This window comes from Plecotus auritus (assembly GCF_963455305.1).
Source record: "Plecotus auritus genome assembly, chromosome: 6".
Taxonomy (NCBI): Eukaryota; Metazoa; Chordata; class Mammalia; order Chiroptera; family Vespertilionidae; genus Plecotus; species Plecotus auritus.
The window spans coordinates 168579337-168722811 of record NC_137773.1 but is presented as its reverse complement, the minus strand read 5'-3'; the positions used below and the strand labels follow the sequence as shown (position 1 = coordinate 168722811).

General features: G+C 48.9%; 4 protein-coding genes across 4 annotated transcripts; 2 read left to right on the top strand and 2 right to left on the bottom strand.

The window, feature by feature from the left end:
- Window positions 1-34296: 34296 nt before the first annotated feature.
- CCR9 (C-C motif chemokine receptor 9) lies at window positions 34297-36698 on the top strand (the record flags this gene model as incomplete). The annotated part of the gene is made up of 2 exons (XM_080674157.1): window positions 34297-34317; window positions 35610-36698. The coding sequence occupies 2 exons, from the start codon at window positions 34297-34299 to the stop codon at window positions 36696-36698; spliced, it is 1110 nt and encodes a 369-aa protein (XP_080530283.1).
- Window positions 36699-44415: 7717 nt separating this feature from the next.
- On the bottom strand, window positions 44416-110202 carry FYCO1 (FYVE and coiled-coil domain autophagy adaptor 1). Its single transcript, XM_080674156.1, has 18 exons — window positions 110085-110202; window positions 99940-100075; window positions 98531-98637; window positions 96678-96803; window positions 93030-93136; window positions 92161-92304; window positions 91083-91173; window positions 87738-90119; window positions 86421-86513; window positions 85588-85706; window positions 83406-83573; window positions 81349-81495; window positions 80425-80630; window positions 77750-77894; window positions 64500-64595; window positions 55004-55214; window positions 49020-49129; window positions 44416-47772 (listed from the first exon to the last, which is right to left on the bottom strand). The coding sequence occupies exons 2-18, from the start codon at window positions 99992-99994 to the stop codon at window positions 47697-47699; spliced, it is 4383 nt and encodes a 1460-aa protein (XP_080530282.1). The 5' UTR covers window positions 99995-100075; window positions 110085-110202; the 3' UTR covers window positions 44416-47696.
- CXCR6 (C-X-C motif chemokine receptor 6) lies at window positions 68936-73585 on the top strand. The gene is made up of 2 exons (XM_080674161.1): window positions 68936-69008; window positions 71458-73585. Exon 2 carries the CDS (start codon window positions 71479-71481, stop codon window positions 72499-72501), a length of 1023 nt encoding a protein of 340 aa, XP_080530287.1. The 5' UTR covers window positions 68936-69008; window positions 71458-71478; the 3' UTR covers window positions 72502-73585.
- Window positions 110203-114728: 4526 nt separating the features above from the next.
- Window positions 114729-115745, bottom strand: XCR1 (X-C motif chemokine receptor 1; the record flags this gene model as incomplete). Its single annotated transcript, XM_080674162.1, has 1 exon — window positions 114729-115745. The coding sequence occupies one exon, from the start codon at window positions 115743-115745 to the stop codon at window positions 114729-114731; it is 1017 nt and encodes a 338-aa protein (XP_080530288.1).
- Between the last annotated feature and the right edge of the window lie 27730 nt (window positions 115746-143475).

Sequence of the window (143475 nt, the reverse complement as noted above, 5' to 3'; positions counted from 1 at the left end):
CCAGACTCTGCATCAGGTGAAGCAGTAGAAGCATCCAGAGATGTATATTTCCATTTGTCATATTTCAAATTGCAGAAAGTGATACATAATATTGGAGAGCCTGTACCAGGTCTTACTTAGGAAGGTGGGCACTCCCAGATGTGACCTTCGCTAAAAGTTGACTGGACCACTGTCAGTGTAAAGGAGTTCACCAATTGCATTCCATCGTAGAAGGTAAAAAACAGACTTCTGTTTGCTCAGGAAGTGTTGCCTACAAAGGTAGGATGCTTTGGAAGGTCTGAATTGGCCCCGTGCAAGTATGTTCAAGAATGGAGGTTTTCTCAATGAGATGGGTAAATTCAATGAAGGACATGCCATTCTTAGTTTATGCCCGGTTGTCCTTCCCATGACTGCATTTCCAGCTCCTTGAAGGAAGGAATCTTTATTATATGATCAACCTGAACCCTCCCACAAGGAGGGCTCCCAAGCAAGCATTGAGGAAGATAATAAGCTCAAAGATGATAGGAACGAGGTCCTTGCTCCAGGCTCCTGTGTGATAGGAGAGAGCGACCCATTAGAAGGTCACGTCCACTTTACGTGGTCATCTTTTGGGAAACCAGGTAAGGGGCACTGAGCTCAATCTAGGGCTCCAAGGCAAGCATCGAGGAAGATCCCTGAGTGGAATCTTGAGGGGCTGGAAAGAGTTAGCTTGGGGAAGCGAGGTAGAAAGGGCAGAGAGAGCATAAACCTGAAACGGCCTGACTTGTGAATTCCCTAACAAACCCCAAGAGTTTAAATATTAGGTTAGCATCTAGTTTTAGGAGTTAATGTTGCCAAAATATCACTGCTTTGCTAAAAATATCGGTGAATAAGTCACGAGTAGAAAAACCTCTGACTCTTCACTTGTTCAGGCACACCTGAGGTTTGCAGCATCGGACTCCACCCTGTCTTGCCATCCCCATGAGGACCCACCCGGCCCCGCTCTGTCCTGGCTCTTCCTGCTGCTGTCTAGCCACCTTTAGCTCTGTTTCCCTGTAGCACCTGCTCCGCTCCCCACACCTCACCATAGTTCGCAGTGGCCATTGCAGTGCGGACATCTGGAACTCAGGAAAGACCTCTCTGGTCATCACCAGCTCCCTGCGCACCCCACCAATTCCTTCACTCTCCTTCAGCCTTGCCCCTGACCTGATTGTCACCGAACTGTCGTCTTTTGGACCTTCTGTGTCCCTCTGCTCTATCAGCCCTTCTCCTCGACTCACCTCTCATGCTCCCAAGCGCAAACCTCCACGTCATCACTCAACCATGAGAAGTGTCTATTTCTCACCAAGTGACTCTGTTACACCATCAACTTGATCCATTCCAGCCATAAACCAATCCAGCTGCCCACTTTTTGGTTCTTGCTGCCAAACCAGAAAAGTCACATAACTAACTGTATTGGTTTTATAAAAATGTTTGGACTCCCCCCCGCCTCCCCACCCCCAACTTCCTCTGGGCTTTCCAGCTGTTTAGACCTTCTGGGTCAGTTGCTGCTCCACTTCACCTAAGTGGCTGTCTCCTAAAGTGGTCCTAGTCCTCACACATTCATCCCCTTCCTCCTCTTCAAATCCAACGGATGGCCCCTCTTCTGCTTTTCTAGAAAAGTAAGCTCCCTGATAGCCCTGCATTTCTGCTCAAAGTGAGCCATCAACAAGCCAGGAAATACTTAAAGATGATTACCACTCATTATTGCCTTGGGCATGAGCAAAAAGACGTTCTTCAAAACTTTGGTAGACGGATAGAGCAGTATGGCTTTTTTTTTTTTTTTTTTTTTTTTTGAGAGCAAACTAAAAATTAGTATCAAAACTGAAAATGCACACACCCTTTGACCCAGTGATTTGCCTTCACTTCTAAGAATTTATTGAAGAAAAAACAAGAGCACCAAGATGTGTGTGTACAGAGATATTTACTGAGGTTTTGGCATGGTAAACATCTTGAGATCGGTTAAATGTTCCTGTTTTGGGGGAATGTTAACTAAATTATGCTGCAAGAAAGTGGAATTTTCTGCAGCTGTCAGAAAGAACAAGGAAGAATTCATGTGCACTGACATGGAAAGATGCGTAATACAATGAAAAACCAAGTTGGAGAATAGGAGTCCTAGTAAGATCCCAGCTGGTTCATTATAAATGCACATACAATAAATTCGTAAAGGCAGAGCAATAAACTCCTTAGCCCCAAATCTGGGCTGGGATAAGAGAAGGTGATAGATGTGGGGGGTGCTTGATCTCTACTTTATACATGCTTGTAATGTGAATTTCACTATTAAGTGGACTTGACTTTTATTTAATGACGTAAAGAGAAAAGAAAAGCCGATACAAAAGCACCTCTGGTTGCATTTGCCATTATTTTATGTGCTCACCACAAGGAAGGCACCTTCCTCCTAATTGTCAGGCCTCACCTCTGTTCTCTTTAAAGAAGAAATGAGGCAGAAACTGCAGGTCACCAAGAAAGCTGGATGCCCTTTCTTTGCTTTTCTTTCTTTTTTTAATCCTCACCAAGAATATGTTTTCGTTTATTTGAGAGAGAGAGAGGAAAGGAGGGAGGAAAAGGGAGGGAGAGAGAGATATCAATGTGAGAAACATCGACTGGTTGCCTCCCATGCACAAGCCAAGAGGGGATTGAACTAGCAATGTAGGTATGTGCCCTGACCAGGAATAGAACCTGCAACCTTTTGTATGTGTGTGTGTAAGAGGATAATACTCCAAACAACTGAGCCACTGGCCAGGGCTCTTCTTTATTTGTTTTAGCTCCGATATCTTCATTCTCTTCCTCTTTCTTTGATCCCTCCTCGGGTTAAAATCATGTTCAAGTCTCCCCCAGATTTAAAATGTAACAAAACAATGACAAACATTAACCCCAAACTGACATGTCCTTTGTCCAAACCTTTTCCTTCTCTCTTTTTGCTAAACTCCTTGACGTAAAGAGACAGCTCCCATGTCACCTGTCAGTCCCCCCGAAGTCTGGCTGTTTTCTTCTCCTCCCTATTGAAACAGACTCCTTGAAAGCCACCAGCTGGCCTGATGGGTGCCAAATCCAGTGCCTCATCGCAGTCAGCATTGCAGCATTTCGCAGCAAGGACCTCCTCCTTCTTCACCCTTTCCTTGGTGTTTGCTGCTCTGCCCTGTTCTTTCTGTTCCTCACTCCCCAGGGCTGGCTCTGCTCCTGCTCACCTCTGAAAGTTGATGTCCCTTGCAAGTCTCTGCTCAGCTGCTCTGTCTTAGCACTGTCCCCTCCTTGTCTGTGCGACTCCATTCATTCCCAGGGTTTCATCTGTCATGTCTGAGGATGGCCATCAAATCTGCACCTTCAAGCCATGCTTCTCACTTGCACACCCAACTTCTATTTATCTTACAGGTTTTCTCCAATGGGGTGTCCCAAAGGCTACCGAAATTCAGTGTACCCAAAGAGAGTCCCCCAGTCTGTCTTGACCCCATTGCATGACCAATCATTTTATCACCATCCACCCATGAGACGATTCAGAGGCATCTATGAGTTCTCCTTTCCCTCCTGCTGCTCCCAGCGTATCCAGCGATGATATCTCCTGAAATGACTTTCCAAATCACCACTACACTCTTCTTCATTCTGACAGCTACTCCCCTGGTCCCATTACTCTTAACTGGAATACTAATAAAAAAGCAATACAATAACCAAATATAAATCTGATATGTCCACAGCAATCGTCAATGTACAGAGCTTTCTCCTACTGGAATTTAGATCAGCTTCATGGAAAACATGCGGGAGGTTGGGTGAGTGGGGTACAAAATGATGCATATTATAGAGAACCCAGAAATCGACCCAAATCACTACGCTCAATTAATATTCAACAAAGGAAGCATGAACATACAATGGAGTCAAGACAGTCTCTTCAATAAATGGTGTTGGGAAAATTGGACAGATACATGCAAAAAAAATGAAACTAGGCCATCAACTTACACCATACACAAAAATAAACTCAAAATGGATAAAGGACTTAAACATAAGACAGGAAACCATAAAAACACTAGAGGAATCCACAGGCAGCAAAATCTCAGACATATGCCAAAGCAATTTATTCACTGATATGGTTCCTAGGGCAATGGAAACTAAAGAAAAAATAAACAAATGGGACTACATCAAAATAAAAAGCTTTTTCACAGCAAAAGAAACCATCAACAAAACAACAAGAAAGCCCACTGCATGGGAGAACATATTTGCCAATGTTATCAACGATAAGGGTTTAATCTCCAACATTTACAGGGAACTCATACAACTTAACAAAAAGAAGATAAATAACCCAATAAAAAAATGGGCAATGGACCTAAATAGATACTTTTCGAAAGAAGACAGAAGGAAGGCCAAGAGACATATGAAAACATGCTCAAAGTCACTAATCATCTGAGAGATGCAAATCAAAACGACAATGCGGTACCATCTCACACCTGTCAGAATGGCTATCATCAACAAATCAACAAACGACAAGTGCTGGCGAGGATGCGGAGAAAAAGGAACCCTCGTGCACTGCTGGTGGGAATGCAGACTGGTGCAGCCACTGTGGAGAACAGTATGGAGTTTCCTCAAAAAACTAAAAATGGAACTGCCATTTGACCCAGTGATCCCACTTCTAGGAATTTTTCCCAAGAAACTAGAAACACCAATCAGAAGGGATATATGCACCCCTGTGTTCATAGCGGCACAATTCACCATAGCTAAGATTTGGAAACAGCCTAAGTGCCCATCAGATGAGTGGATTAAAAAACTGTGGTACATCTACACAATGGAATACTATGCTGCGGTAAAAAAGAAGGAGTTCTTACCATTTGCAACAGCATGGATGGAACTGGAGAGCATTATGCTAAGTGAAAAAAGCCAGTCAGAGAAAGATAAATATCACATGATCTCACTCATTTATGGAATATAATGAACAACATAAACTGATAAACAAAAACAGATCCAGAGACAGAGAAGCATCGATCAGACCATCAAACCTCAGAGGGAAGGTAGGGGAGGAGGGGAGTAAGGGGGAGAGATCAACCAAAGGACTTGTATGCATGCGTATAGGCCTAACCAATGGATACAGACAACAGGGGGGTGAGGGCATGAGTGGGGAGAATAGGGGGGTAACGAGGGGATAAGGACACATATGGAATAACTTAATCAATAAAGAAATTGGAGTATGCTGAAAAAAAATGATGCATATTCTCCTCCTTCCCCATGAAATGGGAGTTTAAAATAAAAATTTAATCGGATCTTGGAAAAATCAAAGTGATGGTTTTCGCATGCCTAACATGGACTGAGGGGTATATTAGTTACACTAACCTATAAGTTAATCACATCAACAAAATTGCCCAATGGGCTAAGAATCATACTTAAATATTTAAAGTAAAAAATAATTTTAAACCCCCTAGAAATTTTATTGGGCAAATAAAGACCACTATGTTTAGTTTTTATTTCTAATGTATAAAAAACAGTGTTTTGTAATTTTTCAAATCAGTTAATCATAATGATCATTTTATTAAAGAAGTGCTGGTTTTAATGCCTTTTAATTTGCATTTTTTCTTGTGAAATGGATTAATTCAATGGGCCATATATATATTTTTTAAAGCCTTTCACACACTTGATTTTCAGGAGAAAAAAAAAACCTGGCTAATTTACATCCATTCTCAAGAACAGTGAATGAAGATATAAATAGTAGATGAAAAATCAATGCTACTGTATTTTTCTCTTTTAACAACTGTCAGAATGTAGTGTCAAGAAACACCAACTGACTCACAACAAAATCATCTTGTGCTGATCTTCTTTACTCAGAAAGATTCTGTGAGTACTTACAAGTACAAGGACTTTAGCCCAAATATGATGACCCCTTCAACATTTCCTCCAAGGTCAAGGGAGACGCTGGAGCACAGCACCTCTGGGTAAACATGGTGACAGAGAAGCATTCAAAGTGACGGGTGAACTAACACACTCGCCTACGTTTTCACCTAATGCCATGGAGATTAGCTATTAACATCCCCCAAATCTTTTCTATTCTTTGTTAAACTTAAAACCACATGTTGTATTTTGCAAACTATACTTAAATGCTACATATACTATAAAAACAAAAAGTAGAACAAAAAAACCAATCTTAATTTTTTTTTTTTTTAAAGAGAGATCTTGAGAGAATGAGAAGCTGTAGACACGACTGCTGTGAAAGTGCCTTTGTTTTATCCAAATAAAAAGGATAGTGAACTTGGCTAAGTCTGGACTACTATTTTATCTCATTGTCTTTACCCAAAGAGCGAATAGTTTTCCTGTAATATCATCATTAAAACAATACTTCTACGAATTGTTGATCTGAACCTTGAGGCCGCAAAATTTGTGATGGGATGTTTACTATAGAAACTGGTGTTTGTTCACTCAAAGTTATAGGCTGTGGTTGTTGGAGGAGGTTTGTTTACTTCCTCATCCTTGTGAGGAACCCACGGACAGAACTCAGAACCAGCATGTCAAACTCGCGGCCCGTGGGCCACATGCCTCATTTATTTGGCCTGTGTTGGCCTTTGAGTTTGACATGCTTGCTCTAAGCTGCTCTCTGAGAAAGAGGCATTTGGAGGTATTGCTCCCTGAAAAAATTATTTACAGCTGAAAGAAAATGGCTCGACAGTTGAATTTAAAAACAAAGTGCAGGAAGTTGCTTTCCTGGAGTGTGAGTGGGTAATACAGCTCGTGGGGCAGACATGGGAACTGATCTCTTCCTGGATTTTTATTTTATTTAAATTTATTGGGGTGACATTGGTTAATAAAATTAACCTGTATTTTTTAAAAATTTGCTATGCAGAGCCCAGCCGGTGTGGCTCAGTTGTTGAATGTCGACCTATGAACCAGGAGGTCACGGTTCGATTCCCAGTCGGGGCACATGCCTGGGTTGTGGGCTCAATCCCCAGTAAGGGGCGTGCAGGAGGCAGCCAATCAATGATTCTCTGTCATCATTGATATTTCTATCTCTCTCCAAATCCCTTCCTCTTTGAAATCAATCAACTATATATTTAAACAAAAAAAGAAATTATGCCAAGAGAATGTAAAAAGAGTGTGTGTCCATGAGCGTGTGTGTGTGTGTGTGTGTGCATATACATGTGTGTGTGTTGTGTATGGGTGTGTTAACATGTGTATGAACGTATGGGGATGCATGTAGGGGTGCACATGGGTATATATGATGTGCATGAATGTGTGTGTGTGTGTGTGTGTGTGTGTGTTAGTGGGGAAGAGCAGAAATGAACAGGAAAGGACTTTGGAATCCTGAGCTAATTCAGATGCTGGATGGGCATTTATCACGAGCTTATCTTAATAAATGCTTTTTGTAGGTGATGAAAATGAGCAAAAGGGAATAACCGAATTCTCTAATACTAGCATTGTGGGAGATTTTCTTTGCCTGAAATGAATCTTTCCTTATTTTAGATTTTGTTCAAATACTTAGGCCCGACTCAAATGTTTCAGTAAGAGGCACCATGAGACTTTCAGAGCAGGTGGAACAGACAAGTCATTTTGAAATTGGATCGCAAGAGGCCAGAGGGAGCTCCCGGGGGCTGGGAGTGGAGGTGCAGGCTGTGTCCTCACCTGGTCTCATAAGCCCCGGCACAACAAGGAAACGGGGCTCAAGGGGTTTACGTAATAAACACGGAGTAGTGGAGCTAGTTACAGTCTGTGAGCCAGTTACGTACCCCTCGCCCCTTAGTTTAAAAGTCGCTCTTTTTTCTGCAAGGAGGAGAGATGTTCAGCTTAGGTTTCCCAACTGATTCTGGTCCAGTTCATGGCCCACATTTTCCTGCTTGACTCTCATTTGGGCATATTTCTTTGGGATTATCTATACTAATAAAAGGGTAATATGCTAATTAGACCGGGAGACCTTCTGGATGTCCTTCTGGACAAAGCCATGGTGGCGGGGCCGGGGCAGAGATGGTTAGGGGCAATCAGGCCAGCTAGGGGGGGCAGTTGGTGGCAAGCAGGCCAGCGGGGGGGGGGGGCAGTTGGGGATGAGCATGCCAGCAGGGGGGGTAGTTGGGGGCGAGCAGGCTGGGGGGAGGACAGTTAAAGGTGATTAGGCTGGAAGGGGGGCAGTTGGGGGTGATCAGGCCAGCAGGCAAAGTGGTTAGGGGTGATCAGGCAGGCAGGCAGGTGAGTGGTTAGGAGCCAGCAGTCCTGGATTGCAAGATGGTGCAGGCTGGGCTGAGGGAAACACCCCATGCACGAATTTTGTGCACCGGGCCACTAGTTTTTAGAGAAAAGAAAACATGCACAGGGTCCAAGCACACTGGCCTTGTAGGAATGAGCTTAGCCCGAGAGGCATCATTTCTGGGAAACCAGAGACACTGGGAGTGGCACTTATTCCAAATCTCAGGTATCCCTTGTGTGCATTCTAGTTCTGTTGAAAGAATGCAAAGAAGCAAAACAACAACAACGAAAAACGCCCCTCCGAGGGCAAAAGTTCAAGGGAGGGTTTATTTTTAATGGTAAAAGGGAAGATGGATGGTGAGTAAAACTGAGAACGCTGATTAAAACTGGAAAGCTCAGAACACCCAGAAGTGCTGTTTGGTTGGCTGCATGTGTGTTTTTTTCTGAGCCAGAAGCTATCAAACACATCTGCCTTGTTCCTAAAAGGTTTTTCTAACTGGCTGCTAATCTCAGATGAGAATCATTTACTACATACAGCTTCAATGTGTGCAGAGTGGGGAGGGGAGGGGGTAGTATTTAAAAAAAAGTCCCATACATGGGTTGCCCCTGCTGATGAATGAATGATATCTGCAAAGGTGTGTGTGTGTGTCGGGGGGTGGGATACGTGTGTGTGTGTGTGTGTGTGTGTGTGTGTGTGTGTGGTGTGGTGTATGGTGTGTTGTCATGCCTGCTTACTAGTATTTGCAGATACAAGGGGCAAAATTACAGATGAGACCCTAGGTGAGACCATAGCCTGGCCCTATGGGCATGTTATTACAAGCTCAAGCACAACTGATTTGAGGTCTAACCCTTTTCTTAGGAGGTTTCACCAGTTACAAATCTCCAGGTAACTAACTGGAAGACTTCACTAAAAGGGAAATCTATTTATTGAAGCCAAAACCATGAGGGACATTCATATCATTTATTACAAACTTGCCTTGGAGATAACCGAGGTCCCAAGCAGCCACGTGGCTTACCTAAGGTACCAAGTCACTGTCAAAGTGTTTATTCCCTGCCTAGTGGTTATTATCATTATTATCGATGTGGAGGTAATTTTTTCCTGAGCAAATAAAAATTACACAGGATGGGGCAAAAGTAGATGTACAGTTGTAAGTATGAGAAACACAGGTTAATTCTTGTATTGTTATTACTAGAGGCCCGGTGCACAAAATTTGTGCACGTGTGTGTGTGTGTGTGTGTGTGTGTGTGTGTGTGTGTATGTGTCCCTCAGCCTAGCCTGAACCCTCTCCAAACTGGGTGCCCTTGAGGGATGTCTGACTGCAGTTGGACATCCCTCTCACAATCCAGGACGGCTGGCTCCCAACCACTCACCTGCCTGCCTGCCTGCCTGATTGCCCCTAACCACTTCTGCCTGCCAGCCTGATCACCTCCTAACCACTTCCCTGCCATCCTGATAGATGCCTAACTGCTCCCCTGCTGGCCCGATTGCTCCTAACTGCCCTCCCCTGCTGGCCTGGTCACCTTTAACTGCCCTCCCTTGCCAGCCTGGTTGCCCCCAACTGCTCTCCCTTGCTGGCCTGGTCACCCCTAACTGCTCTCCCCTGGTGGCCTGGTCCCCCCCAACTGCCCTCCCCTGAAGGCCTGGTCACTCCCAACTGCCCTCCCCTGCTGGCCATCTTGTGGCAGCCATCTTGTGTCCACATGGGGGCAGCCATCTTTGACCACATGGGGATGGCTATCTTGTGTGTTGGAGTGATGGTCAATTTGCATATTACCTCTTTATTATATAGGATTATATTATTTTCCATATGAACAACTGTGAAACTACTTTTGCCCCATCCTGTATATGGCCAGCTATGGACTTTTGCAAATCAAGTTCATTTTCTTGTTCATGGAATGTATTTTGGATCTGATAGATCTGTCGGACACCACCTGAGGCTCTGGGGTCATTGCTGTTGTGAGGTCAAGTGAGTCGTAAAGCTGAGTGAATTGGTTGTGAACATCGCTCTTCCTTGGGAGAAACTTGCAGATTAACTGTAGCCTCTGCATCCTCCACTGGGAACCAGTAGGGATGTGTGGAGCAGCCTGGAAGCAAGCCCCATAGATATAACTTCAAAGAAATACAGGGGAGTCCTAGCCGGTTTGGCTCAGTGGATAGAGTGTCGGACTGTGGACTGAAGGGTCCTGAGTTTGATTCCTGTCAAGGGCACATGCCCAGTTTGTGGGCTCGATCCCTAACAGGAGGTATGCAGGAGGCGGCCAATCAATGATTCTCTCTCATCATTGATGTTTCTATCTCTCTCTCCCTCTCCTTCTCTGAAATCAATAATAATAATAATAAAAAATACAGGGGAGAGAGCAACAAGTTAAATGACGCCACAGGTAAGCAAGGGGTCCTCTAAGGCCCAGTGGCTGAAACACGGAGATTCCACGAAGAAAAGACAAGAGACTACACTAAGACACCCATGGGACGTTAACAACCGGTCGCAATGCATGGTCTGGGTGTGGTTCCTGGTTTGGACAAATAAGCTACAGACGCCATTTTGAGGGAGTTTGAATATATACAGGATATTAGATGATTAATTTTAGCTGTGGTAGCATTATTGCTTGCTATGTAGGAAAGTATTCTTACTTATTAGAAATGCATCTTGAGATATGTAGGGGGTTATATCATGGTCTCTGTTCTTCACTGATGACACACAGTGGGACATTGCATATGAAACAGACTGAAGTTCAGGTTCCCCTATGGAATGGCTGAGCACACACAGACTTTGTACCAGCCACACGTATCAGAGACAACCACACTAGCAAGTAATGTGTAATTATAAGCTGCTATCAAATAATGAGCACAAATTTTATACACCATCTTCTAAAGATTGACGTCTTGCTGGGGAGTAAAGTGAAAAAGGATAGCATTAAATGTTTAGTTCAAAATAATGAGGAAGGCATTATCATGAAAAGATAAATACAAAATATTTATGAAAACCTGGGAACTGACTTAATTTCAGTATGTTCACAATTAAAGATTTTTTTCAACACATTCACATTTTATTTATGTTGAAATAAACTATACAAAATTGACCTTCTTCACCAAAAATAACAGCAATATTTTTGGTATTATTCCTAGATAATCACAATTAATGATATTTATAACTTTTCTTTCCTCAGTGCTACTCAAAATCTTCATCTATTAGTAAAAATCGATCAGCCATGGGAATGGTTAGATAAATTATGCTATGTCCCTATCTGAAATATTGTGAAATCATTAGCCATTAAGATTTGGACTTAACTTTTGGATTAAATATTTAATAACATGAAAACATGTTTATGACAGGGTATACAACCATATCACCATATAGTCCCAATTTTATGTAAGGGAAAATGATTGAGCCCCAGATACTTGCTGAGGGAGAGGTAAAGAGGACCCTTTGATGAAGTCTATTTTAAAGAAGAGAGTAGGTTCTCACCACATGGGGCAGATGTGGTAAATTTCTGACACGATAAAGAGAAACCTAATTTTACTCATCTGCAAAACTGAGAGTTGAAGAGGTGAAGCCCTTTGCCCTTCTCAGGATGAGTCACCTGAAGTGAGCCTCCTCACCACCAAGCACAGGACCGGGCGATTCTGCTGGGCCAAACAGGGGAGCCCACGCCGAGTGTCAGAGCCTAAACCTATAGTCCTCCAGGGCATTTTCATGGAACATTCTCTCACTCTCGGGAAGGGCAGCCAACCTGTGTGCAACCAGGAGACCAGGATCAACCTGAGAAACGCAGTCCTTCCTCACGGGCAGCTTTTCCTCAGTCATGAGAAGGAAAAGGATCTTCACCAAGTGTCACATTGATTTAAAATGGTGAAGAGACCTGACTCTTTCATGGGACGGGCAAGTGAAATTGTAACCATGGTAAAAAACACATTCCCCCGATGACTGGAATAGGGTACTCAGCAACAGTTCAAAAGACTGCGGCAGAGCCCGGAGCATTGGCAAGGAAAGACCTCCAGGCCTCACTGTGCAGAGAGTGAAGCCAGAGTAACGGGTATCATAGAACCACACTTACACCCGTGCATGTACACACATGCAAACACACGCATATACACGTGCACACACAAGCAAAACACATGCAAACACACAAGGCATGCACATGGAAACACATGTGTATATATATGCAAATATGTACATGCACACGCATGCATGCACATGCAAACACATATATATACACAGCCATGCATATGCAAAGAAAAAGCTCTGGATAAACATGCACCAAACTTTTAATAATAATAATAACATGAACTAGAAAAGAAACAGTATAAAAGGGAACTTAAACTTCTTATACTCTATATATTTCTGAAATTTTCTTTTACAGTAGCAGATATTCACTTAATTCTTATATAATTTTTAAAAAGAAGGAAGATGAACTCATCCACTTTTAGTAGAAATGTAAAAATGGTACAGTCACTTGAAAACAGTTTGGCAGTTCCTCAAAAATTAAACATAGAGTTACCATGTGACCCAGCCATTTCACTCCAAGGTGAAAAAGAAACGTGTATGCATGCATGAAGGCATGAATGTTTACAGTAGCAGTATTTGTAACAGCCAGAAACTGGGAGCAACCACAATGTCCCTTCCCAGTGAATGGACAACAGACTGTGTGGTATCGCTATGCAACTGGACACTAGTCAATAGTAGTGTTAGCAAAGGCAGCTAGTTTGTAATAATAAAAGTGTAACATGCTAATTCGACCTTCCTGACGACCTTCCAGACAAAGCCAGAGCTGTGAGGGCTGAGCCCCTTGCATGAATTTCGTGCATCGGGCCTCTAGTTAGGTAATAAGGAAAGAGAAGAGAGCCAGACATCTAATTAAGCCGACTTAACTAGGAGCTACAGGGGACAGCCACATCCTGGGCCAAAGGGACATTAATCCCAGAGCAGGCAGGAAAGACCGGCTTTTCAATCCCCCAGAAAACAGATTGCGGGGGAGAGAGGGATAAACATCGATGGGAAAATCCTCTGCAGGGCCCATGTGCAGCAGAAGCCGAGATGGTGCAGAGGGAAGTCCTGGTACTAAGCACGTGCCCGTAGAAGCCAGAACTTTGAGGCATGCACAGTAGGAGCCAAAATAGTGACCGTAAGGGGCGGAGTGTAGCCTGGGAAAACCTGGGAAAGGGATCAGCGAGGAAAAGGGCACAGACCCCAGAAGATCCCGGAAACGGATGGGTTAGGGGGAGGGCCCAGCACAGGCTGGGAAAACTCAGGAAGGAGGTTGGCTGGTTTAAAAGACAGCCTGCTGGTCCCGAAACCAAGGAAATATATGGAGGATTGGCAAGGACCTGGGGCAGCTGCTCCAAGAGTCTGCCTGCTCCCTACATCCCCGAGGGCATATTATTTCTTTTCACCCCAACAAATCTCGTACCTATACTTCTCCCACGCGTGTGCCCCTGAAATTCTTTTCTCTCGACACCACAAGAACCCATTTTCTCCCACAACAATAAGGAACAATTATTGATACACACATTAGTGTGGGTAAATCTCAAAATAGTGATGCTCAGTTAAAGAAGTCAGACAAAACGAAGTACATGCTATGTATTTCCATCTGTATAAAATTCTAGAAATGCAAACCAATCTACAGTGACCGGAAACAGATGGGTGGTTGAATGGGGAGTAGGGATGGGGAGAGGGAGAGGGAGGGGATGGCCAAAGGGCACAGGAAACGGTTGGGGGTGATAGATGTGTTCACTGCTTCGTTGTGGGGTGTTTTCAGCGGTGGATACTATATCAACATTTCTCCAACTGTACTGTACACTGTCAATAGCTTCAGTTTATTGTGTGACAATCATACCTCAATGAATCTTTTAAAATACATGCTTAATATAGAACATTTGGAAATTGCATAAGAATGAAGACGAAAAAATAAATAGCATCCTCACTCCCTTGAGAAGACAACTGCTAACATTTTGAGACCTTTTTCTTCTAAGAAATTTTCACACCCATCAGGCTTAAGTTCTACAAGGGCAAGTCGACCTGATGCAGCAGAGTAGTTCTAGCACTAAGCCGGAAAAGCAATCGTTCGATAACCATTGAGAATAAACAAGTGAATGTGGAAATACCCTAATTTCTTCACTTCCTATTATGTCAGAACTTTTTCATGTCATTAAAAATTCTTTGAAAATATATTTATGTCTGTACACCTTTTCACCGTGTGGCTATACAATACCTGGTTTTAGACTTGGGTTAACAGTTTTTCAATATAATCAATAGTGCTGTGACATTCAGCTTTGTGGATACATCCTTGATTATATCATGGGGAGTTCCAAAGATCCAATTAAGCAGGTTAATAATTTAATTTTACATTGTGCAGATAAGAATAACATAGTTAAATTTTCCATATTTAAAATTCATTTGTTAATTAACTTCTCTCTCCCTGAGTTTCCTCTTTTGTAAAATGAAAGTAATAATAGTGTCCCCCTCTCAAGGTGGGTGTGAGAATAAAAGGAGATGGTGCACATGCAGAGCTTATGACAAGGCTGGGCAGAAAGAAAATTGTGATGATGGGCACTTTGGAGCCATATTTATGCCAGAATTATCCATGTTTCCATGTAAATTCCCTCAACTCAAAAAGTTGTTCTTGGAATCTGTCAGTCCGAACATACCTCTCAGCCTGGCTTAAAGAATCTTTGGAATGGGTTGGAATGAAATAATAAGGTCTGCAAGTTACAGCACAACTGTTTAGCACCTCTTTAGAAAACTCATCTCGGCCAGAGATAAATATTGGCCCCAATGGAACAGATTCCAAGTTCTGGCCCTGGATAGCTCCAGGAACCCGAAGATTCAGGGGATAAATTTTTCTTTTGAGTGGACTTGCCCCAGCTTTCTGCTGAATTTCAGGGTTAAGTAATTTGGTTGAAACAGCTAGCTTCGTAGAGTTGTGGTAGCAAACCATAAATCATTCTAGGTTCCCGAAGAAGCTCTGTAAACCATAGGAAGCCAGATGACTCTCAACTGAGCTGTTTGATTGAACTGTTTTGGAGGGGATTTTCAGCCAAGTCCTGGTTCTCAAGTCTCAGCATTTAGCAGAAACATTCAGTGAGTTACACACACACACACACACACACACACACACACACACACACACCCCTTTTGTTCATTCACCTTAGCAAAGAGAAGATGAACATATATATGTATAGAATATACATATAGACTCAGAATGTCTGCAACTATATCTTTATTTAAATAATAACCACCCCCTTTTATACCTAAGGAAACCGAGATTGGTGACTTGCTCAACCCTCCACTTAGTAAGTGGTGAGAGGGACAACTCCAGCTCCCTCTAAACCCAAAGCAAGCATGTAATTTATATACTATAAAGTAATCCTATCAGCCAGCGTTTTCCCTGCACAAAAGCGTTTACAAGGTCCTTCAGGCCCTGACAACCCTTCTCTGTTCAGGTTGCTACTCCGAGGCAGGGATTCTCCCCACGTCTCCCAAACTTGACATCTGCTACCCGAAGTGCGATTCTGGCCCAGCTGCACGGGCATCACCCAGAAGCTTGTTAGAAATTCAGACTCTCAGGCTCCATCCAGACCTGCCAGAATCAGTATTTCAACAAAATCCCCAGGTGACTTATTGGCAGATTAAAGTTTGAAAGGACTCTGTCAGCCATCAAATGTACACATCATGGCCAGATCAGAGATACACAGAGTCATTAGGAAGAAACAGAGGGAGTGCCCCCCCCCCCCCAGGCCAGCAGGTCTGCATTGAACAGGCTGGTCAGGCAGGGAGGAACAGACAAAGGAGTGCTGTGGAGGCTTCCGCTGACAGGCAATCCCAGCATTGCTCATGGACGGAGGGTTCTGGCTCAAGGCCATTGGCAAGGTCAGGCCTGCTGTGTGAGGAATGCATCAGTCACCCAAGCCTGCTGACCCTGCACGTTTGTCTCAGGAGACCCTTAGGAGGCAGATTATAACCCATTTTTTATGGTTCAAGACTCATGAGGATATTCCTAGAAGACAGGACAAAGACGGGGCATACCTTCCTAATTTTGAAGGCAATACAGCCAACTCGGAGCCCATAATTGCTTGTATCACTGAGTAGCCCTCGTCTGTGGAAGGTGCTGGAAGCAGTGTGGGTAGTGTCTGCAGATGGCTTGGCATGGCGTTGGTAAGGAATGAAAATCCAAAGAGAGCTCTGATTTTTGTGTCCTACCACCCCCGTCTCATTGAAATAAAAATAATCAAGTATATCTGATCCAGAAAGGGGAGGTCACCCCAGAGTCTGGGAGAATCCAAAATGACATTTACACCATCTTCTAACCTCTTGTCTAAAACCATTTACTCTAGGCCTGTACTTGGCTTCTTCAGTGAGTCCGCTCATGGAGAGAGTGGTCATGCCAACAAAAGTACTCGAGTCCCCATGACATCTGTTCTTACATTTTCCTTCAAACCTCCATGTCTTTCCATTACACAGCACCGCCTCAGTAAGTGGGGGTATGGATTAGAAAGTTGTAGTAAAGATGTTCCTGAGATGACTTCTAGGCCTGTCACCATCTCCCCAGTGCCCGCTCTGAAGCTCAGGTTGGTGGGAGGGACAGGGCAGCACGTTACAAGGGTGCTCACAAGGCCACACGGGGAGCCGTGTGGTTTGGGGTCAGGAAACCAGGCGCCTGGTTGCCAGGCTACACCCACAGACCCAGGCACCACCACCAAGCCAGGTGTCTTGTGAGTTTTGGCAGCTCTGAAATTATGAGTTGACAATCAGGTAGCACGGAAGCCTGGAAACAAAGTTATCAGTCAATCAGATGGCCCGCTTGGATGTGGTTTAGACATCCTGAAAGTGAGCACACTGTGGCACAGGGTGGAAATGCTATGCCCGGGATGAGTGATGGCGTGTGTGTGTGTGTGTGTGTGTGTGTGTGTGTGTGTGTGTGTGGTTGAACAGAGAACCTATCTTTCTCTTAACTATCAGATGAACAATGAGCGATTTTGACAAATGGAATGATTTTATAATACGTTTCTAATGAGAGGTAATCATATATTTGCCCAAGCACAAAGTCTACTTAACACTGAAGACAAGTTACAGGATTTTTGTACTTTTCAACAGATAGAAAAACACTTAGAATCTTAAAATGTTTAAGGTTAGTTACACAATTATGCAATTTATTCCTGAATACACTCTCATGGTAAATCAGGCAGTGATTACAGACCAAGGTAAACTCCCCCTTGATCACCTCCCACCAACCCCCAACTTCTTCTTGGAGGTAAGCAGTGTGGCCACCTGGGTATGACTCCTTCCAAAGTCCTTTCTCTGCGATTATAAATGTGAATAGTTTCCTAGACATATAGAGAATGTCATCTTGGTGTCTTATTTTGTTTCCATCAGAAATACCACTCAGTTGAACATATCTACAATTTGCTTTGTTCATTCAGAAACATACCCAGCAGATCTTTCAATGTTAGTACATATAGATCCACCTCGTTCTTTTTAGCTGCTGCACAGTACTCCATAGAATGGATGTACCATCCTTTATGAAATCACTGTCTTATGGATGGACATGTAGGTTATTTTCCATTTTCACCACAACAATCTTGTGAGCTTGCATGAATCTTCTCCAAAGGGGAAGCCATTGGGACATAGGGACGCAATCCTGCCATTATCCCTCCCAATGTGGCCGAACCAATGTGCACACACTCAGGACTGGAGGAGCACCTCGTTCCCACACCAGTGCTCAATAGTCAGCTCACAAAGATTTGCCTATTTGCGGGGTGCAAATATTTTTTAAAACATATTCCATTGATTTCAGAGAGGAAGGGAGAGGGAGAGAGAGATAGAAACATCAATCATGAGAGAGAATCATTGTTCAGCTGCCTCCTGCATCCCCCACCCCCGCTGGCATTGAGCCTGCAACCCAGGCATATGCCCTGACCGGGAATTGAACTGTGACCTCCTGGTTCATAGGTCAACGCTCAACCACTGAGCCACGCCAGTTGGGCGCAGAGTGCAAATATCATTAATGTGCAGCTCCCTGGTTCTAGTTAGATAGAGCATCTTTCCCAGTGTTTCTCTCACCTCCTCTGGGAATGGCTGCCTCTTCACCTTTTCATATATTTTTATTTATTTATTTATTATTTTTTTAAATATATTTTATTGATATTTCACAGAGAGGAAGGGAGAGGGATAGAGAGCCAGAAACATCGATGAGAGAGAAACATTGATCAGCTGCCTCCTGCACACCTTCCACTGAGGATGTGCCCGCAACCAAGGTACATGCCCTTGACCGGAATCAAACCCGGGACCTTTCAGTCCGCAGGCCGACGCTCTATCCACTGAGCCAAACCAGTTTCGGCTTCATATATTTTTAAATCCGGGTTATTTGTCTTTGTCTTTTGAGTTTGTAGGGACAGAATTTCTCTTCTAAGAGAAATTGCAAAAAAGTAACAGCTTTCTTTATTTCAAAAAGTCACGAAAACATTTGCTTGTGTAGAGAAAAAAAAAGCCTGCGGTATATGTGTGTGCATCTTTTTTCCATAGCGTGACTTTAACACCCACGCACCCTTAGAAAACAGAGTGAAGCCCCTAAGATCGCAACAGCAAAGAAGAAAGACGAAGAACAGGCTAGTAACAAGAGAGGCCCTTTCCAGCCAAGCCCAGAATCCGGCTTCCTGGCCCACGGAAGGCTGCCTTAGCCACCCAGGGCCAGCTCTTCCCAGTGGGAATCTTCTCTGCGGCGGGAGCTTAGGATTTGGGCCCTGGCTTGTCAGTTGCTCATCTAAGGAAGTGATGTAAGTCTGTGGCCCTCGTCTGGGGTTATCTGAGGGGCTCATCGCAGTGACAGAAACAGGAGCAAGCAGGTGGCAGCAAGGAGTGGCAGGCCCAGGCTCACCGACTCACCCTCAACCGCAGGGGAGCTTATCTGCACGGCATCTTCCTGGCTGACAGCTGAAGTCTGGGGGCGCGAGGGAACAGGCACGAAGGGGGCGGAGCGGGGCCACAGGGGCAGGGGCAGGAGACCCAAGCTCTCTGCAGTTCGTTCTGATGTGCGTGGATGAGGCCAGGGAGCAGATACAAGCATAGACGCCAAAGGTGTGAGGTGTGGTGTGGAGTAAGGAGCTGTGACATGATCCCTTTCACCCTCTGTTTTAATGGATCATTAAAAAGCATCCCACAGACTCAATGTCACTAATCATCAGAGAAGTGGAAATTAAAACCACAATGAGATATCATCTCACACCTGCCAGATGGCTGTCAATAAAGCAATAAACAACGAGTGCTGGCGAGGATGCGGAGAAAAAGGAACCCTTCTGCACTGCTGGTGGGAATGCGGACTGGTGCAGCCACTGTGGAGAACAATATGGAGTTTTCTCAAAAAATTAAACATGAAACTGCCTCATGACCTAAGGATTCCACTTCAGGGAATATGTAAGAAGAAACCCAAACACCAATCAGAAAGCATATATGTACCCCTGTGTTCATTGCAGCATTATTTATAATAGCCAAGATCTGGAAGCAGCCCAAGTGCCCATTGGTAGATGAGTGGTTCATAGGTTGAGTGTCAGCCTATGAACCAGGAGGTCACAGTTCAGTTCCCGGTTGAGGGCTCCATCGCCAGTGTGGGACGTGCAGGAGTCAGCCAATCAATGATTCTCCCATCATTAATGTTTCTCTCCCCCCTCCCGCCCCTTCATCTCTGAAATCAATAAAAAAATATTTTTTAAACGCTGTGGTACATTTACAAAATGGAATACTACTCAGCCATTAAAAAGAAGGAGATATTACCCTTTGAGACAGCACGGATAGACCTGAAGAGTATTATGCTAATTGAAACAAGCCAGTCAGAGGAAGACACGCACCATATGATTTCACTCATATGTGAACAAAATAAACTAACAAAGACAATAGAAACAGACTCATAAAAGTTAAATTAAATTAAATAAAAAGATTCTATAAAGAGCGGCTCCAGCCATCTTTTGAAAACAGGCTCAGGGAGGCTGTGGTCCTATCCTTGGTGAAAAGCAGCTAGGCAACAATAAAAAATAAATTAAAAAGATAAAGCGGCCAGGAAGCTGGAGTTGTCAGGGAGGAGGTGCTCCTGGGCGCCCAGGGGAGATCTGTGACAAACAGACCCAGGAGGGAACGGGCTGGTGTGGCAGCAGCACCTGCAGGCTTGTTCCAGCGCAGACTGCTGGGCAGGCCCGTTTCTGATTCGGTGGCTCTGCAGCACCCACAGTTCTAACAAGCGCGCAGGGCTGCTGGTGGCCCGGGGAACACACTCAGAACCCCGGAGCTCAGATAAGTCCCAGAAAAACCTGGGCCCGGGGAGAAAACAAAACAGATGCTGGGAGGTTGTGTAGACGGTTTGTGGCTATGGTCTCCTCTCAGCTGGGGAGCGGAGGAGGAGAGTCGGAAAAAACTCAGACATGCTCTCATGGCAAAGTCTGCAGGTGGCAGATGAGGGGTCATGTCTGCCCGAGGAGCTTCTAGAGCAGTGGTTCTCAACCTTCCTAATGCCGCGACCCTTTGATACAGTTCCTCATGTTGTGGTGACCCCCAACCATAAAATTATTTTCGTTGCTACTTCATAACTGTCATTTTGCTACTGTTATGAATCGTAATGTAAATATCTGTGTTTTCCGATGGTCTTAGGCGACCCTGCTAGCGGTTCTCAACGGCAGGCGAGGCTGAAGTCCTGGCTGATGCCTGCTGCGGGGCTGCAGTGTCTTTAAAAAGATCGCCCTACAAAGCCAGGGCCAGGCCAGGCCCAGGATGAGCTTCAACTGACGAAGAATACATATTAGAAAGGAACCACATTCTCCCCAGGTATTTATTTTTTTAACCATTGAAAACAGGTAAAATTAAAGTAATAAATAACATGCACTTGGCTAAATAAAGGTCAAATAATTCTCTGAAGGATGATGACAAAAACATTCTTATCCTTGTTCTTTTTCCCCCAGTCCCAGTCCTATTCCCAAAACCAACTTCTTGGCATTTCTCAAACTATACTGAGTACCCGAATCCCCTGGGATCTTGTAAAATGCACATTTGACTCAGTGAGTCTGGGGCAGGGCTGACTCTGCATTTTTTACAAGCTCCCATGGGATGTGATGGCCTACGGGCCACCCACACCTCCTATTGGAAGGTGGCAGGTGAGGGGTCACGTCTGCCCGAGGAGCTTCTAGACGTGGGGAGGCTGAAGTCCTGGCTGGTACCCGCTGCGGGGCTGCGGTGTCTTTAAAAAGATCGCAACTTACAGAATCATGAGCTAAATAATAATCAGTGTGTTAATCCACTAAACTGTGGACTGGTTTGTTACACAGCAATAGCCAACTGGTATACCTTGCTTACTTCCTTTAGAGCACTTCTCCAGAAATGCAGCTAGCTGCTCAAAGACTCAGCTTCCTTGTCATTAAAAACGACACACTGTCTTATAGGAGTCATTGTGGGATTTAAATGAGGTGGTGTTTGTAAAGCTCCTGGCACAAGCTAGGTGCACAGGACATTTCTTTTCTTTTCCTTTCCCTGGAGAAGACTGGGAGTCCCAGCCAAGAGGAAGCCTGCACTGTTCTTCCCCAGGAACAGGAGAGGAGACCCTGGGAAATCTCCGAGTGGCTTTGGAAGCAATAAGAAAAAAGGCTTTTATGCAGCTGTACAAAGGAAGCATCTCTCACCCTTTGAGACAGCATGGAGGGACCTGGAGAGTATCATGCTAAGTGAAATAAGCCAGTCAGAGAAAGACACGTATCACATGATCTCATAAGTGGAATCTAATGAACAAAATAAACTGCAGAACAAAACAGACCCAGAGACATTGAAACATGCAACAGACTGATGCATTTCAGAAGGGGAAGAACGGGAAGAGACTAAACAAAGAATTATATGCATACATGCATCGCCCATGGAGAAACATTAGTGGGGGAAGGCCGGGGGAGGGGCCGGGAGTGTGGTAGAAGGGGTCAATGGGGGGAAAGGGGGACATTTGTAATACTAGGAACAATAAAGTCTTAAAACAATTAAATTGCATTAAATTAAAAAGAAAAAAGGTTGTTAAAAAGGGGAATCCAGGGTGCGATCACGAGGCAAGCCTGCTTATTGGGATGAATTTAAGTAATCTTCCTACCCTGGCCATTTATAAATTTTATATTTTTAATATATTTTTATTGATTTCAGAGAGGAAGGAAGAGGGAGAGAGCGATAGAAACATCAATGATGAGAGAGAATCATTGATCGGCTGCCTTCTGCACGCCCCCCACTGGGGATCAAGCCAGCAACCCGGGCATGTGCCCTTGACCGGAATCGAACCTGAGACCCTTCAGTCCGCAGGCCGACGCTCTATCCACTGAGCCAAACCAGCTAGGGCTACTCTGGCCATTTATTGAATTTCTCCCTAGTGTCTAGAAATAAAATCTTTAAACAACAACAACAGGATCAATATGGCTGCTCTGGTGCCTCCTGAAGGCCACTCTGTCAGATAGCAACCCCAACAGCACCCTGGGGCATAGCTACTGACGCCCTGCTTTACAGAAGAGGACCCCAGGCTCTGAGACAAGGCCATCCTGCAAGCACGTGCAGACTGGGCAGACCCCAGGTGTAACCATGACAGCGCGATGACACCTCCCAGAGAAAGTACGGCTCGCTGGGCCTGGGCTGAGGGCCAGGCCTTGGTTCGGCTCTGCCCCATTTTAGCCCTTTGGCCCTCACGGCGACCCTTGGAGGGGCACTGACCCCACAGACAGGTAAGGAAGGCTCTCGCCCAGGGTCCCATAGTAAGTGGCAGCTATCCCAGCACTATTCGCCTGAATATAGACCTTTCGACTCTCTTCCTTGGCCATTCCCAGGGGTGGGGTGGGCTGCGGGGAAGTTCAAGAAATCAGGTAGCCAACAGGAGCCTTAAAACAGAAAGAGAAACGAGCTAAATCCTTGAGGCCAACAGAAAGCAAGGCCGGGTCATTTCTGTAGTGCTGGCAAGACTGGGGAGAGGAAGGGGAACTGTCCCCCACCTTTGCTCAGAGGCCCCCTTCCCCCGGCCCCTCCTCTCCCCTGAATACAAGACAGTGCAGGTGGAAGCTGAGACAGCAGGTGACCCTTCTACGTGATCTCAGATGTAGAGGGAGAGGCTTCATCAGGGCTTGTCAGAGCGAGAAACTACGGGGTCCAACTCCTACAGCTGGAGACGTATTAACTCTGTCTGGGCCATAGGACTGTCTGGGGAGGCTGCTGTATGACCTTTGCCAGTGTATTTTTTTTTTTAAAAAAAACATGGTAATTATTGAAAAATGAGCAGTCGCTTCTTAGGTGGAGCCCTGTGAGGAATCTGAAGCCTGGGCTGGGGTCTGAATTCGGGCCCTCCCCCCCCACCCTCCCTGTCCAGCAGGCAGAAGCTCAGGTGTGTGGCGAGAGGAGGAAGCAGAGCCTCGGGCCAGCTGCTGCCCGTCAGGAAGTCTCCTCTGAGCTCCACGTAGGGGCCTGACATTTGATGTGGTGGTTCTGATGTGGCCATTTTGAAACAGAACGTTTTTACACAGCTATATTAATATCATGGAAAATTTCTGACTTTTAAACAACACCAGCCATTGAACTTCCAGCTTTTGAAAAAAGTTATCAAGTACCAGCGTCACCGGGGGTCAGAGACAGGGTGGGGGGTCAAAATCCCAGGCAAAACTGGGGGCGGGATGAGGCTCTGGGATGGGGGTCCTTTTGTAATTTGCATTTCCTCTGGGAAAAGAAGAGTTAAAAATTTAATGGTCTAAATTTTAGGTTCACAAAACTCCCCCAAGTTAAACACCCTTCTGGCAATCAAGACGGTGTGGTATTGGTGAAAAAACAGGCAACTAGATCAATGAAGCAGAATAGAGAGCCCAGAAATAGACCCCCATGAATACAGTCAACTGATCTCTGACAAAGGAGGAAAGGCAATTCAATGGAGCACAGACAGTCTCTCCAACAGATGGTGCAGGAACCACTGGCCATCCACATGCAGAGAATGAGTCTCCACACAGGCCTCACACCTCCTCCAAAAATTAACTCAAATGGATCACAGATCTCAGTGTAAAGTGCAAAACTAGAAAACTTTCAGAAGATAGCATGAGGATACACCTAAGTAGCCCTGGGTGTGGCGATGGCTTTTTAGATACAACTCAAAAGGCACAATCCATCAGAACGAATTGAGAAGCTGGACTTCATTAAAATGAAAAACATCTGCTCTGCAAAAGATAATGTCAGGAGGCTGAGAAAATAAGCCACAGGCTGGGGCGAAAATATTTGCAGAAGATACATCTGATGAAGGACTGTTCTCCAAGATATACAAAGAACTCTTAAAACTCATCAATAAGAAAATAAATAACCTGAATTTAAAATGGGCCAAAGATCTTAACAGACACCTCACTGGAAAAGATACCCAGATGGCACGTAAGTATATGAACCTATGCTCCATGTCATATGCAATCAGGGAAATGCAAGGTAAAACAATGAGATGCCACTACACACCTATTAGAATGGCCAACGTCCAGAACACGATAGCATCAAACACTCCCATTCATTGCTGGTGGGGATGCTAAATGGTACGGCCGCCGTGGAAGATAGTGGGTCATTTCTTACAAAACAAACTTCCTCTTACCCTATGATTCAGCAAGCATGCTCCTTGGAATTCTCCCAACTGTGTTCAAAACATATGCCCCCACAAAAACCTGCTCATAGATGCTTACAGCAGCTTTATTCACAATCGCCCAAACTTGGAAGCAACCCAGATGTCCTTCAGTAGGTGAATGGATAAATAGAAAGTGGTCCGTCCAGACAATGGAATATTACTCAGTGATAAAAAGAAACGAGCTATCGTGTCATGAAAAGACGTGGCGGAACCTTAAATGCATATGACTAAGTGAAAGAAGCCAATCTGAAAAGGTTACATCAGGCGTCCTCAAACTACGGCCCGCGGGCCACATGCGGCCCACCGAGGACATTTATCCGGCCCGCCGGGTGCCGCTGCCTGTCCTGCTTAGCAGCCGACTCGTCCCAGGCCAGCAGTGTGCATAGGAATTTGTTCATAGTTTTTTTGTGTTTTTTAAACTATAGTCCGGCCCTCCAACGGTCTGAGGGACAGTGAACTGGCCCCTGTTTAAAAAGTTTGAGGACCCCAGCCAAAACCGGTTTGGCTCAGTGGATAGAGCGTCGGCCTGCGGACTGAAGGGTCCCGGGTTCGATTCCGGTCAAGGGCATGTACCTTGGTTGCGGGCACATCCCCAGTGGGAGGTGTGCAGGAGGCAGCTGATCGATGTTTCTCTCTCATCGATGTTTCTAGCTCTCTATCCCTCTCCCTTCCTCTCTGTAAAATATCAATAAAATATATTAAAAAAAAAAAAAGTTTGAGGACCCCTGGGCTACCTGCTGCATGATTCCAGCTGTAAGACATGCTGGAAAAGGCAAAATGACGGAGGTGGTAAAAAGATCAGTGGTTGCCAGGGGCTGGGGGAGAGGAGTGAAGAAGCAGAGGATTTCTAAGGCCGTGGGACTACTCTGTGTGATACTCTCAGGGTGGATACGTCATTCGACATTTGTCCAAACCCCAAGAACGTATAACACCAAGCGTGAGCCCTCGGGTAAAATGTGGACTCTGGGTGGCTATGATGTCAATGGAGGTTCATCGGCGGTAACAGATGAATCACTCTGGTGGGGATGCGTGAGTGTGGGAACTCTCTGCACCTTCTGCTCAAATTTGCTGTGAACCCAAAACTGCTTTAAAAAATGCAAAGCTTGTTTTTAGAAAAGCCATCAGCACATCTCATGGTCTGGTTGTCACCAGCGCTGCAAAAGTTACCTGCCGTCAGCGGGGTGCCCGCCCTCAGCCTGGGTGTCAGAGAGGGAGGGACATGGATGTTCCGACTCACACCCATGCCTCCCTAGAGTCAGAGAGGGAGCAGGGACAGTGGCCGGCAGACACGGGGTCTGGCTCCTGCGGGCCGAGCTCAGGGACACGCCCATCTGCCAGCTGCTCTGGCAGGTGGGCCTCACGCTGAGAGCCTGCTGTTTTCCTTGAAGTCTCCCACGCAGCAGCCCGTGAGCTGTTAGATGTGGAAGTCGGGTCAGGTCACTGTCTGTGTAAACCTCTTATGTTTACATAAACCTCACGCCTGGCATCAGATCAAAACGACAACCCTGGCTGCCCCCCAGCCCTCTCTGTCCCCAGCATATGTTCTTGACACCCCGGGGCATGGCCAGCTCTTCCTGCCACCGGTCCCCTCTGCTGGGAATAGTCTTCACCTTTATGGGAACTTCTCTTCCTCAGTGTCACCTCTTTAGTGAGCCCTCCCGAAGCCCCTCAGCCACACTGTCATCTGTCTGCTCTAATCCTGTCATTTAGTTTCATATGATCTGTCTTGTTTACTGCTTCATCCCTGTCTCGGAGATCAGAGCAGGCACAGGGTAGGAACTTGACATAGAGATGCTGAATGAAGGCCTCAGCTGAGCTCTTCCAGTGAGCGAGTGTGTCCAGGCAGAAGGGATGAGCTTTATCGTTAAGAGCTGAGACACATGAGATAAACCCTGCAACTGGTCTCACGTTTCACGTGCTGCAGGCACAGACCGCGGCGGAGGCAGGGAGGACGTTCATCTCCCTTATCAATAGCTCAGGTTCTGCAAGAGCTTGGAGGCGGCAAGATGAACACTTGACCTCCCTCTGAGCTCCAGATACGTCCACTCCAATCCCTGGACCACATCACATCCAATGCTAAGTGCGTCACTGTCGGCTCAAACCAACTTTTCCTCCCACGTCCCCTCTCTGTGAAGGCACCCAAGTCTCTCCGGAGCCTCCAAGTGACCTTGCGCTCCTGTGGGCCACGTGGCTGTGTCTCCCCGTCCCTTTCATTCCTGCTGCTGCAGGATGGGGACCATCCCTCATTCATTCATTCTCTCTCTCTCTGCCTCTGACAACTGCCTCCTATCCGGCCTCCCGACTTTCAATGGCTAATCCTGGCGACTAAATCTGGCAAAAGGGAAGGGAGGGCTCCCCTTCAAGCCCCTCTGCCCCTGGCGAGAGGAGAGTGGCCCCCAAGCGCCAGAGGCCCTCGGCTTGTATCACAGACTGAACCGTCCCAAGGCGCTGGCTTAGGGAGAGATATCAGCTGCTGAAAGGTGGTCAGTCTAGACCTGAACTGTCCACCATGGTGGCCACTAGCCATAGGTAGCTGTTTATATTTAAGTTTAAAACAATTTTAATTTAAAAAATTAAATATATTTTTATTGATTTCAGAGGGAAAGGGAGAGAGGGAGAGAGGGAGAGAGATCAATTGCAGAGAGAGAGAGAGAGAGAGAGAGAGATTGCTGCTAAGCTGCCACCATGGCCAAGCCCCCAGGGTCCCCAGCCTCATGGGGCCAGTGGGCAGAAGGAGAGTCCTTACAGATTTGTCCCTCGGACGTTTGCCACTGGGGCGCCTGGCCACTGCCCGCCTCAGACCCTCCCCAGCAGGCTCCTGTGAACCCCTTGCAGACACTCTGGACTCCCCAAGTTCAGAGAAGGCCTTAGTCAATGAAGAGTAGAACCCTCACATCACCCTCTTCCGAAGGCCCATGGTGCCTGTGGAACGTCACCCTCTCAGTGCTGTGTGGGAGCCTCAGAAGGAGGACAAGACCACGAGCCTGGTGTAAACGGGGAGGCCCTGGCAGGCAAACCGTGTTAGACGCTCAGAAGGCGGGCATGTCGGGGTGTGAGCCCCAGCGCGATCTTGGAGGGGATGCACTCCGGAACTCCCCTTCGAGGGGTGAGAATGCAGAGAGGAATGCCCATGGCAAAGGGGAACCTGCAACCTCTCAGACCCACCCAGCTCTGGATTCTACCTGCAACAAAAGAATGGGGCTTTCCCTCCGAGGAACGAACCTAAACCGACGACAGCTAACACGATCACATCAGTCCCAGGCTCCTCTGAGAAATGAGTGGGTCCTCTCTCCCGCTTCCCCGCAGCCTCATCCCTCCCCAGGCTCCTCTCTGCACCCGGGGGAGGGGACCTGGGAGTTCTAAGGGAGCTCTCCCAGGCCTGGAGGCTACCGGGACCCCAGGGTTCCCTATGGTGCATTTAATCCTTTTCTCCCCCACTGCCTGCCCCACTTCTCTTCCTCCCACCGTCTCACCCAGGCAGCAGGTGAGCAAGTAGTGGGATGCCCTTACCTGGGGAACAAACAGCCTGAGCCCCGAGAAGGGTGGAAAGCCCAGCCTCTTCCTGCACCTCGGTGCATGCCTGCCCAGCCCCCCGAAAGCCTTCCTGGCCCCGTCAGACAAGGGAGAAGCAGGTTCGCGGTTCTCTGCGCAAAGACAGCGAGAGAGGCAGCTCACAGCGCATTGTCGTCCCTCTGCTGCCCCTGCCGTCTCTGTCACAGTGGCCAGTGCAGAGGGAGACGTGAGAGGCTGCTTCTCAGCCATGCACCGTTTTAGATACGACGCTCAGTGAACGTGGGACGAGGGAAGGGAACTCAGGGCTCCGTCGAGGCGGCTGCATCAACCACTGCTTTCATTCTGACTGCTCACGTCTGCACCCTTCTGAGGGGCTGAGTGTTGGCCTTTCCTATGTAGAGAATCTGTCGAACTGCATCTCACCCTTTGTTTTTTTCTGTCCAGATTGATGGTGACTGAGGGGCCCCGTGTCTGGGAGGCCCGCTCTGCTGGAGGGCGCCCCTGGGTCCACAGGGCGGGGGGGGGGGGTGACCCTGACAAGGGGAACTGTCTTTATGGGACTGTGGTTGTGATTGTCCTCAGAGCAAGTATAAAAGCGTCTGCTGTAATCACAACAAGGGACCCACTTGGGGCTTTTCTCTGCGCCCAGAGGGGGTGCACTTGTGTTGTGATCCAAGGCCCGCCATAGACATGGCTGGGAAGACTCCCGCTGCGAGCCTCATTAAAAACATAACATTTTGGCCCGGTTGGCGTGGCTCAGTGGTTGAGCATCAACTTATGAACCAGGAGGTCACAGTTCAATTTCTGGTCAGGGCACATGCCCATGTTGCAGGCTCAATCCCCAATGTAGGCGGCAGCCGATCAATAATTCTCTCTCATCATTGATGTGTCTATCTCTCTTTCCCTCTCCCTTCCTCTCTGAAATCAATAAAAATGTATTTTTAAAAACACATTTTGTATGTTTAGGCTTTTTCCAAAATTTCATCTAAACACCCATAATTAATAAAATTAGACATATTATCAGTGTTAACGTCTCTGATGTATAGTGGTCATGTCCAAAGAAAATCTTACCCTATTTGACCCCAACTTTAAGGTGCTTGTGGTCCTCCAGCATTCCCTGGGTTCCTAGATATGCGTCACACGTTGGCTAACGTAGTGCCATTCGACAGAATGCCAGAGGGGACGGGCACGCTGTCCCTGGCTACGTGCGGCTACCTCACATTTGCCGTCTGGCTAGTGTGACTAAGGAACTAGTTACATTTGAATTAATTTTACATTAAAGAGGCACACGGGCTGCCAGTCACTGTATTGGATGGCACAGCTCGATGGGTTTAGGTCAAGGCCAAAGGGTCCCAAGGTGATGGACAGCTGGGCAACGATCCCCCAGGCCTGCTCAGACCTCAGCACCTGAAGAGACCTTACAGATGCACCTTCACCAGCTGACGGCCCGGCCCTCACTGGGACTCTCCACTTCCCTTTTCCTGTAAGCAGCCGCACCGTCCAGGAAAAAACGCTATTCTTGCATGATCAGCCTGTGCGTGCGTCTTCAGAGATGGTTTTAGCGTAGACCAGCTTCCCCTGGCTTTTCGTTTCTGGTTGCAAACCATCGGTGCTGCGAATTGCTGAAAGCTGCAGCTGGTGACACCCCACTCCCCACCCTCTGGGCCCACCCGACCAGTGACAGCACAGACAGGGGTGGCCTGGCTTCCTTTGTGCTGTTTCCACCGGGTGGCTGTCTGCTCAGAAGGCTTGCCTCTCGTCCAGGCAGACAGCAAGCCAGTCCCTCCCAGGCACAGCTGGCGGCCCCTTCTCCCCAAGCCTCTCGCGTGCTGCCCTTCAAGGTGAGTACCCCCCTACCTCCTCCTCCCCTCCCCAGGGCCACCTGTGCCCTCAGCTGTGTGCAGTCACCATAGCTTCTGAGGCCCAGGCTTTGGTGTATGTGCTCAGGGGTCATGAGTACCAGGCTTCCAGGGTGAGCAATGACCTGCCCCAGAGGTGATGGGTTGAATAGATTGTAGCCCATCCAGACAACGAAATACCCACTCAGATGGTGTAGCTCCGTGTTAAATTGGCATTAAAAGTGGCCCATGAGGGACTGTTCACTAGAAAGCAAAACAGAGCGTTGTGTGTGCAGGCAGATTTCCACACCATGAAGCGCGCACGTGTTACAGAGAATCATCTAACAGGCGGTGTCTGGGAAAGTTAACAGCGGCTAAACTCGATAAGAGGCGTTTGTGTTTTCATTTCCTTCATGCTGCGTGCTTGCTTTGGGGGGATTTTCCTGGTACAGTGTGAAAAGACTCTTTTATAATCAGAAATCAGCCAAGCTACTTTCTTTTAAATGACTCATCGATGAATACTGGTTTGCCTTTCAAACATACCCCTCTTGAGTTCTTCATCAGCTGCTGCTCCCCGCCACTGGCAGGGCAGGGGAACTGTGCTGAGTGCTGGCCTGGGGTGGGGTGCAGCCAGCAGTCCCCACGCCCATCTCCTCAGGATGGAACAAACCAGAGCTAAGGGAAGCCTCTTTCTACCAGGATCTGTCTGTCTACTCAGGAGCCCCACTCACAGGCTCCCACTGGGAGCCCCCGGGGGCCAGGTCAGTGCCTATGGGGACTGGCGGTGGCGGGGGGGCAGGGGGAGCTGACCCTGTAGCAAACTGGACAAAGATCACAGGAAGGGTCCACATTCCTGACTCATGCCAGTGTCTGATTTGCTGGGTTACTACTGTGAGCCACGAAGTCTATGGATGGGGGGCGTTACTGCGCCCACAGCTGCTCCCTGCTCACTTTCATGTTGGTTACTTGAGGACAGTAGAGAACAGAAAAAAAAAAAAATTGATTCCAGGCTAAGTTGTCTAAGAGGCCCGTTCCACTTTTGGAGACTCAGCAGCTCTCTCGCTTTCCTCTACCTCCAAGGTAGATGCGAGGGGCACACAACTCATGCTTTCTGGCTTTCATGCCTTTGTTGATATGTTTCTTTGCCCTGGAGCAATGTTCTCTCCCTTCATTGTATGCCTCCGTCATCTCCAGGCTTCAAGGTCCAGCAAAAACACCACCTCCTCAGTGAAGCCCTCCTGGATTTCTCCCAGCACTGGAGAACATGATTTCTTTCTCCTAATTCCCAAAAGCGTTTCATAGCATTCACCATTGTTGGTATTTGTGGCCATGACGTGTCACTTGAATGTGAGCTGTGAGGACACAGGTCATGTCTTATACACTGTTTAAGTTAAGCAAGTGTATCAGGCATCGAGGCACACTCGGCAAGTGAGCTGTGGGATGAAGACCGTCCCCTTGTTCTCACAGAGCTCTCTGCATTCTGCAAAGAGCATTCATGCACGGCGTTGCTCTTGACCTGCCCAACAAGCCCTTGGAAAGGGTTGGCTATTATCTCCCTTTTATAAATATATGTTTTTATTAATTCCAGAGAGGAAGGGAGAGGGAGAGATAGAGCGAGACACATCAATGATGAGAGAGAATCATTGATCGACTGCCTCCTGCATGCCCCCTCCCGGAGATCAAGCCTGTAGCCCGGGCATGTGCCCTGACCGGGAATCGAACCCTGACCTCCTGGTTCATAGGTCGATGCTCAACCACTGAGCCACACTGGCTGGGCTCACCTCCCTTTTATAGACGAGGAAACCCAGGCTCAGTGAGGATCTGTCACTCCTTGCCAGGGTCCACAGGCAGAAAGGGATGCCCAGGGGCAGAGGGGGTCTTTCACTTCCGGCCCATGTGCTTCCCCCGCCTCAGCTCACTGGGCTGCCAAACGCAGGCAGGCTTTCCAGTTTAGGCGGCAGAGCCCAGGACGGGGCCACTCTGAGCAGCAGGGACAGAGATACGGGGCATCACTGAGTCAGGCACCAGGCCGCTCCCAGCAGTCTCTGTACCTGTTGTCATATGTGGGGTTTCCCCTGTTTTTCCCTCCTTCTCAGGGGCAAGAGGAAAATGACAGCGTGCTCGGAGGCTTCGCAGTTTACGAACAAAATACTCAACAAGTATTCTAAGACAGAGGGGAATGGAGAGAAAGGCCGACGGGGGTGCCTTTAGGTCTGGGGAGGAAAATGGTTCGTTTTTGCTCTTTGGCTCTCTCCAAATTTTCCCTGAGCCAGAAACACCTTTGTCAGGGAAGAAAGACAACCCTTTATAAAAAGCCAGCGCAGGGGTTCAAAGACGCAGAGTAGCTCGGGGAACTGGATGGGAGACGTGCGCTCGGGTAGCGGCCCCGCCAGCTGGGCGGCTGAGTTCCTCCTTTGGACGAGCTTTGCAAGCAGGTCCACGGAGCGGAAGAGCAACAGGGCCTCTTTTTTTTTTTTTAAAGCAAAGCTGACAGGTTATTTTTATGATAGCTCTTCAAATTTCATGCACAAAGGAAAAAAAAAATGAGAGTCTCATTTTCCACTGGCCCTCATTGTTCAAGCTCCTTCCAGAAAACGTTTCAGTGGGAGTCATCTGTGAGGTGTGTAACCTTTTATGTAGGTTTGAAAAGATCACGCAACGTCGTCTTCTCCACCGGGCCCTTTCACCGAATCAGCTTGCTCCGCTCTTTGTACACAGTGAGGTCTACCTTATTCTATTTATTGGTTCCGGTGCTTTATTGGACAGATGCATCGGAATATGACCAATTTCTGGATAGTTAGGTTTTTTTCTAGTTTTTTTTCTTTTTTGTCCTGGGGGAAATGCTGGCACACGGCCCTGTGTGTGGCTCTGTGTTCTTTGAGATAATACCAGTAGGTGTGTTCCCAGCAGATGAGCTGCTGAGTCAGAGCCCTTGTGCTTTGTAATTTCGACAGAAACGGCTCAACCCTCCAAAAGATCACCTAAACTTACACTCCCCACAACCGCGCCGAGGCCTGTCCCGAAACTCTCACCAGCACCATTCTCAGCGATCCCTACGTGCAACCCGAAACCAGCGATAACCAACCATAACCAGGCCCAGCGACAATCAAAGGCTAATAGCCATTCTCCCGGCCGGTGTACCAGCATCCACCTCTCCTCTGTAGTAAGGGTTCATATTGTACTCATCCACCCACTACGCTTGAGGGACGTGGGGGCCGTTACAGATAAAGCTGCTTCGAACACTGGTACTTCAGTGTTTGTGTGGATACCGTCTTGCGTTTTTCTTAGGCAAACACTTACGAGTGGGATGGCTAAGCACACGGTGAGTGTAGGCATGTTTCATTTTTTTAAGAAACTGACAAGTGGTTTTCCAAAGTGGTTGTCTCACACGGTGTGCGCTGAAAACCACTGGGCTTTCGGAAAGGCAGGACGAGTCACGGTGCTGTGTTATAAAAAGGACACCAGCAGGTTAGGGTGCGATTGATGAAGGAGAAGGTGTGGCGCTGGACACCGGAGAGAGAGGACCCGCCCGCTCAGGCACAGGCCCTGCCCTGAGGGAGTCCGGCTGTGGATCCCTTGGTCCTGAAGCAGCAGCGGAGCCAGACATGAGGCCACTACCTTTTCTTTGGTAAACAAACCTAGGACTTCCTTTTCGGGCTGGAGTCAGGATCCAGGGAAAAAAGGGCCCGTTACCCTTCTCTGAGCTGGTAAACCAGCGTGCAGGCAGGTGCTGGGGCGCTGGGCCCCCCGGAAGAGGGACTCCAATGCTGGCAAATGCCATGTTCTTGCCACCTGGCTACCCAGAGGCCCTGTCCTGCGGTCGGCAGGCTGATAAAATGGGGAAGAGGGGGATTCAGGTAAACAGACTCCGGCGGAGAAGCTGAGTCAGGAGAAGCCGAGCTGATGGACAGGACGGCTGGAATGGGAAGGCCTGGCCCAGGGCTCTCGGAGGAAGGTTTCACTCACGTCTACGTGAACAACCAAGATGATTCTGGAATGTAGACTATTGCACTGACATCGCACAGCGTGCACCCCAGCCTTGCTTGCGATCTTTTTCATGAGAAAAACAGATTTAACGTTGAACCTCCATCTTTAGGTGTGTATCACTGCTCCTTGACAAGCCCTCTTCTTTATCTTTGCCCTCTCTTTCTAGAAGCGAGCTTGCCTCTGACGCACCATGACACACCTAGAGTTCACAGTGAGTACAGCTCCTGAAATGCACTCCTGTCTTGCCTTTTTTGGGGGTGTGGGAAAGAATCCTGGGTGGGGGAGGGACTTCTCTGGGAGGTTTCCCGGAGTAAGATCCCTACTGAGCAGCGCCCCATAGAGGCAGTCGATGCACAGTGCAGAGGGCTTTACAAATGTGGAGACCCAGAAGCCCTTTGGGGTATGTTGTGAAGACAGAGGAAAATGCAATTTTAGATTTTTGCTCCCTTCCACCCTCCCTCCCTTTCTCAAGGGCTCATGGCTCAGGGTTCTGATCACCAGCCCTTATCTTCACTTCCCCTAGCAGAGGTTCTGGACGGCTCTGGGCCAGGACCCCATCCAAACTATAAGGAGGGGTGTTATGTGAGCGTGCATACATGTGTCTGAACAGTGTGTGCAATATGTGTATATGTGTATGTTCATGTGAGCAAGAGGGTAGGCATGTTTGTGCATACGTGAGTGTGCGTGTGCAAATCTATGCATGAATTGTATGTGTCTGCATGTGTGTGTGCTTGTGAGGGCCTGCGTCATGGGAGTCTGCCCTGTACACTGCACAGGGCCCTGTACTTACAGGTGCCACGTGCGTGATTTAATGCTCTACTGTTTTTAAATTCTTAACAAATTTTGAAAAAGGGACCCTGAAAATGGCACATCCTGTCCCGGGGCTTGTGTATGTGCATGGGTATGAGTGTGTGAATGTGTGTGCATGCACATGCCTGTACATGTGTGCTCATATGTGTGGATACGGCTAGTGCTGCTGGAGCAGAGGACCCACAGCTCTCAGAAGACTCAGAGGGATCTGGACCCAGAAAAGTTGAAGAGCCTCCGAGGACCTTTTTGGGGAGGATAGAACAGAGAGGAGAAGAGGCAGTCAGCATCATTCACAGAGTGTGATAACAGGTTGTGGCCATCAGTGGTCCCGAGGGGCATTACCCCATCAGAGACCTGTCACGTGTCCTGCAATTGCTCACTCCTTGTGTGTGCCCTCCATGGGAAGGTGAGTTCCAGGAGAGCAGGAACCGTGTCAGACTTATCCACCTCTGTATCTTCAGCGCACACAGAGTATCTGACATACCACAGGTGCTCAAGAAACATTTGTTGACTAAATAAATCTGTTATGATCCAAGCAGATGTTCTCAGAATCCCTATTTTCCACATGTACATTTCTTTTGTCTTATCAAAGGCTTTTGGGCTTGGAAGGGTCAGGTGCTCCATGCCTCTGCCATCAGAGAGAGTCTCCAAAACAGTGTCCTTGACCTAATGCCGTCTGGCGTCTTCTTGCAGAGTCCTGTCCCTAATCTGTCTGATGACTTCAGCTATGACTCCACGTCTTCCATGGATGACTATGAGAACTTCAACTTGCTGGACTTCTACTGTAAGAAAAGCAACGTCAGGCAGTTTGCGAGCCACTTCCTCCCACCCTTGTACTGGCTGGTGTTCATCGTGGGCACCGTGGGCAACAGTCTGGTCATCCTCGTCTACTGGTACTGCACCAGGGTGAAGACCATGACTGACATGTTCCTGCTGAATCTGGCCATCGCTGACCTTCTCTTTCTGGCCACTCTTCCCTTCTGGGCCATCGCCGCTGCTGACCAGTGGAAATTCCAGACCTTCATGTGCAAAGCGGTCAACAGCATGTACAAGATGAACTTCTACAGCTGTGGGCTGCTGATCATGTGCATCAGCGTGGACAGGTATATCGCCATTGCCCAGGCCATGCGAGCGCAGACCTGGAGGCAGAAAAGGCTTCTGTACAGCAAAATGGTTTGCATTGTTGTCTGGGTAATGGCGGCTGCTCTCTGCATCCCAGAAATCCTGTACAGCCAACTCAAGAGGGATTCTAACATCACCATCTGCACCATGGTGTACCCTCGTGATGAGAGTACCAAGCCAAAGTCGGTCGTCTTGACCCTGAAGGTGATCCTGGGGTTCTTCCTTCCCTTTGTGGTCATGGCTTGCTGCTACACCATCATCATTCATACTCTGACCCAAGCCAAGAAGTCTTCCAAGCACAAGGCCCTGAAGGTGACCATCACCGTCCTTACTGTCTTTGTCTTATCTCAGTTCCCCTACAACTGCATCCTGTTGGTGCAGACCATCGATGCCTACGCCAGGTTCATCTCGAGCTGTGCCATTTCCATCAACCTTGACATCTGCTTCCAGGTCACTCAAACCATTGCCTTCTTCCACAGTTGCCTGAACCCAGTCCTCTATGTGTTTGTGGGTGAGAGATTCCGACAGGATCTTGTGAAGACTCTGAAGAACCTGGGCTGCATCAGCCATGCTCAGTGGGCCTCCTTTGCCAGAAGAGAGGGTAGCTTGAAGATTTCCTCGGTGCTGCTGGAGACAACCTCGGGGGCTCTCTCCTTCTGAGAGACCTTCTCGCAGGGGTAGATGGTCCCTTTGGAAGTGACAATAAATACAGATCCACTCCCCCACTGATGGGATCAGAGGGACACCACAGAAGAAAAAGGAAGTGAGAGAGAGACAACTCAGAAAGGAATAATTGGAACATTATTAGTTTGAGTCAGAATTCGCCAAGCCAGAGTTTTCAAAACTGCTTAGCCATCCCAGGAGACTCGCTGGACTTCAGAGAACTGATGGACAGCATGCAGACTACCCCGGCTCCCCCTGGCCTGAGCATTCACGCATCTGACCTCAGGAGGCATCTGAGATTCTCAGAGCGCCGCGAGTTTCCGTAGTTTCAGTTCTGCAGCCACCCCTTCCAAAGCAGACACAGAAGCATTGGACACTGCACGTAGTCCACAAAAGCACAAGATTTCACGGAAACTTCCATCTTTGGGGAGTTTCTACCCTGGTTTTGAGGCTGATGCCTATGCCAGGTCTTACAGAGTCTTAATCTAGAATCTTTCCAGACAACCTCAGATCCAGTCCCCCCGGGTCTCCTTGATCTGCTCTGGGCCAGAGAGGGTCCTTGTGCCTGTTTAGAAATGATCTGCAGGACTGGCCACTGAGCCCCTGGGCCACTGACCATCCCAGCAAGTCGTCTGGGTTCGGTTGGCTTCCATCCCATTTCTGTGTCCTGCCGGAGGCCCTGCAATTCCACACCTGCCTCAGGGCTGTTGTGGCGAGGAGTCGGCTTGCCCACTGGGGTTGTGGAAACGGTCTCCTCAGCCCGTGCGGGAGGACCAGCTCCAGGTCCCCTTGGGCTCGCTCGGCTGAGTGGCTTTTGTGAAGGTCCACTTGGCTCCCTATAAATGGGCTGGTCCATTGGCCCTCTTTTTGCTGAGGCTGCTGGGAGGATATCTGCCTCCATGCTTCTCCTTGCTTATAGAGCTAACATGTTTAAGCTTTCAACTTACACATTAGACTGGAAAAAAGTAATATAACAACTTTTTCTTTTTTTTTGCTTTGTGTCTTTCTTTTAGCTGTTTGGCAATTTGATCACATTTGAAAATATTTCATATATTAGAAAAATGCTTAAATTTAAAAAAAATTTACTTTTCAATTACAGTTGATATACAATATTATGTTAGTTTTAGGTAAACTAGAAATAGTTTCTAATGTACATTTTAAAATATCTATTACTGGTCATTTTCTTCACTCTGTCCCCATATTTTAAATATGTACAATTACAGAGAAAAGAGCCATAGGAAGCGTGTGATGAGGAAGAGACTGGGATAAGGAAAAAGAATCTCCAAAAGATCGGACACCATGTTGGCTGACCCGTTTCTCTCTCCTCTGGTCAAACTTACTTCCCAGGTTCCCCAGTTAGTCTGGGGGAACTGCCAACGCCAAGGACTGTTAGAGCAGCTTTGCCTAACCCGGCAGCTTTGCCAGGTGTCTAGAGGAAGCATCTGATTCTCCGTGTGCTGGGACTTACTGTGGTTTCAAGGCCAGGCCATCCCTTCCAAAGGGGACACAGAAGACCGGACCCTGCCACATCCCCCTTCATCTCCTGCCCGCTTCTAAACGCGGGTTAGTGGGAAAGTACGCAGAAAACAGGCAGCAACAAGGGAGCACAGGGGGTCCTACAAAGACCTCGCTAACCCATCCCGTGTGGGGCAGTTGATGGCGAATAAGCATTGGCCTCTGACAGCACATTAACAAGGGCCCCAGTCCCACAAGCTCTGCTCACAGTCAAGGGGAGGGTGACTTCTCCAAGGTTAGTCTATGGGCAGAGCCATTGGGATGGCCACCATTCCCGGGGGACCCAGATGTCGTTTGAGGAACTTGGAAGAAGAAGGAGTAAGCATGGGCCAAACCTAAATAACAGTGTGCAGGTGGGCGAGAAGAACACAACTTTTCCGTTCTGGGTCCTCTCGATACTGTGGTTCTGGTGTGACATGTCATAGGCCCTGTGGAGCTGAGGAGGGGGGATGGAGGGTGAGGGAGGGTGAGCCAGGATTGAGGTCACTGAATATCCTCTCAATCTAGAGTCTACACTGTGATGGTGACTCGGTAGGAGTCTAGAGGTAAATAAGCCATTGTCCAGTGTAGGCTGGTTGGCAAAACAGTGCCAGGAGGCCCACCTTCCCCTCTGATTTTGAAGAAAGAGATGTGGGAACAGCACAAAGACTACGAACCCTGTGTGGCGCCCTAACACACGTCATCACGCCCAGTTCCAAGGGCTTCCTTTAGGATCCCACTGTCACTATGGACTGTCCGGTCCTAACAGCTACACTGTAGGATGGAAGACATGCTGTGACTGTGTTATGTTTTAAGATTCGTTGTTGGCAAATTGCCTTAGTTTTTAAGTGATTGCATAAATAGGACCATTTTACATTCAAATTAAACTAGGTTTCAGGAACAGACTCATCTTAAGATAAAAAGTTGGAAGAGTCCACACGGGAAAATCCAGGAGGAGGTTGTGATCATCCAACATTTCCAGAAAACATGGGGGTGCTTTTTGAAATAAAGGAGGATTTTACTAGAACTATATGCATCAGAAAAATGAAGAAAGTGAATAAAATATGTTTCCATGACCAAAAATGGATTTTCAATCACAAATTTAAAAAAAAAACCAACTAATTTTAAGCTGACACATCACAACATGTATATTTAAGTGGGAGTCATTGTTTTGAAGTAGTCAGTTTGAAATCTGGTCTTTTGAAATTGTCATGCAGGCCTACAGAATACTCATGCATTCATTCAGCAAACATTCATATATGTACCATGAACCTTTCTACTCACTGAGGTTATAGTGGGAATACAAGATCCTTACATCCCAGCAATAGGGAGAGGCCCAGTGCCACGTGGACTCAGATTTGAGAGGATGCTATGGAAGGCTGTCAGGTGAGAGCCCTTGGCTGAGAATCACGAGGCTGGACTTTGTATGGCTGACCAACTGGCTTGCAGACAGTTCCCGGGACATGCAACTCACATGGCAGCCTCCTTGGGTGAGCCCTTGGACAAGCAGCTTTGTGTGTGTTTCTGTTCTGGTGTATGTGCCTTGTATGTAGTAGACACAGTATGTTGAACTAATAAATTGGTTAAAATTTAAAATTAGTCATTTGTCCCATTTGTACTGCAGGTATCAGAAATCAGCTGCCAGGAAACTTTGGAAAAGTAAAGATGGACAACCTGGAGCAATGGCACATTGTGTCCTTTGGGTAGTAATGCAGCGAGTGGAGCGGGTGGTCCAGGGAGGGCTGGCTAGAGTGGGCTGGACCCAGTGCTCCCCACAGCCTGGTGAGTGGCTCAGACTGCCGTCGGCCCACTCCTGAGAAAGGTGTGTGTGTATGATCTCTTGCATTGGCCCACGGTGGCTGTTTCAAACAGTCCTGCGGGAAGAAGCAAGCAGCCCCGTGAGCGCCTGCCATTCTGACCTGGTCACTCCTCCCTGGAGGCCTTTGCCATGGCAGGATGGTGCTTGCACATGGTCTTTCCATGATGGGCTTACGTACCCAGCGACGGCGGCCATGGAGGATGAGACCTTTGGACACTTCCGGTAACTTTCTGATTCAATAAATGAAAAGCTGCCACATGTATTCTGTGTTTGCAATCTTTGAGTGGGTGTGCTTGCTTTTCCAAATCTGACTTGGCCTCAGACGTTGGAGCTTAGCATGGAAAGTAGGTCAGAGTCTGGGCAAAGGCGTCTTCTGCCCCAACCTGGCCTTGAAATTCCTGGTTTATGGAGGACTTTTAAAAAATCATCTCATCGTCCATGCTCCAGTGAAATGAGAATGGTTTAGAGAAAACCACGCCCACAGCCATCTTAGCGTGAGCACCGGGAACAGCATCTTCTTTAAATAGCTCAGATGTTCCCTGGGCCCTGGTGCCCTCATGTGCACCAGCTGGCTGACTATGGCAAGAGCCTATTAAGTTAGAAACGCCGCTATTGCCATCCGTGAACGGTGCGGCCCTGAGCTGATCTTCCTCTTGACTTCTTTTTCATGAAGACCAATGGACCTTCTTTTTTTTTGGTCTCATGCACCTTTGGCAATCCGACAAGACCTATAGCCCCCTGCTCAGTGTTTTAAAATGAATCAAATCTATAGGGTTACAAAGGAAACCAATTCTATTGATATATAATTCTCCAAATATTAAAACGATTCGTGAGCTAGTAATACATGTGCCTCTCTGTTGGTGCATTAAATAAAATCTACAGCAGGTCTAAGGACAGCCTTTGTTTCTGGGTGGAGATGAGCACCTATGATATTTTGAGAGTCTGCAACAGCTGTCACATGACATGAAAATATCTGTCATTTCCACTGGTGACGAAGTCACAGGTCTTGCTAATTCATACTAGTGTGGCAGGTTATCTACATTTCTAACTGTGGGGAGGCCCACATTTTAGTTAGAAGTTAGGGGAGAGATGCCATTTCCCCCCAACCCAAGTTCAGAGCTTCTGAAATCAGTGTATGAACCAGCTTGGGAGCCATGTTTATTGTTTATTTTTTCTGGGGGGGGGGGGGACGGGGAGCCCTTGTTTAACTTGATCTCCACCAACCCATACCCATTGGTACCAACTCACATTTCTTCCTCTATTCTTAAATTTTGGACATGAAGGGAACTCTTTTGGATTTGGGGGAAGGGATTTTTTTCCATTTACAATCTATCTGCCAGTTAGCAACATGCCCGTTGAATATAAATACAAGCCATAAAAAAATGTGGGTGTAAAAAGATTTTACCTGTGGAATATTCTCATACGAGGGGATTTGTTTAGAAATGCCTTCCTCTCCAAGAATGCAATTTCCATCACTGCATCTGGCTCGGCCAACACATTGAGGGAGAAGTCCCGGTTCCAAGATTTAAGGGTCGCTGTTGGAGTTAAATTAAGAGGTAGATCCATTAGCTCATCTGACCCCCTTTCCTCAAGCCCTAACCAAAGTGGTGACACAGCGGCCATCCTCAAGGACCTTCTCCATGTGGCTCCCAGATCACCTCTGCCTCAATCACCGGGCAGACTTGTGAATGAGCCAGCTCAGGTGGACCACAGTTGACTGGGTGGTGCCCAAGAATCTGCATTTTAACAGGCCACCAGGGAACCAAAATAAGAAAACTTTCTTCTAAGAAACTCTTGGTACTTGCTTTCCCTTTACTGACACTACACAAACAGCTTGACTCTGGAGCAAAACGGAGCCCTGGGTCAGTCTTGGGCTTTTCCTGATGTCTGAACCCTTGGCCACCCAGGCGGCTCTGGGCCTGATCTGAGATGAGTCCTGGTTCCCCATCCCTCTTCCACCATCAGGGTAAGAGAACACCCAACCGTTGGTGGGCGTCCTTGCTCATGGCCAGGGCTGTCTTTACAAAGGCTTCCGGTTCCATGCATGGACCCCGTCTCCTGTGCCAAGGCCTCTTGGAAGCATGGTGGTGCCTGCACTCCCCAGTGCCTCTCTGTGGATGCACGCAAGGCCCCGAAGGCAGCCGGAGTCAGAGGAAGAAGCGGACGGCCTGTTCCACGTCTGCTGTCACTGCCTTTGGTGTCTGTTTGGTAAACGGCCCAGGTCTCCATCCCACTAACACGCTGCCTCCACTGGACGGGGTAGCTGGCTATGGCCACACCAACGCTACCCTTCCCCACCGCTCTTTTCCTCGATGAGAAAGGCAACTTCTGCTAACCTGCCTGCAGGAAGGCCCTTCCCGCTTTTCCCTCTCCTCACCCCTTCTTTGCTCTCCCATCCTTAGAGCCCCTCCTCCTCCCACCCCCCCCCCCCCCCCGGGAGAAGACAGTGCCGCCCACTGACCTGGCAGACAGCTTTAGGCTCCCAGGAATGGGCACCTTCTTTTGTGGCTTGGTTGGGCTCCTTGGGAGCAGAAAGCTGGGGAGGGCCTCCTGAACCCACCTTTTCTTTGATGAGTCCATGGAGCCACGGGCCCAAAGCCAAACGTGGTCAGGACACGTCTCGTGAGGCCTGTCTCACTTTGCTCCCTTTTTAGCCAAGAAAACCATTCGTCCCAGGCTCCAGCTGGGGCCGCGAACTCGGAGATAACCTCAGTGTGCACGGGCCAGAAGGTGTGAGGAAACCACACAGTTTCGGTCCTCCCACGGGGCTCGGCGGCGGGGAGGGAGGAGACACACATCAGAGGCCGAGGTTGGCCATCGCGCTTTTGCTCGGCTTTACCATCTTCCTCCAGAAGCCCGGGGCGTGGGAAAAGTAAAAGGCTGACCTTTCTTTCAACCCTCACCCACTTTGAACGGCTTTCAGAACAGCTGGGCCTGCCCCCCTGCCTTTTCATGGCTTCAGCTTCAACTGCTCCCTCAAAAAGAGTCCGTTTTCTCAACTGGGGCGACAGGTTTCACTATCTGTTGGGCTTTTCAGATGTGTGTGGGCGGCCCCTCGCGCCAGATTTTTCCCACGCATCTTCAAACCGAGAGGGCTGACCCTGCCGAGTGTCCTTCTGAGTCACCTGGGGATCGCCACATCCCCTAGCACCAAGGGACGCACGTGGCCTGAAGAGGCGTGGTCCCTCCACATGCCACGGAGCTGGTGGCACTGAGCTGGCCAGGAGCCTGGGATCAAGCATGGGCCGTGGAAAGCCTAGAGCAGACTGGTACTTCAGCCGGTGGGAGAGGTGCGATGGGGATTCTGACATGGAGGCCCCCAGATCCCAGCCCCAGACGCAGCACATACATCTGTGTCTCAGCTCTCACTCCAGCCCCCACCCCGCAAAGCCACCACGCCTCTGGAGGGACTGTTCCATCTACAGAGACCCCTTCTCTGTGCTGTTTTGGGTGCTTGGATGAATCAATCTTCCATTACTTCAGGCTGTCGCTGGACAGTATGAGGCTTGGATTGAGGACATAATAAGAGGGAGTACAGGGGGAGGAGCCATTGATTGCTCACCTCACCTGCACCCTCTCCAAACTTCTCGTAGGCCAAGGGAGTTCCAGGAGCTTCTGTCCCTCACCAAGTTGGCCAATGGGATTGCTGGGGGCTTACAGCTGACTAAGGCATCGGGACCGACCAGCGTCCCTAAAGATTCAGTAATTGGATCACTCTGGTAGTGCTCAATGCTGAGAGGGTGAGGGAAAGGAGGAAGGTGAAGATGAACGGAGCCAGGGAGTACACAGATGCAGATACTCTGAAATAGCCGATTAAAGGGAAGGCCACGCGAGAATCTGGGGGGGAGAGTGAGGGTTGCAGGGAAGGGGAATGGGAGGTGTTCTTTGAGCACAGGGAAGGGAATGAGCTCTGGCATCCCGATGTGGCGTGTATGGTGCGGACAGCCCAGCCTGACCTCAACCTGACCAGTCCAGGAGTGACTGGGACACGGCTCTGGGCCTGACCCCGCTAGAGCCGTGTAAGTTGGGAGCCTGCGCCCCTCCCTCTGAGCTGCCCAGCCTTGTACCACAGGTGGACTAATTGTGGTTTTAAGCCATCCATGACCTCCCCACCCCCACTATTCTGGTAAATCCGACATCCGCCCTTTGCTCCCAGTGCTGTACCGGTGGAAGGGCTGGGACACGTTAGCTGAGGGCAGCTTGCCTGGCGGAGTGCAGTGGGCTGGAACTGGGACTGGCCCAGGCAGGTCTGAACACCCGCCCAAATGGACTGGGAAATATCAAGAGATCAGGCTGTGCTGTGACTTCTCAGAACCAATCTCCCAGCAAGGCAGCTTAACTTGACTGGCCTGGGTAACTTCGTGTGCCTTATGTCCCAATGGAATTAAAGATGACACCATTCTCAATGTCATAGTGTTTATTTAAATCCTGAGGTTAAAAGTACACTTCCAAATGGTGCAGCAGGTGCTGTAGAGAAATGTTTGGGGATACAAAAGGTTCTCACCCCCACTGTGCAGGTGGGGTGTTGGCATTTGATGTGCTTCTGGGTAATTCTTTGGCAGGTAAGAAAGAACCAGGTTCCCAGACCCACTATCCCATAAGTCCACAAGGACTGAGGGTTAGTCAATGAAAGTGCAATTCCGCTCAGAAGCCATGCACCTGAGGCCCTGGTGTTGCTCTGCAGCCACCAGGCAAGAGCGTCTGGATAACCAGGTTCTACGGAAGCCTTTTATCAAAATGCCTCCCGATATTTAGATATATTTCATTATTTTTAAAGTGATTAAGAGGGGAAAGGCTTTATTCAGTCTTTCCCATTTCCTTGAAAGAATCACAACGAAATAAGAAAAACTTACCCAAAGTTCCGCTAAAAAGCGCCTTTTGGGAGTTTTGTAAGGTGGACAGCTGACAGCAGTGGCTGTGAAGGGCAACCCTGGGCTCTGAGCACCACAAACGGCTTCTCTGCTAGAATTCTCAACCCCCGTCCACGGATGGGATTCTCACATGGAGTCACCAACGCAGACTTTAAGAAATGACAGTCCTATGAGTGTAGCAGTGGACATCTAACCGGTACCGTAAGCCACAGACTGAGGTTTCATCCCCAGCCGGGGACTTCATGTGAGTGGAATGGCTTCACCACGTTAGGTTGGTAACAAGGGACACGTTTGGAGAAACCATCCCCTTCATGTTTGAGTTACAGTATGAGGCTTCTTTCCACTTCCCAAACCCCGTGGGGTTCTCCTGTTCCAGGTTCCTGCTGGAGAATTTGTCTGCTCCTGGTCCAGTCGGCCTGAGTGCGGTGGGCTCTGTAGAGGCCACACTTCACCCAAACCCGCTTCCTGACAGAGGCCACAGTGAACAAGCCAGCCAGCATCAATATTAGAAAATAAGTGACTTCCTCAGAGAGCTGTTTCTCCTTTTCCATTACCTGGGACCCCAAGGTGTTTCCTCCTTATTGGTTTCTAGTGCCATTTCGTCTACTGGCTGGGCTACCATCTTCGCTAGGTCTTCATTGTCATTTGCATTTTTAAAAAGTACCCCAACCCCAAAGCCTCAGTAAAGCTGGGACCCTGCTTAGAATAACACAGCTCAGGAGGCCAAGGCAGTCTCCAGCTGCAGGGTGCAGAGCAAACTTGAGCTCACACACAAATTAACGACAGGAGTGCATCCAACACAAAAAATATGCTACAGGGGCCGGCCGTGACCTGGGGATCAGACAGTCCTCCCACCAACGAAGGCCTTTTTGCGACTGCAGTCAACGCTCCAGGGGTGCTCACCATGAAGGGTCCCTGCTCCCCAGGAGTGGCTCTGGGTTGAGGGGCCAAGTGGTCTTAAAGCTGCAGCAGGACTGTGCAAATAGAATGTCCCAGGCCTTTCACAGGAACCGTCAGCTACTCACTGGTTCCAGCTGCAGTGGCGGTGGCAGCAGAAGGCCATCAGCGGGGCCCGTCTCCCCGGGATCCTGCGAAAGCTAAGCTCTCACCAGATCCCAGACTTCCCTGCGTTCTCCTTTAACTGTTAGTTTCTTTCACGTGAGCCAGCTACTTCCTATTATGCTTTCCTGGAAGGGGGAGGAGGGATTCAAAGGCAGAACAAGCTCTGAAACCTTCAATCTCGGGCTGTGGCACACCTGAGGACAAGCACATGCTGTGAGGTCTCTGGGCCCTGCCAGGTCCCTGGCCGTAGATGCCAGAGGCTCTGGTGGCTCCAAAGAAAGAGCACAAGGCCCAGCTTTTCTCCTGAAGGTTCAGTTCACCATTCCCCATGCCCCACTTTAACGAACCCAAGTGCCCAAGTCTCCATTTGAATGAGTCTGAGCCCATCGCAGAAGCCATTTCCTCCTACCCCGGCCCCCAGGAGTGCTCTGTGGGGCACAGTGCCCGCGGGGGCCCTGACCCAGCCTCAAGCTCTCGGAACTGGTCAGGCCAGGCTCATGGATGACAGTGCAGCCTGAGGTGCTGTGATGTGACTTGGCCAGCAGGCTGCCTGGGCCCAGTGCTCTCTCCCTCAGCCCCGGTCAGCGTGGGCTGCCTGGTCAGACGCTCTGCTTAGCTGTAAGGACTGAGGCCCTGGCTACAGGTGGCTGGCCCCCCTGAACAGGCACAGAGGCCATCAAAGGTGAGCTGCTGTGGTGGGCGAAGCAAAGGGCCAGAGACCAGGAAAAGGAAACACCTGTCCCAGGGGAGGTGGCTCCTCAGGGAGGTGGCTCCTGGGCATCAGGTTCGGGCTGAGCAGCAGGAAGTGGGCAAGTGGTGCCGGGGAATCTGGCAGGTGGGGAGCAGGGGCCAAACGGTGAACGAAGAGCAGATTCATGAGCTGTGCCTGTTTCCATGTGAGTTACCTAAGACTTAAGAAGGCCCCTGATTTTGAAAGTGGTTCTCATCCTGATGATGATCATTAGTAAACGTATCTGCACACGAGGCAGCTCCTATTTGTATAAACGAAGGCCAACAGCCGAGAAGTGGGACCTGCAGGCCAAGCATGAGCCTGCTTTCTGGTCACACACTGGCGTTAATCGGCGTTTGGTGGGTTCTGATCCCTGAACACAGGATTATTTCCAGTTCTGATCCTTAGGGGAGATCTGAGAGGCCTGGTGATGAAGGGCTTTGCTCGCGGACAGAATTGCCCAGCAGAAGGTCCAGGAAGAAGGGGCAGTTGGAGGCGCCTCTGGAATTGCTGAGTGTGGGAGCAACGCCTAACTTACTGGGGTGGAAAGGAACAGGAAGATGGCTGAGGCTGGCTGAGGTCTCGTGAGGGCCCCTGGCACCCTGACTCTCATGATGACCCTGGGACCCAAGGCCTCACCGGGTCTGGCAAGAGCATCTGGCTCATGGTCTCTCAGGATGCCGGGCCAGGCTGGCAGAGCAGGGCAACTCTTTCCACGGGCAGAAGCAGGTACCACCTCTGGCCTGTGAAACTGCCCAGGAGTGGTGAGCCCTCCGGCAGTGCCCCTTCGGGGGTGAGGCAGCCAGGGAAAGGCTGCGTGAGCCCTCGGGAGCTGAGCTGCGGGCTGAGCGTGAAGCACAGAGCTGAGCGCATGCTGCCGGGACCATGCAGCTGGGAGAGCAGCCAGGGTGTCGCCGAGTCGCACAGTTGATCAGCTTGGAGTGGCTGGGTTGTTTTTGTTTTAGTGTTTTATGTGCAGGTGAGAGAGAAGTGAAACTGCTGAAATCCAGGTGCAGAGGCTACAGGAAATCACTTCCATCGTAGATCACAGGCCGGTCGACCGTCAAGTGATAAAATACTTTTTTGGAGACAAACCTGAGGAAAGGAAACAGAGATGGACATGGAGAGTGTTACCCTGAGAACCGAGAGGCCGAGGCTGCAGGGGCCTGGTGGGCGAGGGTGCCGGTTGGCACAGAGAGCCCTTTGAGGGGATCTCTGCTCAGAGGCCTGGGCCGTACCCCATTCCCTGTCTGTCCAGCTGAGCTCTCTTTCTGCAAAGAATCAGGGGCCCTGGGACATCACCATGGACTTTTGGAGTGCTCTATCCAGTTATTCTGCTAAAAACCCAAGTGGATTGGGACGGGGGCCCAGGTGGGGGGATGTGGCCACTAGCTGGGGCACCACACAGAAGAGACATGGCTGCGTGCTGATCAGGCAGGTCTCCTAAAAGCCAGCCCCAATTAAGGCCTTATGCTGGAGCCAGAGGACATCAAAGGGACAGCTGACCATAACCGTAGCTCCCCCGTCTCATGTCTCTGTGAGCCCTGGCTTATGGTCGATGCTCATCCACTGCTGGTCCTCTCCTACATCCTTCCTTGGCTGCCCTTCAAGCCGTATCTCCCTATACTGCCATCTCCCGCCCCCAGACCCTCCTCTCCTGGACCTGGAAGTGCTGCTTTGGTACAGGGCTTCCCAGAGACGGCACACGATGCCCCTGCTCCCTGACAAGCGGGCCAGGGACTTCGCCTCACAGTTCTAGTCCTGTTTATCCCTAGCTTTAGCCGTCATTCTTTTATTCCTCTCTCTTTCAACAATCTGTCACTTCACCCATCCACCCACCCACCCAGCCACCCATTGAATCCTTCCACTGTATATACTGAGCCTTTCTGTGACCTGGACATTGGGAACCTGGACATCAGAGAGAGGCAGGAGAGCATGCCGGTTGAGTCCAGAGTCTGGAGTTGGCCAGCTGTGTTCAAATCTGGCTCCGTCACTAGCTGTGTGACTTGGGAATGTCACTCGTTTACCTCTGGTCCTCAGTCCCTTGGCAGTAACATTAGGAGAGAGATGGTGCCTACTACCTGGGGACGCTGTGGGGCTGAAGTGAGTCCGTAAGTGTGGAGGGCTGAGAACACACCCGACATGTAGTAAGACTGTAAGTATCAGCTTGTGTGTTTATAAAACTGGTAACACATCGGAACACTGTAGTATAGGGGTCTAAAATCAGAGCTCTTAATAATAAATGAATGATAATTAATTAATCTATTTTTAATGTCCACCTCTGTTCTTGAGACCAGGTGGCAGGTGGCTGGTCCAGAATCTGATGAATGAGGAGCCCCTACCTGGAGAAGGAGTTGTCGAAGATGAGCATGTAGATGCCTGGTGTGCGGACCTTGAGCTGGCCCTGGATGTTCTCCTTGTGGGAATTGCATCGGGTGGTGGGAATGAGGACCTGGGAGGAAAGCAGATAAGGAAAACCATCAGAGGCTGAAAGGGCCCCATGGACCCTCTGGGAAGACCCTTTATTTGGGGGGAGGAAACTGAGACCCAGGGAGACTGAGTGTCCTGTCTGAGGTCAGAGCTGAGCTGGGTTGGGCTGGGATCAGCCCCAGGGGTAGTGGGGTGCCTTCCACACGCCATGGTTTGTTGATAACTTGTAGCAGGGGCAGGCATGAGTTTCATCCAGATCATGAACTGGTCAACACCCCAAAGGAGTAGACCCCAGCCCCCTTTGACCATGGCCAGTCCCAGAATGCCCACCATCTGCAGAAGCAGTCCCTTTCTGGCTTTAGGAAGCTGGGGCTCATTCTAGGTGAAATCCGTCTGTCTGGCTGTTTCCTGTTGGCCCCAGTTTTATACAAAGCAGCAGTTTTCAAGAGACTGGACACTAGGCAATGAAGGACAGGGATCTCTGAGAGAACAAGACGAGCCTTAGCTCACTGCTTTGAGAGGAAAAGGAAACAACCACCAGACAGGACAAACAGAAAACAAATAGGAAGATGTATACGCAAACCGAACCTCATCAATAATCACATTAAATGTAAATAGTCTAAACATCCCATGAAAAGGCAGAGATTATCAGGTTGGATAAAAGCAAGACCCAGCCCCATCATGCCTAAAGAAATGCAGTTTAAATGCAGAGATACAAATAAAAGTACAGGATGTAAAAAGGTGTACCATGCTGCACTGGTCAAAAGAAAGCTGGATTGACTCTATTAATATCAAAGTGAGTATTGTCTCAAAGAATATGACCAGGGATAATTTCATAACAATAAAGATGTCAAATCATCAAGAGGACATAATCCTACACATTTATGCTCCTGATGACAGAGCATCAAAACACACGAAGCAAAAAAAAAGGTAGAATTACAAGGAGAAATAAAATAAATTCACAATTATAGTTGGATAGTTCAATATTTCTCAATAATTGAGGGGATAAGTAGACAGAAACTCAATAAGAAAATAGGCCCTGGCCAGTGTGGCTCAGTGGGTTGGGGCAACGTCCTGAACACTGAAAGGTTGTGGGTTCGATCCCTGGTCGGGGCATGTATGGGAGGCAACCAATCAATGTTTCTCTCTCACAATGATGTCTCTCCTTTCCCCACTCTCTAAAAATCAATAAAAAATGCAAACTTAAAAAAAAGAAAGGAAATAGAAGACTTGAACAACACTATCAACAATTTGATCTAATTGATTATTATAGAACACTCCACCCAACAACAGCAGAATACACATTCTTTCCAAGTGCACGTGGAACATTCACCAGGTATTCTATTAGGCTGTTAAAAAACAACAACTTACATCTAAACCGATTCAAGTTATACAAAGTGTGTTTTCTGACAATGGGATTAAATTAAAAATGAATAGATCTCTGCAAAATCCCCAAATACTTGGAAACTACATCACACACTTCTAAATAACACACGAGTAAAAGAGAAATCAAAAGGGAGATCCCAAAGGCATGGGAGACAGTGCACCGGGTGTGTTCCTGACACCACAGTACATTTGCTCTGGCTGGAAGCTGCTGGTGGTGAGGGAGTAGGACAGGCCCAAGACAAGCCTGGAGGGGACAGAGATACATGAGGACCTACTATGTGTGAGCTCTGTGGCAGCTACTTTTGCACATTATCTCGTTAAGTTTCATTAATGTTCGATAATATTCTAATTCTATTGGGGTCTGAGATCCCTGAGGAGCCAAGTGGTGGGTTTTGTTTCTGTGGTCCATGACCTAAAACTTCTGAGCCTGGCCTGAAACACTCCTGCAAGCACAGGTAGGAAGGAGCTGCTGGACAGAAAGGCTGCCATTTCTACAGGGACACCTGTGCGCCCTGCATCTCCTACCTACACAGTCACAGCCTTGACTACAAAGCAACAACCAAGGGCTCGTTAAGGCAGGTCCTCTGAAGAGGATACGTTTAAAATAAGACTCTTCATTATTCTATCTAATAAAAGAGTAATATGCAAATTGACCATTACTCCAACACACAAGATGGCTGCCCCCATGTGGACACAAGATGGCCAGCAGGGGAGGGCAGTTGGGAGGGACCAGGCCTGCAAGGGAGGGCAGTTGGGGGGGACCAGGCCAGCAGGGGTGGGCAGTTGGGGGTGACCAGGCCTGCAGGAGAGGACAGTTGGGGGTGACCAGGCCGGCAAGGGAGGGCATTTAGGGGCGACCAGGCTGGCAGGGGAGTGGTTAGGGGGTGATCAGGCTGGCAGGCAGAAGCGGTTAGGGGCAATCAGGCAGGTAGGCAGGCAAGCGGTTGGGAGCCAGCAGTCCTGGATTGTGAGAGGGATGTCCGACTGCCCGTTTAGGCCTGATCCTGGTGGGTGCAGGCTGGGCTGAGGGACACACACACACACACACACACACACACACACACACCCGTACACGAATTTCGTGCACAGGACCTCTAGTTTTAAATAAATACATCAAGACGTCTAGCGGAGATTCGTAACGGCTTTGGTGTCAGAGCTCATGCAGTTGAGGTGATGGGATGATAATGGCATAAACCTGAGATAGGGTTCCGCTGTGATGTTTGGGGACACCTCCTGTTGGCCTCCATGCTTGAGTGGCCATGCCCTGATGTAGGTGATGTGTCTATAAAACAGTCCACGTTGGTTTAACTGATCTTTCTATGGGCTCCAGTGGATTGGGGTCCTGGTACAAAGCAAGGGTTCTATGCTAAATGGAAAAAGCCAGTTAAAAAGGCCACATACTGGCTGATTCCATTCACATGAAATGTCCAGTATAGGCAAGTCCATAGTGAGAGTAAGCTGGTGGTTGTTGGGCAGAGGTTAGAGAGGACTGCTAGTGGGTCCATATTTTGGGGGGATGTGATGAAAATGATATGAGTAGTTGCAAAACTCTGTGAATATACTTAAAAAAAAACACACACACACAAAAAAAACCCCCCAATGACTTGTACGTATTAAATGGATGAACGGTATCTCAATAAGTAAGACGTTAGCCTGACTGGCATGGCTAAGTGGTTGAGCATAGACCTATGAACCAGAAGGTCACGGTTCGATTCCCAGTCAGGACACATGCCTGGGTTGCAGGCTCAATCCCCATTTTGTGTGTGTGTGTGGCGGGGGGCGGGGGATGGGGAGGTACAAGAAGCAGGCGATCAATGATTCTCTCTCATCATTGATGTTTCTATCTCTCCTTCTCCATTCCTCTCTGAAATCAATAAAATAAATATTTTTTAAAAAGTAAGAAGTTAAAGGTCCTGTTCCCAGTCCCGGTTCCTCCTGACTCCCTCTGTGGCCCCAGGTGGCCATCGAGCTTCTCTGGACAAGCCTGGGTTCTCTGCCCGGAGTGCAGGCCTATGTCCTCACAAGGGTAGACTCTAGTTCCTGGTGTACTGTTTCTTTAACAAGTGCCTTCCCAAAATCAGTCTCTAAGCTCAGTGTTCAGGCATGGAAGAAGTCACCCTGGAGAAAGTGTGGCAGGGTGGGGAGTGTCTGACTGGTGCCACCAGAGATGGGGCCAGCCTTCTGCTATGCTGCTCCTTCCTGGACACTTCTTCTCTAACCCATGGCCCCATATGCTTCTCCTGGTTTGGCCCAGGGTCTCCTGCCCCAATCGCTGGTCCCCAGGCTGGGTTAGGTGACCACAGTGCCCACTCACTCTGATTATGACACTCACCCCATGAATCATGGCTGCCTATTTACTAGGGGCTCTGATTCTATCGTGAGCTCTTCAAGGGCAGATCCCACAGGCCCTACAGAGCCCAATACAGAGCAGAAGCTCAATAAATGGTTGTGAACAGACTGCAAGCATGAGCACACTTCCTGTGTCTGCACCTTCACAATCATACTGCATCCCGTTGTTTCTCATAAGATCCAGGCTGTCAGGGGGCCACACAGGGGGGTCCCCAGGACCGAAGCTGAGGATGTGTGCTGGACCTTCCCCAGGGTGACGTCTGTTTGGGGACCTCAGGCAGAAATAACAACCTCCACCTACAGCTGGCTGGGGACAATGGGCCTGTGAAGGCAGAGGAGCAACTGAGCACCCAGCTCACTCCCCCAGTAGATGGGCTTCTTCTGCCCCCTGGCGTCCACTGTGGGAAAGGCAGTGGTGGTCAGAACCCTGGGAAGGCACCTGGAAACCAGACAGGAGGACAGCTCCTCCAGGCCCCCAAGATCGTGATTCCTGGTACGAACCACACAGGTGTGGCAGGGGAGTGACTGGGAAGGGGAGAGACCCAGGGCTCAGCCATGTGTGAGCAGGTGGAATGGCAAAGGCCTGGACACCTGGTTTAGTCACCTCCTCCCTCCCGGCCACAAACACCCACAGTGTTAATCCTGGTGGTCGCAGTGCTAGGCGCTTGGTGGGCCTGGGGACTGGGAGGGTGAACAGCAAAGGTGCTGGTATAAGCTCTTGGCTGTGCGGCAGGGTCAGCGCGGAGCTGGTAAGTGCATCGGTATCACTGCTGCTCAGCCAACCACACAGGCAAGTCACTATGCACCTCAGCTTCCTTATCTGCAAACCGGACGAAGTCCTACCCATAGAGTGAGACACCACCCTCCCGGTGCCCAGCTGGCAGGTGACCCTGTGTCCACTCTCAGATCACATGCTCCAGGACCTCCGGGCTGGGGGATCGCCACCTCTCAGGAAGGAAGTGCCCAAAGCTAGGTAGGTGGCATGGTTGTCAGCCCCCAAAATGACGAGAGGGCAGAGCAGTGTTCAGATAAGAATGAACGAGACTGCCTTCAGCTCGGGGGCCTTCCCATCCCTACCCTGAGCCCCCCAGGGCACCCCAAGTTGCTCTTCTCTATCCTGATTCTTGCAATTTTGGAAAATGGAGATTTGGACAAGCAAATTAAGGCCTGGGATCCACCCCTAACCCCCGTCCAGCGTGGCTGACTGTCCTCACCATTCCCTCCACTCAGTGATTCGAATGGAACTGGGGTTTTTACCCAAACCAACTCTCATCCATTGTCCCTGCAGAGGTACGGGCATAGATTCTGACCCTCTTCCTCACCCCACATTCAATCAGCCACCATGGGTCCTATTCACCTGCTTGTGTCCCAAATTCCACCACAGCCTCTGCACTCTTGACTTCCTCCCCTTGATCCAGGCCAGTGGCCCTCAACCTGGCCGCTCACTGCAATCACCTAGGGATATTTGTGTCCCTGCCACACGCGGATCTCATTTAGTGGTCTGGGGAGTGGCCTTGACAGTGGGTCTAAAGAGGCTCCCCAGGTGTTTCTAACGTGAGGGCCAGGTTGAGAACTGTGGTCCAGGCCACCGTCAATATTGCAAGCTTAGGATGTCTTAGGAGTGTATGAACTGGTATCTGGCATGAAGATTTCAAGCCCAACCAACCCAAGTGACACAGTGGCTATGTTTTTGTGGTGAGATGTTGAACACCCAAAGCTAATGACCAGAAGCAGGGATCTCAGAAGATGGTCATCTCTCACAGTGATACTTCTTGGTTTGCATGACTGTTAAAAAAATAATCCTTACGTTGAACCATCCGTCTACATTCCTCAAAGTCTCAACTACCGATCTATCTGAAGGTCAGACTGAAGCTGTCTGACAAAGGAGTGACCTTCAGACATTTGAAGACTGCCCTCCTGAGCTTCCAGGTCTCTCCTTTCCCAAGCTGGACAAGCCCAGGTGCTGTGCCTGCTCTGTGATGCAGCCCACAGGGCTCTCCCACCCTGGTTTCTCTCGGTGTCCCTCTCACAGCTGGGACCCAGAACTTTTCAAGAAAGGCCTGCCCAGCAGAAGGCAGAACGGCTACGGCCCTGCTGTAGGGAGGGCCTGGCCAGGCGTCCTGATGTGAGCTCTGGCCCGCTGGAAGGGAGCTGGCCTTACCTTGCACTGATCCAGAGGTGTGTCCTCTGCCTCCCTGAAGACGACGCTGAAGGAGATACTTTTGGGGTCGGAGGAGAAGACCCAGCTGATGGTGAGACCTGCCTCGGCCACAGTGATGGAGATGAGGCTGTAGGTACTGGACCTCACAAACAGCTCCCTGTTACCTTCCCCAAAGCTGGCAATCTCATCCACTGTGAAGGGCAATTTTACCCTAAAAAAACAAATGCAGAGAGGGACCTGATCAACCTGGGCAAACTGATTTAATGGTAATAAACTCCTTCAGCATTTTGTGTTCTGGGAAGCTATTTATTTCTCCTTCAATTTTAAATGATAGCCTTGCTGGGTAATATAGTCTTGGTTGTAGATCCTGGCTTTTTATCACTTTGACTATTTCATACCAATTCCTTCTGGCTTGAAATGTTTCTGTTGAGAAATCAACTGACAATCTTATGGGAGCTTCCTTGTAGGTAACTGATTTTCTCTTGCAGCTTTTAATATTCTTTGTCTCTAACCTTTGCCATTTTAATTATGATGTGTCTTGGTGTGGGCCTCTTCAGATTCATCTTGTTTGGGACTCTCTACACTTCCTGGACTTGTGTTTCTTTTACCTTCTCCAGATTAGGAAAGTTTTCACTTATTATTTTTTCAAATAGGCTTCTCAAACCCTTGCTCTTTCACTTCTCCTTTAGGTACCTTTAAGATGCAGATGTTGTTATATTTCATGTTGTACCAAAGTTTCCTTAAAGTATCCTCATTAAAAAAAAAAAAAAAGTCTTTTTTTTTTCTGCACTAATTGGATATTTTCTGCTACCTTGTTTTCCAAATTGCTGATTCAAACCTCCACTTCATCTAACCTACTGTTTATTTCTTATACTATATTCATTTCACATTTTTGTATTGATCATTTCTGACTGGTCCTTTTTCATGCTGTTGAAGTTCTCACTAAGTTACTTGAGCATCTTTTTAAAAAAAACAAATTCACATTTTATTTATGTCGAAATAAACTGTACAAAATTGACTTTCTTCACCAAAAATAACAGCAATATTTTCTGTATTATTCCTAGATAAACGACAAAACACATTTTTGTAGGTTTTGCTTATAAATCAAGACGAGGCAGTAGATACAGTCATGGAAAAAGACAGAATAAAACAGACCAATCTGTTGTCAGTATCCATGACCTCTGATCCTGTCTTGACCATGAAACAGAAGGGTTCGACATATACTTGCTAAAAAGCTTATGAAGATATAGGCTCAACAAAGGAATGTAAACAGCAACACCCAGATGTGGAACAATGGCAGGTTCTTCCTTCAATGTTTAACAGTAACTTGTTCCTTTAAGATCATCAAATAAAGACAAAATCTACCCTGAAACCCTTGTTTGGCAAGCTTCCGTTTCTTTCACTATCTGGTAATTCCCTTAACTGTCCATTACAGATTTCTAATAGTATACTTAAAACTCCTGCTATTCAAAGGTTAGTCATGAGCTTCACTGTAAAGTTTTATGAAACATATACCTCCCACACCTCCTCAAAATTTATTTCTTCGAAGAACTGATTACTCAACACCGGACAACTGGATCCACAGTGATAATAAATGTTATGTCTAAAATGACTTTAGCAGAGATCACGCAGAAGTGCAACGTGGCACTTTCAACGCCACCCTCTGGAAGAACAGTTAGTTCTCCAAGCACGAGAGTTCAAACAGGGGCCATTTAAATCGTCAGATTACCAATGGCTAATGTACTCAAGATATCCAGTGATTAAGTGGCCTACATATACCCTATAGCTTTTCTATGTTTTCAAATTTCTTACATTTTTTTTCAGTATCAAATATAAGAGAAAACCTATTTCAATAGTCTCTCAGGTATTTCAATAGTTTCGGAATTATCTGTAGGAAGCTCTGACTTAGTTGTATAGAATTTGATATATGTGTCCAAACATTAAATCCAAATCATGTTTTATATCAAAGTTTATGTTAAGCAAAGCTAAGTTACTGGACCTTTGGTCTGTCAAAGTGTTCCTCAGGTACGCTTTGAGACGCTTTCGCCCATTTTCATAGCGTTCATTCTCAACCTTGATCACAAGAAGAATACATAGGACCTTTAGCAATGCATAAACATTAGGGAAAAACTTGATGTCTGGCAGGTGGAGGGCTTCATACATGGTGGGTGGACGCTATCTTCTCCTCTGTGTTTCCACTTGATTCTCCCACAATGCAGCTCAGCGGAGTGTATCAGGACTGGGTAAGTCGCGTCTGTACACATCAGCATGGTGCTCCTCCGATGTATTGAATTTGAGCTGTCCCATGACAGAGGGGATCAGAGATCAGCATTTAAGAGCTTTGAGGTGCTGTTCTGAGACTATATCTTTCAGTTCCTGGATAATGTGTTCCACTGTTGGAACACGTAGAGCTTCTTTCTAGTAACCCTCAGAGGTCAGCTGAGATTCCGGGTTCCCTTGCTGAGCTCTGCGGAATTTCCCGGGGAGCTTCATCTGAATATCAGGTTTGGTTGCCAAGTTGGTGGCTTCCTCAAACCAAAATTCATGATAAACTTCAATATTTTCCATCACTTCATTCAGCGAATGCAGCACCCCAGTCAAGCTACTGGCTGCAAAAAAGACATCAGAAGTCTGCCCCTGGAGATTTTTTCCCAAAGGCTCTTGTAAAAGATAGAACATTTTTAAGAACGACAATGGTAACAACGAAATCAAAATCTGTTACTGCACTACAGAGTACAAATGCTCAGCCTGCTATACAGTTATTCCATCAATATTTGTACCATGATTTATACCACCTAAATGTAAAACAAGTGCTTGTAGGAGGTGCCTGAAATTTCAAAAGCATCATGCTTGCCTGTCCACTGAGAATGGCAAATTTCCTTCAGTTCTTTTTTTTTTTTTTAAATATATTTTATTGATATTTCACAGAGAGGAAGGGAGAGGGATAGAGAGCTAGAAACATCGATGAGAGAGAAACATCGATCAGCTGCCTCCTGCACACCTCCCACTGGGGATGTGCCCGCAACCAAGGTACATGCCCTTGACCGGAATCAAACCCGGGACCTTTCAGTCCGCAGGCCGACGCTCTATCCACTGAGCCAAACCGGTTTCGGCTTTCCTTCAGTTCTTTACTCCTTTCTTCGTTGTTCTGAAAGAGGACAGGAATTACATTGTCAAGCTCTAGAAGCAGTTGTGGTGACCGATGGGAAAAAGAACAAACTTCCTTAATTGTTCCTAATGCAACAGACACTCCCATAACAGGCACCGGTTTTGCCAACCACATATTTAAGGCACAGGAAGAGCAGAGTGTGTAGACAGCTTGGGGATATTTCTCCAAAAGTCTAGAAGCAACAACTTTCATTTTGGAAGAAAATCCACTGGACACAATGTAAGCCTGGCCACGACAATATTCCATGTTGAATACCCACTTCTCGGTTATCACAGTGTGAAATTTCATAGCCAAAATTTCAGTATCAGCTTCATAAGGCAGGAAACCCACAAATTCCTCTCTCAGGATATGAGCTTCGTCAACAAACCTCACTAACACGGGCAGGTGCTCTTCCCCTGCTATGTCCACTATGTCGTCAGTGATAATCGAAAAGTAGAGAGAGTGCTCACTTCCCTGAGCATTTCTCCCCGAATGCAGCTCTCACAAATCTCTAGCACCTGCTTCTGCTGTGCTTTTGAAGAGAACAGTGTGTTGACTGCTGTTGTCTCAAAGCACTTTCTCAGAACCTCTTTCCTAGAATGTATCCGGCACTCCAACAGTGCCTGAAAGTGATCAGGAGTAAAGAGACCTTCTGGGATTTCATCAGCTTCATGTCCATCTAGAGGTATGTTTTCCCGTAAGAATCAAAATTTCAAATGAAGATTTTAAGTATTCTTTGTTTCCCTTCTCTTCAAGGGTTAAAGGTATTGTTGGTATAAGGACTAGTTCCACAGACCATAGTAGTCTCAAAGTGTTTGGCACATAATCGATAATGTTTATTTAGTTGATCAGGTGTTTTATCTTCTAATTCTGCTCTCCTATAATTTTCCACCCACTTCTGGCATCTGGCCGGGTCTCTTGGGAACCTGAAGGACAAATCCGACCGCGTGCTCTTCGGCGTGCAGTTGGGGGCTGTGCAGAAGTTCGGCATCGTTGCCTGCCACAGGCCGGCCCAGCACTCCCCTCTGCCTCCTCAGGGCAGCTGGGGAGGGGAGGCTGGCCGGTTGGCTGGGCAAGACAGATGCCTCTTGAGCATCTTTATAACCACTGTTTTGTACTCTAGATCTGGTAGATCGTTTGCTTCGATTTCATTTGTCTTTTTTTTTTTCTGGATATTTCTCCTGTTCTTTCATTTGGGGCATGTTTCTTTGTCTCCCCATTTTGGCTACCTCTTAGTGTTCCTCTCTGAGTATTAGGTAGATCTGCTATGTCTCCCAGTCTTCATAGGGTGGTCTTACGTAGTAGGCGTGACCCAGTGGCACCGTCTCTTTGACCACTGGACTGGGTGCTCCAGGAATGCCCCTTGTGTGGGTTATATGAGCCCTCCTATTGTAACCGAGTCTTAATTCCGATTTGCCTGTTCATGTGTGGGGCTGACCCTCAGGCTGGCTAACTGTGAGGATTGACCCCGACCAGTGTAAGAGCTGCTGTGCAGGAGCTGACCACACACACGAAGCAGAATTCACCTCAGCAGGGTCTGGTGCCCCTTGTGAAGGTAACTGGATCCTGCTCTGGAGTTGTTTGACGCTTGCCACTAGTTGGTTCTGGTGGCTCTTGGGAGGGACTCTGGTGCAGGTCAATGTCAGATGCTGCCTGTGACTGGCCCTAGGCAACCTGTTTGGAGTTTTAAAACAACCCACAGTTTGTGGCTGCCTCTGCAGGGCCTGGGCGTGTTGGGCCAAGTTGTGCACCAAGGCTGGCATTCAGTAGCACTGGGCCTGGGGGTAGGTTAGTAAAAGGTACAAGGCACTCTGAGATTTGCCTCTGCCTTCTGGCTGCCTGTTAGGCTCAGTCACTAAGAGAGCTTCCAGCAGCACTCAGGTTGATGTAGGTTCGTAGTGAGTCACCAGGGAGGGGTGAGTGGTGTTTATCATTGACACAGGCTCAAACTCGGGTTCAGTGCTGGGTCTGAGGCCACTCACTAAAGTCCCGGGGTAACTAAGGCTAGCCGCCAGCTGCTGGTGCCTGCAGACCTTCGTGGTGGGGCGGAGTTTCAGGGAGTCGTCAGGGGGAGGCAGCAGAGTTTATCAGGCACAAACAGACTAAGACTTGGCTGTGTGAAGGGCTCTGTACTGGTTGGGCGTGTGAGGGAAAAAACTGACACTGTTTAAGTGCCACATAACCCTGTCTGTCCCAGATTCTGCCTCTCCTGTGAGAGGGAGGCAATGGTCAGTCTTGGGGGAAAGTTAGGGGTGTGGCCCCCACCCCAGAGCCACACAGCTCAGTCACTAACACTCACTGAACCTGCCTGGACCTCTACACTCAGGGCCCAAGCAGCTGGCTCCTCTGCAGGACGTGATCTTTGCTGCGTAGGACCACAGGGAGTCTGGAGGGTGGGACTCTTGCATTTCCCCCAGGCTGATGCTGGAAGGAGAAGAGTGCTCCACCCAAGAAAGATAGCATCTACAATATAAGAGAGAAACAGGGCAAGGACCCTGGTGGCCATTCCTTCAGCTCTCTCCCTGGAGCCACAACCCCCCCCACGTCTCTCCTTGCAGAACTCGTCTCTCCGCTCACCCTCCTTTGGAGCCCAGGGTGAGTATCTGCCAACGAGATTTTGTGTGCTGGACCTTAAAGAGGACACCTTAGCCGAAACCGGTTTGGCTCAGTGGATAGAGCGTCGGCCTGCGGACTGAAAGGTCCCGGGTTCGATTCCGGTCAAGGGCATGTACCTTGGTTGCGGGCACATCCCCAGTAGGGGGTGTGCAGGAAGCAGCTGATTGATGTTTCTCTTTCATCGATGTTTCTAGCTCTCTATCCCTCTCCCTTCCTCTCTGTGAAATATCAATAAAATATATTTAAAAAAAAAAGAGGACACCTTAGTTTCCAGCAGGAAACCAAGGAGGACAGAATCCCCTGATTTTCACAGTCAGATGCTATGTGGTACCTCTTTCCCGGCTCTGGTACTCTGGGCTGGGGAGCCTGGTGTAGGGTTGAGACCGCTCGCTCCTCGGGGGAACCTTGGCAGCTGAGATAGCCTTCTGAAATTTCAGTTGCACCCATTGGGGTGGGCCAGCCCTTCTGGAGTCTCTGCCCTTCCTACCAGTGTCAACGTGGCTTCTTCTGTAAATCCCGAGCTTTAAGATTTCTGTTCAGCTAGTCTTCAATTGATTATTCAGGTGAGGTGTGCTATGTTTCAGCTGTAATGCCAGTCTGGTCCTGGGAGGAGGTGAGTGCAATTTCCACCTACTCCACTGCCATCTTGGATCCCCTCCCCTGATTCTCTAATGCAGGGCTGGTAGGATGGCCTTGGGGAAAAAGGATTCTTGGGGCTGTGCCCCTGGCTCTCTCACGAGGTAGGTAAGAGCATCTTCCAGAAGTTTGAAGGGTCTAGTGACAGGGAGTGCCTCTGCTTGCAGGCCCTCTGCAGGACCCAGCTGTGATGTGAAGAATGAGATGTGGAGCCAGAGGGGCCTGAATTCTGGTGCCTGCCTCACTTCTTACTGCTGCCGGCTGACTCTCTTAAGCCTCAGTCTCCTCCTATGCAAACAGAGACAGCCACCTGCCTCTTGCCTGGTGTGGAGATGACAATAAGAAGAAATAGGGAAATCTCCTTGATGCTACCTGTCTTAACTGGGGGGCACCCTGTCCTGCACCAAGCAACTCCAGAGGCAGCATGTAGCTCAGGGCTACAACCAGGGAGTGTGGTGGGCTTGGGCCAGTCTCATCTCCTCTACTCTGCCTTCCCTGGAGGAAATATGTTGCCTCTGGGGTGGAAACTAAAGCTCAGAGAGGTTGGGAAACTTGCCCAAGACTGAGCAGCAAGTGTTGGTGCTGAGAGTTCTGTCTGCCTCCAAAGCTGTGGGGATGGATGGAAACACTCCCCAAAGCTACGCTAATGAGAAGACTAATCCATGATTTAAAAATGCTTTAAAAAGAACACTTCTGATCTGAGTCATTCATCTTTGTGAAAACTGAATTCCATTAAACATGTTTCCATGTACTAAGTCTTATTTCTAATTATGGTATAAAAGGCCTTTTCCAATGTTTACATTTTTCAAAGAATCTGAGAGTAGGCAGAGGTTCATTGTGGGGAAGAGTTCTTTCTTGTAACATGAAGTGTCACTACATTACCATGTGTGTAGTCACTTCCTGACGGAATACCCCGCCAAGGCTGGGGCTATCTTACAATTTATGTTCCAGAACTGTCCCACATCGTTATTGTGATTGTGCCTTCAATTAAGTTTCTGACCTTTCTAGACATTACATGTTCAGTAAAGAACAATACCCAGTCTCCCCAAAGGAGATGCGAATAAAGACAAATTAAGGGTTTGCTATCTCTGCTCAAATAAAATCTTAAATAAAAGCCTACTGTCCACAGGACTCACATAATAAATGTAAATTCTACTGGTCTCCCTACTCTGCCCTTGATCCCCACAGACATACTCCACATGCCAACCTTTTTCAGATATAAATTAGAGTAAGTCACTCTTCTGTTCCAAACCTAATTTGGGGGCTCCCATGGCCCCCTCAGATTAAAAACCAAAGTCCTTACAATGGCCAACAAGGTCTGATGTGATGTGGACCGCCCAGCCTTCATTCCCTTTCTGACCAGTTCTCTCTGCTTCAGCCACCCTGGCCCTTACCCTATTCCTTGAACATGCTGGTACCATCCTGCCTCAGGGCCTTTGCACTGACTGTTTTCTCTGCTTGAATGCTGGTCCCTCACATATCTGAATGGCAACTCCTTTAAGTCTTAACTTCTTAGCATCACTCCATCTAAAGCTGCAAATTCCCCTGACCTCTCACCCGACTCTGTTTCTTTCCCCTAGCAAGTTACCTTGCAACATCTATACTAATAAAAGGGTAATATGCTAATTAGACTGAGTCAACCAGACATCTTTCGGTCTTCCTGCCTTCCTTCCAGACAAAGCCACAGTGGCGGGGGCTTAGGCAGAGGCAGTTAGGGGTGATCAGGCCAGCAGGGGAGAGCAGTTAGGGGTGATCAGGCATGCAGGGGGGAGCAGTAAGGGGCGATCAGGCCGGCAGGGGGGAGCAGTTAGGGGCGATCAGGCCGGCAGGGGAGGGCAGTAAGGGGGTGATCAGGATAGGGGGGTGGGGGGGCAGTTAGGGGCGATCAGGCTGGCAGGGGAGGGCAGTTAGGAGAGATCAGGCTGGCAAAGGAGGGCAGTTAGGGGCAATCAGGCAGGCAGGCAGGTGAGCCAGTGGTCCCAGATTGCGAGAGGGATGTCAGACTGCCGGTTTAGGGATTGGGCCTAAACCGGCAGTCGGACATCCCCTGAGGGGTCCTGGATTGGAGAGGGTGCAAGCCGGGCTGAGGACCCCCCCACCCCGTGCATGAATTTCATGCACCAGGTCTCTAGTATTATATAATTTACTTATTTACTCATGTTTATTGTTTGTCAAACCCTCCTGGACTACATGCTGAACATAGGGCAGGGATCTTTTTCTGTGTTGTTCACTGATGTACTCTAAGGACTTAGAACAGTACCTGGCACATGGGAGGTACTGAATAAAGGTCAGTGAATGAGTGAGTGAATCTGTTCAATGACTATTATGCAGTTACGCAGCCAACGGACCCAACACCGGAGGGAACAAGAATGCTATGGGGAAATATGCATGCAATATTAAATTTAAAAAGTCTGCAAAATGCCATGTACAATATTTAAGTAAAAATTATGTATATGTGTATAAAAATATGATTTACTTATCTCTATTTTTCTAATTTTCTACAATGAAAATGTACTGTGTTTATGATAAAAAAAAAGTTATTTTCAAGAAAGAACATAGGGCATAGCTATGGGAGAGGGATGAATATTAAGGGGGACAGGGAACTTTTGGGGGTGATGGACCTGGTCTGTACCATTTTTCTTTCCTAGTCCTAGGTTTCCTCTTTCGCAGCATGTTAGCTCAGGGCTACAACTTAGGAATGTTTTAGGCTGGAGCCAGTCTCATCTCCTCAACTCTGCCTTTCCTGGAAAAAACATGTTGCCTCACGGGTAGAAACTAAAACTAAAACACAGAGAGGTTAGGTAACTTGCCCAAGACTGAGCAGCAAGTGGGGAGCAGAGCTGGGTGGGCTTTGAGGTCCCTGAGATGATATGAGCTGCTGGCCGAGCTGGGTGTGGGCTGGGCAGGATGACTGGTGACTATTACACTGTATTATTGGTCAAAGGCCAAGCATTATACACTCTAAAGGGGGTCTTACTGTATATAAATTATACCTAAAAAAGGCACGACCACCGGTGCCCCGTCAGCCTGGGAAGCCAGGCTCCTCTGCCCCGTACCCACTGCCCTGGGATGCCCCGCTTGGGGATGGGCACTTACATCAGCTCTCCGGACTTCAGCAAGCAGATTTCCGTATCCTGCCCCAGGGCCACGTCTTCAGTGTCCTCGGGGGTTAGTGAGTTTGATGTGGTGTCCCTGAAATGTCACGAGAATACAGCCATTTAGCTATTAGCACACAGGGGCCCACAACCTGAGGCCCACAGCTGGAGTCATGTAGCCAATATCAGACCCCACGGAAACCCTTCAATCCGGAGGTCGTGAGACAGGCCCGCATACCCTGTGGGCAGAGGGCACTGGGTGGGAGAGGACAACAGGGCTGCAGTGATCTCTCCAACATCTTCCCCGCGGGTGTGGGACGGGATGACCATACACACATGGACCACCCCCCCATCCCATCCTAGCTGAGTTACAGAGAGAGGCTCTGACCTCTTGGCTTCCTTTGGACAGCCTGGATATCGTGCCTGCTCGCCACCAGAGCTCCCACTGCCCTACCTTGCTCCTGTCTGCCTACTGCTGGAGTGCTGAGGCCACAGGATGTGGGAATGTGCTCTCGGGTGCAACTACGTGGGGGTGGTGCGGGCTGGCACTGGGAGCCCCTAGTGGTGTCTAGATCAGCAGACACCCACGAGTGCCCAGGTGCCTGGTTGGGGCTGTCTCTGCACTGCTCACATCAGCCCATGACAAGCAGGTCAGTCAGCGCACCCCCCCCCCCCGCCCCCTGGAGCCCACTGTGGCTCAGAGGGCAGAGAGGTAGCAGAGCTCAGGGTGGGGGTGCTGGGAATCACCGCTTCAAGGCAGCTCTGGTCTTGGCTTTGCGACTAACTGCGTGCCTCTGGCTAAGCCCTTTACTCCCTGAGACTTGAGTTTTCTCTTCTCCAAATCTGAGGAGATGGAACCAGATGCATTCCAGGTTCTGCTGGCTTGAAGAAGCTGTACGTTTCAAAGGAGAAGGTGCTTTAGTCTGCTTGGCCTTCTCTGCTCTCCCTAGGGAAGGGGCAGCAAAAACCTGTCCCCAAGTGCTTACTAAAGTGCCTGCTGCCATCAAGGCAAGCCCTGTCATTCGCCATTCTGTTTCCCCCAGGCCCTGCCCCACCTCTGACCTTCCTTCTTGTTGCTCTTCTAAACATGGCTTCCAGATCCCCCACCTCTGACCCTGGGACAAACAGAATCACAGAATGTCCCTCAAGAAGCAGCTCAAGAGACAGGGGTCCAGGGGAGAAGAGATGGGCCCAAGGCCACGCAGGCCGACCTCATTTCATTTGCTTTTATCCTTGTCCAAAGTGGGAACACCGTAAACGAGAAAGATCTATAACATATGATGAAACAAACTCTGAAAACTGCAGCTGGTTCTCTCCACCTTCCTATATTTAGGACAAAAGATGTCCTTACCCATTGTTCCCTCTCTTTCTGCGTCTCCCCCCTCTCTGACCATCATGATGACAGACAACCCCCAGCAACCCACAAGGAGATGATTCCCAGAGCAGGTGCCTCAGACCCTCGCCGGTCCTGCCTGAGGGAGCTGAGAGGCGGGGAGGGGCGGAGGGGGGAGTATGCCTGGGTGGGCGATGAAGTCGGGAAGGTAGTGAGTAATTTTCAATAGATTTTCAAACTGTGGGTCACAACCCACAGAGTAGGTTGTGAATGAGTTATGGCCAACATTAGGAAAATGGACTGGAAATGACCAATGTATGTGGGGAGGGTTCAGTATTGTTTTATGAGGCTCTTGTTCTGATTTGAAGTCTACACATGTCCACACCCAGGGAGTCAGGTAACATGTACTCTCACTGTGAGATGTAGTAGAAAATGTCCAAGCAGCTGTGTTAAAAGATGTCCAAGGATTAAAAAATGTGAGAATGACAGGGAACAAAAGCAAAGCCACTAGGGGGCAGCCTATCTCCTCCCAGACCTATTTCCTTCTGTTGTCATTGATGTGCTTTTCTAAGAAAAGGAGATAAACTCACTGCCCACAAGTGACCTTCCTCCTCCCAGTTCCAGCCATGGGGAGCTTAATGCTAGCCACAGCAGTCTTGTGGGGAAGATGGCATGTCACACTTCCCCGAGCCTACGGCCAGTCCAGCTGAACCTGTCTTCATGCACAGGCATCTACATCAACTTGCTCCACCCCCTGAGGGTGCTCATCTCGGCATCCCTGGGCACCTGCCCTGCACACAGCCTGTGCTCAGTAAGTGTCCAGGTTAGGTGCCTCAGGCTAAGGCAGTTTTCTGTCTAAATGCCCCCAAGGGAGGACATGACCTAGGCTCTAATTTACTTACTTGTTTTTAAATATATTTTTATTAATTTCAGAGAGGAAGGGAAGGGGAGATAGAAACATCAATGATGAGAATCACTGGTTGGCTGCCTCCTGCATGCCCCACACTGGGGAGCAAGCCTGCAACCTGGGCATGTGCCTTGACCGGGAATCGAACTGTGACCTCCTGGTTCATAGGTCAACACTCAACCACTGAGCCACGCCAGCTGGGCAAGGCTCCAAGTTAGAACTAAGTGAGAAGAAAGTGGTGATCACAGACAAGGTGGATGCTGAGAAGTCCCCGGCAATGCAGTCCAGGGGTTCATGCCGGCCTGGAGGAGGGATCCCGGGTGGGGTCCTCCAGCTTGGTTTCTGCAGCTGCAATCTCTAGTATTTTCCTCCCACAGATCAAAACGCCTTGGCCTCTTTTTTACTGATTTGCTGTACGTCAATTTTGCAGGCTGCTGGATAGCAGACTGCCCGCTCGTTTGGATTGGCTGGGCAGGAAAGGGTGCCTGCAAGGCCCCTGTGGCTTGAGGGTCTGGCTGACCATCTTCCTCAGGGGCTCCATCTACGGCTCTGCCTGGCCGAGCCCAGCACAGTTGGGAGCGGTGCTCTGACCGATGAGAGTCCTGCAGTCCCCCAGGGCAGCCTGCATCTGTGATGTGAGCAGGGCCCTGTGAGCGGCAGAGGTTTACAATTGCACTGTCCAATAGACAGCCACTAGCTCTGGCTATTGAAACTCAGATTCACCAAATTATTTTAAAGCCACAAAATGTGACTCTTTAGTTGCACTAGCCACACATCAAGTGCGCAGCAGCCACATGGGCTAGTGGCCATCGTGCGGGACAGCATGGATCCAGGACGTGCCCGACACTGCAGGAGACTCTAGTCAACAGCCCTGTCTACAAGGTTGGGGTGAGTCATTTTGTGGATCGGGTATCCTTTTATTTTACGATTAAAGTAAATTCCTAGTAGTTGCTCTTTTAGTCACTAATTTCCTTTTGCCCCCAAACCAAGCATACGCTTCTGGTATTTTGATTTCTGATTACTTGGTAACTATGGTCTGACACAACAGACAAACCTGTAGGCCCATTCTCACAACCAACACCTGGGGGCGCCGCTGAGCAAGCCACACCCAACTCCCTCGCAGCCCTTTGGTTAGGCTGCCGTTGTTAGGATCTTTTCACTTACCCTCCACAGCCCTGTCACCCACCAAAGTCTGGCAGGCAGCCTCTTTTGCCAGCAACTGTAACGGCCTCAGCCCGGGTCCTGACATCCTAACCTGAGTTCTGGCTCGAGAGTGTCAGGTGCTGAGGAAGAGCGAGGTCAGCGCGGTCTGACTTCCACGATAAGTGTGCAGCAGGCGGCTGCCATGCCCCTTGGATTCTTCCCTCCCGTTTGGAAAATGTTGCCGTGTTCCAGGGGAAAGCCAAGGCATATGACTGGCTACCTCCCCTTAAGCAGCTTAGTTTTGTTTCCAAGAAAAGGAATGCCCTTGAAACAAGGAACACTGCAAATGGGCAGATCACAAGAGGCACTTTGTGGAGGGCAGCAGGTCGAGACCTGGTTTGCCCCACGGAGTACAAGTGATTACTAAGCGAGAAGAGTGCGGCCGAGTGTGTGTGAGACAAGGCTCAGGTCCTTCACACTCTGGCTCTTGAACTCGTCCTAAATGATGGCTGGCTTATCCCATGTCAGACCCACATTCACCTAGAAGCCATCTGGTTCATTGGCCTGGCAGTGACAGAGCTGGGTTTGTAGCCTGGAAATGCCAGTTACTAGCTGTGTGCACATGAGGCTAATTCAACTATGGCCCTGGGTGTTCTCATCTATAAAATGGGGATACCAGTTCTGCAGGGTTGAGAACCCGTGGCTATCACGTGTGAGCTGCATGCATACACAGAACGAGACCAGAGCATGCACTCTGCATTGGTCCAGACCCAAACTATTCCAAAGAGACGCGTGACTAGTGAATGGAAGTATTTTAAGATTCGAATGCCATCGGTTTACAAATAAAAGCTCTCTCAGGTCCCGGCGGGCGAGTCGGTCGCCAGCCCGGGGGCAGAGGGGTCTCAGTAATGGAGCCAGAGCTTCCTATCTTTGACCCCGAATTACATGGGTGCAGACTGGTCATGTGGATTCTGATCTGCTAGATGGGTTGGGCCTCTTCCAATCAGCAACCGAGGGTTCTTCAAAACTACTCAGCGGAAACATGGACCACATCACAGAGAGGCAGAGGTAGGGCCTGCTGCGGGCACAGCTCATCTCTGGAACAAACTGAAAAGGCATCTTGGTGGGTGAGTCATCTGTCTTCCTCTCTATAGGTAAAAGCCAGGGCTCCGAGTCCTGCCTGGAGCAGCCGCCCTGAAATGCCCAGGCTTTAGCTGCTCCAGGTTCCGATCCCATCTCTGCTGCTTGCTGCCAAGGGTTAGAGAAATGACTTATGGGTCCTGGGCACTGGAAGTGCTTGGAAGCGAATGGTCCTGGGGAGCTACGGCAGAGTCAGACCCTCCTGGGAGATGAAGGTCTATGTTTGTTCACTGAATAGCCTTTGTTTTGTTTCTTTTGCCTTTAATAAGACAGGCTCCTATCTCGGAATATGGTTTACCACTATACAACTTTTGGAAAATATAAGGGAAATAGGTCACCCCTAATTGCACCAGCCAGAGCGAACTGCTGATAAAATCTGGTCATTTTTCTGTTTTTAAAAAATATAGTCAAAACCCGATAGCTTATCGTGGATTCTTAGACCAGGGTGGTCGGGTATGTGGCAGAGTGTCAAAGGGCTCACGGACCCCACGAGTGCAAGTGTGTGTACATATTTCTGAGGAAAAGGTCTGCGGCCTCGACGAGATGCTCAAAGGGGTTTATGATCAAAGGTTAAGAAACCAGGATCAATTCTATATCCCTGTCACCTATTCATTGCAATAGTAACAGCCAATACTAAGTTGTGCTTATACTCTTCTGAGCAATTCAAATGTGTTACCGTATAAAAATAATAATAGCACTTCCTAAACATTAGTTATATTCTATTTTGTCTGAATTATAATTAGCTATTTTTTAAATTATTAGACATTTACACTATTTCCAAAGTTGCATATATTACCTTTTTTATTTTTATTTTTTATTTTCAGAAATAAACATAGAACTTTGGTTATGGAAGTAAATGGTTTTCACATTCTAGAAGGGAAAGTAATTTTTTAAGGTTTTGAAAAAAAATATGATTTATTGATTTCAGAGAGGGAATTAGAAACATCAACGATGAGAGAGCATCACTGGCTGGCTGCCTACTGCACACCTCCCACTGGGGATTGAGGATGCAACCCAGGCATGTGCCCTAACCGGGAATCGAACCATGACCTCCTGGTTCATAGGTCAATGCTCAACCACTGAGCCACTGCGGCTGGACGAGGAGCAGGGACTTTTTATTGAGGAGTCTCACCTGAAGGCAAGGCCCTTCTTTGCAGCGAAGGGCGCTTTGTTACCAGGAAAGACTGAGGGGACAGCACCAGGGCTGATGGCACTTCCAGTCACAACAGTCTTCGAGGAGATCAGAGAGGAAAGATGATGCCTCCTTGTACATGCCCTTGTCTGGCCGGTTCATGTATTTTTTTGCCGGTGGATATTTTGACTTTGCTAATCCAAATACCTGCCTCCTTCCAACTATGAAATTGCAATAAAGAATACTTGTGTTTCGTTTAAAAAATAACAAACACAAAAAAACCCATCTTCTTGAGGTACTGGCAAGGCATAGCACTGGGTCCCTGGAAATGGGCACTGTGTGTGGAGAAGCTGCAGCCCAGTGGTCTGGCACTCCAGGCTGGATGCTGCTGCAGGCAGGTGCCCATGCCCACGCCACGGGTCACATCACCTCCGTTAGGTCCTGCCTGGGTCCTCAGCAGGGTCACAGGGCAAAGAGAAGGGTCAAAGGGAAGTGTGGGCCTTGAAGGGCAGGGAGCACCAGGCAAAAAGGCAGCTATTTGGGCTTAGCTACAAGCCCCTCTGCAAGGCCTGCCACCGGCCTCTGGCCACCCACCCAGCTGGCCATTTCAACCAGGCCTTCCATTTGTTACAGGAGACCCCTCAGCCTAAACTACTTGTCATAAAAGCTAAAGCCATGTTCTCTTCTGGAGAAAACTACCGCTTAAGAGATGCCTGAAGGTTAAGATATCTTCAGGAAATGAGGCTCTGACGGGGCACGTTCACTGGGACAGGTGATAAAGGGGAAAGATGAGGCTGGGCTGTGAGAACTCCCCAATCCCTGGTCAGGGGCCAGCTCAGCCAAAGTGCTTTTCTTTGCCTTGTTTTTCTGTCGGTCGTCCTTTAAAATCTATGTAGTTGAGAGAGAAAGGCAGGAGGGACGGGCCGCCCCCCATACACCTTCTGGGGAATACGTGCCGTGGCTTTCACGAGGAGTTCAGGGGTCCAAAGTAACAGCAGGTGGGGCACAGGATGGGCGGGCACGTGCTGTGAGGCATGGGCAGGTGCAGCAGGCCCTGCTGTGCTGCTCTACCAAAGGGCACCGACCCCATGTCACCACAGGTGCCCTTTGAGGCCGAAGTGAGCACAGGTTTCCTGGGATGCGCAGGGTCTCCCAGGCGGGTGAGTCCTGAGGACTGTAAGGCTCATGAAGAATTCCGTCCCACTCATGTACTAGACTGTGCAGGGCGGAGCTGGGCAAGGGGACAGTGGGAAGACGGGTGTGGACCCTCAGCCCAAACATGATTCCTGTGTTTTGACTCACAGGTGTTCGTCAGAACAGACACTATGGAGGACGACGACTACTATCCAAGCTACATGTTCAACGTGTCCAACGCCAACAAGCAAGAGCACAATAACTTCCTGGCGTTCCAGAAGCTCTTTCTGCCCTGCATGTACGTGGCCGTGTTCCTCTGTGGCCTGGTGGGGAACTTGCTGGTGCTGGTCATCTACATCTGCTACCAGAAGCTGAAGAGCCTGACGGACATGTTCCTGGTGAACCTGCCCCTGGCTGACCTGGTATTTGTCTGCACCCTGCCCTTCTGGGCCTACGCCGGCATGCACGAATGGGTCTTCGGCAAGGTGATGTGCCAAATCCTGCTGGGCATCTATACTTTCAACTTGTACACGTCCATGCTCATCCTCGTCTGCATCACCGTGGACCGCTTCATGGCAGTGGTCCGGGCCACAAAGGCCTATAACCAGAAGGCAAAGCGGATGAGCTGGGGCAAGGCCATCTGCGGGTCCATCTGGGTGGTCTCCCTGCTGTTTTCCTTGCCACAGATCATCTATGGTGATGTCCATGAGAACGACAAGTGGGTCTGTGGTTACAACGAGGAGATTTCCACTGTGGTTCTCGCCACCCAGTTGACTCTGGGGTTCTTCCTGCCACTGCTCACCATGATTGTCTGCTACTCAGTCATAATCAAGACCCTGCTTCGTGCCCGAGGCTTCCAGAATCACAAGTCTCTCAAGATCATCTTCCTGGTGGTGGCTGTGTTCCTTCTGACCCAGACGCCTTTCAACCTAGTGAAGCTCGTAGGCAGCACGAGCTGGGTGTACCACACCATGACCAGCTACAATTATGCCCTCGCTGTGACGGAGGCCATTGCCTACCTGCGGGCCTGCCTCAACCCTGTGCTCTATGCTTTTGTTGGCCTGAAGTTTCGGAAGAACTTCTGGAAACTTGTGAAAGACATTGGCTGCCTCCCTTACGTGGGAGGCTCAAGCCAGCTAAAGTCTTCGGAGGACACTTCCAAGACGTGCTCCGCCTCCCAGCAAGTGGAGGGCACCAGCATGTTCCAGCTGTAGGCCTTGGGGCTCAGAGAAGCTGCCCAGGAACTTCAGGGGCACAGAATGCCGTGTCCTCTGGCGGCGACGGGGAAGGCTTTGTTTATAGCTTGTGCATTTTCGCGGAGAAGTGACCAAACGCTGCAGCTGGTGTGCAATGCTTCTTCTCAGGCATGAACACACCTGTTCTCTCCTTGAACACCCAGGCCTAAAGCTCACAGGGGAAGCTAAAAACTGTAAGGGGTTTCCTTCCTCCGTCTCCGAGAATTCTGACACCAGGGGGAATGGCGTTGTGACTCTAAAAACCCCAGGTTCTCCTTCACTGAGACCGAGACTGAAGGTTGAAGTGGTACCATGACCACAGAGCTGCTGACAGCAGGTGACGTTGAGCTCCCAAGTTCAAGAGATTCTTCTGGTTTCTGGGAGACAGGGATGAGAGCAGCCATGAGAACATGTGCTGACCCTTTTCCTTTGCGCTCAAGCCTCAATCTCCAGGAACCTCACCAAGGAGGTCAGGTTCTGCCTCACTTTTGGTTTAACTTTTATGCTCTTGTTCTGTGATTAATCCTGGAAGGACTTGCACCAGGGAATATGAACAGGCCCAAACAATTTAGTTGGCTGAGAATTCCAGAGGTCCACAGAATGCTAGAAAACTGTGCATAGCTGAGTGTAAGATCACTGTGAATCTACGAAATGTTCTGAAATGGAGTCTATGTTGGGTCTGCTCATTTTGAAACTCAATTATCTGCCTGGCCGATATGGTTCAGTGGTTAAGCTTTACCCCTGAACCAGGAGGTCTCGGTTCGATTCCAGGTTGGGGCATATGTCCGGGTTGTGGGCATGGTCCCCAGTAGGGGGCGTGCAGGAGGCAGTCAATCAATGATTCTATCTCATTGTTGATGTTTCCACCTCTTTACCCCTCTCCCTTCCTCTCTGAAATCAATAAAAAAAAAAATATTTAAAAAGCCAACAACACAATTATCCTATGCCTTTCACACACATGTATGCACAAATTCTTTATGTATATGTAATTCTTTCTCTTCCACACATATGTCAAACAGCATATGATTTTCATGACTAAGAAATAAAACTTTTAAAAGTCTCCAAACTGCTTTTACCCCTTGGGCACTTTTTGCTTTAACATGGCACGCCTGGAATATATCGAGAGCTTATTTGTGGGCCCAAGGCACAAGAAAGAAGTGAGGATTGCAAACTCTCAGGGCACTGCTCTACCAAGGAACTGGAATATACCCGTGAAAACCACCCAGCGCCTTCGCTGTGGTTTCCAATGTCCTGCCCAACATGTGAGGTGTATTTGTTTAACCTCCGTAACGTGGTCACAGAATGAGGCAGAGTTTTAAATGTCAGACACTGTGCGTGTCGTGTCTATTAGATACTAACTATCTGCTCAATAGGCTTAAAGTTGCCTCGTGGTTCATGAGTCACAAGTCACTCACTGAAAAAGGAGGACAGCTGACACCAGCTATTATGCAGTCAGAATTATGGGCTGAATAGTGTGGTTTTGAGGTTTAGATGGACCAGAGCTGAATCCAGCTCTGACCCTCACTACCTGGTAATCTTTTCACCTCTCTTGTTTTGGTGAGACATGGACTGTACCACTGCCGACCTCTTGGGCTGGCATGCGGACTGGAGACCCTGCATACAGAACACTGGGCGCAGTTCGCATTCGTGGGCAGGAGGGCTCCCAAATGGCAGAAGTTACTGTTCTTTGTCCCGAGAACTAGCAATACTACTGAGCCGCAAACAAGGATGAAATACTGCCATTTGCAACAGCATGGATGGATCCTGAGAGTCGTGTGCTAAGCAAAATCAATCAGATGGGAAAGGGCAAGAATCATGTTCTCACTCGTTGTGCAGGGCATAACACAGAAAATGAACAAACAAAAGAAACAAAAAGCTCATTGACACAGACAACAGCATGGTGGTTACCAGAGGGAAGAGGGGTGGGGGACGTTGAAGAGGGTCAGGGGGGTCAAATATATGGTGACGGAGGAGGGTAGACATAGGGTGATGAGCACACAATACAATATACAGATGATGTACACTTGAAACCTATATAATCTCATTAACAATGTCATCCCGATAAATTGAAAAAACAAAAACTAGCAACACAAAATGGAAGCCGCTGTGTTGGCGAGGCTCGGGAGGGTTTGCTTCGCGCCTTCAGAGGGGCGTGGCATGCCACATGCACTGCCAGCCGGCACAGGGCCCACGTGATCCCACCTGCTGATTCATAACCGTGCCTAATGCATCCATGAGTGACTTTCCTATACTCGGGCCTCATGATCGCTGAATCCGTCCCAAACAAGATCTGCTCTTTTCCTGGGGACAAGGCCGACTTTTATCTTCTTTAAATTGGCTTTAGTGGGGCATCGCTGTCATCTCCCTGTGTGCCTCCACCAGAGGTGTTGAGCACCTCTGACAGCGGGGCCACTTGCCCCTGACTTTCCTGACAGTGTCCCAGCACAGGAGGCGAGGCCCTGCAGCATCTCCACAGGCTTCTGTGGGGGGAGGCGGTGGTGATGGGAAAGCAGGGCCCTGGGTCACTCAAACACCGGCTCAGTGGCAGCCCCACCTCTGTGTGTCCTTGGGAAAGCCACTCAGGCCCCAGGCCCATGCCACCACCCACACCCCTGGCTAGTGACAGTGAGGCCCGGACAGTGCACTCCGAGGGCCAAGCTGGGGGCTGCCTGGCCACAGCAACACAAGGGCCACTGTTGGGACCACTGGCTTCTCCCTGACCAGGCACTGCCAGTCCGTACCCCATCCCCGGCCCTTCCACAGCTTAGCAAACCCGCCCACCTGTCCCCAGGAATCGCACAGCAGCTTAAACCTTCACCTTCCTGCCTCATCACTCACTGGTCCTACAGTCTCTGGGCCCTTATCTGAGACACCTGGGAGTAGGGATGACTTTCCACCTCCCCTGGGTACACGCCATTCATTACTGGCCACGGATCCCGGCACAGCCCACATACACCACAGGGCTTTTGTGTCTTGATTTCATTCCATCCACACAACAGCCCAGAAGTCTAAGTTCCCACCCTCAGACCTGCTCTTCTCCGCCCCGTATTCTCACACACACCAGCACCTCATATAAAAGGCCTGGGAGACGGGGGCGGGCGTGTGGGGGGGAGGGGTTGGTGAAGGGGCGGGGGAAGGAAGGGAGATAGAGGGAGGACGGAGAGCAAGGGAGCAGGCTGGGTGTGGGCACTCTGCCTGGGGTGTGGCCTCAGGGTCTGAAGGTAAAGAAAATGCTCCTCGTCGACCATGTTTGCAACACTTGGTAGAGACCACGGATGGCTGCACTGTCCCATGTGAACACAGGGTGACCTGCTGCAGAGGCTACCTGGGAGCCGCCCGGGTGACCTCCGTGAGCGCTCTGGACTGAGGAAAGGGTGCTGCGGGAGAGAAACCTGAAGCTGCCCCCACTAGAGGGGTGGAGGCAGAGCAAAGAAGACGCGGCCCAGGGCCGGTCAGGGCGTGCCCTCTAGCCTTCTCCTCCAAAGGCAGCACCCCTTCCAGGTGCCCGGTGTGTGGTTCATGGGAACGGCCAACACCGTTTTGCAGGCGAGGAAGCCAATTCAGAGACTAATACCTGCCAAAGCTCACACAGCAGAACGAGGGCTAGGACCCCAGTGAGGAGCCTTTCTCCTCCCCCAAAAGTTGGTGAGGTTTTATGCAGCTGACGGGCCCAAGGTACCTGCCAGCTCTACTCACCCGAAGGCAGAGCTGTTGGTTAACCCAAGCACAACGTGGCTTCCTAACCTTAATCAACATCACCATATCCTGTTCTCATTTTGTTGCTGAGATACCAGGCATCAAGTCTCCTGGTTGGTGACAAACCCACCACAGCTCCCCAAAGCACATGACCACGGAGCATCAGTTCTAAAGCGTTAGCAGCCACGATGCTGTGTGGGTGAGCTTAAGCTCAGTATCATCTGGGCACCTGGAGGGGTTTTCCTTGGAGAAGACAAGGGGGCCATGGGGTGCCAGGTAACGGGCACACAGCAGACATGCCAGCTCAGCCCAACACATCACAACGCAGGCAAGCCTCACGGAAGCGCTGGCAGTTTCCTTCCCTGGGTCACTTCCTGATTCCGTGACTGAAACGCACAAATCTGTCAGCACTCAGAACACCTTCTCTTTTTGTTCCTACTGGGAAAGGGGAAGGTGAGGGGCCAGGGCTGCAGGGGGCTCACTTTCTCATGCAGCTGCAGCCGAGGCTGCCCTCCCAGGCCTGAAGCTCAGTCCTGCTCACCTGACCACCACCTGGCTGGGAGGCGAGGCAATGTCAGTGAAGTGGTGCCAGGTGAGGACGGCAGACAGCGACTTAGTGCTAATGGGACGGAACACACCCTGGGGACCGCTGGGCTGTGAGGGTTGGGGAGGACGCGCAGGCTGCTGCAGTCCGGGAAGAATTCTGGGGGTTCCAGAAGGAAAAGACCCAAAGCCAGAGAAGCGACATGAGCAGGGGCTCTCTTGGGTTGGGTGATCAGGTTGACTTTCTCCATGAGACCACACCATGGTAAGTGCAGTCACTCCTTTAGTAAGAGAACACTGGATACAGAGGTCCCCTTAAGCCTAAAATCTCCTGTCGAGAGTCCCATGACGATTAAATGCATCACCTCCTATGCAGCAGAAATCCTGGGTGACAGCCGCCTCTCAATTTGGGGAGGAAGAGAGATCAATACGAGTTGGCAAGAGCAAGACTCATGCTGCTGTCCTAACCCCCCGGATTTCAGAAAGTGACTGCATTTGGACAACGACCCTCATCCAATCTGAGTGGTGTCCTGGTACGAGGGGGAGGTAGGACACACCAAGGTGACGTGCAGACGCCACGCAAGGAGGCACGGTCGTGATCTGCGAGCCAAGGAGAAAGGTCCCAGAAGAAACCAAACTGCCACCTCCTTGACCTGGACTTCCAGTCTCTGGTGTGTAAGCACCGAGTCTGTGGTGTTTTGTTATGGCAGCCGGAGCAGGCTCATGTAGCTGCCCACGCCAAGAAAGGCCTTAATGCTGAAATCCGGGGACCACTGACTTTCCCGGGACGTCTCTGACAAAGCACAACAGTGACCATCCCCGAGCCCTGAACTCCCTGAGGGCCACTGCTCCCCAGCACTGTGCTGAGGCACCTTCCCTTAAGCAAGGACAGCGATCCTCCCTCCAGAATTTCCTGGTCCTTTGATAAGCAAGCGCAAGGGCCAGGCATTGAATGAGCACTCGGGAAATGGAGGTGACCTCTACTCACTGTTCGGCCACGCTGGGGTCAAGAGAGTCAGCTTCGGTGGGCGTTTCAGGCAGGGAGGAGCCGGACTCCTGTATCTGGCACAGCTCCTCGTCCGTGATGATGTCAAACACAGTGTCGTCTGGTGACCTGAAGTCTGGGTTTGTGCCTGGACCGCAGAGGCAGATCAGGAGAGAGGAGAAAACACACACAGTCATGCACAGGATGGGAAGGGGGCCTCGGGGACATGAGGGGTGCAGCCATGCAGGACAAGCCACTGGGACACACAGTGAGGAATCGCCCAATGATAGCTCCTCTGCCCAGATGTGCGAGGAATGGCTGTCGGGACGTGGCTACTGGGAAGAGCCAGAAAAGCAGAGTGGGGACTAGAGAGGAAACTGGACGCACAACTTAGATTTCTCTCCAGCCCTTCAGTCAGGGGCTTGGAGAGGTCTCACACTCCTACATGGCCTCTGAAGCCCTGGTTTAGAAGGGAAAACATGTATCAAAACCTTATCAGGAAAGACCCGAACGGAAAAGTAAAGGCACTCCTGTGCTGCCGAGTCCTCGCTCTGTGAGACATGACCTTCCACGCCCCTTTGAATTCTGTCTGGCCTGCATTTTCACCCCAATCCAGTGGGGTGGGGGAGACCTCCCTCTGCTCAAGGACTTGTAGCGGCCACTGTGGCCCTGACCAGGGGACTGGTGTCGAGCTTTGCGGGCCACTCAGCAGGAAGGATGCCCTGTGAGTGCTCCTGTGCCTGTCCCCACCCACAGGCACCCTCTTGCATGTGTCATGGAAAATGTGATGGCAGGTCTGAGGTGAAAGAAAGAAGAGAATGACAGGGAGGGAAGGAGGAAGGCAGAGAGACAAGAGGAGACAGGAAATATCAGAAATCAAAACAAGTGACCTCAGCGCGCTGGCACAGGGCCACCCTCTGTGGTCACCAGAACACGCACCACTACGTCAGAGCAAAAAAAGAAGGTTCCAGTTCCTACGAGCAACAAGTTTCCCAGCTGGCCCTCCACACGGCTACTGGGACGGGCCCTCCACACGGCTACTGGGACGGGCCCTCCACACGGCTACTGGGACAGGCCCTCCACACGGCTACTGGGACGGGCCCTCCACACGGCTACTGGGACGGGCCCTCCACACGGCTACTGGGACGGGCCCTCCACACGGCTACTGGGACGGGCCCTCCACACGGCTACTGGGACGGGCCATGCTTTAGAAGGAACGTTCTGTTCGTCCTCTTGTCTGAAGTCTACATAATGAAAGGGCTGAGGAGCGGCTGAAAAAGGGGGCCAGAGATTGGTTTCTTTGTATGGACCCAGACACAAGAAGCATCAGGGACCCAAACTGATGTCCACTGAGAGAAATAAAAAAAAAAGACAGTAATTAACTGTACTATGTTCACGGGTTGGAAGACTAGACTGATTTCTGACAAAGAGGCAAAGGCAGTTCTACAGGAAAGAGAATACACTTTCCAACCAATGGTAGTGAAACAATTAGACAATCACGTGCAAAAAAAAATGAATCTCTACCGAGAGTTTGCACCATATCCATAAATGAACGCAAAATAGGTCAGAGACCCACATGTGCAACCTAAAACTGTAAAACTTCTAGGAAAACTTGAAAAAATCTTTGAGTCTTTGGGTTAAGCAAAGATACATATGACACACAAAAAAATTTGATCCATGAGAAAAAAAATGGATAGACTGCCCTTCATCAAAATTATAAACTTGTGCTGTCTGAAAGAAAGTGAAAAGACAGGCTGTAGACTGGGAAAAAATATTTGTAAAACACATATCTGTAAATAATTTGTATCCAGAATATATAAAGGACGCTCAAAATTCAATAATTAAAAAGTTTTAAATGAGCAAAAGATGTGAAGAAATACTAAAGCCGTGCCAAGTACCACCTCCCACTCCCACCCCCGCCACTGCCCCGCCACCGAGCGGTTCTTTGTACCCAACGTGGGTAATGAGGCCCGCCAACCTCCTTGAGGATCCAGTTAAACAAAAGATGCTGGTGGCCCTGGATCCAGGCAGAGGCCAAGGAGTCCACCGGGAGCAGCCCAGCAGGCAGCACTGCCTGAGCAGAGAAGAGACTCCCTCGGCCCTGGCCATGCCGGCTCTGCCTGCCGGGACGCCTGCAGGCCAGCCGCCGAGAGCAGCCTGGGCTGGCCAGCTGGGCCGTGCTGGGAGCAGGAGCAGCAAATCCCGCTTCCTTTTACTGCACCAAGTGCAAGGACACGAAGGAGAACACATCCTCCTTAGCCACTGAGAGACCGTGAGCCCCAGGAAGGAGTGCAGGAGGTGGTCATTTCCAGACACAGCTCCTGGCCTTCAGTCACTCTGGGAGAGAGGGTGGAACGTCGGGGCCCAGGCTGTGGGAGACAGCAGCATCTCTCATGTGTGGGGCACGGTCACTGGTAGTATGTGAGCTAACGGGGACACAGACCTCGCGTTCACGAAGCTGAATCATACCGGCAGAAAGTTATTCCCTTTTCAATTCTTGTTCAGTCCCAAGTACATCATAAAGAAAGTCTCAAATTGGTGGGCTACATTTTTATACCTCTTTAACGCCCAGGTTTGGAAAACACTGAACTGAACTTGTGGCAGCTAACTAGCCAAGATGGGGCAGCCGGGTGGAGACGGCACCTGGGGAGGAACGAGGGCGGCAGCAGGAGTCTGACCTTGGCCTCTGGCAGCCTGCAGCCCAGCCTGGGCCGGCGACAGCGTGGGACTGGGCTGGCTCTGGCTGGAGCCCGAGCTGGTACTGTCCGGGGAGCCGGGGCTGAACTTCTGGAAGCAGGCTCGGCAGCAGCGCTCCTTCCGGCCCCCCGGCTTTGTCGCCACGTAGTTGTTGCAGCAGTAGTAACAGAAGATGCGACCACATATCCTAGGGACCAAGCAAGCATGGGCTGTGAGGATGGTGCTGTGGGCCTTGTGCCATCTGCTCAGCACCAGAAAGGGGCTCTGGATTGGGTTCTAGACGCCACATGGCTCTCGTCACACCTGGCTCTGCCCCCCATTTTAGAATGTGGCCATAAGGCCCATCTGATAAGATTCCAATAGAGCCATCCTGGTAGGGTTAGTGGGAAAATGTTTTGTTTCCTAAGGTTGTGGGAGGCCGGGGGATAAAGTGTGCGGTCCAGACCACCTTCCCTGACACAGGATCCGGGTGTGGCCGAGGCCCTGAGAGAGAGACTCCAGGCCGTGCGATGCTCCCCTCTGCCACCACTGAGACCGCTTTTGTCTGCCCTTCTTTGGGCCCCAGGGGTCTTTGCTCTCTGTGCTTCTCCAGGGACGCTTTAGCCCCACTGGCCTGGGTTCCAGTAACACCCTCCCCCTCCGGTCCCTCAGGCTGAGGGAGGGTCAGGGCTGCTGGTCTGGGTGCTCCACATCCCTGGGGTCCCCTAACTCCACTCACACATCTTTCCCTTCAGGATCCCTGGGTGTCCTGCTATTACCCTGCCTAAGACACCCTCCTCGCCCAGGTCCCTCACAACCAAAACGCACTGTGCTCCTGTGGGCACAGCCTCGGGCCGGCCCGTCGGCTGCCTGCCCTGTTCCGGGCCCTGCCAGGGGCGGTGCTGGCCAGCGTGCTGCCTGCTAACCTGCAGCGGTGCCGCCGCACCATCCAGCTGAACTCCCGCCTGCAGTCAAAGCAGTGGTTCACCTCCGAGTCCCCGAGTCGCTCCTCAGCGCTGAGCTTCTGCTGGAATTCCAGGGCATCAGACTTCTGCCAGAGAGCATCCTTGTCCCTGGGACAAAGCCACATCAGAAAAGAAGAAGGAATCCATGAAAACAATGGAATTATCCCTGATTCATTTTAAAAAACAGACTCCAAATTCCCGAGACACAGAAGGCAACTTCACCTGTACCCTGGAAGCACACCCTCTCTAGGTCTCCTGTCACCCACAGCAGCCCCAGACTCCGTAGGCCCCTCCAATGTGCAGGCCCTTCACTGGCACCGCACACGTGAAGGCACAGAGGTGACCTGGGACGTGCAGAAAAGGCTCTGGCATTTGCCCAGCGGCCAGCACGGACAAGGGTGACACAGCTCAGGCGTCCAGATGACAGTGCAGGAGGCCACGGGAGCTGAAGCTACAGCGTGCTGTTGTGGTTACCCCACAGTCCGTGCTGTGAGCTAAGGACCACGAGCACACCGCCCTCTCAAATCTTAAATTTACACTTATATGGTTCATGGTTCAAGTAACATCTAATCACTGCAGGGGATCAAAGCTTTCCCAGCCTGAAAATCTGATGTGATGTCCGTCACCCCGTGTTCCCCCGAGAGACAGCAGTCACCCCAGGAAGCAAGTCTGAAAGAAGCGGGGCTTTTGAGAAAAGCCTAGCAGTATCCGAATGTGCCCGACACACCAGGGAAGACGCCTACAGAGACAGCCTTACTGCTGCCATTGGTCACTTTTGGGGCTTCCGGCTTCAGACATCGGAGAGTTTAATTCTTTCCCGATGGAACCCCAGTCACCATCCTAAGGCCTCACATGGCCCAGCAGCACCTCAGCCCTGATGACCAACACCAGAGCCACCTCAGCCCTGAGGGAACAGGCTCCGCCCAGCCAGGGAACTCACAGCAACCCCAGACCAACCCCATAACCCCCAAAGCCAGAACACAGAATCGACTGGCTTTCCAAGCACACAAGACATTGTCAGGGGCAGGAGGACTCATTCTTTGGACCAGCATTTCTCCCGGCTGCTCCACAGCTTGTCCTCTGTCCCAGGAGGCCCGGCACCCACACCCTGGGAATGTGGGAATGCCGCGGACCTGAGCTTCCTCCTCACCCATCGGGGGAAGCTGTCTGTGCTCAGAGGTCTCAGGTCTGCAAATTGATGACATGTGGGCAACGTTTTCAAACGTCCACCTTAGTTATAATTTAATATCACCGTTTCGCAACCCCAAATAGGATTAGGTCTAGCATTGCTTATCAATGGCTGCTAACGTTCAAAGAAAGGGCTAATCAGATCGATGTGGCCCTTGAACGCCTCAGAACTACAAGCCAATTCCATGCAGTGTCCTGGCCACAAGTGTGAACCTGAGTCTGAGCAAGCCTCTAGCAGAGCAGAGATCCTGGCTCTGGCTCGCTGATGCCTGGAACCCACTCCCGCTGGGTCTGGGTGAGGCCTGGACGTAGGTATTTTATCTTTTTAATGGCTCTCCAGTGATGCTAATGGGCAGTCAGGGCCGAGAAGCACTGCTCTGACCACCAATTTACAGGAAATACAAAGGCTGGGGGAACATGTCAGATGACCTCACAGGGATACAATCAGCAGAATCCGGGCTATGGGGAAACGACCAGATAAATGACCTGGCTTTCTCAAAAGTAAATTGCAAAGAAAAAGAAAGGTAAGAGAGATGGTGGGGAAACCCATAGACTAAAGAGATCTAAGAAAAATATCGCCATGCAATGTATGGATCTAATTTAGATCCTGCTTAGGAAAATTATAAGGCAATTGAAAAAATTGTGAAACCGAAATCCACTCTCACTAGGTTGCCATGGGCCTGAGCAGAACCTGTACGTGTGTGCCTGTGTGTGTGTGGGTGGGTGGGGGGGAACCTTAACAGAACACAAGCAGGTGGGGAGGGGGCGCATTTCCATGGAGAGTTCTGTTAAGAGCAGTTGCATGTCTTCAAAGAAACACCAACACTCACCTGAGCAGCTCTATCAGCCGTTCCTCCAGGTTCCTCTTGGTCCTCGTCAGGTCATCCAGGTCCGCCAGCATCTTCTGGTCATTCTTCTCCCGGCTTCTCGCCTCCTGGCAGAGTTTGCTGCAATACTCCTGGATTTTTGCCGTGGCTTTTTCAAGTTCCTTCTGGGTCCTGGTGGAGGAGTGGTACGTTCTCTGATTCCCCACTCCTTCCTGCTTCCCCTGGGCCTCGAATAGGGGTCCCGCGGCCCTCCCGGCCTCCCCCACAGTGAAGGAGCCCCTCGGCACTGCCTGCTCACAGGTGGCGCACTCCCCTAGCCTCGAGGACTCCTCTCACACACCCAAGCTCTTCACACCAAACACAAGGGGCATTCTGGAAGAGCAGGTAACCTCAGGCACTCGAGCACCCCAGGATGAGTTGAACTGAGGTTATAGGAGGAGCCCTAGGACAAGGCTCAGGGGCTAGTGCTGGGGAGGGGGAGTGTTTGCAAGAGGAAAAGGAGTCAGGACAGAGGGGCACAGCTTCCTGGAGGCGACCACCTGGAGGAGGACAGTCTTCATGTGTCTTTGTGACTCTACACACAGATCGTGGTGCCGAGCATACAGCAGGCACTCCAGGGGCACGGCCAGATGTGCTACCTGACAGCCCCGCAGAGCGTGCTGGCTGAGCCGCTTTGGCCAGCCCTTGCCCACCCCACGTTCAGCCTGGCTATCCCCTAAGGCAGTGGTTTTCCACGGATGCTCTCTAAACCCCAAGGCCCACAAGATGTTTGTAAAAGCTCCAGTAGACAGGGCTCTGCAGAGACGAACTAATTTGCATCTCATCCAGCCTTTTCCCCTCCAGCATAATGTTGTCAGGAGGTTGTGCACTAGACCCCGTCCACCGAAATGAGTATACACACAGACCACCACGGACTGCTCACACAGTGGATAACAAAAAATCCACTCCTGGGCACATGGAAAATGCAACCTGGAGCAGCTAAAACAATGGCTGTGAGATCTCACAAACAACCACTGTCACAGCGTTAAAAACAACAACCCATCACCAATGTAGACGTTCTATTTACACTGCCAGGTGAGCGTGACCTGGCTAATGGAGCCAGGAGTCAGTCACTGAACATCCAACATGCGCTGCGTCCTCCGCTGGTGGGCCCAGCCTCCAAGGAGGGTGGGAGGAGGGAGAGTAGAAAAGTAAAACCCTCGGCACAATTCGGGTGCCTGCCTTGGGGGTGGAGGAGGCACACGTGCAATTCGGTCCCTGCATCTCCTCCTGCTACACCTGTTTTCATCAGCCCCTGGCAGGACGAGCTGGGCCCCACCACCAGGCGGTGGGCTCGTGCTCCAGGTGGTCCCTAAGCCTGAAGGCGAGGAGGCTCGGGAGGCGCAGGGGCTGGCCACACGGAGGCCCCAACTGGTTAAAAAGCCATGAGGAAAGGGGGAGAGCGTGATGTGCTCTGCACAGACACGGCACCAGAGCGGCTGTGGGAACACAAGCTGGCCAGGGTCCTGGCACACTCGCTCCCTGTCAGGACGAGCTTGGGAAATGAGGGAGAGCTCGAGGCACCTCCATAGCGGGGGAAACACACACACACACACAAACACCAGTGTCCCACAGTAAAACAGAACATATGTCTGTCCGGATATTGTTGATTAAACAGACCTCTGGAGCCCAAAGTGTCTGGGTTCCAATCCTACCATCGCTTACATCCTGTCTGACCTGGGAGGGCAAAGGAACTCTTCTGAGCCTCATTTTCCCCATCTATAAAATGGGAATAAATAATACCACCCTCATTGGACTGTTGAAGGATTAAATGGGCAACTAGATGCAAAGTATTTAAGACGGTGACTGCTCCAGTTCAGGCATTATTTAAGTGTCTGCTGCTTTTATTGCCATTATCATATCCCAACTTTTACTTCCTGTTAGTTTTTCCAAAACACGACGCTACGGACAGAAATACTCCTGCCAGGGGTAAGGAAGTGGAAGTGGAAGGGCCTGCCAACCACAGGCTGTGAGGGGCGACTGCCAGGCTCTCGGCGGCATGCTTCCAGCACAAGCGCTTTCTGGTCTGTGGCTTTTCTTGAAAAAGGACTTGAACTTCACAAGTGGCTGACTTTCTAAATGACTGCACCCAACACCCCTTCCCTGAAGACTGCCACTGGCCACGTGGGTGGGCCGTGTAACTAACCTGTCCAAGTTCTCGCGCAGGGCGGCCCCCTCCTTGTCCTTCTTCAGCACGGCGGCCTGGCACTCGGAGAGGCGGCTGCTGGTGCGGCTCAGCTTCTCTCCCATGTCTGCCTGGGCGGCCTGGCACAGGACGGCGGGGAGGAGATATTAGGCGCAGACGCACGTGTCAGACGCCATGCAGCGACGGCTGTGCTCTCACCATCTGGCTGGTCCCGTCCAACTGGAGGGACTTTTGTTTGTTTTAAAGTGAGGCCAAGAACCTTTGTTCTATTTTTGTGGAGTGTGACACACTCCGATTTGTAATGATGTCCCTTAAGTTGTCAATGGCAACTAGTTGTGGTGGTTGGAGGGGAGGCAGGTGTCAGGATCTCCAGGGTGGGGGTGGGGGTGGGTGGCAGGGAGCAGGATTCAGTGAAAAAGGTCACTGCCCTGAAGACTGCGGTTCCAGCACCACCCCTGTCCCTGCTCAGTTCAGACTGACTGACTCAGAGCACATCTGCAGGGGTGACTAGAGGACAATGTTTTCCTTGCCAGAGGCTGCATGAAAAACACATCTGGCAGCCCTAGCCAGGTGTCCGGGGCGTGAAAGGGACCATGATACAAACTCAGGTTGTCTGCAAAAGTGGACTGATGACCCCTTCAGCTTGGGAATGGGAAGTCCTATGGGGAGCCCTTCAATGGTCCAGTGAGAACCAAACCAGAACCCCTCGCCCCTGATGGGCCCACAAAGTGAGAGGGGAAACGACCAGGTGGAGGCCACCACATCAGTCTCCCCTTCCCAGGTGCCAGCCTCTGATCAGGGCTCCTAGAGGGGCACACCCCGGCCAGGCCTACCTCCAGCTTGCCCACAGCCTCTTTGGCGGCCCGCAGCTGCTGGCCTCGTACCTCAAGCTGGCCCCGGAGGCTCCTGCACTCTTCGCTGGCAGTCTGGAGAGGACGAGAAGGGGATCGCAGAAGTGGGGTTCTTGCTCTGAGACTCCCCAGCCACATTCCCCGAATGGGTAAAAACAAGCTACCTCTCTCTTTCCCCCCAAACTCAGTAAGCGTCAGGCTTCATTGGCAATAAAACTCTTTCCAGTTTACTGAGTGACTTAGCTTGGTCCCCAAACTTAGAATTTCATTTCTGCAAGGAAAAAGTGGCCTCTGAGCCCCATGGAGCTTCATGGGGTGGGGCGACAGGGTAGGAGGCACATCTGTGGAAACATGCGATTTATCACGGGGCCCTTGGAATAGATGACAACAGTCATCCCTGTCCTCACGTTTAACTCCTTTTCTTTGTGCAGCATCAAAGGCACGTGGTAACCGCTGTTCTCATCTATTCCAAGGCCCTGTGGTAACTGAGTGGGTTCCCTCCGACCGCACCTGCTGTCAGAATGGCACCTGAAGGGACAGACACAGGCCTCGAGGCAGCCAGGACTGCTGGCATTCTGCAGTAGGTCACAGAGGCTAGAGCAGGGGTCTCAAACTCACATGCCCCAAAGGGCTGGGTAACTGCATAAAGGATTGCAAGGAAAATACCAGAGGATGCAGGCCCCTTTAATGTGGGCAGTGCCCGCCCAGCTCCTGCTGACCGCTGCCACACTGAGGAGGACGGCATAGGCTTTAAGATCTCTCAAGATTTCAGCCCAGCTGGCGTGGCTCAGTGGTTGAGCGTCGACTTATGAATCAGGAGGTCACATGCCAGGGTTGCAGGCTCGATCCCCAGTAGAGGGCATGCAGAAGAGAGCGGATCAATGATTCTCTCTCATCATTGATGCTCCTATCTCTCTCTCCTCTCCCTCTCTCTCAAAAATCAATAAAAATATATTTTTTTAAAAAAGGATCTCTCCAGATTTTGAAAGAAGTGCGCCCAAAATGAATGTGTAAACATCCTGCTCTTTGAATGGTGACTATTAATTAAAAGTAAAACTGTGGGCCAAACTTGTGTGCCATGGCCTTGAGTTTAGATTTCTGGCCTAAGGCATCATTCCCCAATGTTGGGCCCCTAGCATGTTCCTGCAGAGAGGATGCTGTGAGCTATGATGGCGGGATGGGACTATGAACACCTGGGCCCTCATGTGCCCGTGGCTGAAGGTGCGTCCTATCTCCTCATGAACCCACCAGGTCCTGCCGCAGGAGACAGGTGCAGCCCATGGCCAAGGCTAGGATTACCTTAAGTTTACTCTGGTAGTCCATGATCTCGGTGCTCAGCTGGAACTTGAGGGTGTCAAGCTCCTGGTGTGCGGTTTCCTGAAGGCCCTGGGCCCGCTGCTCGGCCTGGGTCAGCTGGGCCTGCAGGCCAGGCAGTGAGTTAGCTGCCTCCTCGGCCGCCTTCAGCTTTTCCTGCAAGATCTCGTTCTCTCGCTGCAGCCCCGCCACCTGGTGTTCCAAGACCTTGAGCTCCTTGGCGGCCGCCTCTTTGGCATCCTGGAGCTCTTGGACGGTGCAGGCCAACACGCCCTCCATCCGCTCCCTCTCCGCGGTCAGTGCACAGACCTGGATGCCGAGCTCGGCAGTGTCGGTGTTGGCCCGGTGCAGCTGCTCCTGCAGCTCGGCATGCTCCAGCTGGGCTTCCTGGGAGCTGCATTTGGCCTGAGACAGCTCCTCCTGCAGGGCCTGGAGTTCCTCCATCCTCAGATGGGCCTCCTGGGCCCGCTCCTCCTGCAGGGCCCCTTCCTGCTCTGAGCACTGCAGCAGCTCCTGGACATGGGCCCTGTTGAGGGCCTCGTTCTGCTCCTTCAGTTGCTGCACAAGGGCCTTGTGCTCCTGCAGAGCCGCCTCAGTCACGCTCAGCTGGCTCTGCACCTTTTCTCGGTCACCCAGGGCTGCCTGGAGCTGGGCCTTGAGGTCAACCACCTCAGCCTGCACTCGCTGAGCCTCCTCCTGATGGACTTCCAGCTGCGCCTGATATAGGGCCAGCTGGGCAGCTAGCTCCTGGGATGCATTTTCTTGAGGTGGGCCAAGCTCCTGTTGGCCTTTTTTGGCTCTGAGGGTCTCGATCAGCTGGGTCTGCTGCTGGCACTGGCTCTCCAAAGCCCTGAGCTCCCCTTCCCGGGTCTCTGCCAGCTGCCGGCACTGCTCCATCTGCTCCCGCAGCTGCTGGCACTTGGCCTCCTTGCTCTGCAGGGCAGCCTCCTTTTCAGCCATGTGGGCCCTCATGGTCTCCTTGGCCTTCACAACAGCCAGGAGGCTGGCCTCCATCTGGTCACCCATATGCCGGATGCTGGCTTGCTTGGACTCCAGGGAGGCCAGGGAGCCCTGGATGGCTGCCTCCCGCTGCTGCAGGGCCTGGTAATCGGCCTGCAGGGCCCGCAGCTTGTCCTCCAGGCGCTGGTTACGGGCCATCACGCTCTGCAGCTCCTTCTCCAACTCCATGTTGGCCTGCCGCAGCTCCTCCTCCCGGCCGCTCCCCTGCACCGTAGTACCATCCATCGGTCCCTCCTGCAGGGCAGAATCCTGGGGGGTCAGCACCTGATTGCTCTCTGCCACCACGGGCAGGCCTGTGCCTGGCTGCGCAGCCAGCCGCTCCAACGTCCCCACCTTCTCGCTGAGGCGGTCTCTGTCCTGGATGAGCTGCTTCCTCTGCTCCTCCAGGTCACTCACGCGCTGGCTCACCTGTGCCAGCTGGGTCTCCAAGAGCCGCAGCTGCCGTGTCAGGGACCTGGCCTCGCGCTGCAGCAGCTCCTTCTCTTCGCGCTGCTGCCGCTCGACCTGCCTCACCTCTGCCAGCTCTTCCTCCATGGTGCTCATGTGGGCCAGCGACTCCTGCAGCCGGCGCCGGAGCTGGGTGGCCTCCTTCCTCTTCGCAGACAGCTCTTCCTGCAGCGAGGCCATCTCCCTGACGACACGCTCCAGGCCGGCACGGGACTCCTCCTTCAGCTGCAGCTCCCTGGCCAGCTGCTCCAGCTGCGTGCTCTGCTGCCTGTTGAGCTCCTGGACCTTGGTGCTCTCCCGCTCTAGGGCGTGAAGCTTCTCCCCCAGCTGCTGGATCGCCAGGGCCGAGGCACTGGGGTCGAGCTCTGGCTGCCCCTTTGTGTCCAGTGCCACATCTGCCTTCTGCTCAGCCATGCCCGGACCTGGGACATCAGCTGAAAGCTGGTCCTTCCTGCCCAGTGCGTCCCGTGTGGCCTCGAGCTCCTGCGCCAGGCGTTGCAGCATGGGCTCCAGCCGCCGCAGAGCCAAGTGGGAATCCCCCTCCTTCTCCGCGGGGCCTGGCTCCAGGGCCTGCAGGCACCTCTGCAGCTCCTGCACGGTGCTCTGTGTGGCCTGGGTGACCTCCCACTGCTTCTGCAGCTCAGCCGTCATGCGCGTTAGGCGGACGTTGTCCTCGGCTGCAGAGCGGGCCCTCTCCCTCTCCACCTCGAGCTGCTCCCCCTGTGAGGTGACGGCTGCCCGCAGCTCCTGATTCTCTCGGTCCAGCTGCTGAATGCGCTCCTGCAGCTGCTTCTCCCGCACCTCCAGCTGGTCCAGCTCCACCCGCATCTCATCGAAGCCCTCCAGTGCCTCGTTATTCAAGGGGCTGTTCAGGTCAAGGCTGGTGGCCATTTCTTGAGTCTGGAGTGGGGGAAGGGAGGGACACAAAAACATGGCTTTGGGATGAAGCTACGTGGCTATTTGGAAAAGCTTTAGAGTTTAATGAGAACAGAAGTAAAAATATAGCAATTACATGACCTAAGGTCAGTCCATCGAGCTATTCAAAGGACGAGGACCCTTTTGCTCACAGCACCTGACAGCAGCACACCCTGAAGACCAAGGGCCACACATGTGAGCGCCCCGAGACTCAGAACTCGCTGCCCATTCAACTTCCTGTGCATTAGTAACATAAAAATGTTACTAACTTAACTTACATAACTTAAACTACTGTCCACCACTGCACTATGCCCACAGCTCCTGTGGTGATTAGACCACAAAACAGGCTAAAGGATTAGTCGATTTTCTGCTCTTAATGCTGCTTATGTTCATTCCCTTCGTTTTGTTTTGTTGAAAAATTCCAGCAGCCTTTCCCACAGACTACATACAACTCTGACACATCCACATTTCTAACAAAACGACCCAAACTAACCTACCCACTAGCATTTACCGAGCACTTGCTGTGTGAAGCCCTTACACACAGTACATGTGCTCCCGCACCCACCCTCACAACCACCACCCGCTCAGCTATGGTGATTTTTCCATCCCCTTCGCACGGGTGAGAGAGCTGACGCTTCCAGAGGGTCAGGCATCTTCCTGGGGCACAGCTGGCAGGTGACAGTCGGGATTTGACTCAGCCGCTTTTAACCAGAATGTTAACCTGCTTCCTTTCAAATACCTTAAAGCTTGTAAAAGAACTTACTTTTTAAGAGGCCTAAGCTCTATTTGGTCATAAAAACCTGGACTCTAGAAAATACTGGGTGTAACTGAGGGTTCGTTGCTCTGGCCGGAACAAAGGTGTCTGAGAACATCGCCCTGAGCTGCGAGGTGCAAGGACACACCCTGGCTGACACTGTGGCGGGGAAACCCCGGCCTCGCCGGCATTACCTGCAGGTAGCTGCTCACCAAGCTGCTCATGCTGGAGCTCCGGCTGGGGGGTCGCCACAGGTAGGCAGAGGAGCCGGGGGTCAGTGTCCTCCTGCGGGGCACAGAGCAGACACACCTGTATCATAGCAGGAAGCGCGCGCACATGCACGCACGCACGCACGCACGCACGCACGCACGCACACCAGGTTGCGGGGGCGGGCCCAATGCCCAGCCAGACAGAATGTAAGGATGTTTCCACCAAAGGGCACATTCACATGGGTCTGCTGTTAAAAGTTTAAACATGACGGCTTTCCTCCCAGTGCCAACCAACAACTAAGTGAGCATAGTTTTTCCCAATTTTTGGTTTACATTTTCCTTAACTCTTGGTGCCTGCCTCAGTCTGTCTGCTAGTGAGGAACAAGGAGCAGTCAACGTGGTACATAAAGGTCACACTGTGCTTAGGGGCTCATGGTCACTGCTTCACAGACCTGCTTCGAGTCAGGTGGCTGTCCTGGGGAGTTAGGTGCAGGCCCTGCCTCTGCTGCCCACCAGCTGTGTGACTTTGGGCAAGTCCCCCCTCTTTAAGCCCGTGTCCTCAGCGCCCCTCCTGGTGTGGTTGTCAGGATTCAGCGGGATGACGTGTTGAGCGCCATCTTGGTGTAAAAAGTGAAAACGTGGCAACCTTCCCAGGAACCCTTCCACGGATGGGCTATAGCTTCCACTCCCTCTTCCTGCCTGGAAGGCCTCCATAACCCCTAAGAACACGGACGGGAAAAGGCCCACCCGCTCCTCCCCAGACTGGCACACAGTCCCTTAACATTTAAAAACCTTGGCTTTTGCATATGCATTTCCACTCATGCCACCTGGCCAATTAGGTCAGCTTAAGGTTGGAGCCTTCAGATATTTAGTGAGTCACAGTTCAAAAAAGTCTGTGCAATTAACAGGCATAAGAGTGGCGAAGCTTTACGTATTTACTGAGCATACAAAGGTGCTTTGAGTACAAAGGTGCTTTGAGTAGACTGGTGGCAATTTCTAAAACTTCAAAGATCCCCCCCCGCCTCCTGCCCCATCTTTTATACCAAGCAATTCTTTACAATACCTGGCAAATGTCGGCCAGGCCGCGTCCAAGTCGTAGCCCCTGGACACCAGGTCAAACTGAACGTCGGTGAGCTCGTAGAGCTGGCCCACAATGTCAGAGCTCAGCCTTGGCTTCAGAAAGGGGCTTCGGGCATAGTACCAGTCACTGCAGGGAAGCATACAAGGTGAGGTTACAAGAAATGCAAGAAAGGAAAGAGTGAATTCGGTCCTCTCAGCATGGCACTGCCCCGTCCAATTCTAACACAGGCTACTAAGGTAAACAGACAGACAGACACATGCCGCCCCGCCCCATGTGATTTTCACTGCAGCTCCTAACTCCCCTATAAGCCTGCGCTTCACAGAAATTTCTGAGATGAACTAGATACTTATACAGTTATTACTTCTGTTAGATCTATTTCCCCATCACGACCTCCAGGGAGCCCAGATGTGCCTGGCAGGTGCAGTTACCTCAGTGAGGCCCAGGCTCAGTGGGGCTCAAAACCCCAGAAGTGATTCTGCAGACAGGCCAGGGTGACCAGTGCGGTGTGTCCACTCATTAGTGCCTGCACCAAGGCCATGCCACCCCCAGGGAAAACTGCTGGTCAACCTGGACCCACGCTCCTGCTCTAGGACTCAGACTCAGCACGGGGAGCCTGGGGGTGCATTTAGCATCTCCCTGCGCCTCATCTTCCTACACCTGTCAACGCTCAGTGCTCCCTGCCCCCCACGTGTCAAGGACTGTGGGAGGCAGGGCTGAAGAGGATGACAGATGTGAGAGGGCTCTGCTTGTGCCACAAGGACAGACACTGCAGCGCAGGTGTCATTACATTCACCAGGGCCTTTGGTTCACCTGTGAATGGCCGGGGTCAACCCAGAGCTGCCGGCATTTACCTGGTCACTTTGGTGTTCATGAAGCACTGCTGCAGGGTGTCTGCCAGCCTCTGGTGCACCAACGAGTAGCGGATAAATGCTCTTCCTTTCCCCAGAGATGTTCGGAGCTGGAAAAAGATGACACGGGGATGCAGAACTGTTAGCCTAAGTCATAATGGCGCATGTTTGTGAGCACCCATAGATGGCCTGCATAAAACAAACAGCGCAGACAACGTCCCCCAGTTCTACCCTATACACTGGTTTCACTCTGTCCCTCCAAGGACACAAACATCTGGTAACATCATCCCCCAGAGCGAGGCCTGAAGTGAGTCGCCTTCTTCCAGGCCTCCATCCGAGAATAACCTATAGAATAACCTATAGACAGGTTCAGAAAGATGTGTTCACGAGGCTCCAAACACCTGTGGGTTCCACTGGGGTGCCACTGTCCCTCCTCTACTCCATCAGAGTCTCTGGGTTTGGAGTCAGAGAAGAACTGTATGAATTAATTAGGAATATTCAGAATGAAACTTGGAGGCCGATAAAGGACTTCTCACAGCAGAAGTGAGCCTTAGCGAGAGCTGGTCAGCGTGGCTAATGTCTGGCTGTTTGGCGGAAGAGGCCTACAGGGCTTGGCTGGAGCCCTTGTGGAGGGAGGGAAGAGGAGGGCAAAGGGCAGGGGTGTGTAAGGGGACTTTTAAGAAGTTCTAATGACTGTATAACTGCCTCCTCTGCACCCTCATGAAACCGGCAGTGAAGTGCACGTGTCGTCAACGCTTTCCTGGTGGGTTTCTCATTTAGTCAGCAGGAGTCCGGGGTGGGAAAGCAGGGGTGCGTCTGGGTGGCCCAGCTATGCGGGGGTCATGAAAAAGGAGCGCGGTTCTATTTCAGGGTGTAGGGGCTGGATAGAGGGCCTGGTTATGGGACTGTCTTCGAAACCTCGCCCCACCGTAACAAAACATGGTTTCTAAAGGCTTCTGGAAGCTTGTTGTGGAGAAGGAGTGTGCTGGTCAGACTCTGCCAGCTGGGGACACACAGCAGCCGAGATGGACGAGACCTAGGGAACAGCCACAGAAGACATGTGCGACCAGCTGCAAATCAGGATTCATACTGCCGATGGCTGGGCCCCAGAAGGCCAGGCACCGTTTAGCTCAGAGCTATCCGACTTCTCACGGTTGGCTTAAGGAGATGATACCACAACATGAAGTCGTTTTAAATAATAAAAAGGTGTGAAACCTCAAGAATCACAAATGCTGTAAGACGTTTTTCCATGTCAGCTTTGTGGGTTTGGGGTAAAGTCAGGATGCCTGGAGGGAGGTGGTGGCAGCCTGGCCCCTGGCTTTATAAAACCCGCTGTGTCCTGTCTATAGTCCTTTGGCTGTGACAGATGCCTGAGGGGGGGATCTTGATGACATCACTATGTCAAACACTTTTGCCACTGAGGAGTGAAGTCAGAACAAAGTGTTCAGTGGTGAGGGCTGGGAACTCGGCAGCGAGAACCTGGTGCGGTGAAGCGAAGAGTGCCGGCCACATAAACACCCACCCCCCACCGGCCCCATGGAACCGCGTCAACCGCACAGGACAGCCGTGTCTGTGAGCTCCCAGGGAGCGGCTTGTCTTTAGGAGCGAAACAGCCACTGTCACAGCATTTGGGACACTTATTTTTAATGGAAAACACCTGAGTCTTGTTTTTAACCAGGTCTATTAACAGAGTGTATTTTATATACAGAAAAGGAGCTATTTAAGGTCTTTTTAAACATACCTTAGGGAAGAGAACAGTAGTTCCTTTGTATTACAAATGAAAATACTGCCTAGCTATTTTATTTTCTATTTTTTTAGATCCTGGGTCCGCTTTTATGGCCCAATTCCTGAAATTTGTTAGCAGTTAATCAGAACTCATATGCAGTCTACCAGGAAGCGGTACAGCAGCAGTGAAGGACAGGAAGTCTGCAAGGTACACGAGAGCTGATTCCGCTTTACGCCGGGCCATGTGCCAGGAGCCTGATAACCAAGCTGAACGCAGGTTCTGCTCCTGCCCATCGTGGGGCGATGCAGAGCCCAGCGTGAGCCCATCCTGAACCTCTTGAAGTGGTGGATCAGAGCCCTCGACTGCTTTAGTCCAAATGGCTGCCTCCGCCCAAAGGGGCCAGAGGGGCCCAGCAATGCTCTTGCCCATGAACTTTTACCTTCTGGCTTACTGGCCGGGATGGCACTTGATTGTTGATTGAAGTTAACCCAAGTACCAGCAGCCCATCCTGCCCAGTGACATCCCAAGCTCAGTGGTGCCCAGAGAGCAGAGTCCCCAACAGATGAGAGGACTGCACCCTCTGGGAGGGGGCGCCTATGCCAGCCACCAGAAACCCTACGAGGTTTGTGCAAGCAGGGAACACTTTTGCTTCTAGAAGACAGTTTCCTGGCCTTGAACGGTTTGACTGCATTGTGAGTAAAGAATAAGAGCCCGCTAAAGAGTAGATGTAAGCGTTTCATAACCCTGGGCAATGAGGATTAAACTAAATGTACTTCCAGACTTGAGCTGTTGGAGGTCAGCGGTCGCAGGCTGCCGTTGCTGTGAGGAGTGGGAGATGGAGTGCAAGGGAACTCCTAGGCGTATGGAGAGGAGGGCAACACTGAGCACCCCCTCCAGATTTGGGGTGCAGCAAGCACTGCTCTACATCACAGACCCAAGTGGCCCACCAGGCAAGATCTCACAAGACCCTGCGCTACTCGGACATTAAAGACACTGGCAGAACAAACTCTTCCACGTCGGGATCTTTCATGATCTCAGATGTCAGAGGTGCAGCTGGTGGAAAACGCCCAGCACTCATGCCAGCCTATCTGTCATTCTCTATAAGAAGAAACCATCTGGCTCCAGGGCTGGAAAGGAATTCTCCCGGGAGCACCTGACTCTGTGGTCACCTGACTCTGCAGTCTCTGCAGGAGGCCAGCCAAGGAGCACGGTGCTGCCTTTAAAGTATCTTTAAACTTATAGACAAGACACTGAAAAGATGAAATGTTCAAATCCTCTAGGCCTCCTGCTCTAAATCCAGGGGGTCACTTGCTCCCTAATATGTAAAGTTCTTACTCTCAGGTAGACTAGGCTTATGAGAGAAAAAAGAGATTCCTCAGGAGTGGGAGATGGTGGAGAGACAGAAGAGAGAGAGACAGAAAGAGAAAAACAGAGAGATTGTTCTGGAGTTTTGCAAAACAGAGGAGCCACGGCATTCTGCTCTAGGGGCTCAGAACTTAACGTGGGAAGCTGCTTAGCACACGGGCATTTAATGTCTCTTAAGATCCCACATCACTCTCTTCATTTCAAATCTAAGGTTTCTGGAAAACCTGCAGGCAAACAGCCCAGCAAACATGAAGAATTTATCTAAGAAACCGATACTTTCAGAAGGTGCTGTACTCCTCCGGGGGCCCGTGGGCAGCCCACGGTGAGACTAGCCCGCTGTGAAGTGTGGGCTGCGGTCTAGTAACAGGGCCGGCTGGGTGAAGGCTCGTGTGGGCGGCTTCCCTGTGCTGACAATGGGCACTGAGTGTACCTGGGCTGATGTTTTCACTTCACCACTCGTAACCCCACTTCCTCACTTGACTGTCTGCAGCAAAGGTCTCTGTAAAGAGAAGCTGAAGACCGGTGACAGGAAGACGTGGGTCCTTGGCTGCCCTGCTTACCTCCGAAATAGACTTGACGAATCGGATCCCATCGTTGGCGCCCTTCACCTTGGCCAGGCAGGCACAGAAGTAGTCCCAGTAGTCCTTCTTGCTGCCCAGGAGGGTGGCCTTCTCCTTCTGATCGAACTGGGTAGGGAAAGGGACAGAGAGAGGCGGTCCAAACCCACTGCTGTTCATCTCATTAAATGATAAGTAACAATAGCTTCTTGGTTGCCTGGCACTGGGCAAGGCCCTTTATAGGCATTATTTCTATTTACTGTCAAATGAAGGTGTTTTAATCCCCAATTTAGAGATAGAGGATCTGAGGCTGGGAGAGGTTAAGCAACTAGTTCAAGGTCATACAATTATTAAGATTGAGGAATAGAAGCCTGTCCACCCCCCACCCCCAAAAAAGACTTATCTCTTGAAGAGATCTCTGTGCATAGAGTTGGGTGGAAGACCACCAAAGTTTGCTAGTAACAACCTTGACAAAGATATGTAACAACTTATGACAAAGAAATACAAGTGAAAAGTCTTAAGGGCAACATGAAGTGTTAACTAGGTCTCAATTTAGGGAAATGAGTTAGTGGATTTTATCACGTTACTCAAGTGTCAATGTTTTAATACACATACAATAAATTCAAGTAAGTGTCAGCTATGGGTCATTTCAAATCCAAAACCTAAACAGGCTACATGAGAAAAAAAAGTCCATAAATATCTTCACAATGTAAAACAGAGAACAGGCTGAAAGGGCAACGGGGCAGGAATCCTTCAACAGGCTGGGGCACCCCTCCAGCGGGCTCTCATCCTGTATACCTTGGTGGGATGTGACGCTGAAAACTAATGGTGCTCAAAATGTTTGGCATATCTTTCTATAACACAACATCTTATAGCATTTATTTTTCTGACTATAGAAGATATGTTAGGAAATCTGGATTTTAAAAAACAGAATAGATGCCCTAGCTGGTTTGGCTCAGTGGATAGAGCGTCAGCCTGCAGACTAAAGGGTCCTGGGTTCAATTCTGGTCAAGGGCACATGCCTGGGTTGTGGGCTCGAACCCCAGTTGGAGGGCGTGCAGGAGGCAGCCAATCAATGATTCTCTCTCATCACTGATGTTTCTCTCTCTCTCCTTCTCCCTTCCTCTCTGAAATCAATAAAAATAAAAAATATTTTTTAAAAATAGAAAAGATTATAATGCCTAAGATTAACTTCTGTTAACATATCAGTCCATTTCCTTCCTGTTGTAGTTGATGGACTTTTCTGCATCTGCAGAGTTCTCTGGTCTGTGCACTTGAACCAGCAGACACAAGCATTAGGCTGCGAGTGTGCGGAGAAAAACCTCCCTGGGCTGACCTCAGAGTGGGGACCAAGCGTCCATTTCCAGCCTGCTCCTGGGTGAGCTGGTGCTGCTGGCCTACAGACCACAACACTTTGGGCAGGAAGGCTCTAGCACAGGCCACTGGATAACCTTCAGAGGCCCACATGCTCCTGCAAAATGTGATTGGTGGGTACACATATGCATGTCTGTTTGGGAACAGATTCCGTAGCTTTCACCTGATTTTCAAAAGGGGACGTGACTGCCCCAAATTAAGATCCCTGCTATACACGATCCTTGCTACCTGCCTTAAGTTGACCTAAGTCTCTAAAGAATGTTCTGGATTCCCAAATCATCCTAAGGGGCAACTTGCCAAATCCCCAGAGGATGGCACTTGGAGGCCCGAGCTCTCGATGGGGACTGCTCTGACCTTCGGTCTAACCAGGATGGCCTAATGGCTCCACTGAGCTTTCTGGACCACGTCCTCAAAGCTGATGAGTCACCCATCAGGGAAACAAGACAACAGAGCAGAAATCAACACGTTACAGAGCCACTTACTTGAAGGAGGTACTCAAGTTTGTAAGAAAACTTATGCAAGTTGGTGCTGTCATCTGTGATGGGTTCCCCTGCTTCCTTAAATTCTTTGCTTAGCTCTGTCACAGCATCTTTAAGACAACAAACAGGAACACATAACCAGGTGGAGGCCAACCTCCAGGAGACAAGCAGGATAACCGGGAAGCACGAGGCGGCAGTGGTCGGTGATGGCAAAGCACCTCACAACAGTGAAGTGCTGTATCCACATCCAGGGACGTAAGGCCAAGCCAGAAGGCACTAAGGTGTCCCCAGAGCCCACAGGCACCTTGCAACAGCTCCCTGGGTGGGCATTTTTCTGGGCCATCCCTGCAGGCCCACCATGCAGGCCTCGTACTGCTTGGTCAACAAATGTTTGCTGTGTGGATGAATCATTGAGCAGTCCCCTGACACTGGCTGCCCAAATCTGCACTGTGTAGAAAGCCTTGTCCTTCGTTCTGGCCATGTTTCTGTGGTTCTTCACTATCACCTCACCGCTCAGTACGGGGAAGTCCAGGCTTCAAGAAGACCCAGAATGTGCAAAAAGTAACGTGACAATCGCAAGAATGACAACAGTACCTGCTTCTGTTAACGGGGACCCAGCTAGAGGCCAGGCCTTTGCAAGTCTTTCCCCTTTAATGTAGCCATGTGAGGCAGGAAGTGCCTTATTTCAACAAATCTAAGATGCAATTGATTTTAAGATGACCCCAACGTCAGAGCTGTTAAAACGTGAAAAAGAGTAAGGACCATGTAGAATTTTACAGACGGGGAGCTGGCAGAGAGGTCAGATCACTGCTGTACACTGAGTGCTTGGGGTGGGGGTGGGGTGGCAAGGGCCTTCCTTCTGCACCCTCAGGCTCAGTTACTGCTCCTGGCGATGCCTAGGAGCAGCAGGCCCACAACCGGGAGTTCGGAGTTCCGGGAGTTCGTCCAGGATAGGTTACCTGCCCACTGCCGGCAGGCGAGACAGCAAAACAAGAAAGACCGGTATCTGGTCTTCCTGCTCAGAGGGAAGGAGAATATTCTTCCCCCTCTCCATCAGAGAGAGCCCAGAGACGCATGCTTCAGCCAAGAACACACACACACACACACACACACACACACACACACACACACACAGAAACCAGGCCCGGATCTGGAAAGGAGTATTTGATTTTGTTTACAGAGTGCCCTTACAGTGCCCAGAGAGGAGGGCCCGTGGGCTCTCCCAGTCCTATAGGATGGACAGCTGAGCCCCGAATATTTCAATACGTTGTGTCCTGAGAGCTCCCATCAATGTCCCCACCCCCCTCGTCCCTGTGTGAACACAGATGAAAGGGCTGAACTTCAACCACAAAAGCAAAAGCAGTCACAGCTCCCTCCACACCAAACCCGCATGCCGGGCGGCCTGACCGTACCCTGCAAATCACGGATGATCCTCTGGAGCTGGCTCTCCGCGCTGGGGGAAGCCATGGCGACTGGCTACAGGCCGTGGTCTCGGCTGTGCCCTCCTGCCTGGGTCCGGTCAGCAGAAGTCAGACTCCATGGTGGCACCTGCACGGGAAGGAAGCAGCAGTCAGACACAATGTACAATCAGCAGAGGGATGCTGCTCTGAGCACAAAGGTGCCCCGTCTGGGCATCTTCCTGCAATGAGGAGGGCTTGGCCTTTCTGTGTGGGCCTTGCTCTGTGGGCACCCCCTGGTTGGCTTCTGACACACTTATACTCAGACACAATGACCGGTTTGGGGCCTTAAAAAAACACCCAACAAGGCCTAGCCGGTTTGGCTCAGTGGATGTAGCGTCGGCCTGCGGACCAAAGGGTCCCGAGTTGAATTCCAGTCAAGGGCACGTGCCTTGGTTGCCAGCTCCTCCCCGGCCTGCCCTAGTCAGTGCTCCTGTGGGAGTCAACCATCGATGTAGCTCTCTCACAGCGATGTTTCTCTCTGTCTTTCTCTCTATCTGCCACTCTCCCTAAAAAAGAAAAATCAATGGGAAAATATCCTCAAGTGAGGATTAACCAAAAAAACAACAACCAAAAAACAAACAAACAAAACCAAAAACATCAGCCAGATAGCCTGGCCTAGCCTCTCCTAATGGGCCCTCTCAGACAGCCCGGCTTCACTTTCCACCTTTAAAAATGCCTCCCAGTGGCTCCCTCACACCCCGAAACCTAGGCCAGAACTAGTCCAACCCACCCCGCTCACTGGCCTGCCAGGCCTCTGGTGCCGGCTACCACCAGACCCCTAGCTCCCAACATCCTCCCCAGCTTGCTTTCTCGGAGGGCGGCTCTGTAACCTCTGGCCAGGAGCGGTGGGCGAGACAGGACACGTACCCTCAGCACTTCTGGACCAAGAAGCCTGGCTTGCCTCTCGGGCGGGAGGTCTGCAGCCCGGATGCCCACAGTCCAGCTCTGCCTGGGTGGGCAGACACTGCTGGGCCTTTCCCCAGGGGCCTGCGCAGCCCTCAAGGGACACTTCTATTTTAAGCTCGGTTACTGTCCTCTTGCGGCTGGTGAGTCCTGAGTTACCAGGCCTACTGGGCAGCTGCTGAAGTGATTTAAGGACACTGTAGAGGCTGAACCCAACAATGATGGGATCTGAGCAGCACTGGGAAGAGGCCTGGGCATGCATGTGGACACTCCGCTGTCCTTCTTTCGGAACCTATAGCTCTTCCTTTAGATGTCCCATGCAAAGGTGGAATGATTGCTGGCACAGCAGCTGGCAAGAATAGAGGTGCCCGTAGTAGCAGCCACACTAAACGATGCTGGGTCCTGTCAGGCACTTTACACATGTGATCATTTAATTCCCACAACCGCCCGAGCGGGGTAGATAACACACAATGGAGAAACTGGCATTCAGGAGTCATGTAACTTGTCTAAGACCACGGGCCAGCAAGGAGTGGACATGGGGTTTGAACAACCCCAGTCAGTCTGATTTCAAACTAGACTTTCAGCTGAGACACTCACTACAGCGAATGACCAACCACTTCCACTGGCTTCTAGGAACCACCCTGAACTCCAGCCACTTCCCAAATACTGTGCCGCTACCCCAAGTGTTTCTAACGCGTGCTGGCCCTCACTCTCCCGCCACACCATCCCCTCATTGCTCCAGGAGTCAAGGCAAGAAGATCCTGGAATAGAAATGATCCCAACCTGAGCTCCTACAAATATTTACGTAAGCATTCCGGTGCCAGCCTGCGGTGGGAGGGCCTGTCACAGGCCGGTATGCCAGGCCTATTTTTAACTAACGAGGTAGGGCAGCTGTGACTCAGTGAAAACAAGGCCCAGAGAGGGCTTCTCTGGCCCGGGAGGAACTAGACGGGCGCATACTTACTCACTCCCAGTAACTCATGCCACGGAGCCCCAGAGTCAGGGGATACCGAGAGGACCCGCCAAAGCCCCCCAGCAAGTGCTGGCGCCCTGCCCATCACAGACACCAAACTGAGGTGGGAGTGGTTTACAAAAGGCCAGACCACCCAGCCCCATCTGTCCAGGTCGCCTGCTGAACAGAGGCTGAGCAGGGAGCAGCCAGGGCCTGGAGAGAGCCGAGCCCAGGCTAGGCCAGACCTCCACAGGGGCCCTGCTGCCCAGGCCCCAGGCTCTGTCACGGGCCTACTATGTGTGGGCTGGGGACACAGAGGCAGGCAAGGCACAGGCCAGCCCTGGACGGGCTTGGCTGTGCACCGAGGAGACAGACAGAAAAACACCCAGATATCAGGAGAGGACAGAAGAGGTCCATGCCGACATCTGGGTAAAATGTTATGGGTACTCGGCAGTGAAAAGGCATGAACCACAGATACACGTAACAAGTGCTTTCTGCTGAGTGAACGAAGCTGGACTGAAAAGGCTACATGCTTTCCGATCCATGTTGCGTGTTCTTGCAAAGGCAAAAACACTGGGGAGACACCAGATCAGTGGGTGCCAGGGGCTGGGGTGAAGGGAGGCTCTGACTACAAGATCATGTAGAAATTTGGGGGGCAATTCTGTTCTATCCTGACTGTGGCGGTGGTCACCTGACTGTAAATATCTGATAAGCACGAGCTGCGGTGGGACCCGGGGAAGGGACAGTGCATTCTGCTTGGGGAAGGGGGAGGGTGGTGGACACTGTGATGGCAGCCGTGTCGGGCCAGGCCTGAAAATGAGCAGGTCTTCAAAGAGACACAAGGTGGAAAGGCGCCAGGGAGGAGGGTCCGCGAAGCCTGTTTCTCTACCGAAGTCCCTCTTTTTTGCATGCTGTCAACACGAGAGCCTTGCAGCTTCTGGGAGGACTAATCTCAGCGGAAGATGACTAATACCCCAAGAGTCCTCAAAGGAAGCCTACTGGGCCTGGGTGTTTATTCAAAGTAGAGGCAAGGCTGGCACACCTGGGAGAGGGCGGAGCTTGGAAGGGCGTGAAAACGGCAGGTGGAGTAAAGCTGGCAGGCTCAGGCCAGGACAATGCTTGAGCTATACCACCAGCTGCATATCCTAGAAACCAGCCCTCTCTGGAGTCTGGCAGGAGGGAAACAGCGTCTGCAAACCAAACCGGCACCTTGGCGTGACGAGCCTGAACACAGACAGAGAGAGAGACATGCTCCTTCAGGACTTCTTGGCGCTTTGGGGAAGCTGCCCTTGTGTGGGCCCGAGCCCAGGCCTTCTCTGCCTGACCCAGCAGTGTGCTCAGTGGAAGCCAAGTTCCCGGGTCACGGGGTGAGCCGTGCCAGCTGCCAACTACCTGAGCTGCTTTTCCAAATAGCCTGCGTCACCGTCACCACCAAGCTCGTGAGCCCTACGAACTGGCTGCTGGGCCTGTAGGTCGCAGTGGGCTTCCCACCAAGGCTGCGGGTCACCACCTCACACGGTTTCGGGAAGTCAGAGCTTCCTTGGAAGACACGACATGGTTACCATAGGGATGCTGGCTCCATGGACTTAGCATTTTGCCTTCCCTGTTCCTTAGTCTGAGGTCATTAACCAATGAAAGACACAGAAAGGGGCAGGGGCACTGTCTCTCTCCAAACCGCGGTCAACTTCCTGTGTCTCTAGATAACATTGCCCTTTGGTTGAGGGATGAAGCTTTTTATGGTTTTTTTTTGTTGTTGTTTTTTTAACTCACACCATTTCTGGCTTTTCCCCACACCAGGAACCAGTTCTGACAACAACTGCATGTCCCACAATTCAATTCACTTCTGACACTAACTACTTGGGGATACATTGGATCCTCTTGCCAACAACTAAAAATTATGTTTAAGCTTAGCCAGAATGCCTGAACACATCCAATCTTCTGAAAGAGGAAAAGGGACTATATCCACTTTAAAAAATTATTTTAGAGGTAAATGATCTTCCACCACCTCGAAAATTCCTCCTATTCCTGCCCAGAAGCCCTAAATACTTGAACAACAGACACAGCAGTTTAGTCCCAAATCAAGATACAAAGACTGACTCACATAAACTTATTTATACTATGGTGCAAATGACTAATAGTTATATTGCCCAGAAATGGGTTCTGGCAGGGGCAATATAGTGTTTGAATAGCTACATCAGGAAAGAAGAATCAGAAGGGTCCAAGGAGGAAAAAAAAAAAAGGAGAAGAGGAGGTTTGGGGCATGAAAGGCAACCATGCCCTGCTCTCAAAATTTGTCCTATTTGTTCAATAACAAGTACTGATAACAACAACACAATAACTAAGAACTGACCCTGAGAGGACACCGTCCAGTGGGGCTCCTCTCACTCTCAAACAAGGCGGAACACACCAGTTGTCAATCCCACCCAGACCAAGAAAGGATGTTACGACGTTCCGATCAGTCAAAGCAGAAAGCCTTTCTGGAAGAGCCCACTGCCTTGGCCTGGTTCAGCCATCTATGGAAAGGGGGGCACTAGGCAGGTACCTGCGGCTTTGAAGGCCCCCGGTTCTGCTGGCTCGGCGGCGCTGAATCAGTTGTCGGCAGTCAGGCTGGCCTCACCAGCTTCAAGAAGGTGCCTGGGCGAGTGCTCAGCAGTCTGTCAGAGGCTAGCTCAGAGCAGACATTGCGGCACACGTGAGCAAAGGCTCCTTAGGCAACCCCACCCCTTAGACCTATAATTAAAATGTTGACCCATTGTATGCCTGGGTCATCTTTCCCAAGCACACCTTCTTGCTTGCAATCTTCTCCTTTTCTTAAAGGGAATGAAGACTTAAGACTTTGTCATCACTTCTTGAACCTTCTCTTGCCCATCCCCCAGCAACAATTTCAGGTTTCTTGGTCACCTGTCCTGGAAGACACACAAATCTGGCCCCAATTCCTGCCCACTGACCCAGGAGAACAGGGCGAAGAGAAACCTGTGGATGGGGGTGGGGGGGGGTGTTGCTTCTGGGCCTGGGGGAAGCTGTCTTTTTTTTTTTTTTTTTTTTTTTTTCCAGGAAGGTGAGCAGCTGCTCCCAGGAAGGGCTACCCATCGGTACTGGTACTTGGGGCTGCAGGGCCATCGAAGGCCAGAGAAAGCATCCGGGAGGCCACAACAGCATGTGCGTGTGAAAATCTGGGCAGTTTCTGGGACAGCTGCACAAAAAAGTGAGGACAAGCTGGCGCACCTACCCCTAACAGCACAAACCCCATGCAGGTGGGAAACAGCATGCTCCCAAATTGTACCCTGGGAGCCGGGCCGGCCAATGTTGAATTACGGACCCAATCTCTGGCAGAATATACTGTACCACTAAACATGGCCTTGAGGAAGACAGCAGGTAACCCATATGTGCTAACAAACCTCCTGCCAACCAACTGCGTTTGCTGGGTACCACTTTTCAGAGGCAGGCCTGATCCAGGATGGGGGGCTACAGCTGTGAACAGGCTGGTGGAGTCCCAGACCTTCAAGGAACTCATGCTCCATGAGGGAGAAGCAGATAGCATGATCAATCACGCCTCCTGCACAAGCCTATAGACAAATAAAGAGGCCTCAGAAGCACTCTGATGAAAACAGGTGAACCCATGTAGCAAACTCTACTTTGCTCACGATTCTAAGCCCCTACTGCAGGGGGACTCGCCTCTTTTCCACTCTGGTGGCCATCTACCAGTCCAGCAATTTCTTGTTTAATCTGTCTTTCCCACTTGTCTGTAAGCTCCACCGCTATTCATTATTTATTCATCATTTCCCAGGCACATAGCACAGTTCTGACACATGGAGGGCCCTCAATCAATTACCTGTTGAATGAATGAATGAATGAATGAATGAATGAAAACAAAACAAACCACTGACTCTTGCTCCACAAACCAAATTAAACTTTAGGCATAGAAATGTACTAGAAATGTAGCGACATGTAACTAATGATAATTATCCTTCAGTGGTGGGAAACAGGTAAATCTGCCCCAAAAAATCTATTTCTCTGATTTTTCGATTTGCCTTTATTGAGCATAAAATACTTTTATGTTGACTAAAATAATGCATTTAAAAAGTCAAGTTGTAATGCAGACAGTATATCATCATTATTGTGGCAATACTATAGTTATTACTCTGAGAATGAATGGAATTATGTAATTTAGGGATTGGATGGATTAGGTGTGTCTACAGGAGAGTGTGTACCGCAGCTCTGACCCAGAGGCATCCTTACCCAGAAGCCTCCATTCCCCCACCCAACACAATAATAACCATGGCCACTACCACCACCTCCCCATTCACCCAGCCTTCCCCAAGGCCCTCTCCTTCCTCCACTCCTGGAAGCTTAGATCTGGAACCATCAACAGGAGGAACACTACGGGGGGGGGGGGGTGGTGTGGAAGGTATTGATGGATCTGAGTTAGGTTGTGCTCCTTGGGTGACAAGAGCAGCAACGTGGTTATGGAGGTGGGGGAGGGGTGGGCTATGCTGGCACATAGGAGGGGCAAGCAAGAACTAGGACTGTGGGAGTTGTGGCAATGGGCAAGAAAGCGGTCTTCTCTTATCAGCTGTAGCTGAGTATCGCCAATCTGGATGCTCTTCAAATTAGAAATTGGACTAGTCATGTGAAATTTCCATTACCTATCATGCGACGAATAATGCAATCAAGATCACACCACGATTGGGTGAGAACCATGGTACGTTTCCCTCACCAAACTATTTTCAGGCAATTTTAGCAAATCTATTTGTCCTAGGGACATTATTTGACCTCCTCCTACCTTGTGTGTGTGTGTGTGTGTGTGTGGTGGTGGTGGTTTTTAAATTTGTTTTCTTGGTACAATGTGGGGAGGTGATTCTTCACCTTCCTTCATGGAGCTGGGGAAAGAGAACAGATATCCTCAGTGGCTAACTTTGGCTGAGGCCCCTTCTAAGAGCTGCACCTCCCTGACCAAGGCTGCGGGTTCAGCTTGAGGAAATTCCTTCCAGCTCTATGTTAAATGGACACCACCTCTGGTTCAGTTGTCCATCCATCCTGGACCTCTTACAGGGATTCTCTTGCCCTACCCCTCTGCATACTAGTGACTTGCTTAGAACGCTTTTTCTGTTTCCATTTTATTATTATTTTTTTAATTGCAAGTATGTCCCTAAGAGTTTTCTGCCTCCGGCTCAGGGTGCACTACCTACATCCTCCCATGGTTTGGTCGAACCTGCCCCTGGCTCCCTGAACCAGCTGCAGGGCCACAGAGCTGTAACCAGACCTCAGGTTCTCCTTAAATCTGTCCTCAGAACTACACTGATGTACACACCCTCGTCCCTGAAAACAGGATCTGGCCCAGCTACAAACAACTGCTTGGTGTCTTCTTTCTAATGCCACCCAGAACTGCATGAACAGGAAGGACCACTGGTGGTCACTACAACCACCAGGCTGAGCGGCTTCAATGTGAGGAAGAAGGGAACATGCCTCCTGCACAACTCGGCACCTCTCTGCCATCTCCATCTTCTAAAAGCCATGGAGCCCATGCGCTCTGAGGGTGACCCTCTTAACAGGGGGACAGTACAGGGACACGAACAGCAAGGAGATAAACACAGATCCATGGAAACATTTCAACAGCCACTCTACTCGTTTATTCAGTTGCTCAAACAGAGGCTCTTATGCCAACCAAGAGCTTAAAAACGAAACGAAACAAAACAAAACAAACCTGGCACTGAGATGACAAATAGAGAACATTGCTTATCTTTTGAGCAAGACAATGACATTCAGCCACTAGGTGAGCAGATGTCGACAAGGCCAAACTCCACTCATCTCTGCTCACAGGCGGCTTCTGCCTAGTTACAAGACACCAGTTCACGAGCCTTACCTGCTCTGCCGACGGGGGCTGCTCCGGTGAATGAGGCACCAAACTCTGAGTTCCTAGCGGTGATTTTCACCAGGAGATCACAGCCAGACAACACCCTTCCTCTGCCTCAAGTTTAAAGGCATTCTAGTCTTGACTCACCCAAGTTGTCCTTGGAATCACCAGAAAACCCATCAACCAAGAAAGAGGGAAGAGGAGGACGGCCAGGAGTGGTGGGCGGCTGTGTGTTCTGGTGGCAGCTGCCCACGGCCTCGGTGACCAACACGGGTCAACCTCACCATCTGCTCTGGCTTGGCTGTTGAAGGGTAAGCAGTTTACCACTCCAAATGGGCCTCTCCGGGATACAGATCACGTCAGGCCAGTTCATTTTAAGACACAGCAGAGGTGCCAGAAGCTCAAAATACATAGGAGTTGCCCTTAGTAAAAGGATATTTACATTTGTAAGGGCAATCTCCATTTGTAAGGGTGTTTCCACCTCAGGGGACCAGGCCGGCTTTTGCCAGCACTGGAGAAGGCAGGAGCTTAAATCTGCATAACAACCTCACCCTGGGGGACCATGCTTTCCCCAGAACGGACCCCCCACCCCCAACATCAGCTTTTGTCTTTAGCTGCAGGTGGTATTTAAGGTGTTGGCTCCCACCATTTTGGTGAGTTACACAGTTCTCCCTGGGTCTCTCCCTTGGAAACGTGTGATTAAACTTTAATTTGCTTTTCTCCTGCTAATTTGCCTCGTGTTAATTCGACTATTAGTCCAACCAGAAGAATCTTGGAGGGTAGAGGATAATTTTTCCTCCCCAACATCTGCTCTAAGTGGTTCCTCTCATCACAAACATCTGTGGGCGCCATCCTGACCCAAAAGGTCCAGGCTAACAGCGTGGCTCCCAAACCCTCACGGGTGCCCTGAAACCAGCCACAAGGAGCAAAGACCATCCAAGGAGCCGCTAGAGGACAGACCCCGAAGCACAAAAATCACCGACGTCTAATATTAATCATAGAATCTAACAGGTGGGTGTGTGTTCACTATGCAAGTCTCTCAAAGATTCTGTGTGTTGAACTATTTTCCGAACAAAAATCCTGGAGACAATAAAAAAAAACAAAACTAACTGAAGCAGAAAACCCGGTTCCTAAAACAGGAATCATTTAATCAAAGAAGGCCACACCGCCCAGCACGGAGATAATGAACTCTTGCTTTCCGGGGTGAAGATAATAATGGCCCCACACCCGGTACAGGGCATTCAATCATTTATAAGCAGTTCTTGTCACAGAAAGGGGAGAAGGGGTCGAGCGCGGCCCACTTCAGAAGGTGGGAGCCCTGAAAGCAGGAAACCTCAGCGCGACAGCGCTTCCCCGCCTGCGGCCCCCGCATCCGCGTTAGGCAGACGGCAGGGAAGTTAAGCTTGCTACGGAGACGGAGAGGCCCGCGGCGGCGGGAGGGCAGCGAGCAGATTAAGGCCTGATCCTCTGCCCTCAGAGCCCCTGACCCATTTCTCTGTCGGAAACGGAAGCTGCTGTGGTAAGACGAGCAGAGGGGCAGAGAGGCTGTGGCCAACACGGGCGGTTTCACTAAGCGCTCTATTTTTTTTTTTCCCCCCTGGGAGGGCAGCCAATGGGAACTGTGAAGAGTGACAAAAGGCATCAGAAGATGCATTAACAGGCAGCCACGTGGTTAATGTGTCAACCACACATGATTTCTTATAAAAATAATAATAAAATTCAGCACCCTTTCTCCATCCCCCAGCCGAGGTTCTGCTCAAGTGCGGAGCAGCCACACCAGAGACAATCCACAAACCCACAGGTGTTTCAGCAAGGACGGCCTGGGGCCAACCTGAGATCCTGTGTCTGGGCACAAGGGGCAGTGGGTAGAGGGCAAAGGGCCGTGATCTGAGGATGGATGTCTCGGGATGAGCAAAGCAACCTCTTAGGGAAGGAGGGGAGACCAGGGCAGCAGTGGAGTAGCGCGAAGTGAAGGGTCTGGGCAGTCCTGGCCCAGCTGAGCCAGGAACTGGCTTCTTAAGGTCAGTGCCTTGGACAATGCAAGCTGAAAGCTGGGGACCTCACCCCGCTGCGCCTAAAACATCCCAGGCTTGTTCTGAGACCCCCACCAGGTGGGTTCCTCTGCGGCCCCTCGGCCGTTGGAGGTCTTGGAGCTGGTGTTGGGGGGGTCTGTCTTTCTAACTGGTCACCAGAGGCAGCGTGGGCTCCAGGGCTAGTTTCACCCGCTGTGGACATTTCCCAGGCCCGCTGGACAAGGTCTCGGGGTCTGCGGGACACCCAAGAGGGGTGGGAACGAAAAGGGCAACAGGTGCCTTGAAGTTTTTCGCTCCGGGGCCGAGAGCAGCCTGGGCGCCCCCAGAGTCCGGCCGGCCCCCCGGTGGCACTTACGCGCTAGTGGGTCCACCGCTGGGCAGAACCGAAACTTTCTGGGGCCAAGCGGAAGACTGCGGGAGCGCGGCGTAGACGGCCATGATACGCAGAGCCCGCCACAAGCGGGTGCGGACTACAACTCCCGGCATGCTCCACAAGCCCGAGGCCTACAACGCCCATCGGACCCCAGGGGCATATGGGCTCAGACTACAACTCCCAGCATGCTCCGCAGAGCTGAGGTTGACAACAACTACTTGCATCTGCCTTGTAGGTTAACGTTTTCAATCTCCGAGGATACACAAACCACGGTGTTGAGATCTTTCTCGAAAGCAGCCCCGTCCAGGTGTGACTTTTGAGAATTTGAAATGTGGCTAGTTTGAGTTGAACTGTGCCTGTGTTGTAAGTGCAGAATACACTTGAGTTCCAAAGACTTAGTGTGGAAAAAGAAATTCCGAGCAGAAAGCAGTATCATTCCCTCTGTGGTCCTTGTTCAAACACAGTTGGATTAAGAGATAGGAAAAAGCCCTGGACTTGGAGACTGAGACTTGGGTATTAGGCCAGAGGAGAGATAGGGACAAAAAACTGAGCCAGGGAACACTCAAGACAGACTTGGCCTCGGACAATTTTGCCTAAGGCCTAAATGGAGCCAATTTTCCACCATCCTGATTCACACAGGATTTATTTCACACTTTATCTCCAACCCTTCTCCTGTGTCCCTCCCTTCACCCAAAATCCTAACCCAGTTCCCCCCATAAGCAGAGAACTTTAGGAATCCTATGTAATGATCTTGAGTAGAGATTTATTTGTGCATATGATACAATGATTTTTTCTGTTTTTATTAGATGATTGCAATAGTAATTCATATTAGTCTGGGCCGAATGATTTACAAAGCAAGTAATTTACACACATAACCTCATGTGCTCCTCCATTGTGTGAGTAGAATCTGTCTTTGTGTGGTTGATATACAGTTTTACAAATGAGGACACTGAGGCTCTGAGAGATCCAAGGTCACAGTGAATGAGTAAAGAGCTTGGATTTGCGGTTTGGGTCCAGGGTTCAAATCCCAAGAGACTTCTCAGCCAGTTTACTTTGGGGGTCTTTTCTACTGGGCTTTCCATGTTTGTGGGTTTCTTTGTCCCATCAGAGGCAGCTTTCACAAATGAAAACCACGGGAATTCAACAAACCAGGTGATGCCTGGGCTGGTGGTTTCTGGAGAAGAACCCATGGGAAGCCTATGCATGGTACCTGGAGTTGACTGGAAGATGTAATATAAGCAAGAGTCAGAAGAGGAAATGGAAGTAGAGAAAAAAAACACACACACCAAAAAGAGAGTCTCCTTATCCACTTACTCAACCAACCACACATATTGTGGTGCACCAAGGAAGGTTCTAGATATGCAACACAGATTGTGCAGTCAAGGAAGTTCCGCTCTGGCTGGGGTCATCTGAGGTCTGGGGCTGCCCTGGGCTTGGAGGCTCGTTCCTATATGGAGATCAGCAAGGTTCCTCTCCTCTTGATTATGTTTGAGGGAGTGTGGAGGTGGAAATGCTGTGAAGAGGATCTTCCTTAGGTACCGCTAGGGATTTTATATGTTTCAGGTATGGCAGGTCTGCAGCCCTGTGACCAGGGCATCATATTTCAACTATTAGGGGAGGAATAGGCCCACAAGAGTCCGGTTGAGGTTGAACAGTGGTTTTAGTGGGTGGAGGGAGGAGAAAGCAGGAGGTTGTAGCTGATGAAGGGTGTGGTCAAAGAATGTAGAGTACAGTCCCTGGCCTCACCCACACTCCCTTTCTGATAGGGTGTCCCTCTATCTTCCAGCTTTTACCTTTCTGTCTCCACGCCTCTTTCCTTGGATTCCCAAGGAACTGGATTAGGAAAAGACTATTGATTAAAGGTCACTTTAAGAGCTAGTCTATCGGGAGTGCCAAAACATCACTAGAAATGAAGAGATGGACATGATTGTATTTCATGAAATGCTCCTAGGGATATGGCTGTATGTGTTGAAAGAAATACTTAGATATGCATCTTGGGATTTGAAGGAATGGGATGGGGTAAGGAGACAGTGGATCAAGCCTCTCAAATGTCATGCTCTATGATGATATAAGACCCCTTAAGCCTACCTTCTAAGAAGAGTGGGTTCAAAACCCATAGAGCTTTGGTTTAGCCAAGTGGGTGTATGATCTGGAATCCTCTGTTTTTCTGCTCCCTGGCCTCAGCCTGCCACCTAAATAAAAGTTGAACAGAAGGTAAGTAATACCAGTTTAAGGAGGTGCCAAATTACTGGCCTGATAGAAGCCCATAGGCTTAGCTCAGACCTGAAATCATCTCATCATCTCCTTCCTTAGGTGGTGAGCTATTTCTTCCATAGGTGGTGGGTGATGGCCCCACCTATTGGTTAGCTAGTCCCTTCACATGTGCACCACCCAGCCTTTTTCAGCAGGTGTTACTGACCAATTCTTAAAATTAGACCTTCACTCTTCCCAGCAAGGTCAATGTCCTCCAAGGCTGGCCTCCCAATGGCACCTAGATTATTGAAATGATAGCTGGAACTGAAGGGGGAAATGCTTTATAAGCTCTCCAGGCTCCAGCTGAGGGCTGTATTAGTAGCTACTTTACTCAATAAGCATATATTGAGTGCCACAGTGACTCTGCAAAGTCCTGCTCAATGAACTGTGGAAGATTCTGGAATTCCCATTTTCAAGGAGTTGTACCCAATGTTTCTAAGTAGGGTGCACGTCAGAATCAGCTGGGGAGATTTTCCAAAGGCCCCAGTCCAGAGCTGAATCAGGTTCATAGATTGGGACCAGGTCTGTATGGTATGGGAAAATTTAGAGGGTGGTCCTTGGATGTGAAGCTATGGGACCATGGAAGAGGCAGGCATGCGTACCATGAATGAAAAGGCAAGGTCAAATATAGTCATTGCCACATAGAAGATTAAGCAATGTGCTCTGAGTGTAGACTAAGAAAGAAAGGTTAACATCTATAAAGAAGTAGCTTGGGGCAAGGAAGGTAGAAAGTGCCCCATGGCAGACATCCCCCAAAAGCATAAAATAGAAGAATAATGACAGCTGTCACTCTTTGCTCCCACTTTGTATACAATGATAAGAGCACCAGGGTCCATGGTTGGCAAGGTGCAGGACCAGGTTCCTGCCTTCAGGCAGTTTGCAGTCTGATGGGGCAGGGAGATAAGACATGCATGTATGTAACTATGACTCGTGGTGGAAAGTGACAAATAATATTTTTTAGGGACAAGCAAAGTGCCACAACAACCAGAGAGTGCTCTCCTGATTTAAAGATTGGGGAGGGCTTCCTGAAGAAGCTGGCCTTTTAGCTGGGGCTTGTAGATTAGGGAGCAGAAGGACAAGTGTCCCAGGCCCAGGTGACAGCATGGCAGAGGCCAAGAGGAAACTGGGTCTTTTGTGGTTGGATCCCATGCTGGTGGCATGGGGGTTTAGTGTGGAATATAATAAACAAGTTAACAGTGGATTTTAGGAGTCTGGAAGGACTTGCTAAGGTGTGTGGGTTTTATTTGTATGAAATAAGGAGCCACTAAGGGCTTTGAGCAGCTTGGTTTCAATGCAGAGGACGCTGGTGGGGAAAGAGATGAGCAGCAGGAAATGCTGAGGAAGTGAGGCCATTTGGGGATGAATCCATGAACATGCAATGGCGAGAACAACTCTGAGAGGCACTGGGAAGGCAGAATCAATAGAATATGGCCATGGGAGTGGAGGGAAAGGAAATGCAGGACTTGAAGATGACTCAGGTTTGGAGGGTGAGCAACTGGGGGGAAGCTGGTGCCGTCAACCAAGCAGGAGAACATTCCAGGTGGAACATGATGAATCTGAAGTGTCAGCTCAATAGCTATCTGGAGAGAATGAGATGTTGGAGGACATCTTCCCCTTGACTGCCTTCACCAAGATGGGTGCAAGTCTGGGCCTTCAGAGCTGGACGTTGGCATCTGGAAGGTAGCAACTGTATCTTGTTCATCTTTATATCCTCCAAGTACTTGCTTCATGCAGAGGGCAGCACTTATTGCATTCATTCTTTTTTTCAATAAAAGATCTATGGACTACATATTCTAGAAATTGGAATTATGATACAGAACACATCTCCAGTCCAGTTGTAGGTTTTTAGAATCCAGATTTCATCTGACTATGCTTATTTGAGGATGTGGTTACTTTTGTCCTCATCCAGTCATCACTGAGGAATGCTCTCCAAAATTAGCTGGGACAACTGTACAGTCAGGAATGGGAGAGACTGTCTTGCCAGCAGCCTGCATTGCACAATTATCACACATGAGTTTCAGCCCCTCATCAAGTCTTAAAGGATGCACCTTTCTGGGAATCCTTTCATATTTTAGAACCTTCTGAACTAAGCAATGATAACAAATCCATGTCTAAATGAATGAATAAATGAAGGAATGAATAATAAACTCGGAATCCAAGAAATGTTTTTCTTGATGGCAATATAAAATTTCCAGGCAGGAAGCCCCTTTTCTGCAGTAGGACCTCCTGGTGTAACGTATTTCTTTCACCTCCCACCCCTGCAGCCGTAGCATCTCCAGTGTTGTGCCTCTGCAATGCTCTTTCTTGTACCACTTCTCTTTGCTCCCACTCCATCTCTTCTGTCCATCTCAACCTGCAGCACCAAACTCCCTTTCAATAGAAGGAGGCGCTCTCATAGTGGAAAGCATTGCGGGAGTGAGGTGATGGGAAAGGACTGGACGCCTGTGACTGGCAGAGCCCAGAGTGTCGGAGCAGACTTTTGAGGTGTCTGCGGAACTTGACCCCGACAAAGACATAGAGCACTGGGTTGAAGCAGCAGTGGGAGAAGGCAAAATCACGGCAGATGAGCAAGGCATAATCCAGCTTCCAGTAGGCCTGGCAGCTCTGAATGATGTTAAGTTTCAACAGTGTCTGTAGGAATAGGACCAGGTTGTAGGGAGCCCAGCTGATGAAGTGTGCCAGCACTATGGTGAGGATGAGCCTGACTGTCCGATGGTGCCGTTTGGACCGCGAGCGGAACAGAGTCCTGAGAATCTCCACGTAGCAGAACAGGATAATCCCCATGGAGAGCAGAAAGAAGACAATGTGCTGGTAGACCGAGGCCAGGTACCACTTGAGTTCTGAATAATCACATTCTGATGAAGATTCTGGATGATAAAACACTTTGTGGAAGATGGCATCGGGGATGGAGGACAGGATGCTGACTGCCCACACAGCTGTGGTCACCAACACGCGGCATTGGAGGGTGTAGACTCTCAGGGATGAGAGGGGGCTCACCACAGACAGGTAGCGATGGATGGTCATGATGGTCAGGAAGAAGATGCTGCTGGAGAGGCTGATGGAGAAGATCATGTTGGAGAGCTTGCAGAAGAAGTCTCCCAGCACCCAGCCCCAGTGGTACGCCAAGGCCCACAGAGGCAACAGGAAGGAGAACACCAGGTCTGAGAGGCACAGGTTGAGGATGAAGACATTGGTGAGGGACTCCAGGCTCTCATACTTTACCAGGACCCACAACACCAGAATGTTGCCCACCAGGCTGAGGAAGAACACCAGGCAGTACAGGATGGTGGTGTTGAAGGTCGCAAAGGTGAAGGTCTGAGTCTCACACAAAAAGCTCTGAGAATCATAATCATAAGGGGTGGTGGACTCTGGGATGCCTGAGGGCTCCATCTAGACATTGAGAGTATCTGAAACGAATAACAATAAGATACCTAGAAAACCTCAATAACTTGGGAGTACAACAACATACTTCTAAAGAATCTATGAGTCAAAGAACAAATCACAAGGCAAATTGTAAAATATTTTGAACTGAATAATAATGAAAATAGCACATATCAAAATTCACGAAATGTAACGAACCGTAATGTAACTAAATGTAATGCAGTGCTTAGAGAAAATTTTATAGCTCTAAATGCTATAATTAGAAAAAAGAAAGGTTTAAAAATCAACGATCTAAAATCGGTGACTCAGAAACTGGAAAGAGAACAAATTAAACCCAAAGTAAGTAGAAGAAAGGAAATAGTAAAGGTAAAAGAAGAAATAAAGAAATATAAAATAAAAGAGAGAAAATGTACAAAACAAAATCTGGTTGTTTGAAAAATATTTGTCAAGGTAATAAAACTCTAGCTAGATTGATTGAAAACAAAACGAGAACAGAAACTGTCAACAGTAGGTATGAAAGAATGGTTATTGCTACAGATCTTACAGACTTTAAAAGAATAACAAAGAAATATATTAAGTTTATCTTAAATTCAACAACTTAAATGAAATGGGAAAAAACTTTTAAAAATTCAACTTACTAAAATGGACATGAAATGATATGGCAAACTGAAATGTTCTTCATTTATTATAGAAATTTAGTTATCTATAAAAAAAATTTTCCCACAAAGAAAATGCTAGATGACTTTTCTAGTGAATTCTGTGAAACTTTATGGAAGAAATGATACAAATCTTATAAAAACTACCTGAAATATAAGATGGGATACTTCCCAAACCATTTTATGAGGCCAGCACAATCCTGATATCAAAATCAGACAAAAATATTGCAAAAAAAAAAAAACACCCCAAAATGACAGACCCGACTTCCTCATGAACATAGAAGCAAAACCCTTGACCAAATATTAGCAAATCAAATCCAACAATATATTTAAAAGAGATAATACACCATGACCAAGTGGTCTTTATCCAAGAAATATGAGATTGGCTCAATATTTGAAAAATTAATCTGCCCCACTGCCATGGCTCAGGGTTGTGTCAGCCTATGAACCTGGAGGTCACCGTTCAATTCTGAAGGTCAGGGCACAAGCTCAGGTTGTGGACTCGATCCTCATTGTGGGGCTTGCAGGAGGCAGCCAATCAATGATTCTCTCTCATTATTGATTTTTCTATCTCTGTCTGCCTTTCCTTTCTTCTCTGAAATCAATAATGATTGATTCAAAAAAGAATTGTTCTTTTAAAAAATAATCCATATAAGTCACCATATTAACAGAATAATGACAAAACTACATGATCCTTTTTGATAAATGCAGAAAAGCATCTGACACAACTCAATACCCATTCATGACATAAACTCTCAGCAAGTTAAAAATAAAGGGGATATTGGGCATCTACAAAAACCACTCCACTTTTTTGTTGGTTATTCATTCATTTACTCAAAAATTGAAAGGTACTCCTGGTCTGGGCCTGGAAGGCTTTGGGGGTATGAAGGAGAATGTTGCCAGAGCCCAAACCACTCTGAGTTACATCCTAGTTTGGTTTCCCTTTTGCCTGTCATTGCTCTCCCTCCCATCTCCTTGGCCCTCTCAACCCTAAGTGAGTAAACTTATCTTTCTGGTCCACAATATATTTTGAATTGAGAAACACAGTTCTAAATTATCCTATTACCGAGTCTCGGAGGAGGATCCAAGATGGCGGTGTAGGTAAACACCTAAACTGCTGCCTCGCACAACAATTTCAAAACTACAACTAAAAGACAAAATGTCTATCACCCAGAACCACGGAAAAGCTGGCTGAGTGGAAGTTCTACAACTAGAAGGAAAGAGAAAAGAGCATTGAGACATGCACAAGTGCTGAAAAGCTGAGGTACAGAGGCGAGCGATCTGGGCTGGTGGCAGGCATTGCTTTTTTCAACCCGAAGGAAGACAAGCTCCTGATTACTCTGAAATCCAGTTTCGGGGGAGACGCAGGGGACCCAAATTCCTACGGGGAGAAGCTGGACTGTCTGCCATCGGGTCAGAAAGTGAGGGTGGCTTGCTTGCAAAGCTCCGCGCAGAAATAATTGTTTACTGCGCTGGGGCACGGGACGCGGGGATGTGGTCGGAGACGCAGAGCCAGCTAACTGGCAGCCAGTGACACGCTAGCCTAGTGACTCCCTGAGACCCCACCCCGCACAACCTACAAACCCACCCAAGCTCCAAGCAGCGGCTTTGGCATATGAATGTCCTGCCCTATCGCAGCTTAACCTAGCAAACTTGCAGCCCGGGTAAGACAGCTCCAAAACCTCCAAACCCCAAGCAAAGAGGAGAAAACTGTAGTTCTCGCCGTAGCTCCTGCTGGGTGGCCTCAGACAGTAGCTGACCTGCACCCCATTGGAGATCCAGAAGCCAGTGTACCTAGTGGTCAGTGTGAGACGACACCAGATTTCAACTCCTCACATCCATAAGTGATACACTGAAGAGGCAGACTCAGTGAGCACCAAAGCCCCACAGAAACAAGTCCTGCACCATAAGCGTGTCTCCAGCGCAGCAGTTCTTCCATTATAGACACAGTGGGCCCTCATAGCCAATTGGCCTGGAGGTCAATTCCTCCCAGTGTACCAACAGCAATCAAGGCTTAACTACACCAAGACTTTGCACTCAGCCCACAAAGGGGTGTACCCAGAGCATCCACCTCAGGTAACGGGGGATGTTGAGCTACTGGCCCCTATAGGTCACCTACCACATAAAGCCATTCCATCAACACAGGGAAGCAACCAAAATGCGGAGACAAAGAAACATGTCACAAATGAAAGAAATGGAGGAAAGCAAACTACTGGACAACATAGACTTCAGAACCACAATTATAAGGTTACTCAAGAATCTTCTAAAAACCTCTGAAGCACTTAGTGAGACCTTTAAGGATCTTAATGAGAATGCCAAAAAAAAATGGAAAAGGACCAGTCAGAAATTAAGCATACACTGTCTAAAATAAAGAATATACATGCCGAAACCGGTTTGGCTCAGTGGATAGAGCATCGGCCTGTGGACTGAAAGGTCCCAGGTTCGATTCCGGTCAAGGGCATGTACCTTGGTTGCGGGCACATCCCCAGTGGGAGGTGTGCAGGAGGCAGCTGGTCGATGTTTCTCTCTCATCGATGTTTCTAACTCTCTATCCCTCTCCCTTCCTCTCCGTAAAAAATCAATAAAATATATTTAAAAATAAAATAAAATAAAATAAAGAACATACAGAAACTCAACTGTAGATCAACGTACCGCAAGAATCAAACCAAAGATCTGAAATATGAGGAAACAAAAAAAAAAACCCAACCAGAAAAACAAAAAGAAAAAAGAATCCAAAAATATGAAGATAGTGTAAGGAGCCTCTGGGACAACTTTAAGCGTACCAACATCCAAATTTTTGGGGTGCCAGAAGAAGAGAGAGAGCAAAATATTGAAAACCTATTAGAAGAAATAATGACAGAAAACTTTCCCTACTTGGTGAAAGAAATAGACTTACAAGTTCAGGAAGCACACAGAACCCCATATAAGAGGAATCCAAAGAGGACCACACCAAGACACATCATAATTAAAATTCTAAGGGCAAAAGACAAAGAGAGAATATTAAAAGCAGCAAGAGAAAAAGAGTTAGTTACCTACAAGGGAGTACCCATATGACTGTCAGCTGATTTCTCGGCAGAAACTATGCAGGCCAGAAGGGAGTGGCAAGAATTATTCAAAGTGATGAACAGCAAGAACCTACAACCAAGATTACTCTACCCAGCAAAGCTATCACTCAGAGTTGAAGGCCAGATAAAGAGCTTCACAGACAAGAAAAAGCTAAAGGAGTTCATCACCACCAAACCAGGATTACATGAAATGCTGAAGGGTGTTCTTTAAGAAGAGGAAGAAGAAGAAAAAGGTAAAGATAAAAATTATGAACAACAAAATGACATCAAATACATACCTACCAACAAGTGAATCTAAAAATCAAGTGAATAAAAAATCTGAAGAACAGAATGGACTGGTGAATATAATAGAATCAGGGACATAGAAAGGGAGTGGAGTGACAATTCTCAGGGGGTGTGAGGGGTGCAGGAAGAGATTGGACAAAAATTTTACACCTATGGATGAAGACAGTGGCGGGGGGTAAGGGCATGGAGTGGGGTAGGGAATCAGGTGGAGGGGAGCTATGGGGGAAAAATAGAGGAACACCTGTAATAATCTGAACAATAAAGATTTATTTAAAAAAATAAAAACGGTTAAAATGGCAAAAAAAAAAACAAAAACCAATGGGGAAATTTAAAAAAAATAAAAGTCTCATAAAAAAATAAAATAAATTATCCAACTACCAATAACAACCACACCTTACATAAAAACTTATAACCAGTTAAATCACCTCTGCTTTCTTTAGCATAAGGAAAAGTGTTATATATGACAGTTCTACTCCAAGCACCATCCACTGACCCATGGAATCAGCCTCTGGAGGGAGGGCTCAGGAATCTGCACATTTATCAGCTCTTGAGGTGGTTCTGCTGGTCACCAAAGTCTAAGAATCCCTGTTAAAATTAGAGGAAAACATAACTTTAAAAGGAACTCACCTATACCTACACCTCTTTCCATGCGTCTTGAGGCAGAAATGGTGCTTCTCATATTTTGCTCAGAGAAACCAAAACATCTGCCCTGCCCAGTAGGCTGGAGTAAGGTGGGAGGTGGAGTCTTCACTAATCCCTCCTCCTCCCCCACCAGGCGTTGGTTCAGGTAATTTTGGAGTTAGAAGGAATATTAAAGGATAATGTATTTTTTAAGTTGTATTTTTATTTTATCAAAAATTGTATTTGATTAATGTACCAGTTATAAGTAATTATTATTTTAAATTAAGATAAAATTCATGTAAAGTAAAATTCACTATTTTAGTTATTTTTTAAATGTATTTTTATTGATTTCAAAGAGGAAGGGGGCGGGGATATACAAACATCAATTATGAGAGAATCATTGATTGGCTGCCTCCTGCAAGCCCCCTACTGGGGATCGAGCCTGCAACCCAGGCATGTGCCCTGACCGGGATTGGAACCATGACCTCCTGGTTCATAGGTTAATGCTCAACCACTGAGCAACACTGACCAGGCAAAAATTTATGATTTTAAGTTGTGGAATCCAGAAGTTTTTAGAATATTCACAATGTACAATCATCATTACTATCTAATTTCAGAACGTCTCCATCACCACCCCCCACGAAAGAAATGCCATGCTTGTTAGTAATCAATCCCACTCCCCATCTCTCTCCATCCCCTGGCAACCACTAATTTACTTTCTGTCTCCATGGTTTTGTCTATTCTGGACATTTCATGTAAATGGAATCATACAATATGTGATCTGTGTGTCTGGCTTCTTTCACTTAGCACATTTTGAAGGTTCATCCATGTTGTGGCATGTCAGTACTTCCTTAATTTTTAAGGTTAAATAACTGATTAAGTAATGGTTGCATAATCCCATTGTATGGTTAAACCACATTTCATTTATCCATTCAAACATTTAGGTTGGTTGCACTTTTTGGCCATTATGAATAATGCTGCTCTGAACATTCATTTTATGTGGACATATATTTTTAATTCTCTTGGGTTGTGAACTTTCCAGATTGTATGGTAACTTTATGTTTAACTCTTTGAGGAAATGCCAAACTGTTTTCCACAAAGCTGCACCATTTTACTTTCCTACCAAAATTGTATGAGAGTTTCAATTTCTCCACATCTTTACCAATGCTTGTTAGTTTCCTTTCTTTAAAAAAAATTATGGGGTATGCAATGATGACTTATTATGATTTTTATTTACATTTCTTTAATGAATAACAATGTTGAGTATCTTTCCATGTCATTTGGAAATTTACTTTATTGGGTATTTTGGGGGGGGGAGTATCTATTCAGAACATTTGCCTTTCTGAAATTTGGGTTATTTGGCTTTTTATTTTTAAAAGTGTTATTTATATACTGGAGGCCCAGTGCACAAAATTCGTGCACGGGTAGGGTCCCTAGCAGCTGCTGGCTGCCAGCTGGGGCCTTCCTTCATTCCGCGCTGCCCCTTGGTGGTCAGCACACGTCATGGTGAGTGATCGAACGCCGGGGTGGTCAAACTCCCGAGGGGACACTTTGTATATTAGGCTTTTATATATATATAGATTCTGGACACTAGTCTCTTATCAGATATGTGATATGCAAATAACTTTATCCATCCTGTGGTTTCCTCTTTAATTATTTGCTGGTGTCCTTTCACACACAAAAGTTTTTAACTTTGATAAAGGTATATTTATAAGATGTTTTTGTTTCTTGTGGCTTTGGTGTCATTTTTAAAAAACCATTGTCTAACCCAAAGTCACAAAGATTTGTACTTGTTTCCTGCCCAGAGTTTTTCAGTTTTAGCTTTGAACTCTTAATTATATTCCATTATTGTCTTAGGCCAGCATCCCACTGTTTTGATTACTGTAACTTTGTAGTAAGTTTTGAAATCAGGAAGTAGGCGGCTTCCAACTTATTCTTCTGTTTAAGATTGTAAATCGATAAATGGAGTATGATTGCAAGTGGTTTCAACAAGGGTGCCATGACTACTCAGTGGGAGAATATTAGCCTTTTTAGCGAATGTTGCAGGGACAACCAGATACAAAAGAATAAATTTGGACTCCTACTTCATGTGAGATACAAAAATTAACTCAAAATGGATTAAGGGCCCAATTGTAAGAACTAAAACTATAAAACTGTTGTGGGTCAAAGGACACTATCAATAAATGGAAAAGAAATTTTAATAAGGGATTGCATTGAACCTGTAGATCAATTTGGGGAGTATTGCTATCTTAGCAATATTGAGTTTTTCAATCTGTGAACACTGCATTTACTTAGGTATTCTTTAACTTTTTCCCAGGGTGTTATGTGGTTTTTGATATACAGATTTCATGCATTCTTGCTTAAATTTATTCCTAAGTATTTAATTTTATGCTGTTGTAAATGAAATTGTTTCCTTACTTTTATTTTCAGATTGTTCATTAATAGAGTATAAAGATACAACTGATTGTTATATATTGATCTTATATTCTTCATCTTTTACTAGCTTTGATAGTGTTTTTTATTTTTTTTTTAGTTTTTTAGTTTTTGTTTTTTTGTTTTGTTTTTATAAATCTAAGATTTTCTGTAAAATCATTCCATCATCATAATGAGATGGTTTTACTTCTTCCTTTCCAGGGTCAGTATATACATTTTAAAACAGAAAGTTCAAAAACATTGGTCAGGCTGCACAGAGGTGGGGCTGAGTTCCAGCCTCATGCAAACTCAACACGCAAAAAGAGAAGTCCAGTCCTGGGTATAGCACAGTGTGAACAGCGACCTGGTTACCACTGTTAAGGTCTGGACCTGTCTGTGGGAAAGTAGGATCCAGGGCAGAGAACAGGGTCAGAGGTCTTTGGCATCAGCATCAGAGTGGAGTCCTTGGCAGGAATGAATTGCTATTAATATATGAACTGCTGACTGTAGGTCTCCATGGTCTCATGATCTAATGGGACCAAGTCCAGCAATATGGATGGCTCTGTTTGAGCCTCAGCCCCATGGACATGAGACCAGGCATAGGCCTATTCACACTAAAGGTCTTGCAGTGTTGGGAGCCCTTGGGGAGAGCATCCTGGCTTCAGTGAGCAGTACATTCATAGGGAAATATGCAACCATGGCAGTGATGAGGGGCAGCCTTGGGTAGCCGTGCAGACCAAGGATACCATGAAGCGATGGAAAGGAAGAATACTGCAGCCTTGTTGATGACAACACATGAGACCATGTCAGGTACCTCATATGTACTGAATAAGCTTTGGGAGATGAGAGCCAGGAAGACCAGTGCTGAAGTCCTGTCATGGGGGCTATGTATTTGTGAGGGCCAATGTAATCTGAATTTTGAGGTCAGTGTGACCTATTTGAGTGTTAGGCTGGAAAGCTTGGGCCCTTCTATTAATGTCAGAGTCAAAGGCAGAGTTAGATCTACAGGAGGACATGAAATAGCTTTAGCTTCAAGAGTTACAGAAAGTTATGTGACTCTCTGAAGGTCACTGCACATTATTCTTATTGCATCAGTAATACAGTCACAGGAGTCAATGTGAATCATTGATGAAAATCAAAGATACATATTGAGAAACAACTCCATATTGATAGTAAGAAAGCAAGTAAGAAAATAGATAGGTGAGAGGGGAGGGCTCTGCATACAGGAGAGGACTGGAGGCCAGCAGGTCAAAGTGGAGGGAGAGCTGGAGTTGGAAAATCACTGTGCAGCCATCATAGTGAAGGTTGGTTCAAGCAAGAGCCATCAATGGACACTAAGTCTAAGGGTGAGGAATTTTACTGAGAAGCAGGATATTTTCATGGTCTTAAAGTGTCTCCACACAGACTACTTACTGAACAATAGTAATTATATAGCAAAGAAATTGGACATTTTGACAAAAATCATCAAATTTAACATCCCCAATGAGGGTGCAGCTGGACATCACGTGCCTCCAGATGTGAAGTCCTGAGAAGGATACAATATCACTATTCTAGCCAGGGAGGTATAACCCAAATCCAAAGATGACAGCTCATCAAACTCAACATGTGGAATGCTCTATTAAGAAAGGGGGGAGCTTGCCTGGCTGGTATTGCTCAGTGGTTGAGCATCAACCTATGAACCAGGAGGTCACCGTTCAATTCCTGGCCAGGGCACATGCCCGGTTGCAGGCTCAATCCCCAGTGGAGGGTGTGGAGGAGCCAGAGGATAGATGATTCTGTCTCATCATTGATGTTTCTAACTTTCTCTCCCTCTTCCTTCCTCTAAGAAATTAATAGAAACAGAAAAAGAAAGAGGGGAGCTCTATTCCTCAAAAATGTCAATGTCAGAAAGACTAAGAAAGGCTGAGAAACGATTCCAGATTAAAGGAGGTAGAGAGACATGACAACCAGATGCAGGATATGACCCTAGGTTGGATCTTGCTTGGAGGGAAAAACTTGTTATAAAGAACATGATGGGATAAACTGACTGAGGTGAATAGCCAGAAGTAGATTAGACACAAGTGTTAATGTCAACACAGAATTTACTGACATTGATAACTGCACTGTGGTTATGTAATACATCATTCCTATTCTCAGGAAGTACACACTGAAATATTTAGGGATTTAGAGCCATGGGCTATGCAATTTATTTTTAAGTAATTCAGAAAAAGAGATGGGGGAGGGGAGAGAGAGAGAGAGAGAGAGAGAGAGAGAGAGAGAGAGAGAGAGAGAGAGAGAGAGAGAGAGAGAGAATATGCCTGCAAGCACACAGGAAAATGCTGTGGGGCAAAATGTTAAGAACAGTCAGTGACAGTGGCAACAGTGTGAGTTCTGTATGTGCTGTTCTTAGTCCTGCCATCTTTCTCTGTTTGAAATTCTTTTCAAATCAATAGTTTAAAAGTTAAAAACAAACAAACAAAAAGTAGATGGTGCAAAAACCTTACTCTCCTGTCCTCCTTCAAACCACTTTGATTAATTTCTTGTGTTTCCTTCCAAAGTTCCTCTTTGCAAATACAATCAGGTTATTTTTGCATGAAGTCATGATCTAGAGAGTTTCTGCCTCCTCTAACAGTCACCCAAATGGCCTTGCTTTTTCATTTGTTTCCTACAGAAGTCTTTATTGTTAGTATAATACTCTGAACTTCCCCCCTCTGGCTAAGTAGTCCATTCGTTCATTGGTGGAATCTGTAGCACATAAGACATCTGGACCTTGGAGTGGGAGCAAGAGAGCTTCTCCTAAGTTGTATCCCTAGGTGTCCTCTGAAGTGGGTTCAGGCTGGGAAGGAGTGAACAGAGGGCCCAGAAGCCCCTCTGGAGGCCCTGATTCTGTAACTTCAAAAGCCCAAGGCTGTTGGGAGCCTTGCCTGTCTAGCAGGAGGATCTGCATAGACAAGCATGGCTTTAGGGAGCCTCCATCTGTGCCAACCATTGACTTGATTAGACCTCATAGCAACACTTCAGTAAGGAGGGCACTATCAATATTTGAATATTATGGATGAATCAGCAGAGCTGCCCAGAGGTTAAGTCACTGGGCCACAGTCAAATAGCAAGAAAGTGCAGTTATCAATATCAGTAAATTCCATGTTGACGTTAACACTGGTGTCGAATCTACTTATGGGTATTCCGGCTTAGTCAGTTGATCCAATCATGTTCTTTATAATAGCTTTTCCCTCCAGTCAAGATTCAACCTAGGATCATATCCTGCATCTTATTATGATGTGGCCGAGTGGGATTCAGCCCAGCTTGCCTGACTCCAAGGACTCAAGTTTCTTGGGGGTGGCTTGGTTCAAGCTGTTTTCCAAAATTGGGCATAGGGTTGGGGATGTTAAACAGTATCTGACCTTTTAGGCTGGGGTGGAATGTCCCCCTCTGTCTGTCTTCTTACTGCTCTTGGAAATGCCTGGAGGAGGTTCAGTCCTTATTATATATGTCAGACTAGCATTTCAGGATTTCATTTCAACACTGATTTCTTTTCACACAAAGATTTTGACCCACATGATCAATGAAGGGCTATTTGGTGGCAGCTTTAACTTGAAGGGACGATATAACCATTCTGGAAAACAATTTGACCGAGTCTTCAAAATTTAAACACATACTTATGTGATCCAGCCATCCCACTCCTATGTATTTACTCAAGAATACAAAAACCAGCTCCAGCTGGTGTGGGTCAGTGGTTGCACATTAACCCATGAACCAAGAGGTCACTGGTTCAATTCCTGGTCAGGGCATATGCCTGGGTTGGGGGTTCAATCCCCAGTAGGGGGTGTGCAGGAGGCAGCTGATCAATGTTTCTATCTCTCTATCCCTCTCCCTTCCTCTCTCTCATGTCAATAAAAACGTATTTTTTAAAGAAGGAAATAAAATCATTGTCCATACAAAATTTTGTTCATAATAGCAGCTATATCTGCTATTCATAGCAGCTATATCTGTGATAGTGCAAAACTTGAAGCAGTCCAGGTGTCCATCATCAGGTGAATAGATACATAAACTGTGGAATACCCATACAGTGGAATACTCTTAGCGATAAAAAGGAACAGACTATTAACACGTGGTACAACACAGATGAATCTCAAAATGATGCTGAGTGAAGGAAGTGAAAAAGAGGATACACTGGGTGATTCCATTTATAGACTGTTGTAAAAAATGTAAACTAATCTGCAGTGACAGAAATCAGATTCGTGGTTGCCTGGGTTGAGGGTGGAGATAGGGTTTGAATCCAATAGGGCATGATGAAACTTCTGGGGGTGATAAAAAGTTTGTTATCTTGTTGGGATGTGGCAATAGAGATATGGAAAATACTGCCAGTGTGTGCTCTTACTCAAACACTTACAAAGGCAAGGTTCTGGGTGACCATCCATGTATTTGATACTTTAAGATGCTTTACGCAATCTAAGGTGTATAATGACATTGGCTGCTGGCTCTCCATTGTCCTAGAGAAAGTGAGCAAAGAAGAAGATTAGCTCAGGGCTTCAGATTGTCAGCCCAAGTTCTGCATGAGTGACATAAAAACTTCTATATCTGTCCTTAAAGAAATCCATCTCCTGTGGCCAGCAGACAGATTTCTGGAAACCAAACCACCTCTCAATCTGCAGTGGCCAAATCGTAATGCAAACCAAATCTACAGCCTCGCAGGGTATCTTCTGTTAAAGTGAGGGCATTGGGAAAAAGAGATCCTGAAAATTGGGACGGGAACATATGGGAAGATCCCAAGGAAGCTGGGGGTATAGAACCCCTCCGTTTCCAGTAGAAGCAGCCCTTCCACCTCTGTATGACCCACCAAGCCATCATCGAATGGAGGTGTTACACATGAGACAGGGCCAAGCAGGTCCTAAAAGCACAAGTAAGTTACTTGAGGAAGTGACCCAAATGCCCACGGCCCCCACTCTTGCTACACTGCCTTCTTACTCCCAGCCACACGCCTAGGACCTCATGAGGAATGCCCGATGCCTAGCTGAATGAGGAGAAAAACTCATGTCTGGTTTACAGATGGTTCTGCGAGATCTGCAGACACCGCCCCAAAGTGGTCCACTGGAGAGGCACTGCAGCTTCTTGCTGGACATCCCTGAAGGATAGTGGTGAGGGGAAATCCTCCCAACGGGCAGAACTTGGAGCAGTGCACCTGCTGTTCACTTGCTTGGGAAGAGCAATGGGGACCCACGCTCTCGGTCATGTTATTTCTAGACAGTGTCTGGGTCCAGTCCCACCGATCGCAGCCTGTGCACATCACATTTGCGAGTTGATTTAGGAGGGGAAATCTTAGTTCCCTGGTTCCCAGTTTGGGGTATAGAGAGGAAAGGACGCTCACTTTTACTTCTACAGAACATGCAGCTTGCAGTTCCCATTTCCAGCAACAAAGAGGAAAGGGTGCCTGGCCACCTTTCACTTTCACTTGACCAAGGTCACTGGAGCCTCCAAGATTTATTTTTTGGTTCGACTTCATTGAGGTATGTATTAGGCAGGGTTCTACCAGAAAAAGAGAATCAATAGGATGAAAAAGCAATCTCCTTCTCTCTCTCTCTCTCTCTCTCTCTCTCTCTCTCTCTATATATATATATATATATATATATATATACACACACACATATATATATATATACATATGTGTATATATATATATATATACATATATATATATATATATATATATATATATATATATATATACAGCTTTATAGCTGACAGCTCAATTGATGTTTCTTTCTTTTCAGATTTAACCCATTGGAATTAATAATTATTCAAAGTGTGTATACATTTTTTGGGACACCCTGTATATATACACCTACATACATATATATGATATTTAGATATATTTATAAATATGTAGTTATATATACTATCAAATCATATATTTATATATAATATAAATTATAAATATATATAGTTAGTATACACATATATTTTTATAGATACATTTATAATAACAAGTATACACACAGTTACAATAACAAAGTCATACTTGTTCCTACGTGATACCACTATCTGGGTACAACTGGGAATGTGCTAACCCTTTCCCTAGACAGGTTTCAAAGTTCTTGGGTGATATTCATTCTTTTCCTGGATATCTGGTAACTTGAATACATAATGTACAGTTATTTGTTATTTGTTATATTTTACGTTAGAAGGTAAGAGAAGGAAGACAAATTTATATAACACATAAGGAAATAGACATATTCATGACAAAATAAGGAAGAGATACTTATAACAGTTCTGGTTCACATTTCTGCATCTTGCCACATAGTCATAGCTGGTATTGACAGCTACCTTCTTTCACTACCCGTTCCATACTCTCGTTGCCCTCCGCAAGTACTTTAGCTGGTCATGGTTCTTTGACTGATCCAACCCTTCATTCCTAAAACCTGGACCATTAGCATTTCAGCACGTTGGACTAAGAGACACCCCAAGAAGTCACCCATGTTCCAGACATATTCTTTCTTACGTCTACTGTGTAGTGGCAGGTCAGTTTCATGCCTCCTTTACCTGTTGATTCAGAGGTAAGAGGACCCAAAGTGTCTGGATGGCAGCCTCAACTTCTAGTTCAGTGGAATCATAGTTGTGTCTCCTGGTGGAAGCATTCCTCCCTTTGGAACCAAGACCTCAAGACCAGCGGAGCGTAGGGGAATTCTGGTTTGGGTGGGAATGAAAGGGATCTACTACCTGCCAAATGCAGTCACTGGCTAGGGCAGCAGGGAGTGTGGGGGGAGTGGCATGCAGCCTCAGTGTGCACTGGAGGCAGCTGGGACCATGGATCAGGGTGTGGGGAAGGGAAAGAGCAACGGTGAAGCGCCCCTGACCTAGCAGAGTGGGCAGGGGAAAGCCACTGCAGAGGCTGGTGAGACCTACAGCCCGGAGAAGGCTGCTTGACCTTGGACCTGGCCTTTGGCTGAGGAGCAAGTCACTTCCAATCTTAGCCCAGCAGAAAGGGACCCAGAGGAATACATGCCCCAACCTCTTTCTCCTCCCCATTCCACCCCACCCAACTCCTGCTGGTACCTTCCCCTGGCACCAGCAAGGAGGCGAGGGAGCCTGTTGATACAGCCCATTCATGGGAGCACGGGGCAGGGTGGAGAAGGTAAGACACCAGTTCAGAGCTATGGGAGATCCATCCCCATCCTGCCCCATTCAGTGCATGCTTCCCTTGCCCACCGCATTCCGCCACCCACGCCGTCTCCTCTGCCTGAAGGCTCTCCTGGCCAACCTCCCTTAGTTCATTCCTCCTCCTCCTGGGCTTAAACTTCCCCCTCCTGAACAGGTCAGGCTCTTGTGTTGATTGTGTTTTTTTGCACCCTATCATTCTTCAAAGCATGGCTCTTCTTATGACAGACAACATTTTTATGCAATAATGATTTATTGAACAATCATAATGCCACCAGCCAACATGTGTTGAGCACTGATGCCAGACACGGTAACTATTTGTTAGACGGTTGTCTAGAGCACCGTCTCCATGAGGGCAGGGACCTCGTTGTGTCTTGTTCTTTGCTCTCTCTCTTTCCAGTGTCTTGGACAGTGCCTGGCGCACACTAGGAGTTCAGCAAACGTGAGGTTAAAAAGTCCCCACAATGAGACTAGCAAGTATTTTCTAGTGTGAAGTTTTAACTGTTAATTCCACTCTTCTTGAATGTAAACTGGTCTTAGCGATTCGCTTGACCAATAGAACCTGTGCAGGGGACATTCTGGGACTTCTAGGTTATAAGAAGTCTGCAGCCTTCAGAATGTCTTGGGACATTCTGGTTGGGCGTCCTGAACCACTACTTTTTTTGGTATTTTTGTTGTTGTTGTTAATCCTCATCGGAGGATATTTTTTTCATTGATTTTTAGAGAGAGTGGAAGGGAGTGGGAGAAACATTGATATGAGAGAGATACATTGATTGGTTGCCTCCTGAACTGCCCCTACCTGGCTGGGGATGGGCATGCCCTTGACCTGAATCAAACCTGTGACCCTTCAGTCTGTAGGCTGATGCTCTATCTACTGAGCCAAACCGGCTGAGGCTGAACCACCACTTTTGAAGTCCACTGTCACGCGGCTTCCTTGCTGATAAGACCGCCTGGGAGCGTATGGGCCCAGCTTTCTGGTCTCCTCTGCCAAAAGCCATCCACCAGCTCGGTAGCACCAAGGGACCTCCATTGATACAACACACACTCTCTCTCTCTCTCTCTCTCTCTCTCTCTCTCTCTCTCTCTCTCTCTCTCTCACCAGCTGAGTTCTGCTCAAGTTCTTGAGTTACAAAATTATGAGAAACTAGAGGTCCCTCAGCCCAGCCTGCACCCTCTCCAATCTGGGACCCCTTGAGGGATGTCCGACTGCCCGTTTAGGCCCGATCCCAGTAGAGATCCAGGATTGCTGGCTCCCAACTGCTTGCCGGCCTGCCTTTCTGATTGACCATTAACTGCTTCTGCCTGCCAGCCTGATCACCCCCTAACCCAGCCGTGGGCAAACTATGGCCCGCGGGCTGGATCCGGCCCGTTCGGCTGTTCTATCCGGCCCGTGGAGCCGAAAGAGCAGAGGGTTCTCTTGCTCTCCCCTCCGCTCCTTTACTTTGAATTTATATTAGTTCACACAAACACTCCATCCATGCTTTTGTTCCGGCCCTCCGGTCCAGTTTAAGAACCCATTGTGGCCCTCGAGTCAAAAAGTTTGCCCACCCCTGCCCTAACCACTCCCCTGCCAGCCTGATTGATGCCTAACTGCTCTCCTGCCAGCCTGTTTGCCCCTAACTGCCCTCCCCTGCAGGCCTGGTCACCCCTAACTGCCCTCCCTTGCAGGCCTGGTCCCCCCAACTGCTCTCCCCTGCAGGCCTGGGTCCCCCCCAACTGCCCATCCCTGCAGGCCCAGTCACTCCCAACTTCCCTCCTCTGCCAGCCTGGTCACCCCTAACTGCCCTCCCCTGCAGGCTTGATCACCCCCAACTGCCCTCCCTTGCAGGCCTGGTCCCTCCTAACTGCCCTCCCCTGCTTGCCATCTTGTGATGGCCATCTTGTGTCCACATGGGGACAACCATCTTTGACCACATGGGGGCAGCCATCTTGTGTGTTGGAGTGATGGTCAATTTGCATATTATGCTTTTATTAGATAGGATAATAAAATGGTGCTCATTTTAAGCTTCTATTTGGGTGCTTTATGAGACAGCATACTGTGTAAGATTGCTTAGGGGGAAATCCCAGCCTATTTTCCATCCTGCCTTCAGCCATCCCACACTCTCAGATAAACATCACCACCCGGAGTTTTGGGGTTAGCACATTCCCAGTTGTACCCGGAGTTTGTGAACTCTCCAGCAACTTCCCTTTAATGTGGCTTGAAGGTGGGTACCCTCTCTACTCAGCTTCCATTTGCAGCACAGCCGGGAAATCCCCCAAGTGACAGCTGAGTTGCTCTGGGCCACCTGCCAAGTCTTCACATGGCAACCCTTCGATCTTGGTGGCAGCAAACTCACTGACTCAGGTCCTTTCCTTAGAAGCATGCTCTGCCCCCCAGACCACGCAGGGTCTGTGTGCACACGGGAGCTGGGGAAATGTGGGCAGCTGGCTGGGGCTGCCCCTGGACACACCACCTTGCTTCCCAGGATGCATGCTGAGCAAAGCGCCTCTGGAACCATCGGGGCATCGGAGCGCAGCCACGGCTTGCAGTTAGAGGACTGACCCCTGGTGGTTGTGCTCCTAAAGTGTGGAGAATTCTGGAAGTTTCTGGTAGCACTAATGACTAAACAGACACCTGAGAAGCTTAGGACCTCTGGGCCTGCCCCGGGGCCTCTGGAAGGGTCCCGTGGGGATGTCCCTGGGACTAGGGGCATGTGCCAGCTCCTCCTGAGTAGGGGGCGGGGGACCTCTTCTCACTGCCCCATTGCTTGGGTGGGTAGGGGAAGGTGACAGTGTTCCTGGCAGAACTAGAATTTGGGGAAGAGGGAGGATGTATTTGTGATTTAGTGAGACAAGCACATGAAGGCGGGGCCTTGAAGAGCCTTGGACTCTCCTTCTGCTCCTGGTCACAGCCATCCTTTCTCAGCAGGAAGCTGGTGTGGACACAGTGCTGTCTGGGGCTCATAATGAATGCGGTTTCCCAGGCCCTAACTGACCCAGGCCAGCCTCTGCCTTTGTAACAAGTGTCTACTCTAGGCGGCTCAGGAGGGGGAAACCAGGCAGTGAACTTAACATCAGGGACTCTGGAAGTAGGCTGCTAGGGTTTCAACTTGGACTTCAGGATTCAGTGCTCGTGTAGTTTTGGTGCCTCAGTTTCCCTAGATGAATTGCAGAGAATTACAGCACCCACCTCACTGACTGTGCCATGTCAGTCCTGGCATTATTGTAGGTGCAGAGGGCTTGAGAAGAACTAAATCGTGTTCCTTGCCCCTAAGATGCTCAAGGCTCACAGGTGTGCAAATGGGCGATTGGGATGCAGGGTGGTAAGTGCGATGTGAGCGGCTGGCTCTGAGCACACCAGCCTTGGAGAGCTAGGAAGGCCTCCTAGAGGAAGGATGAGGAGGAGTCATCCAGGGGCCGAACGCCAGGTGCGGGGGAACACACGCCGTAGTGCACATTCTGGGCCGCCTGCTGAGTCAGAGCGGATGAGGTGTGTAGCGTGAGAGGCAGGACTGTCAGGGTTTGAGGCTGGAAAGATGCGCAGCCTCTTTGGGTTGAATTGGGTCCCCGATGCCTTCGGTTCTGGCCGGCTCATCTCACACATGGCACATCCTTACCACGAAGGCCACCTGGTGTGCCAAACAACAGCACTCGCCCTGGACCAGTCAGCCAGCACTCTGCCTTGGTACAAGAAGCCACAGAGGCCCGACTTCCCGCCCACAGAGACACATGACCACTCTCAATGAGAAAAGTGTCAAATAATTGTGGGTCCATGCTTCCAAACCATCTCATGGACATTCAGGGAAAACTTCCAGCGGGAGATGACAGGGGCTAACTCTTGGAAGGTGAGTAGAAATGAACAGGAAAACAAAAGGAGGAAGGACGTGAGGTGGAGAAGATCAGCCAGTGTGAGAATCAGGGCTGGCTCGAAGGACTCCAATTATGGCTCAAAAGGAAAGGACCGGTGAGACACGAGGAGAGGGAGGCAAAGGCCTTTGGGTTAACCTAAGGCGTTTGAAATTCATGCTGAGTGATACCTGGTGAAGGTCTCAGCAGAGGAATAGGGTGATCAGTGGGTTCATTGGGATACTCTTGGCTGTAAGGGACAGAGCACATGGCTACAACGGCCTACGTAGCGGGAGGCTGCTGACTTCCCTTAGGAAGAAAATGCCAGGGCTGGTGCAGGAGCTGTGTAATGTCACCAAGAGCCAGGGCCCTTTCTATCTCTCTCTCTCTTTTTAAAAAAAATATATTTTATTGATTTTTTACAGAGAGGAAGGGAGAGGGATAGAGAGTTAGAAACATCGATGAGAGAGAAACATCAATCAGCTGCCTCCTGCACACCCACCACTGGGGATGTGCCCGCAACCAAGGTACATGCCCTTGACCGGAATCGAACCTGGGACCCTTCAGTCCACAGGCCAACGCTCTATCCACTGAGCCAAACCCGTCAGGGCCCTTTCTATCTCTTACCCCAGCCGCAGCATCTCTGTGGTTTCACTCCTCAGGATGGCAAGATGGCTGCTCTGGCTCCAGCCAATGTGGCTTCTACAACATCCAGAACAGGATGTGAGGAGGCATCTGTCTCAATGAGTGGCTCTCATCTGGGGGAATTTTTGGTTATTACAACTGGGGAGAAGCTCATGACATCTAGCAGGTAGAGGCCAAGGATGGAGCCAAACAGGACAAACTCGCATGAAAGAGAATTACCAACATGGCAATAGCGCTGAGGCTGCAAAGCCCTGGCCTAAACTGATTGGGTGCCCTTAGCTTAAGTGGGGAAGGTAGAGTTCCCTCCCTCACTCTACACTTGGAGCTTAGGGTCCGAAGATCCCATTGTCTGGCTTAGCTTCTGAGTGACCCTAGACACTGCCATGTAATGTACTATAAAGCCACACTTTGTATCGTTTAAGTGTAAGAAATGAAACCATAAAACCAGGAAGGCAGAAATAGTTATCAGATGGATAGGGAAAGGCCTTATAAAGATACTTATATGTTTACACACACTACACATAAATAGACTATGTCCATGCTCCTCAGCACATGCCATTGGAGAAGGGAATTATTATCTATCAGACATGGAAATGCTGATAGACCTTCCTTTATATAGGATACAGGACATACCTTTCTTTCTATGGGATACATCTTTAGTTCCTGAAATTTCCATTCCACTGTTGTGTTAAATGCAGTGCCCTTCATTTTTTTTCAAAATTTCAAAGCAGAATGGGTGGATTGCTCTTGCTATGATTGGGGCAGTGATGAAGGAGGAGGGGAGGACATTGGCTTAGAGGTGGCTGTTGCTAACCTACAAGAAATACAGCTTGTGTACGGTCGTCCCCAAATCTGATATTTTCACCAGAGGTTTCTGGTTTGGCTTAAATTTTTTAGAGATGCATTGCTGACCTGATATTTTTATTCTTCCTTTTCCTGTTTCTTGTTTTTTTTTTTTTTTTTTTTTTTTTAAATGAGAGTTTGAGCTCTGCTGGTTAAGTGTGGGTATAAGAATGCCATGTATGTATGTATGTATGTATGTATGTATGTGTGTGTATATGTGCATGAATGTATGTGTGGTTTTATATGTGTTTCCATGTCAATGAAGTTAGCTCACCAAGTTCCAGGCTCCTTCAATAACAAAAGATGTGGTTCTCTTTGTAGCCCATCTTCACTATGAAATTATCAGCTGAAAAAACATAAAATAAAATAGTAAACCAAGGTACTGTGCCTGAAAACCTTCACCAAATGAGTTATTGGAAACTAGATAGCATACTTTTAAATAATCCAAGGATCAAAGAAGTCTCAAGGGGAGTAAAAAATACATTGAATGAAATAAAAATACAACACAGCACACTTTGCGGGAAACAGCTAAAGCAGTGCCCAGAGGGAAATTTATAGCACGAGAAGTCTATATTATGTCTCACATAAGTATCTAAACTCCTACTTTAAAAACATAGAAAATAAAGCAAAATAAATCCAAATTAAGTAGAAAGAAGGAAAAATAAAGATAAGAGCAGAAATAATAAAATTGAAAACAAAAACAACAGTGAAATGAGATAAAAAATTTTATGCTGGTTGAAAAGATCAGTAACTCTAGAAGAATGACAAAAAGGAGAAAGACACAAATGACTGATACCAGGAATGAAATAGAAGATAGCTCTACAGTCTCTGCAGCCATCAATAAATAATAATCAAATCCTACGAACAGCTCTACAGTTTAGGGCAGTGGACTAACTCTTCAACAAACACAGACTACCAAACTCACCAATATGAAATAACTTGATTAGCCTGACAATTATTAAGGAAACTGATGTCATAATTTTAAACTCTCAAGAAAGAAATCTCCAGATCCAGATAATTTGACTGGAGAATTCTTCCAAATGTTTAAAGAAGAGAGAACACTTCCCAACTCATGTTGTGAGACCGGTATCAACCTGAAAACCCAAACTAGACAAAGACAGTACAAAAAATAAATATAACTACAGACTAATATCCCTCACACATGTACATGAATAAAATCCTTAACAAAATATTAGCAAGTAGCATATGGGGTTTATTCCAGAGATGCAGAGCTGGTTCAACACTTCAAGTCAATCGATGCAATCCCCCGGCCTATATTGAAAGGTAAAGAAGAAAAATCACATTATCATATCAATTGATATAGAAAAAACCCTTGACAAAATTCAACAGCCATTTATGATGAAATTCTCAGAAAAAACAGGGATGGGGGGACTTTCTCAACTTGATAAAGAATATCTATTTAAAAACCTATAGCTAACCTCATATTAAAGGTAAAAGATTGCATGTTTCCCCATAAGACTGAGAACAAGGAGAGGATGTCAGCTATCAATACTCTTATTCAGTCTAGTGCTGGAAGTCCCAGACAGCTTAATAAGTGGGGGAGGAATACTGATTGGAAAGGAAGAAATAAAGCTGTCCCTGTTTGGAGACGACATGATGGTCTACATAGAAAATACCAAAGAATATTAAAAAAAACAACAAAAACAAAAAACTGAAACGATTCCTAGAATAATAAGCAAAGCTGTGGATACAAGAGCAACATGTAAAGATCAATTGCATTTCTATGCAGTAGCAATTGAAGTGTGGAAAGCAAAATTAATGTACAATTAATGTATAATATTTCTCCCAAGAAAGAAATACTTATGCATAAATCACCAAAACGTGTACAAAACAGGCATGCTGAAACTACAAAATGCTGATAAACCAAAGGACATCTACATAAATGGAGAAACACACCATTTTCATGGGTTGGAAGATTCATCATAGTCAACATACAAGAGACATTCTTGCCTTGTTCTGGGCCGTCCTCTAAAAAACCCGGAACACACACTGTATGATCCCACAATTGCACTGCTAGGCATTTATGACAAAGAAACAAAAATTCATGTTTTCACAAAAAACTATGCATGATGTTTATAGAAAGTTTATTCTTAATAGCCCCAACCTGGAAACAACCAAAATGTCTCTTAATGAATGAACGGCTAAATTCCATATCATGGGCTACTACTCCAAATGTTTAAAGAAGAGAGAATACTTCCCAACTGATTAGTTAAAAAAAAAAAAAAAAGCACTCTCAAAAGGTCACGTACTGTGCAATGTCATTTACATAACATTCTTGAAATGACAAAACCATAGAGATGGAAAGCAGGCATGGTTGCCAGGGGTTAGGGATGGTGGGGGCAGGTGTGACTACAGAGGTAGCAGGAGGCAAGTCATGGAATAGCTGTGAATTCAAGCCTGGAAGGAGCGGGTGTACGCAAATTAAAGCTGTCAGATGTCATTTTTTTACGCATGTGTTTGGCAAAAACTAGAAAGTCAGATTGTTAGGACGAACCACTCCTAATCTCTCCTACTTGGACATGTTTTCTGAAATATATTTTGTTAGAAGCCTTTTCCCATTGCTCGGGGCAGACAGCTGGCGCCTGCAGAAGCAAGATAAGAGGAATCCCCCTTTGCCTGACTGACCTGTGACCTCTCCTCCCTTAATTCCCTTGACCCACTCGTGCCCTCCCTTCCATTTCCTCCGCTTGACTGGCGCTGCCACAACCTGACCCTATGTTGCATACTTCTACCCTAGATAAGAGAACCTAACCATCCATCCCCTCGGGGCTGACACTCACACACTGGTCTCAGCCCGCTGTGAGAGAGCGCAATAAGATTTCTTAAAAACTCTCATAACATCTCTTGGCCTGGCTGCTTTCTGGGGACCTACCACAGATAATATCAAGGGCTGACAAGGATGGGGAAAGAGGCCCCTCGAGGCAAGCCTGTGGGAGTGTGAATTGGTATAGCGTCCTGAACACACGCTGGGACAACTGAAGGCTGCACATACCCTCTGATTGGGCAGCTGCACTCTTAGGCTGCGCACCCAGAGAAACGTGGCTAGGATCACCAGGAGACAGTGGGAGATGCTCAGGGCAGTGTAGTTGGTGGCAAAGTCCGGAGTGTCTGTCACTAGGGAACGGACACATAAAATGTTGGCACGTGGACATGCAGGAAGACAAAACAGAAATCAGAAATACATTTACTACAGCTGCATGGGTCTGGCTCAAAAAAACATCATGTTGCCCTGGCTGGTGTGGCTCAGTGGCTAGAGCATTGGCCTGCAGACTGAAAGGTACTGGGCTTGATTCCGGTCAAGGGCACATGCCCGGTTGCAGGCTCCATCCCCAGTAGGGGACCAATCAATGTTTCTCTTTCATCATTGATGTTTCTCTCTCTCTCTCCCCCTCTCCCTTCCTCTCTGAAATCAATAAAAATGTATTTAAAAACAACAACATCATGCTGGATTTAAAAAAAGCATCCCAAATGATATTTGATGGCGCAGTGTCACTTACGTAAACTAAATGCGCTCACACTGGAGTTTTTAAGAACATAAATACGTATTCCTCTTGGCATGGACCGCCAGTGATTGCAGCAGGCCATGGTGAGGAGAACATTCCACTCAATTCAGTGCATTTGGCAACTTGCAAAAATGTTCCAGGCATGATACTGGGGATTGATTGGTCAGGTTTGTGAACCACAACAACCTCTTCCAAATGGGTGGCTTTCAATCTGGGCTCCACATTAACTCACTCAGGAAGTTTGAAAACACTGATGTCTGGGTCTCACAGCCAGAGGTTTCAGTCTGATTGACCTGGAGGGTGGGCCTGCACTGCCAGGATTTTACAGTCACACCGCCCCCCTCCACCACTTTCTCACTCCAATGATTCCAGGTACAGCAAGATTGAGCACCACGGCCCAGGGCTCAGATTTTATACGTCAAACAACTGCTCCAGGGAATCCTGTCATTTGGGCAAATTCTGATGACACTTGAGCCTCAGGGTCCTCAGCTTTGAAATGGGAGACAAAGGCCTTGCAGACTTGAATGGCGTAGATGGGATGTTGGTCACTGACTGCCACTTAGAGGTGGCTCCACAAACCGCAGCCATTATTATTATTATTTTTAATGAGAAGATCATCGAATTCATCCAAGTTAGAAGAGAGAATTGTGAATCCTGATACACCCACATTTCCCCTGGGAAAGAGGGAAACCTAACACAAGGGCTGAACCTCCGTGGTCCTGAGTCCCCACCAGGTCAGGAAGCTGGCCTTGTTGGCAGTTTCCATTTGAAGACGCTAGAGAAATACGCGGCTGGCCACTGCCCTCTACTGAAACAATATTGCCATTTCTAAGTAGAGAACAGACTTGTCCTATGATTGCACTTGAATGTCAACTCACTGGGGACGAGGCTGGCTCCTGCGTGAGCACGCACAGAAAATGTTGTCCTTCTAAAGAAATCCCTGTAATTATAATAGGCAAGCCATGGCACTTTCTTATCTCTATTCTAAGCATTTGACATACGTTATTAGTAAAGAAAGAATCTATTGTCACAAACACAACTCATCACACTGCAGACACAAGGGGCAGGTGCTATTATCACCTCCATTATACAGATGAGGACAATGAGGCCCGGAAGGTAAGTTATCCAAAGTCACACAGCCAGCAAGCAGTGAAGCTGGCTCCAGAGCCTATTCCTAACATCTCTGCTATATTGACTCTTGAATGCCTCTGGCTCCTTTGACTTGGTGGCGACAGTTGTTCTGCAGCCTGGATTATTGTCCAAATAGGTTTTCCCTGCTCAACACACCCTTGTCCGTGCCCCATCCCCCTGGGACACATTCCCTCGCTTCCCAGCAGTGAGTCTGCATCAGTTCTCGCTCCCAAATCCCTCAGGAGTTTGGCCGTGACTTGCGTCTCTGATTGGCCCGTGCTCTCCCCAGATGCCCTCACAGATGCCCGCGTTATATATGATCATTCAATCAAGGAACTGAGACCTTAACTCGATGTCATGAAAACCCATGATGCTGAAGGAAGCCAGATGAGTTCATGACCTCTCTGATACACTCCTTCCCCTACCTTTACGCTCTGGCTGGACTGAGCCACCGGCGCCCCCAACTCATCAGTCTTCTCTGTGCTTTCAGGTGTTTGACTCATTTAAAACCTTAGGTCTCTCATGTATTTTCCGTTTTGTCCACCAGGGGGAGTCTTCTGCTCTTAAAGCCTTGATTCCTCCTTTGCACAGGTCAGCTATTGAGTGCTGGAAGTGTGGAGGGTCCGAATTGAGTTGGGCTTCAGCACAAATTATACACCAAATATTGAAAAATCAGTACAAAGAGTGGAATTTAAAATATATTAATAAATTTAATAAATTGGTTATATGTTGAAAGATACCATTAATATTAATTCTACCTATTTGTTTTTAGATTTTTAAAAATGTGGCTACCAAAAAATTTTAAAATTGTACATGTGACTCACTTTATATTGGTCAGCACTGGTTTAGAGGCTCCCTCCCAATGGCAAACTCTAAGGTAGGTCTGCAGAACCCTAGGGGTTCCAGGGAACCCAGTCTGAATACCCTTTGCTTGACCTGACTCATGAAGAAACCGAGGCCCAGATTGGCCAACAACTTTTCCAAGGTTATCCAAGTGATGGAATCTTGAGTTTAGATTAGAACCCAGGTGTCCTATACCTGGATTTTTCCTCTTCTATCATGGAAGTCCTTGAATGCCACACAAGGTCATGGGCATAAGACCCTCCGCTGGGCTGTTGAGGTCCTTTATCAAGAAATGTCACCTCAGGTCTCTCCCTGCTTCCTCCCACAGGTCTGCACAGCCAAGGGGCTGCTCCCCGTCACATCCTATGCGCCCCCGTGAGCATTTCTCCACTTCCTGCTGCCAATCCCAGCCCCTGCTTTAGGCCTCTATCTGGTGCTCCCTCCACAGGCGCCAACAGCTGGACTTGAGACCCTGAAGACAAGCAGCAACTGCTTACCCTTTATTTTAAACCACCCTCTTGACCTGCCCAAACCCAGTTCTATGCAGGGGGTAGGGGGGAGCATAGTGGCGCTTGCTGGAATAAGTTCCATTTAGCTGGAAGGATGAAGAAACAGCCAGATAGACTTGCCTCATGCCGACCGCATGACGATCCCACACTGTCACTGCCGAGAGCTCACGTAGGCCACAGGCATAGTCTGCGGCAGGGTGACCGGTCATCATGTGGCCAGTGATTCACATGGGAACTGAAAGCACCCCTCATTGGAGTGACTTCTCTAAAGAGGACACATGAGTCAGCAGTGATGGCACTGGAGACCAGACCAGACCTCGTCAGGGATCTGAGGCCCTAGTCCCCATACACACACCTGCGCCGCAGCCCAGCAGGATTGCAGCATTGTGGCTCAGCAATTGTTTCCTTAGTGGTCAGGGCTGAGGCCCAGAACACGTGTGTGTGGGTCTATCCAGGTGAGAAGGTCCGGATGCTGGCTTGTTTCTCCTCGTCATGGAGGCCCCTTGCAAGTGGGGGCCAAGGGTCTCAGTCACTCTCCCTAGCCCTGGACTCATGGGGAGGAGCCGTGCGGGTCTGAGGCCTGAGTGTGGCAGGGTTGCTTGAGCCGTCACTGCTCTATGCCTGCAGCCTCTTCTCTCCCTCTTCTGGGGCTAAATTACAGAATGGCTGAGTCATGGGCTAACAGAACCTGTCTGTATGAGTCAGCAGCACAAGATGAGGGCGCTTTTCCCAGTTTCAGCTATGCCACTTTGGGCTAGTCACCGTATGTCTCTGAGCCTCAGCTTCTCACTTGTAATTACTTATTACTCTTTTTTAAATTCCTTAAAACTTAGTAGTTTAACCTGGCCAGCGTGGCTCAGTGGTTGAGCATCGACCTATGAACCAGGAGATCAAGTTACATTCCTGGTCAGGGCACAGGCCCGGGTTGTGGGCTCAATCCCCAGTGGGGGGTGTGCAGGAGGCAGCTGAGCAATGATTTTCTCTCATCATTGATGTTTCTAGCTCTCTCTCCCTCTCCTTTCCTCTCTGAAATCATATATATATATATGATTTAATAAATATATTTAATAAAGATTTAATAAATATTTAAATAATAAACATTTATTATCTCAAACAGTTTTCTTAGGTCAGGAATTTAGGAGCAACTCAGTTGTGTGGTTTTGGCTCATGATCTTTCATGAGATGGGCTCAAGATGTCTGCTGGGGCCCCAGTCATCTGAAGGCTGGACTGGGGCTGGAGGATTTGCTTACTGAGAGCTCACTCTCATGGCTATTGGTAGGAGCCTCTCCATGGGGCTGCTTGAGGGTCCTCCTGACATGGTAGCTGGCCTTTCCCAGAGTGAGCAATCTGAGAGAGCAAGACAGAAGCCACACTCGATTATGACACAGCCTCTAAAGTTAAACTCTATCCCATTTGTTACCCAAGTCAACCTGTTGAAGGATGTGAATACCACGAGGTACAAACTATTGGGAGCCATCTCAAAGGCTGGCTACCACGATAGTGTTAATAGCATCTGCTCTGCCCGCCTCACAGAGCCATCATAATTTTTGTTTGTATAACTTCAAGGAAAACCATTAATCAAAGGTGCTTCTACTAAGGGTCAAGGCAGTAGCTGCTAAAAACAGCTGTACTAGGGGCTGCTGGGGCTGGACCCTGAGACCATCAGAGGAGCACAGGAGGGCCAACAAGGAAACTTGGTAGCTCAGAGGCCTCCAGCCCTCTTTGCTGTCCCCATGTGAAGGTATAATGTGGAGACGATTAGGAAGTTGGCCCATTACATATGGGTGCTCACTGAAGGGAGGTTTGCTCATCCATTAGTCTTCTCTAAGAAAAACAGGTGGGCAAGGCTCAGGAATTCCAGGAGGGGGACTGAATAAAGATGGGGCTTGAATTGTGCCCTAGCCCTTCATCCTGACATTCTAATGAGTTCATTTGCTCTTCCCAAACTCCAAAGGGCTGCCTAAATGAGAAGGTCATTGTTATGACCTCCTGGCAAGACTCCCCAGGTCATTCCTCAAAGAATATCTCCTCCTGATTTCCTAAGTAGCCATAAAAAAGAATCAAAATATTTTCAATGCTTTGCAACTATCAGAAACAACTTCTCAAGGTTGAATCTAAATCTTTCCTGGTTCACTTATGCCCACTCCACTCTAAGGATATTCTGGTTACCACTGATGCATAACAAATCATTCCAAAACATAAGGGTGAAGGACGGCAATCATCTTCTTTTGCTCTTGATATTCTGGGT

Coding starts and splice junctions, on each gene's coding strand:
- CXCR6 (XM_080674161.1), top strand. CDS start 71,479: ATGGAGGACGACGACTACTATCCAAGCTACATGTTCAACGTGTCCAAC.
- FYCO1 (XM_080674156.1), bottom strand. CDS start 99,994: ATGGCTTCCCCCAGCGCGGAGAGCCAGCTCCAGAGGATCATCCGTGAT. Junction 93,137..96,677: donor TCGTCAAGTCTATTTCGGAG/GTAAGCAGGGCA, acceptor ATCTTTTTCCAG/CTCCGAACATCTCTGGGGAA. Junction 81,496..83,405: donor CGGCTGATAGAGCTGCTCAG/GTGAGTGTTGGT, acceptor GCTTTGTCCCAG/GGACAAGGATGCTCTCTGGC.